The 121,913-nt window shown below is 41.5% G+C and overlaps 8 protein-coding genes and 1 long non-coding RNA gene across 11 annotated transcripts in view; 3 read left to right on the plus strand and 6 right to left on the minus strand.

Annotated features, from left to right (window-relative positions):
* Positions 1–7,897, minus strand: part of pafah1b1b (platelet-activating factor acetylhydrolase 1b, regulatory subunit 1b) — a 14,956-nt gene extending 7,059 nt beyond the window's left edge. Inside the window, exons 1-4 of the mRNA XM_053648201.1 lie at positions 7,748–7,897; positions 2,417–2,635; positions 388–472; positions 173–247 (exon numbers count right to left, since the gene is read on the minus strand). Coding sequence (XP_053504176.1) covers positions 173–247; positions 388–472; positions 2,417–2,448 — 192 coding nt within the window. The 5' untranslated portion in view covers positions 2,449–2,635; positions 7,748–7,897. The remainder of the gene's footprint in view (positions 1–172; positions 248–387; positions 473–2,416; positions 2,636–7,747) is intronic.
* On the plus strand, positions 235–2,170 carry LOC128622028 (uncharacterized). The gene is made up of 2 exons (XR_008388347.1): positions 235–279; positions 1,781–2,170. It is a non-coding gene; the product is annotated as an uncharacterized LOC128622028 (long non-coding RNA).
* A 3,782-nt stretch (positions 7,898–11,679) lies between the features above and the next one.
* LOC128622740 (clustered mitochondria protein homolog) lies at positions 11,680–27,549 on the minus strand. The gene is given in 26 exon segments (XM_053649449.1): positions 11,680–11,777; positions 11,957–12,030; positions 12,118–12,252; positions 13,154–13,247; positions 13,357–13,478; positions 14,234–14,359; positions 15,128–15,208; positions 15,350–15,489; positions 15,656–15,809; positions 15,970–16,054; positions 17,567–17,823; positions 17,987–18,049; positions 18,148–18,300; positions 18,397–18,497; positions 19,657–19,939; positions 19,942–20,290; positions 20,430–20,824; positions 21,012–21,104; positions 21,548–21,695; positions 21,808–21,933; positions 22,025–22,179; positions 22,543–22,670; positions 22,787–22,930; positions 23,224–23,395; positions 25,106–25,275; positions 25,436–27,549. Coding segments are annotated over 26 exon segments (5,175 nt in total). The 5' UTR covers positions 26,811–27,549; the 3' UTR covers positions 11,680–11,725.
* A 4,319-nt stretch (positions 27,550–31,868) lies between these two features.
* On the minus strand, positions 31,869–42,612 carry ccdc92bb (coiled-coil domain containing 92Bb). Its single transcript, XM_053648203.1, has 6 exons — positions 42,471–42,612; positions 35,237–35,683; positions 33,127–33,274; positions 32,932–32,979; positions 32,460–32,794; positions 31,869–32,322 (listed from the first exon to the last, which is right to left on the minus strand). Exons 2-6 carry the CDS (start codon positions 35,333–35,335, stop codon positions 32,005–32,007), a joined length of 948 nt encoding a protein of 315 aa, XP_053504178.1. The 5' UTR covers positions 35,336–35,683; positions 42,471–42,612; the 3' UTR covers positions 31,869–32,004.
* A 15,154-nt stretch (positions 42,613–57,766) lies between these two features.
* Positions 57,767–62,492, plus strand: trarg1b (trafficking regulator of GLUT4 (SLC2A4) 1b). Its single transcript, XM_053649450.1, has 2 exons — positions 57,767–58,168; positions 59,789–62,492. Exons 1-2 carry the CDS (start codon positions 57,767–57,769, stop codon positions 60,020–60,022), a joined length of 636 nt encoding a protein of 211 aa, XP_053505425.1. The 3' UTR covers positions 60,023–62,492.
* Positions 62,493–64,416: 1,924 nt separating this feature from the next.
* Positions 64,417–76,278, minus strand: cpdb (carboxypeptidase D, b). Of its 3 annotated transcripts, XM_053649325.1 has the most exons (21): positions 75,557–76,278; positions 74,815–75,062; positions 74,601–74,743; positions 73,986–74,152; positions 73,537–73,901; positions 72,918–73,097; positions 72,637–72,825; positions 72,480–72,559; positions 71,722–71,806; positions 71,328–71,452; positions 70,250–70,419; positions 69,585–69,860; positions 68,749–68,944; positions 68,046–68,181; positions 67,830–67,961; positions 67,652–67,747; positions 67,027–67,088; positions 65,934–66,065; positions 65,208–65,393; positions 64,909–65,005; positions 64,417–64,762 (listed from the first exon to the last, which is right to left on the minus strand). In XM_053649325.1, exons 1-21 carry the CDS (start codon positions 76,150–76,152, stop codon positions 64,566–64,568), a joined length of 3,858 nt encoding a protein of 1,285 aa, XP_053505300.1. In that variant the 5' UTR covers positions 76,153–76,278; the 3' UTR covers positions 64,417–64,565. The 3 variants fall into 3 exon arrangements, with proteins under 3 accessions (XP_053505300.1, XP_053505301.1, XP_053505302.1); XM_053649326.1 differs by lacking the exon at positions 72,918–73,097; XM_053649327.1 differs by lacking the exons at positions 64,417–64,762; positions 64,909–65,005; positions 65,208–65,393; positions 65,934–66,065 and adding an exon at positions 66,534–66,872.
* Positions 76,279–78,468: 2,190 nt separating this feature from the next.
* cryba1b (crystallin, beta A1b) lies at positions 78,469–81,523 on the minus strand. The gene is made up of 5 exons (XM_053649451.1): positions 81,517–81,523; positions 80,670–80,814; positions 80,325–80,466; positions 79,790–79,932; positions 78,469–78,616 (listed from the first exon to the last, which is right to left on the minus strand). Exons 1-5 carry the CDS (start codon positions 81,521–81,523, stop codon positions 78,469–78,471), a joined length of 585 nt encoding a protein of 194 aa, XP_053505426.1.
* A 3,928-nt stretch (positions 81,524–85,451) lies between these two features.
* On the plus strand, positions 85,452–103,239 carry unc119b (unc-119 homolog b (C. elegans)). The gene is made up of 5 exons (XM_053648862.1): positions 85,452–85,760; positions 99,686–99,799; positions 100,855–100,954; positions 101,252–101,424; positions 102,335–103,239. Exons 1-5 carry the CDS (start codon positions 85,469–85,471, stop codon positions 102,445–102,447), a joined length of 792 nt encoding a protein of 263 aa, XP_053504837.1. The 5' UTR covers positions 85,452–85,468; the 3' UTR covers positions 102,448–103,239.
* Positions 103,240–104,408: 1,169 nt separating this feature from the next.
* slc13a2 (solute carrier family 13 member 2) lies at positions 104,409–120,937 on the minus strand. Its single transcript, XM_053648861.1, has 12 exons — positions 118,226–120,937; positions 117,311–117,439; positions 115,221–115,357; positions 114,449–114,672; positions 112,524–112,710; positions 111,655–111,777; positions 111,326–111,532; positions 110,482–110,600; positions 110,195–110,334; positions 109,219–109,380; positions 108,760–108,897; positions 104,409–107,931 (listed from the first exon to the last, which is right to left on the minus strand). Exons 1-12 carry the CDS (start codon positions 118,367–118,369, stop codon positions 107,800–107,802), a joined length of 1,842 nt encoding a protein of 613 aa, XP_053504836.1. The 5' UTR covers positions 118,370–120,937; the 3' UTR covers positions 104,409–107,799.
* Positions 120,938–121,913: the final 976 nt, after the last annotated feature.

Raw genomic sequence — 121,913 nt, forward strand, 5'->3', positions numbered from 1 at the left:
TATAAGACAGGGAACTACTGATTCAAGGATCATGCAGTATTCTGAGGGTCACACCAGGATAACAATCTACACTTGTCTAATGTGTGTGTGTATATACACATATATATGATACAAGCTCACACCTACAACATATACTGAACAAACCAGACTAACCTGACATAGGTGTACTGACCTTCTTCTGTAATCTGATGACTGAAGTCCATTTCTTTTCCAAAAGGCCTGCATACTTCTTATCTAATTCTTCATTCTGGAGAGCGAATCAGGAAACAAGACCATGTGGTAATTACATTTAGGGATACTAGAAGCATTCGATAAAAAAAAAAAAAAACTCATTCAGAGGATCGAGCTTGATTTGTTTGGGGTTTTTTTCAGGTGAGTTAATCTTACCATATCTAACTCTGCTTCCTTCTTAAAAACAGAATAAGCCTCTTCATAGCCATTTGATCGGAGGTAATCCGCTATCGCTCGATTTCTGAAACGACCAGAGCTTCCGTTCAGCTCACACCAACAGTGATATATATATATAAAAAGATATCATGTAATATTACATTATATGACCATTAAAAATAAAGACATCCTGATTTAGACCAATAAATAAATAAAACTGTCATCTTTGCAAAAAAAAATAATACTTTTTTAAAAATGTCGTCATGGTTACGAGCGCACGCACGGCTGGAGCATGGAAGTGTTCTCAAACGACGCCGCGGGAAGTTGAACCGGACCCGCCGACACAGAGAAGCGAGCAGATGGACATACAGACAATCTCTGTCTTTCCAATGCTTCATTATTATGTAAATGGGCTTCCAACTCCTTGAGATGGTGGTGAATATTTTATAAGCTGCGCATGCGGCTAAATTTAGATGGGGGTGTTAGAACTGCTGCTTAACCCTGCTTAAGTGTGGCTTCGGTGAGAGTAAATATATATAAAGTCACAATTAATTAAAAAAAAATCCAAACAAACAAAACAAACAAACAAAAAAAAACACACGCACACAACACCTAATACTAATGCGCAGTTGAACGCTCGAATCTGATTGGTCAGAAGGCGTGCGTCATTTCCGTATATGCAACGGCACGGCTCGGAAAGCGTTTCGGGCCGTAACGTAAACGTTCTAATATGCTATTGTTTCTATAGTAAGAGCTGATACACTAAGACTAATAATAAACTGATTTTAAAAGACGTGTCGTTTAACAAATTCAATAGTACAATCGTTCATGCGGTGGCGTTTCCTTTTTTTTGGTTAGAAGACTTTTATTTAACATTGATGGGAGGAGTCTAAGCGCTTCGTAACCAGTTGCGGTGCGTTGCGAAGTGATCAGGACAGGAATGTGTACAGGATAGAGAAGTTTACGCTTTCTGGTTTCTCAGTATAATGACTAACTATGTTTTGAGAGAGAGAGAGAGAGAGAGAGAGAGAGAGAGAGAGAGAGAGAGAGGACGTTCTACGGCATTAAATCTAACTCTAAACCGTTATAATATGTGACGATTTGTCCGTTAATAAATGAAACATTGTACTCATTGGCAAATCGCTGTGGTATACACGGAATACACGGACGCACTACGGGCCGTGCCGTTATAGGGAACTAACGCACGACAAACTTACAGCGAAGCATCCGAGATCCTGTCTTGAATATTTAGCGTAACAAGCCTTCGCAACAATTAAAGCGTGGGAAGGGACGATCGGTCTGTACGCTGGTTCTTAATAATACATTCTGGGTTGTTCGGTTTTACGTTTTCACACTTTTTTTTGTGTTTTTTTTTCCTTTTCCCCCACCTCAGACCCAGGAGCGTTTACACCGAGAGTTCGATACGCTTGATGAAGTGTGAAAGCTGTTTTCAATCCCGGGAGCAGTACAGAGAACAGATCTTTGGTCCTCTTGGTCTGGGGCCAAGCAACGTGATCGCTTCAACTTGTCACGTTACTTCCTGTTTCAAGTTGCGTGATGAACGAGACCGACACTGCGTTTGTAGGTCTTCCTGTTACACGAGCACGCCATGTATCCAAACCTGTGATTACGATCCCCACCCCAATAACGAGCCCACGGTCGGTTCCGAGTATGAAAAGTATGATCGTATGAAAACGTCCTCAGGAATTTAGGGTTCGTGTATGTGCTAGGGTTTTGTTTTGCTAGCTCAAGCATGAAGAAAATGAAGTCATGCAACAATCAACCCAAATGGCCTCAGTCATAGAAGTCGTGTATGAAATATTAATGCTAACTAGGTCTCTTATGAAGCTCCTTGAGGTGTAGACTGTGTGATGACACGACGGCTTTGAAGGAGCAGGGGAATCGTATCGGAATCGTATCATATTTGCGGGATTTGTGTGTCTTTGTCGAGATTTATTACTGAGAAGGTCCTAAATCCAAAATATCGCTACGGACACAGGATTATTAGCAACCAGGATTGTGAACTCACAGCTCATCTCGTTGCCTCTGTGACAGCACCATGATGGCAGGTGTACAGGGGCGCTGTCTCTGCCCCGGTCAGGGAGCCTGTAGACGGTCCTCAGTGCGCTCAGCAGCTCCTCGCAAGATGGACGCACGGGAGGAGGGACACTCGCTCCGGGTCCTGGCGTCACTCGATCTCTCAACCGTTCACCTCACAGAAAAATCAACACTGTGTTTTTCCTTTCATCTACAGAGAAAGAGGGGGGGGAGGGGGATAGGAGGTCAGCATGTCATCTCTGAGTCCTAAAATCATACACTAAACATGGATTATAATACCCTATGGACTAGTTTAATTCCGAGATTAAGCCGAACTGATCTGATTACTTCAGTCCATGGACTTTCCACTGCACCGAGAGGCAAAGACCTATGTACTCCTATGCTATTGTAAATGTAGAGGGCAAGGTCCTACAACCACACCACTACCGGTACGGTTCCTTCACAAGCGTCGGAACTAGACGTAGCAGAGGAAACAGATACTTAGGCCCCGTTCTCGCCTGGAATTAACATGACCCGATCGAAGTACGGGTGTCTCGATGCGTCCCGGAGAGCGACGAAGGATTGCGTAATAAATAGGCCGCATCTGTGATTTAGCCTGGAAAATATGCAAACGTCGCGAGAATTTGGACAAAACCAGATGCTTTTCATAGCTTCTTCGATTGAAACGTTTCAAGCAGCCAGTACCGGTACGAGACATGACGTATGGGACATTTCTGCCTGGAAAAAACCCCCACTTAAGACCGATGTAATCGGCGTGCGCGATGCCCGTCCTCCAACCGAAATGACGCGCGAAATCCGACCGCGAGCAATCGGCGAAGAAGCGTTCGTAGCGCTTGGTGAAAACGGCGATGCGTTTCAGCTGTCCGCTCGAGATCGGATCACTCCAGACTCATGTCGATACCAGGTGTGAACAGGGCCTTAAATCTCTACGTCTAATCCAGGCCTCGAGGTGACTGAGACAAGGTGTACGGTGGGATCGAGTGGAGAAGGGTTATGGCTTTGTGATCTCTTCAGCACAAGAACCTGCAGACATCCTCCACTCGAATCTGGAGGATGATGTCTAGAATAGCTGGATGGAGGTGAAATCCACTTCGGGGTCCAAGCCATGTGCGCACACACAAAAATAAAAAAACCCCAAGCGAGTTATTAATAATGAATCGGATCTTTATAGCGTACAACAGTCCGAGTCATAACTCAAAGGTTGGTCATAAGTTTTCGCTGAGCTGCAAAACAGCTCGTGCCAAGTCTGACATCCCGTCCAGATAACAGGTCGTTATGAGTCGGGACAAAACCGAGAGGAAAAAAAAAAAAAGCGTGAAACCAAATTTATTTATTTATTTTTTTAAAAATTCTGCATAAATATATCTGTTAAAGCCTCATGCACTCCAACAGGCGATTCCCAAACCAGTTACGTTTTGATCTCTTTATGAGAATCTTGCTGTGTCTGGACACCAGTAAATGGGCATGAGAAGCTGTAAATCTTTACTGCGGTGAACTTTGCCTGAACGTCGGCAAACATTCGCGTCACCTCTTTATCAAGTATGATATGCGGTATGCAGGCTAGACCTGTGTAGGCACGCCACGCCGACAACTCGAACGTCTCAGAGTCAGTCGAAAAACATCAGCTCGTCTAACGACATCTGAATAAAGGTCGCCAGAGGTGAGCTGCAAACGCCTGTACAGGAAAAGAGCTTTTCGTTATACGGTCCCAGCTTTAAACACGCTTCACGTCGCGTAGATTAGTCTTTAGGTTAATCGGTCAGGTCGGCTCGACGTGCGAAGGATTTTATTTTTAAAACTCTCTTTTTGACCCCACCCCAATTCCTGCCTTTGACTGACAAGAAGCGCGTCCAAACACAAACTAGCATTCCAGATCGGAATCATATATCCATCATATATTCCAAGTCCACCAATATATGAATGCTAGCGAACCATCTGTGTGAATGAACCAAAATATAATCACAAGGGATGGGCGATATGGACTTACAACTAGATCACGATATTTTCAGGTATTTATTGCGATAACGAGATCAGTGACGATATAAGTATAGCACCGTGAACCACTGGTTTTGGTGACAACTCATAGCTGTGTTAATGAGTCTTTATTGATCACATATACATTTCAGCACAGTGAAATTCTTTTCTTCGCATACCCCAGCACGTGAGGAAGTTGGGGTCAGAGCGCAGGGCCAGCTATGATACAGCGCCCCCTGGAGCAGAGAGAATTAAGGGCCTTGCTCGAGGGCCCAACAGTGGCAGCATGGCAGTGCAGGGACTTGAACCCCCGACCTTCTGATCAGTAACCCAGAGCCTTAACCGTCAAGCCACCACCGCCCCATGATCTCGAGAGCCTCAGAAACACAAACGTGATCTAAATTATAAAACCGATTTTCTCTAACCAAACCAGTTCCAGATTGTAGAGTTACAGTAACTCCTCGTTTAGCGATAAACTTCTCCTCGGCTTCGTGTCCGCCTTCCGCCGTACTCGTTTTCGCTCTGCACGTGAGCTGCGAACGGGTGGCAGACCGTCGTGCGCAGAAATACTTCATCAACTAGGCTCTATCGTTATTATCGTGGGGAGACTTTCTACCGGTATATCGCAAACCATAAGATAGATATCGCCCCATCCCTAATAATCACGCAAGCGAAACATAAAAACGTCGTGTTGACAGTCATGGGTACAACTTCCACTGGATTTCATAATCCTAGAGTTCCCACAGAATAATTTACACGTCATGCTAGTTAGAGCGTCGTGTTATTTCTAACCACGAAAAAAAAAAACCCTCAAAAAAAGCGGTTAGCATCAGCTGATACTCATCAGTAGGACATCACTAGACGGCGAGACGAAATCTGACCACGGAGAGCCGTAAAGGTCCGTATGCAAAACGGGATCACGTTAGGCTTGAGTGGTATAACGACATAACGACATTCGGTTTTCTGCCTAAAGAGGAAACAAAGGGTGAAAATGTTGACCATGTGGACATTGGACAACTGATTTGCGAGAGGACTACACAGAAAATGTACTCTTTCCAAAAAAAACAAAAAACTGTCTCCAACATCCAGCTGAGTTTTTTCTCTCTCCTGCCACTGCCAGCAAGCAGTTCCCGACCGCACTGCTGGTAATACTCTCCTTAAACATGAAATGGTGGAAATGCCTGCTTTCCTGTCTTTTTTTTTTTTTTTTAACGCTATCCATTCTGGCATCAACGAAATCTGTTTGGGGGGGGATCAATATCACACAATCCTAGGATCACATTACAGAACAAGATAAGCTCATGGTTATGACAACGGCTTCATTCTGATTCAAAGGAAACTTGTTAAAGCCTAAATATTTGGTGGTACAGCTGTAGACAGGTGAGTAAAGAGATCTTAAAAACACCATTGAAGGCATTTCTTCGATCCAACCGTGCACTACTATGCTGTATGCCCTTGAAAATATGATTACACCGGTACAGTAAATGATGTGTGTGTGTGTGTGCGCAGAGGCAGGCTTATCTATCCAATTTAGACACGGTCATAGGAAACGGCTTCAAAAACGGGCGACGCCGTGGATGAAGATTAAAGCCCTCAAGAGGCTCAGGATGCTGACTGCACCTCACCGTCTCCTCTCCACGACTTTTCAAAAGCCAGAAATGCCCGACACGTGCGATTTCCCGAGAGCTAGACTTTCATTCCGACAGACACGCCGTAGTCCAAAGACACCCGGGATGCTGGTGCGAAGAGATTAGAAGCGGCGTCATCGAACGAGACTGTCTAAGCTCATCATGAAAAGGTTTGTGGGGGTTGTTTTTTTTTAAAAAAAAAAAAAAACACAACAAAAAAAAACAGACCACGTATTCCTGCAAGGGCAACCTGACGAGGAGGACATTTTGAAATAAAATGGGCGAGAGGATAAAAGAGGCAATCAGTAGTGCGACAAAAACAGACCTCAATATATTCCATCCAACACATGTTGAACGAACGTCCATGTCCAGCTTGGAAGACACACACACACACACACACACACACACACATATATATATATTCTTTCGAACGTCCTCTGTGTCAGACACCAGACAAAATCAGATTCTTCTAAATCACCAGATGTTTACTTGTGACTTTATAAGAAGATCTGCATGCGGCCTGGTCAAAGCCAAAGTCCTCTGGTGAAGATGGGGCTTGGGAGGAACATATACACATATAAACATAGCAGTGAAAGTGAAAACGTAAAGCTGGTAACACTCAAGACATTTTCCCCCGTCACATTTAGTCCATTTGACTAATATGAGAAAAAGACTTGGAGATCTCGGAACTTACTATAAACACAGGAGCTGACACATTTATCTAAAGCAGTACTAAAACGTACATTTAAATCAATCATTCTCCCAAAGCATGTTTTTAAACCTGTATCTCATTAATAAAAGCACAAATTAAAAGATATGAACTAGCAGGCTCGCTTGCTTGTTTGCTTGCTTAGACACAGACATAGATAGAAAGATAGATAAACAGACAGCTAAAATGAAGCACCTTTGACGTAATTACTACCGACTGCAAATATTTTATGCGCTTGTACAGATTCATAATGATCCCTGGAGCTCTACAGAGAGTTTTCAGACAGTCTGGACATGTGTATGAACGATATTATAAACAAATATCCATATTAACCGTTACGTTTACGCTAACGTTACACGCCCTTGCTGGGTGAACTTCACAGCTTAGCATGCTAGCACCGGGTACCAAATATAGACCCACCTCAAAAACATCATCATCATCATCATCACAGGCAACACCCAAGCTAATGCTAAACATACGAGGTCGTTAGAAACGTACAAGAAATGTCAGATGGCAACTGCAACTAAAGATAGATAAACATCTCGGAGCGCACGTCATCTAACCAGAACGATGATAATAATGATAATCATAACCGTTTGATAGCTAGCAAGCTAGCCGAGTTAGCCAATTAGCGATTACACGATTAACTAACATCGCCGGGTGGCCTTCACTTGGTTAAGTATAAATATATATGATCTGGATAAGCATTAATCTCCATCGGAGCAGACAGATTATAAACGCAAGAGATACACGAGTGGTTTTGTGTGTTGTTTTGTAACACTGACGCCCTGTTATTATTATTATTTTATTTTTGCACTCGCTGCCCGTCCGCCATTTTGAGATACACACCACACGGAGACGGCACATTTCTGAAGCCACATAGGCGATTTTTTTTTTTTTTTTTTTGAAAAAGCAAAAAAAAAAAAAAAAGAAAACGGACTCCTTTCCCAAGCAGAATCCAGTCAGATATCCAAACCCGAACGTTTCTTACCTTGCTGTGTAAAGCGTCTCTTGTTGACAATGCAGCACGAACATTAACTGATTAAGACTAAGCTCCACAACAAAGTCACTTCCGACTCCCCGGTTCTCACTCAGCCCTGTTTCTCCTCCTCGAGCTCTGCGCCGCAGTCGCCTACGGACGCCGTGAACGCGCACGCACACACGCACGCACGCACGCGCGCGCGCACACAAGCACATAGCGTTATCGGGGGCGCGCTCAACGGTTCATTCTCAGATCAAAACTAGCTTGATGTACTAATCCATAACAATAGCCCTACTATTAACTCTAACTACTGCTAATTTTGACTTTTTTTTTTTTTTTTTAAATATATTTTAATGCCAAATTAAGGAAGTTCACATTTAAACATACACCCAGTGTTCGGTTTATGAGGTCTACTGAGTATGTAGCTAGCTACACGTATTTAATTTTTTTTAATGACCCTATGCTATAGATCACTTCGTAGGTATAAAGTTAATGACTTATAGGCCATCTGTTGATATGTGCAATTTGTCAGCCTTCACTATCCTAAGGGTGTGAACCTCAGGCTTCGATAAGATTTGGATTCTTAAGGCAACAATTCGATATTTTACGATATAAGGGAATCTGCTACGATACGATACAATTTTGGTTCATAAGTTAATGATGTGATATTTGTCGATACCACTGAATCTGCAACAATACGATACGATTTTGATTCTTAAGGCAACAATTCGATATTTGACGATACCACTGAATCTGCAACAATACGATACGATTTTGATTCATAAGTCATCGATTCGATATTTGACGATACCTCGGAATCTGTTACAATACGATATGACTGATTCTTAAGGCAACAGTTTGATATTTGACGATATAAGGGAATCTGCTACGATATAATATGATTTTGGTTCATAAGTCAATGATCTGATATTTGACAATACCACGGAATCTGCTACAATATGACAGAGTTATGAGCAAATTGCCTTGATAACCTATGCTTTTAAAACTTATTATTTTTTGACACACCAGTTCATTTCAGATCAACTTTATTATCATCGTACATAAGATTTGGATTCTTAAGGCAACAATTCGATACTTGACGATACCATGGAATCTGCTACAATACGATACAATTTTTCATTCTTAATGCAACAATTCGATATTTGACCATATAAGGGAATCTGCTACGATACGATTTTGATTCATAAGTCAACAATGTGATATTTAACGATAGCCCTGAATCTGCTATAATACGATACAACGTGTTTTTTAATTCATCAGTAAGCGATTCAATATTTGACGATACCACTGAATCTGCTACAGCAGTGGTTTTCAAAGTGAGGGCCGCCAGGGGGCGCCCGGGGGGCCTCAACAATTTGGTGTGCCCATCCCTCCCACTAGTATGTTTTCTCTTTCTCACTCTCAACCACACACACACAATCAATTCCTAATGTAATGTAATGTAAAGATGTCATATGTAATTATTAAAGATGTAATATGTAATTATTAATAAAAAAGGGGGATGTATTCAGAAGTCTGAATTTTTAATGTGTTTTAAAGACATCTTGCAAAAGGGGGGCCTCGGTGAAATGTTAATGCCATTTGTGGGGCCTTGCCCTGGAAAAGTTTGGGAACCCCTGTGCTACAATACGATAGACTTATGAGCAAATTGTCTTGATAACCTATGCTTTTAAAAACGTATTATTTTTTGACACACCAGTTCAGATCATTTCGGTTCAACTTTATTGTCACCGTACATATACAGGGGTGTGCAGTATAACGAAATGTAGTTAGCCTCAGGTGTAAACATATAACACGTGCTAGTGAAAATAACACAAGACAGAGCACATTAGGTACATTACACACAGTAACACAGTACACAGAAAGTTTTGTCGTTTTTTGATAATAATTTTGATATTTGTAATTTATTGATATTTGTCATAATTTATAATCAATTCTAATCAGTAATAATCAGTTTATGATTGTACCACCACTGGACCACTTCTGCCCACATTGAGTATTGGACCATTCCTGGCACAACACTGAAATGGCAGTGACTGGTATGAATGTAGTCATGAATCAGGTGGTCACTTTACAGACCTATCTACCTTGTTGGTGCACCTTGTAGGAGTACAGTGAGAAAATATAGCTCATTTTCACATGCACAATTTGGGGTAATTGTCCTCTAGTTCAGTTTCTGACCATAGGTCTTCTGTGTATGCATCATGATTCTCAAAATGGGGACCTCTACACACAGCTTAACATTCCACACCCCTACAAATGCACATTTCACATCTGCATAACCCACAGCATACTTTATTTACTCGCCTTGACTCACCTTCGTAACTGTAGGCCCTATGCACGCTGATTCTTCGATATCATCATGGTAAGTTCAAATGGTAAGCTCAGCCCTTGTGTTGTTTAGCTAAATGTATTGGATCCTAATTCCTTTTTAATATACACTCACTGGCCAATTTAATAGGAACACCTGTAGACCTGCTCATTCATGCAGTCACCCAAACTGGTCTTTTTCCAATCTTCAGCTGCCCAGTTTCAGTAGATTCCTCAGATTCCTGTCCTTGGCACCTGATGTGGTCTTTGAAGCCAGTCCACCTCAGGGTTCCACATGTTGTGGGTTCTGAAATGCTTTTCTGCTCACCACGGTTGTATAGAGCGTTTATTTGAGTTATTATAGAGATCCTGTCAGCTCGAACAAGTCTGGCTGTTCGCCTCTGGCCTTTCTCATCGATGAGGCATTTCCGCCCATGGAGCTGCTGCTCATTGGATGTTTTTTGCTTTTCGCACCATTTTGTGTAAACTCTAGAGACTGTTGTGGATGAAAATCCCAGGAGAGCAGCAATTTCAGGGACCTTCCGGCACAACAACCATGCCATGGCCAAAGTCACCGAGATCTTGATTTTGATGTCTGATGTGAACATTAACCGAAGCTCTTGAACTGGGGAGAACATACAAAACAAGGCACCAAAACTACCTGCTGTGCCACTGTGCCACCTTACCTGTTCATCAGTGTGTAAATATGTTATGTGATGATGTCTGTTACATGTCTGAAACTTACCAGAGAAATGAAACATATTTTAATTGGAACATCATACTCAAGTATGTGCTAAGCATGGCATGTTGCCATTGGCCATCAAGGGGATTCTTACCAGCAAAAGCATGCAGATAAAAGCACAGATATAGCTTCCTGACAACTCAGCTGACTTTTTTCTTTTTCTGTGTTTGTGTTGTGACACTGGCTGTGAAAATGCTACTACTACTAATCATCATCATCATCATCGTTATATACAAACAACAATACAACAGTACATTCGAAAAACAGCATACACAAACACTTTGTTAACTAAACTCCAATCACGGTGTACTCACACTCAGCATGGTATTACTGTCAATATCACATTTAACATGGCCGAGTGACTGGTTCAAATACATCCAACTTTATTTATATTAGCACTTGGCATGTGGCACAATGCAGGAAGTAGCATCTTCATTTCCGTTCCCCGTAAACAAACAGCTACATGCAACAGCATCACACTGAGTAGCCTTATTCCAATTACAAAGCTCATTCTTATGACTGAAGATACAAAATAATGCATATATCATCGTAAGCAGTTATATCACTGAGAAGACATTACAGTCGACATTCATTATTAATTATATTAGAATACAAAATAATAATAATAATAATAATCCAGATTTATTTTGCAGGCACCTTTTGCTGAGTCAAGAACCAGGATCTCAAGACATCACATGTTGGTGTGTCAGAGGATTATGATTCTCCTCTCCTATCATGTTTTTTTTTTTTTCTTTCATTGATTAAAAAAATGCCCAATTTTCTTATTGACATCATGCTCATATATATTAATGTGTATACTGTAGCATGTGTAAAATTGGTCCTCCGGGACAGTAGGTGGAGCTGATAATCATGCTACTGCGATTCCTGACCAATATAAAGTGGCCTGTTTGCATTTAAGCAGATGTTTTTTGGGTGTTATCCCTAAGAGTTTCAAGATCCTTGTTGCTTAGAAGAAAATCAGTGTCGAGTACCCAGAAGGTTGCGTGGTGGGGAACAGAAAAAGAGGGGGAAAAGAAGAACAATTTGATTTTAAAAAGCCAGAAGTCAGAGTTTAATTTAAAGGTTGATTGTTTAAGAATGACATACAACATTGACGTCTGTGTTTCACTATCTGCAGAGCTTACCTGAGTGGGATAAGGACAATGCCAGTAACCAGATTTAGCTGCTCCACAATCCAGAGCCGACTTGGCGTGGCGAGCTACGGTTAAGAGAATGTTAAAACAGGTTCAGGTTCATTCATGACCGGTGTGGCTTTTTCTCTCACACACTACACTTTGGTACTCACAGTGAGAGGAGTAATACTGGACGCAGAACGGTTTTTGTATATCATGTTCATAGTCTTCTGCAGAATTACAGCCTGATTCGTGAGGTGCTTCAGGTACTCGGAGCTCTCTTGTGTCTTTTCATGTGCTTCTCCAACCTGTGGAAAGCAACAGTCGATACTCTGACTTTGCCGTACGGTAAAGATGATCAACCCTCACGCAACTCTCAATAGGTCCAGCTTTATTTTTAACTCGTTCTATGCATTACGTGACTCGGATTAGACAAAATATGGCCGGACCTCAAATGCGCAGGTTCAGTGGCAGAGATTGAGCATCTTACCATGCTCTTATTCAAACCTCAAGAAGAATTCACTGTGTTTTATAGTTCTAAGTCTTATATCCACAAATTAGATTGTTTGTGATACACAACATTTGACCTTTGACCTAGGAAAAATGTCATTTATACAAGACAATGGATCATAATGGGTAATATCCCTGCTGGGAAAAAAAAAAACCCAATAGAAACCATCACAGAAATTCTAATGGTTTCCACTAAAAATACCATTACAAACCATCAGCTAATCATTACAATCATTACCATTAATGGTCCTTATTGGTATCCATGAGACATAACATGCCACCAATATAAGGCAAGAAATTACCAGTAAAGAACCACGCAGACCAGTACAGTTCCATTAAAACCAATACACTTCCCATTATAACCATTAGAACTATTACAAATTCTATGTAGATTTCTGTTGTTGTTTTTTTTCAGCAGGGATATTTCAGCAAACTTACTAGGTACTTACGACTCAGATTTACTTGATAGGAAGGAAAATGGTTTCGCTTGGATAAAAGAGGGTCCATGTGACTTTATGAAAGTGAGACTGGTGAGATTTGGAGACTGGAGAGTTTTTAAATTATGAAACGTCCTGATTTTCTTTGTGTCATTTATAAACGCCATGGGTCCACAGACGGCTAATATTCCAATGATCAGAACCGTATTGGTCTTTTATTAACAAACATTCGAGGCTTTGTGTCTTGTGGTTAAGAATTCACCTGGTTCCGGTAAATCATGTAGCGCTCCTTCTCGTGTCTCAGCGCCGAGCGGAACTCCCCTTTGCTCTCGTACACCTTTGCCAACAAGTGATGTCTACAATGTAGGATGGTAGAAAAGTATTCATCAGACGTCAACAATGCATACTTTCTTCTGGAAGATTGGGCTATTTGTTCAGCTTTATTTGCAGTGGTTTATTTCTCACCCTTGTGCCACTTTAAGCGAGGTAGGCCCCTGATATTTGGAGGTCAAGGCCAGGGCGTTCTCCAGAAACTTAAGTGCGAGATCACACTGCATCACACCATGTAACATGAGACCAATCTTACTCTGAACAGACAAAAAAAAAAAACAAAAATAAAACCATGGTAAATGAAAAACAAAGGTAAGTTAACAGTGAGAAGTAGCTAAATCTGGATCCCACATTTATACTCCAACAATGAATAGCCAGATTTAGAGAAAAGCTTTGTGTATAATGGTAATAGCCTTAAATCATTTGTGTATAGAGAAAAGAGGAGAAGGAGTGTTACTGGATGTTAGTATATTATAGTTAGTAAATAACTTTAACATCTAATCCACTAGGTTGGCAATTAGAAAGAAAATATTAGCTTTCATTTGTTATAGTAAAACTACTCTACTACTATACTATGCTACTACTTGGTTGTTTTTTGAACCCCCCGTGGTCAGTTCTTCACAAAAATATCATGAAACCATTCATTCATTCATTCATTTATCTTCAATCCACTTCCACTTCATCCTGGTCAGGGTCACAGTGGATCCAGAGCCTGCCCTAGGAATACTGGGAATGACATGGAAATACACCAATGGTTCCCAAACATTAAAAAAAAATAAAAAATTGGGGGGAAAATTGGGAAATGACCCCAAAGGGATGTGGTGAATTTTTTTGTGACCCCAAACCCTGATCCCTTCCGGAGTTATAATTAACATAAAAGGGAATCCGAAGGCTCGATGTTTATCAAAAAAATATGACACACGATTAATCTGAGACTATAGTGTCTGGAATTTTCTGCCCTTTTTTTGTATGGATAGAGAATAACACCCGCTTCCAGGTTGGTTTTACTCACGTCCAGTAGAGCCATTTCTGGGTGATCTTCTCCACACACCAGCAGCATGAGGTAGCGGGCACGGTAGAGCAGTCGCAGTGCTGTGGATGTCTGCCCACCAGCAAAGCAATAAAGACCAAGGTGTTTCTAAAAATGGAGGGAAAAACAGAGTTAGTGTTACCCCTGCACTGCCTGCAAACTGTATAGCCAAAAGTATGTGGACACCTGACCATCACACCTATATGTGGGCCTTTCATTTACATTTACGGCATTTGGCAGACACCCTCATCCAGAGCGACTTACATTTTATCACATTTATACAACTGAGCAATTGATGGTTAAGGGCCTTGCCCAAGGGCCCAACAGTGGTAGCTTGGCAGTGCTGGGGCTTGAACTCCTGATCAGTAACCCAGAGCCTTTAAACCACTGAGCCACCACTGCCTTTCCCAAACGGTTTCCACAAAGTTGGAAGCACAGAATGTATAGGGAATATCTTTGCTTGCTGTAGCATTACAACTTCCCTTCACTGGAACTAAAAGGCCCAATCCTGTTCCAGCATGACAATGACACTGTGCACAAATTGGAGTCGAAGAACTCGAGTGGCCTGCTTGAGAGCCCTAAACTCAGGGGGTGAACTGGAATGCCGACTGCGCCCCAGGCCTCCTCACTCAACATCAGTGCCTGACCTCACTAATGCCCTTGTGGCTGAATGGAGAAATCCCCACAGCCACACTAAAAAATCTAGTAGAAAGCTTTCCCAGAACAGATTGGAGGTTATTATAACAGCAAAGGGGGACTAAATCTGAAATGCTGTGTTCAAGCTCATATATCCACATACGTTCGGCCATATAGTGTAACCACTATGACTGCAAAGTCATTCACTAAAGTAAGTAAGTGTCTTGAATTCCAACTCACATATTCCAGTATAGTATTCGGATGGTCTATTCCCAGAACTCTCTCACTGATCAGTACAGCTTTCTGCTGGTGACTCAGTGCCTAACATAAAACACATACACAACTGGAATGGGTTAATGCATCTATGGTGCATGCTGGGATTTTAAAATAGGTAAGTAAGTCAGGCATGCACACCTAAGCCTAAAGCTCTGACTGGAATGGTAAAGAGCACAAAATCCGCACCTCAGCATAGTCTCCGAGTATGTAGTAAATGCGTCCCAGAAGGCGCAGACAGACGCAGACATCCTGGTGCAGAGCCCCATAAACATTAGTGAACAGGCCCAAGGCCTGGCTGATTAGCTCACAGCCTTCTTTCAGGCTTCCTGATACAGTAATTATGAAAAAATGAAGGCATCATTGTTGCGTGTCCATTCATTCAGCCATGGAGCAAACGTAGACGTGATGCAAGTTTAATCAACATTACAGATTTTGTGTTTTGTTAGCTGTAAGATTCTATTTAGTGGCTAGTAAATGTACTCCTGGGCTCACCTTGCTGGATGCTGGCCTGGCCACAGTGCAGAAGATAAATCCCATCGTTAGCCTTTGGGATGACGTGCTTTATTATGGGGAAGATGTTCAGGATGTCCTCTTCGGTGAACACCGGTCTGTGCTTGACATCAAACTGATACTCTCTGATAAGAAGCTAAACAGTGGGTATGTGCGAGTGTTGGTGTTTGGGGTGGTGGCGGAGTTCCGAGAGCGTTGGGAAGCGGATGGGGTGGAGTTATAGAGGAAAGAGAATATTCACTATCAGAATGCGTTGTTGGTACGTTGGATGGCAGACCTACTGGATGTTATATTACCTGGATGCCAGTTTTGATGGAGATCTCTCTGAGCAAGGTGATTCTTTGTAAGCCACACTTGTCCACCGCCTGCTCTATACTGTCACTGCCAGACACAGATGAGACATCAGGTTTAGATTAACCACATGTGAATTTTAAATTGCAGGAAACAGTAATATGTTCAGACATGGGGTGGAAAGGTGAGGGATAAGATTACATTCACAGAATATCTGATTTGTTCCTTGGTGCAATGCGAGTGAGCTCAAACCTTAAAGCATTGCATTCGTAGTTGCTTCGTTACACTCAGGAAATTTGTTCAAAATGCCTACAATGCTACAATTATACTGTATCGCTCCGTTAAATCTGCACTGCTAATTCTGATGGTATTAATATCAATCACTACTGCTGCTACAGGTTTCAGTCCATCTGTACAACTGCAACATCGCACTCTCCTTATTTTTTTTAAACAACAAAGAGATTTGTATATATATATATATATATATATATATATATATATATATATATATATATATATATCCCCATATTTTTCTCTCTAATTTGGCCACCTGGCAAATTTCTCACCCTCTAGTAACCAACCAGAGATGGTAAAGGCTAACACGTTTCAATTGAGACACTTGAAGTCAGCCAACCACATCTTATCGAACTGCTGCTCATGCTGCATCAAAGAGCAGAGTAACATACTCGGAGGGAAAATGCTATCTGCCTTCTTCCACATACACACCTGGGCAAAAAAATGGGCCAAGCCCAAAATGGCAAAATATTAAGCTTTTAATTGTCTTAACAACAAATCATTGGTCAGGAAATTAGATATGAGATAGCTTTTCCCTCTGATTTCTTTACATGCTTAAGCCATGTGGGTAAACTCACAAACAGCTTTTTTATTTTATTTTATTTTATTTTTTACTTTATTTTAGTTTTGTACACCCAGACACGTGTTAGTTTGAATTTTACAGCAAACATTTTAACCGTTATCATGATTTTACCTTTGCGTACAAGAAGATTATAAGTGAATTTCCCTGTTTCTAGCTTTTCCCCCAAACGGTCCACAGCAGTAAAAGTCAACGAGCAAATGGTGGCATAGGAGTGCAATTTTTTATTTGCTAATTTTCTGACCAATGATTTGTTGTTACAACCATGAAAAGCTTAATGTATTGCCATTTTGGGCTTGGCCCATTTTTGTTTTTGCCCAGGAATATAAATGAGCCCATCACAGAAGCCCACGATTGGTTAGTGTCACTGTGATTGACAGGAGAAAGAAAGTATGCTATCCATCACACCCAGAGCACATGGCCAATAATGTTCCTTTGACTCTTCTGATACTCTTCTGCTAAAATTTACTCACTGACTCAGTATTAATGGACATTTCTTGCATGTGTTGTCTTTCCTTTTTGTCTTTCCCTGCACTTTATTTTGTATTGTTTATTATTGATTTTCAGCTATGTAGCAATAAGAGAATCTTTAGAGAGATAAGAGAATAAGAGAATGATTAGTTAAGTCTGGAACGTGCACCAAGTACCCGATAGACTTGAAGATTTTGTTCGATCTACTGCATGTTAGACTTACATTATTACATGCCCTGCATATTGTTTGCTCTCACCACGGCAGGCGGTAGTGATAATACTCCCGAGCCTCAGCCTGGATAGTTCTCCAGAGTTCACTGGAGGTCAGGCTGGCCCATGACGCTCCCACAGATGTGATTTCGCCGCTCACAGAGCCCCGGCTCCGCCTTCGCCGACTCCTGCGCTTGGATGACAGTCTGTCCATCTGCTGGGTCCCCAGAATATCAGGTGGGGAGCTGAGGAAGCAGTTGAGGAAATGGCTGACTGAGACAGAGAGGGAAGATGACTCCACAGCCTGGTAGCGAAATATGCAAAAACAATAAGGTCATGGTCTACAAGGTGTGGCAGATATAACAATGAATTGTGGCAAAACAAATATATATATAAAAAAAAACCCAAAACAATTTGGGATATCAGGAATGAAACTGTGAGCCCCCTCCCCCAACTCAAATACTTACTACTAAATATGTCCTGAACATATGTTTTGTACATCTAGTGATCAGCTCACATAGTGCAATTCTCTACAAGAAAATCAAGACACAGATGACTGTCAGTTTGTACGTATTAAAGAGTGAAAATGCTCCATCAAAAGCTGTGGCATTAAATGGCGAACACTCACATAAACATGGTCCAGTTTAGTCTTCTGAGGACTCTTCTCAATAAACTCCAGTACTGTGCCCAGGTACCGGACATTGATGCCATGTTGATGGAGGGCCTCAGTTAAGGTAAAACCATCCATTGGCATTGTGGTATGATCGACACAGCTCTTAATCTACATGCTCACAAAAAACGGTCGTTATTAGTTTCAGGAAATAGTTATGAAAGCAAGAAAGATGCATGGAGCATTGAGCAAAGAAGGCATACTCACTAAGTCAGGAATTTGGTTGGAGACGAGGAAGGCTGCAGCATCCTTTAAAAGTTGTTTTTGTTCCTGGATATCCTGCATACATTCCTTCGGAAAACGTACACCTAGAATATGAATACGTTATGCATTAACTATAAATCGGGTAAACTGAGATGTACTTGCACTTCATATCATTTCCAATACTTTTCAATAACTCATATGTAGGGACGAAGCGGAGATAATGATTGACGTGTTGCTCTTTCTCTAGGAGTTCAAAATGATTCGGAACAGGATTGTAAAGTGAAACACATGACATCTCACTACGAATAATCCAGGGATGGAAAAAGCACTGAGAAATAATTATACTTCAGCGAGTATATAAGTTTATATCTTACTCACTGAAAGTGGAAATTTCCAACCAGAAATGTATGCAAAGCAAGGCAGCTACTACTTTTATATATCTGTACAATCTCTATAAGTTTGCCGGTCATATACATGACTAAAGCTGTGTAGTTCCCTAATGAATTAATCAGAAATAAAATATCATGTAAATCGCCAATATTTACCGATAGCTAGAATTTGACTTGCCTAGCCAGTTGATGCTAGCTACTGGAATCAATGCTAGTCTAGCCTGTCATTAGCAAAGAACAACTTTAAAAAAAAAAAAAAAAAAAAAACCCAGCCAGTTAAAGCTGGCAAATTAGCAAAACTTACTTCACATTGTATTTTAAAATTAGATGGAGTTCATGCCTTCTAGGGAGGCTAATGAGACATCACATTTTATACGAGTCTTTAATTACTCCAGCATATTTTTAAAAACGTTTTACTGAGGTAGGACCAGGGTGCTCATCCTCAATTTCCAAACTGCAGGCTGTTGGCCTATCTATATTCAAACAGGCATGGATGGTTATAATGCTAACTACCTTGTGTAGCATGTAAATTTAGCCACAAGCTAACATATTATGTTTGCTAGCAGTTCTCCAGGAGACATGATGTAATTAAGTAATTATTGCTTAGCTCTTACCAAACCATCACTTTATTATGAATTACTGTACAGTTGCTTAGCATTCATTAGTAAATAATATTAGTGACTTAGGTGTTAACATAGAACTACTCATTCATTCTTGTTTAGTCTTTGCAGAGTTACCTATGAGTTATGGAACAGTATTGTACAGTAAGTGTTACCACCATATGGTATAACATTTTCATAGTTGCTTGTAGTTTTAGTCGTCCTTGAACTGGCAAATTACCGAAAAATCAGAATGGTACTCATTACCCACGCACCTGGTGAGAAAATGTCAGGGTTGAAACGAATATCAAAAGAGGACGCATGAATAGTCTGAGAGGGAGAATTGTTCTTGTCAGGGGTGGGAATATCTACACCCTTGTTGGAAATATCCGCCGTTGGTCGCAAAGCAGCTGCCTCTGGGCTGTGAGGAGATCCAACTTCTCTGATGCTGTTGCTTTCTTGATCCAAGCCTTGAGATGCCGTGCTCTTATATGAGTGATATCTAAAGGAATAAAAGTTCACGTATGTACTAATTAAAATTCCTAAACTGCCAGAACACACAGAATACTTTTTTTTTTTACTAGAAATATACGTGACAAATCTATTGACCTATACTTCACAAATGCCTCGATTAGCTCTTGTCTCAGACAGACCAGGCGATGAGGGTGTTGAAGTGGGAACCCGAGCTGCTGACACTCGGTGTGGAGCTCCTCGCCTTCCACAGGCAGGAAGTTGAGGTCAGGTGGAAATGTGAACAGCAGGTCCAGAATGTAGTGACGGCCATCGTTACCCATGATGCCCTTGCATTCCACAGAGGAACACAACTCTACAGCGGAGTCGTCTTTATTAAGCACAAGGTGCCGCTGCACTCTCAGATGCTTGCTGGGTTTGTCCAGGAGCATCAGGAACCTTGAGACGTTTAGAGATTTTGCATGTAGCCAACAATCAAATATTCCGAACCAACGTAAGATAATTACGCAGAACTGTTGACTTTTCTGGAAATAATATTTTATAATGCTAAGGACAAATTATTCCAGAACCAACCTACCGTTCATTAGAGACAACAGTCTTTCCAAAGTCAATGGAGCCATAGATCACACTCTGCTCCTGGCCACGCTCGAGAATTCCCGGGATAATCGACTGGGCAGTGATGCGGTAACCTCGATAATCCACCAGTACGGTACCGAGCACATACAGGCCGTCTGCATCCACCGCACTGTATGCTCTCACACCATTCAGGTCAATGGCTGAGGCGGCATAGGCCGCAGCCTCACCACCCAGCTCCTCATAGTGTTCATGTCCATCTAAGCCCAAGCTGAAGAAGATATTGTTCCAGACGTACATGTGATTGCGTGGTTCTTCACTAGGGTTGATGGGCATCACATTGCCATCGACCACGGCCATCGCACCACGTGTAGCAGTGCTCACAAAGTCACTGTTAGCCTGAGGAGGGTCAGGAATACAATTATCATAATAAAGCTTTCAAAAGACCGCATTGTGCACCTCATTTTTCAGCCAACGTTTAATTATCATAGTAACATCTTTCCCTTTCCTTGTTAATAGCTTTTCAGTGCTCCTCTTTGATGTCACATGAGAATGAGAAGGGACACCTGACAAATGGCTGCCTCACCTTAAAGATTGCTCTGTCTCTCAGCAGACGATCTTTGAGGCTCTGACGTGGTAGCTCTCTGGTGCTCTGAAGCTCCTCATTCCAGTCACAAACCTAGGTTTAATATAGTATATTTTACACATTAATTGCAGACTATGAAATTTAGGAATTAGTTTTTCCATCATATTTTGAAACATAATGGTAAACATTTCTGAAACAGTGCTGGTTTTGAAGGTACACCAAGGAAATGTTGTTTTCCAATTTGAATAAGTTGCCAAATTAACACCCTCTATCTCTAACAGCACCAGAATTACCTCTGAAATTACATTTGTTTTCCATAAAATTCATAAAAGGTTTTCATTAACCAATTATCCAAATACATGTATGGAGTATGAGGGACTATTTATCAAATTTTTTTGGAAGAAAGTTGTACATAAGATCTTTTAAATCTTTGACTGGTCTCATTGAAAAATGACTAAACATACTAGGACCTTCTGGCTTTGGATTAAAGCTGAAAGGATAGACCTAAAAAAAGTCAGAACTGTTACAGAACGTACCTGTCCAGGCACGTGTCCTTCATAGCCCAGTTGGGAAGAGCTGGCATCTTCAGCTCGAACACAGTCCATGGCATGGTTGAGAGCTGGAGCAGTCCAGCTAAACACCTGCAACGGAGTACCTATCCTCTCAAAGGGATGCGTTGATGTTCTGGGAAGCAAAGTACCATACACAAGACAATAGCAAATATTACAGGGAACTGCTGACAAAACAGACGGATTTTTCACGTGAATCTACACTAATATCTATGTACCTCATTTACCTTCTCTTGAGTAAAAGACTGAAGTTCTTTTTAAAAACGGGACTGATCTGACCCAGGAGCTCCACTAAAGAATGACTAAGCATACTGGGATTTTCTGGCTTTGGGTTAAAGCTGTAAGTCGTAGACCTAGAAAAGACAGAAAAGCAACATGACACGATATTAATTGTTTTCCAAAATGAGCGTCTGAAGAGCATATTCATGATATTTATTTACTCACTGATTCAGGTAAAAGCCTCGCGTTGATGCTGTAATGCTGAACTGTCTGTCCTCCATGGTAAGTACATTCAGGTACATGAGATCACCATGTATTTTTCTGCTTCCTGGAGGAGGGTTCCAGTTACTGGTCATCAGCACCTTCAGGCATTCGATGGGCTATTAACAAAAGTACACAGAGCACATGTGAGGCTGAATCTCTTCACAACTTCACTGAGGTTTTTCATCAGTTGCAGATTACACTAAGGATTGCATCAGGTGTTTTACTGCAGTTTCTGCGAGGCTACTTCCAGCTAACCCTAGGAGAAATAAATACTCTATGTGAAGTTCATAATTATCATTTTAAGTAACCGCTTTATCCCAGCCAGCACTGCAGTGGTTCTGGAGCCAGTAATACACCCTGAGGGGGATGCCAGTCAACTGCAGGGAACCACGCATACATTTGCACCTAGCAGAAACCTACTGGAGGACTACTCCTGGGTCTTTGCTATCATCCTTAGAGAGTGGTTTCCTCTATCGTACCTTCAAATTCTCACTTTGAGGCTGCAGGGGTCCCATTAAACATTCTTTCGTCCCTGGAAGAATGTACTCAGGAGGGCTACAGTTGAATTGCTTCAATTCTTCACCTCTTTTCTTGAATTTGCTGTTCTCTGAAGAATGAAGGCATACATTTTACCGAGAACAGCGACTGTATCTTTCACCAGGAATGATTAAAGTACATAAGAATCTCAATTATTGTTAATAATGATTAAATATTGCATCTCACCTTCAACACGTTCTTCAGTGAAGAACCTAAGGAAGGACAGAGAGCTTCCCTCTATGCCGTTGTAGGCATCTGTGGGGTCCAAGCTCTTTAGCAGGTCTCTGATGTGGCGAAGGTGTAAACGAACTTCTCGAACCGTGTATGGCTCTGAAAGTTTCGCAGAAGTCATGTATAGCATGCCAGTAAGTTATTTCACTTAGTTTTACTGGACCTTAGTGGATTGATAATTTCTCAGAAAGGGACAGTCGGCATTATTAAATTTTTGCAACGTTACACATAGGTGAATTGTGCATACAAGTTAAATATATTCTCCGAAATTTATAATGTTTTCTACACTACAAATGTAACACAGTTTGAAACCATTGAAAGTGAGAAACTATTGTCTTGATTGAAATTGAAGCTTATTTATGAATTTTTCACTGTTTCAGTTAGAGTCTTACCTTCCACTATCTTCAAAAGTGAGCCCTCTTGTAGACCAGTGATGGATTTCAGATCAGTGAAGTTATCCAGTGTATGTCCATCTAACTGCAGGGAGAAACAGGTACGATGACAGGTCTCCTCACGGTCCATTAACACTTGCTTGATTTCCTGCACCATTGCTAATGGTGATGCCTAAAAGTCATGGCACATATAAGAATAAATCAAAAGGTCAACAGGAAGTGCCTACTTCAAATGACTGCTAATGTGAAAGTAACCAGTGATGTGTCAGCAAACACAAAGGATCCGATTACACTGGAGTCATACTTCCTTTCATTCCAGACCACCAGGGTACTTTCCTTCGGAGCAGTCAGAAGATGGGGTGTACTCAGGAGCACAGCACAGATGCAGCACTGAATACATTGCAGACTGGTGTTAATGGTGCATTAGCAAAATTAAAGCTAGATCGTCCACCAAATACAGGGGGTGGAGAGGTTCTACCCATTGCAACTGAAGCATTGGAGCATGAAGCAACAGACCAATGGCTATTAATTATACTACCCACAGAATAATGTTAACAGTTTCATCATCAGCCACTGCCAAACACGTGAGTCCACTGCACAGGAAGTGAAGAACCTACTACAAAACCAGGCCATAAAAATACTACAAAAGACCAAAGAGCCTGACTATTTTTTCCAAGGACTATGAGTGTGCACCACTTTTACATCAACCAACAGGGAAGCACAAAACACAAAGAACTTCTGAGGTAGGCAAACAAGGTTTGGAAGTGAGCAGATGTACACCTCCTGTCATTGAGAGCTGCATACCTACAATCAGACAACATCAGGATGCACTGTCTCACAGCAAGCCTATACCCATGGATTGGCAAATCCACAAGAAGGTGATTCAATTCATTTGGAGCACCTACAGCAACGTGGAAGTCAATCTGTTTGCAATCAGACAGACAACTCACTTTCCGATGTGGTTCACAGAAAGCAACTTTGAACCCAGGATGCCAGGATCCTGTCTGTTTTTGAGGTTACTACCCACCAGACCTGACCTACTGTTCCAGAACAGTTCATACCTTGCAATTATGCCTATGGCCCCTGGGAGCAACCCCAGAATACAAACATGTTCATATAAACTCTTGTAAGTGTGCATGCTCTGGTTGTATGGAAGCAAGTGGACACTGTTTCACTATGGTGTGAAATGCTAGGCATAAACCCCTTATCTTGGACTCTAAATAATGCTTTGAAGAGTCTTTTCTGGGTCTCTCCTAAATGTCTGCATTGCATTATTGTGATCACACCAGGAGAGTTTGCTGACAGGAGAGCATAAACTAGTCGAAAGGACCAGGAACCTTCACGTAAAACAGTTGATTCTATAGTGGGATCTATATTTGGCGCTACTGAGTTTGGATGATGCAGTATACAGGATAATATGGACAACTACAGCCAGGTGAGTAGGCGGACGGCATGCCCTGATGACCATAGATACAGATGCCATGAAGACGTGTTATGCGAAGTGGTAGCTCAGTTGCACTACTGATCAGAAGGTTTTGAGTTCACATCCCACCACTGCCACTGTTGGAACCTTGAGCAAGACCCTTAACCATCAACTACTCAGTTATAGAAATGACATAAATGTAAGTCATTCTGGATAAGAGTGTCTGCCAAATGCCATAAATATAATATAATATTATGATGATTTCTCACAACTCCACTAATTCCAAAATAAACTGCTCTGGCAGTCCGGAATGAAAGAAAGTAGAATGGAAGTTTAGATATGTACCTGTGGTTCTGCAACTGAGTGGAGGACCACCAGCCCATCTTTTATAGGTCACCGTTATAGAACTACAGGTACACGTGTAACCTTCCAACTTTCTATCCAGGAAAAGCAATTTACCTGGAAGTCAGTGGGTTCAGTACCAGGGGCCTGGATCCTGATTGTCAACCCGATGTCCTCAGAGGGGTCTGCATCTACAGAATCAGGATCTTCTTGGAGTTCTTTGTCACTATACCTGTTTAGCTCTGAAACCTCTGTTTGGTCACTGAGGATATTATTTGGACGTGGTCCTTATATAAACAAGAGAAATGGCATACAGCCAATAGTTGGTCATCTAACTATATTATATAAACTTAATATTGTACAATATGATGCAAGTGTTTGATTCTAAGACACAATAGTCTATTTGTTCTCTGTACTGTGTTGGAAGCTATACTATTGTTTACTAATGAATGACCACTGAACACATACCTGCGATATTTGGTGTGGCCAGGAACAGTTTATCAACTACGAACAGCGTAAACCTTTCGTTCTGCTCTGGTCCTTGGTCCAGATTTGGATGTGTTTTGTCCTGCTCCAGCTCTTCGGACTTCTCCCTTTCTTGTCCTTCATTAAGAGATCTTAACTCTACTGCACCTTGCTTGTTTGGTGCAAACTCAGGTTCATTCCCAGATATGTGCTGTTCGTTATGTCCTGAAGTCTTAGCTTCTGTCTGAATGGAGTCCAGTTCCAGCACAAGTTGTTGGGTCTGTGTGATCTCATCTTGGTTTCTTTCGATATCTGGGCTCGTCTTTAGTCTAACCTGTAAGCCTGGTTCTTTGTGTTCTCCATTTTGACTAATTAGAACATCAGTTTCATGCCTTATTTCATCCGTCTTCGCTATGCTCGGTCTGTATTGTGCTTCAATTTGTCCGGACTGAACTGGATACTCTTCCATTTGGTTGCTTACGTCAAGGTTAATTTTGACTCCGACTTCATCTAGCTGTGCTGCACTTTCATCTGAACATACAGCACTTTGCTCATGTTTTGGTCTCTGTGTAACTTCCTGTCCTAGTCGTGCTACATTCTGGTCTCGGCGTACCACGTTTAGCTCCATTTGTTCTGTTCCTTCTCCTAGTTGAGTTTCTTCTTTGTACTCATCTTGAATCCCAACTTCATCTACTTGAATGATAGTCTCAGTCTGTGTTGCTATTTTTCCAAGGCTGTCAGATGAAGGTGTGCTGAAGGTACCAGCAGATTTGGGCTCTGAGAAAATGAGTCTTTGGCTTCCATTTCCCTGTGCTAATAACTGCACTCCTTGACACGGGGATGCCTGCCAGTACCTGCTTCCTTGTCCATGTGTGTAGATCATGGTCTGAGAAGCAAAATTTCCGGCATTTGACTGTTCCGATGGCCATGAGTGTAAGGAAGACAGTAACGGCCATTCTTTCTCAGTGGTGCATAGCTGATTTCTGTCCAAATAGTAGAATTCCTGTTGACTGATTCTTGTACTTGGCATTCCCTCTTCTTCGAAACCTTCCTGACATTCCTCCTTGACACTACTTTGTTTTTTGTTTTGTCCACTCTCTGGTAAAACAAGCTCTAACTGCTGTGATAAGTCAGCTCTGTCCAGGTTAGCTCGATGACTACTGCTAAGGACTATGTCAGGGTAAATGAGGTGGTCCTGATCCAAAACAGGAGATGCCAGCATGTCAGACCTTGATGGAGAGAGACTTTCAACATCACTGTTCTCTCTCGACAAGAGCGGAGATTGCTCTTCGATTTGGTCAGGAATGTCCTTACACCGGAACAAACGTCTGAGACAGCATTGAAGCAGGTTTCCCATGCTGGTAGAGAAGTGTTCAACAAGCTGTCATATTCCAGCGAGACCTTCATGCATGAAAACAGATTTCTGTACACGATTTCACGAAAGCAAACACTTTGGAAGTTTTTAAACACCTGCAAGTACGGTCACTGCAGACTTGACAGTCGTGTGCTCCAAGATTTGTATGTCGGAGGTGCAGAGATATCCAGGCTGAGAGCTGATTCAGAAGTTTGGTACCACGATATATGAACAGACATAATATAAACGCGACCTAAATATTATTAAAGAGGATTTCTATGCAAAGGATGTTATTTAGAAAGGTTTTAGGGTTTTTTTTAATTATTTCCTTCTAAAAATAGAGAAAACATTTGTAGTAGGCTGACAGCATCACAGGTTTTTAAAGTTCATCATAGATCATATTTCAGTCCAGTGACCTGCAGAAGAACCACACGTCCCTGTGAACAGCGCTATGAGAAAATGCACCACTTCTTACCTTTGTATTTTCTCCTCTCTTAACTCTCCACAAATTTCCATAAATGCATGAGAAAGCAAAACATCATCCATTTCTCTATTTTCCCAGAGCAGGTTACACAACCTCTTATTGTATCCTCTTCTGCCCTTCATTGTGTGTGTGTGTGTGTGTGTGTCCCTCTCTTTTGCAGCGCCCCTCCTTCACACACACATTTTCCCAGCGAGGAGGAGTCTGACTGGAGCCCCACTGCTGTAGCCCGCTTCTCTTCCTGAGAAGCAGAACTCATCATTTCAGCTCCTCACATAAACAGCAGCCATCCAATAAAGGAACCGACCACATGACAGCTTCCTGGATCCGGTTCAGTGTATGCATCACGTGTACAGTAGCTGCTTGTTCGCTTGGGTCATCCATATAAATAGCTTGAATAAGTGTTCTGCTTGTACATCATGCTTATCAGGCAGAAGGACCGTGTAGGTCTGTGTAAGACACACCTCCTTTCTGTCCCTAATGAATTGGCTGCTGCTCCAGATCAGTTGCTATGGCAGGGTGCTGCAGCACAAGCAGAATGCTGTGGTAGACCTCGGCAAGGTTAAAAAAAATTATAAAAGAGCTTTGTGTGTCTGTAAATTTCAAGAACCAACTAAGTCTCTCTCTCTCTCTCTCTCTCTCTCTCTCTCTCTCTCTGTCTCTCTGCATGCACATGTACACCCTGCTCTTTCACAACCTATATTTAATGAAGCATGTATGACTAATGATTAACTGAGAAAGATGTCATTTGCTTAAGCTAAATTTAGCTCAATCCACTGATACTGGGTCCACTGCTCTTTTCTATCTACACTACATTTCTAGGGCAGGTGATTGAGTCTCATGGCTTCTCATACCATTGCTATGCTGATGACACCCAGCTCTATTTGTCCTTCCAGCCTGACGATCCATCCGTCCTGTCGGACATCTCGGTCTGGATGAGGGAACACCACCTTAAGCTCAACCTGGCAAAATCTGAGCTTCTCATCATCCCAGCCTGTCCCTCAATCAACCACAACCTCACTGTACAGCTCGGCTCAACCACACACAGGCCAACCAGGAGAGCCAGGAACCTTGGGGTGATTCTTGATGACAGCTTGACCTTTACAGACCACATCTCAACAACTGCACAGTCCTGTAGGTTCATCCTGTATAACATCAAGAAAATCTGACCCTACCTCACCGAACAGGCTACAAAACTACTAGTTCAGGCTCTTGTTATCTCAAAACTGGACTACTGCAGGGCACTACTCTCGGGCCTCCAAGCCAGCTCCATCAAACCCCTTCAGATGATTCAGAATGCAGCAGCACGCCTCGTCTTCAACCAGCCCAAGAGAACCCATGTCACACCCCTCTTCATCTCCTCCACTGACTTCCTGTAGCTGCCCGCATCAAATTCAAGGCCTTGATGCTCACCTACAAGACCTTGTCTGGAACAGCGCCTCCTACCTCAACTCTCTCCTGAAGGCTTACGTTCCCTCACGCAATCTGCAATCAATCAACAACGGACGCTTAGTAGTACCTACTCAGCGTGGCTCAAGGTCCCTTTCCAGAACCTTCACACTAACTGTTCCTCAGTGGTGTAATGAACTTCCAACCTCAATCCGGACCGCAGAATCTCTCACCATCTTCAAGAAAAAGCTAAAGACCCACCTCTTCCGTGAACATGTAACCAACCCATAAAAAAAATGTAATAAAAAAAACCTTACTCTGGCACTTACACCTTGACTCTGCGCACTTTGCTTCTTCTGGAACTCAATTAACAGATCTTGTATGGCAGCACTACTTGTATTGTTCTCTGCTTGATATATCGTTTTGCTTGTATTTTCTCATTTGTAAGTCGCTTTGGATAAAAGCGTCTGCTAAATGAATAAATGTAAATGTAAATGTAGTAGGTTTTGTGGAACAAGTGGTATCGTGCCATCTTTAATAAAAATACAAAACAAAAAACTAATCAGTGAATAATAATGCCAGAGCCGTATCACCCTGCAGTTCCCGCCTGGTGTGCTGCTGAAGGACCAGGGTTGAGCCTGGCCAGGACCTGGATGGGAGACCTCCTGGGGAAAACTAAGGTTGCAGCTGGAAGTGGTATTAGTGAGGCCAGCAGGGGGCGCTCACCTGTGTGGAGGTCTGTGTGGAGCCTAATGGCCCAGTTTAGTGATGGGGACACTATACTGTAAAAACAGCACCGTCTTTCAGATGAGACGTTAAACCGAGGTCCTGACTCTCGGTGGTCATTAAAAATCCCAGGGCACTTCTTGTAAAGAGTAGGGGTATAACCCCGGTGTCCTGGGGAAATTCCCCCATTGGACCTTCTCTTTCATGGCCCCCCTAATTATACCCATCTCTGAAGTGGCTACATCACTCTCCTCTCCTCTCCACTAATAGCTGGTGTGTGGTGGGCGTTCTGGAGCACTATAGCTGCCGTTGCATTATCCAGGTGGATGCTACACACTACTGGTGGTTGAGGAGACCCCCCCCCCATACAATGTAAAGTGCTTTGAGTGTCTAGACAAGCGCTATATAAATGTAACTGTCAAACTAACTAACTAATAAAAGAAAATTAAACTATAAACTTCTACTAAATAGTCTTGTACTTTTAATTTTATACTAATTTACCTATTCGTTGCAATGTTTTATTTACAACCAAACTAATACAACTATTCATTTATTTATTTAAACCACAGCATGCATACAGAAATACAGATATATATACAGTATATGTACATTCATATATAATATATTTCTGTTTTTTTTTTTAAATAATAGATTATTTATGTAATAAATTTACTGTTTGCATTTGAAAAAAAAAAACAATAAAAACCCTCCAGCTTACCTAAGGAGCTTGCAATACATTGCTGAAACAAATACATTTTTTATTATAGGCAACAAACTCATAAAAATACACACAATAATAATAATAATAATAATAATAATAATAATAATAATAATAATAATAATGCAAACCTGGCAACGCTGTCTCCGTTACTGAAGAGGCCACTGCTCTCTGCACACCTCAAGGCGGTTCCAGGATGATGTCATCCACATTTGCTAAAGTATTTACTATAAGTGTTTATTTAATTACATTTTTTTTTGGTCAAAATGAGATAATGTGAATAAAAATAAGAGCCAAGTAAACATAAATATGAATCTTTTTATTCATATGTCTTATACATCACTCCTGTTTGTTCGGTATCCAAACTCTAACTGTTCTAAAAAAAACGAACAAAAGCTGTTAACATTTGGTGATTTGTAGTGTCTGTGTCATCTGTGGACAAATACGTTTGTCATGATCAACAGTTGTACAGATCTACAGAGTCGGCTCAGTTTTCTTCTGGTGTTAACTGCATACAATTTGTACTCACAATACAATAGATACCAGCCTGAGAGAGAGTGAAACCTTCTACTTCATTAACACGTCTAACTAGCTAACTGCAGGTCAACGACATGGAACAGCTGAACACCTGTATGAGAGTACTGACTACTTCATTCTTTACTGTATGTATGTTTTGTATTGGTTAAACATCACTGTACTAGAGAAAGGACAAGTGGGCCACCCTGATCACCCCAATACAGCAGCGGCGGCTTGTGATCATAGGTTTTGGTGTTGCAGGACTATGTTAATAACGACATAACGTCAGGCACAATTATGTCAAGAGGCTATCACAATTGACTCATGCTACTACTGTATCTAGTGACTTTTTAAAGAAACCCTACACCCTGTAATGTCCGGTAAGAGGCAGGTAAGAGACGAGAACATCCAGCATATACATACATCTATACATACGTCAGTTCAACTGTGATCCACACAGCATGTGAGGTTCCCAAAGAGCTAATATCATTAATCATTAAGGGTTGCCAGGTTTCGGGGGAAAATCCCAGTCCAGATACATCTCAAAACACACACACAAAAGTCCTGAAACTAGTCCAAAGAAATTTGAACATTATTAAAAGGAGGCATGTTTTTCTTCTTTCTTTTTTTTCAGCCTTTCAGTGGAAAACAAGGTCACTGCGGTACTGTACACACGCATTTCTGATGTACAGACATTATCCACTCTATAATCCGTCTTTCCCTCTTCCAATCCTTGCAACATATCTTACAGTCATACAGTAGACACACTGTCTGCGCTTACACCTTGCCTTTGTTTTGAGACGTTTATTAGATTTCATTTGGATTATTGGCTTTGAAACGAGATCCCGGTGGACGCACAGTATATTTAACTGCTGCGATTCGGCATAAAAACCATGACCCTGGCAACCCTGTCATTAACTGTCCTGTCTGCTGCTCCTCCTCCACTGAAAATGTTCACAGCGTGAGCATGGGGCAGTGTGATTCACACTCCAATGGGCTTTTATTAGTGCTTGACGCAGTTCCCATTTTGACCACTAGGTCAAATTTTAATAACTCTTATAGAGCTAAATGGGGCAAAATACCTGTAAATAGCTACGTTTTTTTTTTTTTTTAAATCATTGGGCACTCAAAAACGGTGATTGGTATTTCAACTGAATTCAAAATGTATGGAGTTGTGAATGAGGACTTTACATAGATTAACATTTGTTGAACGGCTGATATACTGTAAATGGTGAAGCTCAGCCATACCTGCCCAAACCTGGACGAGCCGTCACTGCTCAGATGAGTAGTAAAGATGCAGTAAGAAATGCTATAGACTATACAAGTGAACTAAAGTGCAACTAATCAGTCTCTATCCCACTGTCGCACTATAAATCTGTAGTCTCTGGTCCGGTGTCCTCTCTCATTGCTCGGGTCCGTAATCTACCCATCCGCCTTTGTGAATCCCCCTCTCCACAGTGCCCTCCCAGTGATATGTGCAGAGGGAGAAGCCTTTGTGTGAAGGGATACAGGAAGAGGGTGGGGTCAGGCATTGGGCGGGGCTTCTCCGGCCCCAGTATGCGTTCCTGTGGCACACATTCCCTCACTCGTTCTGACCTTCGCAATCGTGCTGAACAGTGGCTACGATGTCTGGCTTCAGCTCTGGATGTTGAGACCTGTGGAGAGCTTGACAAACAGCCTGGACCCTGTGAAATACATAGAATGTCTAATATGTAGGTTGCACTACATACCAACCTAGCTAGGTTTCCGTGCGTACAATTAGCACTGGTATACGTCAACTCAACCGACAGTTTTTGTTTGCACAGTTTTTCCTGTTGCTTACCTTCTTGTCTCTTTCACCTTCCTCCTCGTCATCTTCTTCCTCTGCCTGATGGTAAAGGCGGAAGCGTGCCGAGTGTAGTTGGAAAGTGAGCTGGGCAGCGATGTCGGTCTGCTTGTGGAGATCGCGGCTAAGCGCCGTGATCTTATGACTGCGCCGCTTCAGCTCCTCCAAAAAGCGTCGCTCCTCATCGCGCAGCCGCACCTGCAGAGCGCTCGCTTGCGCCCCCTTGTGCCGGAGCTTGGCTTTTAGCTCCCGCTGCGAGCACTCCTGTTCAGCCAGGTTATGTTCCGTCTGCAATAAGCGAGCCTGCAGAAACTCCTCCTCAGCTGCTATATCTGATTAACACATGGAGGTTTGTATAACTAGGAGGACACACACAAGACTACCGAACTAATAAGAAAAATATTGTTATTAAAATATTAAACATTTCTGTTTTTTGGGGGTTTTTTTACAAATTCATGCAGAGCATTACCTTCTCTGCTTCTCTCGGGAGAGCTTTTGCTCAGTTCACAGCTCAGATCTATGAAGAGAAATGAGAGAATTTGATCGTTTGACACTGAAAAACAGCTCTACACGGTACACACGTGTTCGTGCAGCATTTCTGTTTTAGTTAAAGCTGTCCCAGACAGCCTAGTGACAGTGCGTGATGTTACAGAACGTGACGGACCATTACATCTCTTCTTCAGGTGACGGATCTCCAGGCGCAGGCCGGTCAGCAGGACCTGATGCTCTTTTTGCAAGAATGCGATGTTCCGCTCGACGCTCTCTACCTGTTGGGCGACGGTGCAGGTATCCATGGACGCACAACATGTGTCCTAAATTGAGTAAAAACAGAGCTCGATGTACAAAATACAGAAGTCTACGTATCTGCTATTTGACAACACGGACCTTTCATCGAGCAAACCCTAATCAGTCCCAAATGTTATGTGAAAGTCTATGCCGACTTTATGAGCATGTGTGCCTTCTGTATGACGCAGGAATTTCACGCCTGCTGGGGTGAGGTGACGAGAAACTGCACCAAGTATTCTGTGATGTTTATGTAAGACAATTTAACGGCTGTGGATCAGGTGGTAGAGCGGGTTGTCCACTAATCGTAGGGTCGGCGGTTCGGTTCCCGGCCCACGTGACTCCACATACCGAAGTGTCCTTGGGCAAGGCATTGAACCCCAAGTTGCTCCCGATGGCAAGTTAGCGCCTTGCATGGCAGCTCTGCTACCGTTGGTGTGTGTGAAATGGGTGAATGAGAACCAATGTAAAGCGCGTTGGAACCGCTAAAACGCGGTTGTACTAAAAATAGTGAAAAAATAACTGGATCCTGCCTCGTTGAAAAATCGAGCAATTCTGACCAGCTACTAAAACGCAAGCTGAGCTGGACAAACTGGTAGACTCAATTGGATTTTATTTGTGTAGCGCTTTTAACAATGGGTATTGTCGCAAAGCAGCTTTACATAATATATCAATTCAGGATATACATTTTTAAATGTATAAATTTGTGCCTAATGAGTGAGACAGAGGCGTCGGTGGCGAAGAAAAACTCCCCGAGACGACACGAGGAAGAAAGCTTGAGAGAAACCCGAGTCAAAAGGGAACCCGTCATCGTCTGGGTGATATTTCGATTATCAATAACTCCCTTCTATAACTGTGTGCTACAGTACATAGTCAAAAAGTACAACTGTGTAACCAGGAAATTCATTCCAGTTTTCACATGAGGTCTATTTTGTTGACGTTATCAACTGTTCGCTGTAGACCATCTTTGCCAGCTGGTAACCTCTACCAAATGTTACATAATAGGGGCGGTGGTGGCTTAGCAGTTAAGGTGCCGGGTTCCTGATCAGAAGGTCGGGCGTTCAAGCCCCAGTATTGCCAAGCTGCCACTGTCGGGCCCTTGAGCAAGTCCCTTAACCCTCTCTGCTCCAGGGTGCGCTGTATCACGGCTGACCCTGCACTCTGACGCCAACTTCCTGACATGCTGGGGTATGTGAAGAAAAGCAAATCACTGTATATGTGACAAATAAAGACTCATTATAATAGACAAGTTATTTATGAGAAAATAAATAACACAAAAGTCTGTCAAAGCAGGAAATATCTTGCCAGCTAGCCTAGATAGGCTTCCAGTTTGAGCAGTTTGGGCTGTGTTTTGGCAGCTGGTCAGACCAAGCTGGGTCATCAGGGTGGTCCTTATTTATTTATTTATTTATTTTTAACACCACATAAGGTATCATGGTGCAATGCATCATTATTATTACTCTAAGGGAATTTCATAGAATAGCATAAATGACAGGTTCCGGTTGGTTACACAACTAGTAACTGGTGATGATCTATTTACAACTTTTTTTTTCTCTCCCTAACCTTGTGGTTTCAGGTTGTTTGAACTCTACTCATACCATGTGAAAATTCTGCGTAAACGTGCACATCCGGGACCAGCTGAAAGAAGAAGATGAACTGCGCAAGCACCTCGGTCATTCGTGATTTGACCTTTTTTTTTTTGTCCTCAGACCATTTCTAGTAATCAGACATGTGAAAGTAAATGTCTGCCAGAAGTCAGACTCGTCTCTCATCAGGTCAGGATCGTCTCTGCTGCAGGATGTAGCGAGTGCGTAACTGAGGTGGATGATGATGATGATGATGATGTAATCTCAAACACGACACTGCTTTGCAGCTAGGCGAGTTGATCCAAAAGTTTGCACTACAAGCAGAACTAATGCATTTATCTATCGACCAGAACATCTGTCCAACAGCTGTATGATATAGGCTAGCGCGTAACCGATGTTACTCACGATCAGGCGGATGAAAGGCGCAGGACGGCTCCCTCCTCCATCACCTCCTGGGCATGGAAGATCACTTTGCTCTCTGCCATGCTGTCCAACATCCGACATTCATTTAACAAATGAGCTGGAGTCACAAACCAGGGCGATCTGATCTGACCTGATCTGATCTCACCGTGTACAAGAAGCTGCTGAGCTGGGTCGCGTTGGTTTTCACTTTCCAAGCCGAACAGCTGTTGATCTGCGCAAGGATGAAGGATTAGGACTAGAGAGTAGATCCTATGCTGAAATACAGACCCAGATTGTTATTAGGTTACTTAAAATGTATGTCTGTATGTATTTATTTATTTATTTTTTAGAAACGATGTCCCTGTCCTTTTCAGCACCATGGATAGGGACAGACTGCTCCCTAGTGGTCATTACGGTGACTGAAAATCTTCCTCAATGACATCACGGTATCTAAAACAAAATGATACTGATTAAACACACGCACAATGCTTTGCTCACTACTACACAGTAGCCAGATTTTGATTCATCATGCTACACTACAGTATATGGCCAAAAGTTTCTGCACCCCATGTCCCATACCATATATAATATGTATTTATTTGTTTATTGCTGTTATAAGAACCTCCACACTTCTGGGAAGGCTTTCCAATCTTTGCCTTTTGTTACGAGATCCGACATCCGATATGCTTTCTCCAATATCCGAGCCACCATTATTATTTTTTTTTTTTGCAGGTAATATTAATAAACTGCTATTTTAATGCGAGCGACTTGACCCCTGGTTTATTTTTACGCTGTACACTGCAGACTCATTATAGACGTAAGTCAAGTAGGACAATTATTACCGTATTTAATTAACCACTTCTAACATAAAAATGATTGAAGTCCCCGGACAGGCAAGAAAAGTCAAAAGACTACAGAACTATAGCAAATCTTTTATAAAGCTTGGAAATATTTACCGCAAAACGACTCGAATTGCCATTTCTATAGGAGGTTAAACAAATAATTAAAACAGCCACACACAAAAATTCTAGCCTTTTTAATTCTATGCATTGTCAAGCCTGGTATTTGTATGTTTTTTTTTTTTTTTTAGATAGACATGTACACTAGCTTTCCTAAAACAAGTTTAAAAACTGCTGCGCGCCGAATGTTTTTTGTTTTTCGCACCATTCTGTGTAAGCTCTAGAGCTTGCTGTGCGTGAAGATCCACACTTTCTGAAATACCAAGACACTGAAATATTTGGCAGCAATGAGTCACTGAGATCTCATTTTCCCCCAGTTTGACGTTAACATTAACTGAACATTATCGTAACTAGTATCTGCATGATTTCATACATTGTCCTGCTGTCACACGATTGGCTGATTGCATGAATGTGGATAGTGAGTGTACAGCACTATACATACAGAGAAATGCTTAGAAGGTTTGCATATCTTGAATATGAATTTATTTGAATATGTCTTTCCTTGAATATTCCAGATGCACTTCTTTACCTGGACTGCTTTGTCACTGTATCAAATCCTTCTGCTTTTCCACAAACGTGAAGCTGGGATTTTAGATGTAAAGCGCCCTCTAGTGTCAAGTAGACACATTACACGTACACATTATTACTATCTGTATCATACATTAATGCAGAGTAATGACAACGTCAAGATTTGTAACCAATTTTCTGTTATTTTCTTCTGTTAAAAGCTGAAAGTTGAGGACAGAAAGAGTTTGTGTGAGTATAAACAAAAGCGTGAGCACTCCTGAACTTCAATCTGAGAATCCAGTAGATAATATAACCTTTATTACATGCCTGTTTACAATTTGGCCAATAGGGACGGTTTAGGCAGGGTTTATCCGGTTACTGTGGGTGACGGCATGTTTAATGAATATAAGTAAGGAATAAAACATGATGGGGCGTGCTGATCTAGGAAAATAATCCACAACATGGGGGAGTAGTGTGAAGCGGAGGGTCATGAGACTGGACTGAGCTGACAGGAAGGCTACGGTAGCTCAAATAGCAACTCTTTACAACCATGATGAGCAGAAATGTGCAACACATTGAAGCAGATGGGCTACAACAGCAGAATATAACGTCGGGTTCCTCTCCTGTTAGCCAAGAACAGGAATCTGAGACTACAATTTGCACAGGTTCACCAAAATTGGACCGCAGAAGATTGGAGAAAGACCAGGCAATGTCGATGCGCTCCTGGCTGAGTTGATGCGGCCCTTCTGGAGTCACTGTGGAATCGGTTGAGGTTCAGGTTATTACATCTTCACACTCTATTGCAGGTTGTCATGAATATTAAAATCTCACCTCTGAGGTCAGCAGCGCTTATTTGAATTTGAGTTTGAATTGACGGAGACACAGAGATGTTTGTGAAAGTAGTCAAATACATAGTTTTACATCAGGAGCAGTTCGTTAGAGTAACAACCAGAGAGCAAGCAGCAAAATGGTTGTCATTTTGCAACCAAAGCCGCCGCCCCAAAGTTTTGTAGCATATCACACCAAATCTGGAGAATATACTTTATAATGGTGCAAGTGAAGGCTCTCGAACCACTAATAATGTTTGAGCAAATATTAAGGATACTCTCAGTATGGTAATTTGTACACTATGGTTATGGCTTAACCAGATATCTGGCTAGAATGGCCAGAGATTAAGGAAAAAAGGAAAGAGATTAAGGCGAATTAAAGAAAATGTCTAGACGTCTAACTGTCTCAAGATGTCGGCTGAAAAGGCTGATTATGAAATATCTTTTGCCCGGTATCCCAGTGGTACAGGACACACAGGTGGATTTTCAATATAAGAATCTTAAATTGCATAGCCGTTCTCACTGATTTGTTTAACAGAATTCAAAATACACCAGAAAGATCCTGATCTTGTTTTGTTTTTCTTCTAATATTTGCTAGTGCTAGCTAGTGTAGCACGCGCAGGTTCTGAGGATAAACGCATCATCACTAATACCTAGAAATGAAGGATAGCATGTGGTCTGAGAGACGAGAGGACACCGGAGAACCTGAAGGAAACCCAGACAGACACGAGGAGAAGACGTGGCGTTCTACACAGAGAGTAACCCAAATTCAGGATTGAGACACTGTGTTGTTCTAACCCGAATACCTTTGTGTTAGAAACGTTGCAATGAGCAGTTTTAATTCTGAGAGAAAGTAAGCATTTAAAAAACGTATTTATGAGTGCGGCAGTGCTTTACGATATAACGAGAAAATCTGACCGGAAATATGTTTAAAAAAAAAAAAAAAGATTCCCGATGCTTTCTATAATGTAGTACTAGGTTTATTTGAGGTACATTTTCAACAATGTGTATAAAACCGTACTGCATTTCTCATTGGGAAAAGAACTCTTGGGTGGATCTTCCAGGTGTTTATCCAAGCATGTAAATGTGGTGCTTTCCCAAATTTTTTTTCTCCCCAATTTGGCAAATTCCAACCAGCACCCAGCTCTATCAAACAGCAACTACCAACCAGTAGAAGTGGGTGAAGGATTTCTCAGCGGTATGTGAAGCCAGCAAGTTCATGTTGTGTCCCAGACTAGCGTAACACACCTAGAGTAAAGCACGCTCGGCGTCTTCCACAGATATTCAATTCCATTCAATTCAATTTTATTTGTATAGTGTTTTTTTTACAATAGACGTTGTCTCAAAGCAGCTTTACAGAAACATATAAACACAGGATAGAGATTTTAAGTGTGTGAATTTATCCCTATTGAGCGAGCCGGTGGTGACGGTGGTGAGGAAAAACTCCCTGAGATGATATGAGGAAGAAACCTTGAGAGGAACCAGACTCAGAAGGGAACCCGTCCTCATCTGGGGAACGACGGATAGCGTGAAAATATTTGAGTTCACAGACACCCACGAATGGCTAGCGTCACTGTGATTGACAGGAGAGAGAGAGAATATGTCGTCCCTCCCACCCAATTTTGCTCCCTTGGCACCTGGTAACTGGATATAATTGTGTTTATTGTCCACACTGTGTCATGTGATTGCTGTGGCCACGGGTCCCTGAGAATGTTGCGGTCTGGTTTTTGGTATCTTGCTGAGTTTCTCATCTCTCTAGCTCTTATGTTTAGCTTACATGTTTTTCTTCTTTTCTCTGGGAGCTTGGCAAAGCTAAATGGTAGGCAGTTTGAAGCAATGAATACAGTACAGTCGTAGTACACCGAAAAGAAAGAGTATATACTATATTTATGCTGCCAAATTGGAAAAACTAAATTAAGAACACATAAGAAACAACTCAGAATTCTACATAACGGTTGCTGAACCAGCTTTGCATGTTCTAGCCAGTTTCTTCACATTGGACTCAGAACCTAGCGCCACCTTGGCATGTTCTAATAGTGTCTGTTTGAATGCCATGTAGCGTATGCGCCGGTTAGCTTTGTAGACCTCCAGCCGCTTTGCTTCAGCAATCGGATCATCCAGAACTCCTTCCCACCTCAGGCTTTCCTGTGCTTGGCTGCTTGCTTCCATTTCATCCTCCTTATCTGCGGCTGGGGTTTCCTCCACTGCAGCCTGTGCGGTTTTGCCTTTACGGCATTTCCTTGCACTCCTCTCTTTGGCATGGCCTTTGGCATGGTTCGGGTCACTGCTCTTCTCCGTGTTGGTTGACTGTTGCGTCTGGGGTTTCTCTACAGCACACCAAAACAATAAACCAAGGCAGATGGATTTCAACTTAATCCCCTTTCCACAAAAGAGCTAACCTATACGCTGTATGGCTAAACATGATGGGATTCAACGTAATTGATCTTTCCCTTTCAGCCAAATTGGTTCTCGGGAATACACCCATGCATGGGTGAGGTTTCCCAAGGCCTTGAGGTGTAAAATGTGGCACTGATCTGCTGAGCATTCAGTCTTTCCTCCTAAAATGGTGGTGCTAGCTTGTAAACCTTACTTTCATACAGGTGTGAATACTGCCAGAAGAATAAATAAATAAATATCTAATGGCACATTGGAGGTCAACAGGGAAAGTTACTGGCTCAAGTAAGTGAAAAGTTAAATTTGTGTGTGTTTGCACACACACACACACACACACACACACACACACACATCTACACTGTAGCTACACTTCACCTACCATCTTGCTCGCTTGGTTTGTATACACTTACCAACTTTAATATGTTGCTATGCCTAATAATCAGCACCCCTCTGCCCATAACAGTCAATGGTTACTGTTGTTATTGTTGTTGATATTATTATTGCTGTTGTTGTTATTGCTGTTGTTATTACTGTTGTTATTGTTGTTGTTGTTACTGTTGTTATTGTTGTTGTTGTTGTGGTGGTGGTCATCAGTGTGGTTACAGCATCATGTGATGGCAAAACTAAACTTGGTCAATGTCACTGTGATAAACTAGTTTGAATAATAAAGAAAAACCCCACACAACATCTCTGGGAAATTTCGTCAATTTTCCAATGGCAAGGACTGAAAACGAGTGAAATGTAGTGTAAGAACAAGTATGTGTAGCCAGCTAACACAGAAGAGAATTGACCTCACTGATCACAGCGAACAAACATTTTTACGTTAGCAATATTCATGATTTGGTTGAAGGCACTGGATTTCTTCAGTTCATTACTAGCTACAATTAGCTAAAGATTTAGAATTTCTTAAAAATAAATAAATAAATAAATAAATAAATAAATAAAATGTTTTCAGGACTTTTGTAGCTTGATAGACAACAAAGAAATGTTGCCAGGGTGTATGCCATTTATTTCCGAGGTGGGTCCTACTCAGGCCAGTCAAAGATAGGGGGCGCCAAATGATGTCCTTTTCTATGGTGGATTGTATCAAAGCAACGAGAACTGACCACCACCCAAATAATACCGGATCAGCATGGACCACTGTCGGTCCCTTTCCACTGATGGATGGAGTAGAGAGAGGCTGACAAATTGTGTAAAGCAACAGTCAGGCTTCAGTCACTGAATGGCGATAGGAGGTGTGCCTAATAAACTATGGAGCTTTAGCGCCGACAAAATATATTATATATATAAATATACTGAATATGCATTTCGTATAATTAAATTCTTTCCTTGTTTTGAACTTGCTAGGGGTTACATTTGCCTTTAAAACATATCATTTGAAATATAAATATAGAAATACAGATTATATGTAAATTAGGTAAATAAGTCATTCTTGGGGGATTCCCAGGGAAAAATTCTCAGTTAAAAAAAAAAGTTCTACTCAAGTTTTGCATAGCGATGTTAAACTCTCGATACCTAGCATAACTATTTCGATAACATTATAGCTAGACAGGCGATGCTAAAGTTAGCTTGCTGACAAATGTTAGCTGCTTAACAGGAATTAAGCTGTATTAGTACAACAAACATTTTTTTATAAGTTTTTCCTCATCAGGGTTTATATATCTCCCATTTTGACTCCACTTAACTCCACGACTCTTTACTTCACTTCATGGACGTGAGCGTGACAGACGGCCGATCGGCAAAATGCTGGAGAATCGAACCACTTCTGCAAGCGTCTACCTTTCCCTGGGAATCCGAGACGCTTCAGCTTTGCCCTAATTTCACACAAGATCTCTATTTTTGAGATTTGATCTTTTTTTTTTCAACCTCAAACCTCAAACCCATAATCCTTCATTTTTTATTTTTTTTTTAAAACAAAACAAAAACAAATCTTACCCCTAGCAAAAAAAAAGGCAATTTGTGAAACAATGTAAATGTATTAAACGCACCACATAATGTGACGTGTATCTACTTTAACCCTACGCATAAATGATTGAAACACAAAATCAGATCCCATTGATGTTTTTTTTTTTTCATTAAAATTTCACGTCATATAAATTTTCCTAAATATCACTTAAAAAAAAGGAAAAAAAGAAGTAAATAGACTGTCCATGTGTAGGAACACTAAACGATGTATTAATATGCACTGAATATATTAGTAAAAAAAAAAAAAATTGTAAAAGAGCAATTAAAAATGTTTCATTTTGATGAACAAAATGTTAACAAAATATAATAGTATTCCTGACATATTTGTGCATATTTATTAGGACTGCTGCATGATGCAGATGATTTTGGAGGTAAAAAAAAATAAATAATTAAATAATTAAATTAAATAGTTTATCTGCCATAAACATAGGCTAGTTTTAATTGAATTTGGGATTTGGTGTAGAAAGTTTGAACAGGTAGACTAAACAAAATACATGCTGCAATGATAATAAACTGAGTGTACTGTGTGTGTGTGTGTGTGTGTGTGTGTGTGTGTGTGTGTGTAAATAAAAGGAATAAAAGTACCCGAGTCATCAGAATGGGAAGGTGTGCTTGGATGTCCTCTTTTCTTTTGCTCACAGGTGGGTTTATTTTTCTCTTTAATCGTCTTTCTTTTCTTTTTCTTCTTCCCTTCTCTCCCTGCAGAGCCAGAGGCAGGTGTAGTGTGAGGATCTCCTCTCCTGGAGCATTGAATCACATCCCGAGGATCACGCAGTTTCCCCGTCAAAGTTGCCATGGTCCTCCCAGTCCTTATAGATTCAGGTTCAGAACGTCAACTCATTGTTTGTGTTTTAACCCAAGAAACGAAACACACTCAAACTAAACTTTTTTTTTGTGCACAATCAAGATGCTACTCTGTCCTTAAAACGTTCTGTCTTTGTGTAAACAAAGTGCTCTGTCCATGAGCCAAAGTTATTAAAAAAAAAAAAAAAGTAAATCTGAAATGTTCAGATTTAAAGCAGGGAAAAAAAACTGAAGGTGAACTGATAGGTCAAAGGAGTGTTTAGACGTAGGGGCGCGTCACTATGGAAACCTAGCCCCGCCCACATTGTTGTTCTGCGGAACGGAAATACACTGGGTGGTGTGCGCATGCGCACGCGCCGACTCCTTCTTCATTCAAGGGGGAAACAACAGCACGTAGCGTGCAGATACATGATCCATGATCCATGATAAAGTAACCTAGAAGAAGAGGTAAACCCTTTTATAACCCTCTGTACCTGTAACTGCAACTCAGGTGTTCATTAATGATTTGCTTTGAAGTTTTACTTCCTGTAAAGTTGGGCAAAACCTTTTGTTTTCCCCTTTTATATACTGAATATTCAAATCCTGAGACAGAGAGAGCCTGGCAACACAGTCATTTTGTCATAAACACTGGCATGATAATTAGCACACTGCTCAAATGACTATGAAACATATGAAAAGTGAAATATCTATGATGTACACAGTGTTTGCACATGCTCTACCCTTTTCGTGGACACGTGGAACAACTGTACAGTCACATGCAGCAGCACAGCCAGACAAAATGAATGATTAATGATTGACAGGATGTCAAATAGAGTCAGAGTATTATATGGTATAAAATAAACGGATTGCATCACAACGCTGCGTGCGTCTACAGTGTGCCTTAAGGTGTTTAGTCCGACCGAAGACTTAACTTTATGGCACATAGCAACATATTTTTCATATATGAATGTGCTTATGTAAAACAATTTGGGTAATAAGTAGACCCAAATCTAATACATATTCTGTCAGGTAAGTGACATTTCTCTTTGTGAAGAATGCTGATTTGATGTAACACCTGATTATGGGTCGGAAACTGAGCCTGTACTTAGAATAGAGACATCAGTTCAAGCACCTCGCTGGAACGTAACTTGTGCCAGGGAGACAAATTTAGCAACAGTTATAAAGGTTAGGCACACGGACAACATAACCCATAAACTAAGCAGGAAAATATCGACGATAAAAACCAGAAGACGTATCGTGGACATGAGGGGGAGGGGCATCTGACATAATCAGTTTATTTTGTGTTTTTTGAAGCGGTATGTTAAAAGATCATATGAGTGTTACACGGTTTTTGGTAATGAAAGTTTCATTAAGGAATCTTCTTCCACGTTTTTAATCGAACGAGTTGTATATTTGTGTTTCCACTTTGTGTGCAATATATTAGTTTCTACTGGCCAGTGATGTGATTATGTCTAAGCTCAGCCCCTATACGAAGTGTTCGTTGCTGGCACATGATCGAGAACCAGAGAGGGGGAAGACATAGACGCAAGGGAAGGGATCCAAGGCAAAGGGACAGGCTAAATTTATCCGGACAGCTCAGGATTGGGATGTCCCCAACCCGGCCGTCTTCATTACATGGGCAAAGTTCAGACACCTGAAGCAGAGAACGAGAAGGAGATACAGAGTGACGTGAGTTTGAAACACTGTCACTGTCATTACTTCATTCTTAAGAAGAAATTGTGGGAATTCAAAATATTCTTAATTTTTTTCTTAAGTTAGGAAATAAGAAGGAAATGGCAGTTAAGAAGAATTTTTATTCTTAATGTTTCCTGAATCCGGCCCCAGATTTTACTATTGATCTAATCTGATCTTAAACCATGTAAGCAATCTACGCTGGGACGTAGAGCTGTGTCTACGTGTGAGAGTGTCTACAGACCTACAAATAAAATTAGTTTCTTTACAATCACTTTAAAGGTGCATTAAGGAAGATGTGTAACAGAAAAAGGCCTCTAACTGTTAAATGGGTGGGGTTGAATAAGATTTGAATGATATTTTTTTTACGTCCAGTTTCTACCCATGTATGTACACCAAAACGTATAGGGTGCGTACGAAATGTACTGCATTGCCGTTGAAACAGTACGTACTAATCAGTATGTATGCGAATTATGACTACAATCCCGGGCATAGTACATCCACCGTGTTAGCATTGTCATGTGACCTTCGATGTCATCATAAAGACAAATCTTAAACGAGTTAACGATTTATTCGGGTATTGTTAAACAAGTCCGGTTTAACCAAGATTTAACACATAAGAGCCGATGCTATCTTCCACGTTTTTTTCCTTCTTCTTTTTCTGAGCTTGTCCGCGCCAGTCCCGTTGCATTGTGGGATTGTTTGACTCGCATAGTGTCCATCGGTTGCATACCGCAAAATCTCGCCGGAAGCGATACGCCATCCGGGGATTTCTCACCTACTGTTTCTCGCATACTTAGAATTCGGACATACTACCCCTCTGGCGTAGCGCTTTTTGCCTACTATATAGTACATAAGTATATGCAGCCATAGTGGTTCAACTAGAGTTAGCATTAGCAAGAAATGTCATGAAATTCTAACCTCGAAAACTATTTAGGACGGATAGTAGGCGAATTGTGACGCAGAAGTTGTGAAGGGGTTTTGGGGGCGTGTCTATAAAAATGACTGACAAGAGGCTAATCTAAATATAAACAAATATTCCGGACCGGAAGCCATGTTCCCCCCCCCCCCCCCCCAGCTACGTAAATGTCGTAAACTATTTTTAAAAAATCATTTTTTTTAACATAATGTAAATATTATTTGTATTAATAAGAAACGAAAACGATTGACGATTGCACCTTTAATTATTACACGGTTTCTCGAGGCCTTGAAGCCTCACCCTAAAGAACTTTCGCGTTCGGAAACTTTCACACGCGTCCCATTGGGCAGAACATGAACCGTCGTTGGAAAAACGACGATTCCAATTGGTTAGCAGAGATTGAGCCCGCCCCTTCACTTGCGCGCTATTGGCTGGAGTCGAATCTACGGAAGTCGCTCGTCATCCGTAACCTTTGACGTTGAGGCAGCAGAAGCCAGCTGTTACAAATCGCGTCACTTCTCGCCAGCTGATCGGAGACGCCGGCGGAGTGAGACACGCCGAGAAAAGGTGAGCTATTAGTAGGAAATAAATAAATAAATAAATAATAACATATAAACTTTTATATTCTTCCATAAGCTCATCTCATCCTGCGCGGTGTGTTCAGTTTGCGAAATGAATCTTGCTTGGTGCGTGTAGGAAAGGCGATAGGAAATGAATCGACTCGGAATCGAGTCACTCGAGGTGGGGCGTTGGTTAAGATTAAAAAGAAAAATCAACGCGTCAGGATTAGTTTTGATCATCATCATAAAGCCTTGATTCGTTGTAGCTCGGGTGATTAATCGGGTAAACGTTATATAATGCAGGTTCTGGCACAGTGTCCAAACTTAGAAAAGAAGAAGAAGAAAAAAAGGCTGATCAGTAGACTAGGCGGTGCAAAAAAAAAAAAAAAAAACCGTCCTAACTCTGTTCACCCTTCCTAAATCAGTCTAGGTAATACAACACGGAGGTCAAACTACATATTGAGCAACTGGTAACCATGTGTAAATGTGGCACAAATGGAGTCATGACCTAGCAGAACCTAGATGATGATGATGATGATGATGAAACTTCGACTTAGTTGGCATGAATAGCCCTGACAGTATTTGTGTAACATTATTGCTGCTCGGTTGCCAGCGTGTCTGTGTGCTTAGCAGTATTTTCCTGATTTGGATTAGAGGCATGGACAGAGTGTGTGTCCTTATGTAATTCTCTCCATCTAGCAGTTAGCTAAGAGGAGGAGGAGGAGGAGGAGGAATGCCATTTTGTCAGTGGCTCGCTTTCAGTTCTGTGCTAAAGCTGCAGCACACGCTGTGGAAAATGTCGTCTACTGTCGAGCAGGTCGAGTAAACTCAATCCTCGCAAGGCGTGTTAAACTTACACCACCTTCTATGAAGCCTGACAGATGTAGGAAACACCTGGGTTAATTAATTAATTATTTTTTAAACGAGTGGGTATTCACTTCTGAAACTTCATTTCAGAACCCCATCGGCTGTCCTTAAACAACTCGTCGTTCTCATCGTCGCTCCGAGAATACGTCCAAAATGTGTCGTGTTTCGAGGCGTGATCGCTTGGCCTGCTCCTCAAATTTGAAACCAAGTACACACCCAGATTTTGTGGCGTAAATGAAGAGGAGAACGAACTTACTTTCTGTCTTTCTTTTTTTTTTTTTTGTTCGAGACCACGCCCTGCTCCGTTGTTCTTTCAGCGGCATCTCCGTTGCAAAATAGTTCTGTATAAGTCACGCTCGCACGTTCATGAGGGCTTTTCATGTTGGACAGAATATTATAGAGAAACCCTAAGCGCACGTGGGTAGGCCGAGGGTCTCGGGTGTGAAATCGGTTGGAAAACGGGCGAGGCGATAAACGTTACCCGATCGTGCACGTAGAGAGATCGGTGGTAATACGTTGACGGTTCTTCATCCTACTTTACCAGTAGCTCTACTGATTCTGGTCACCAGACACAGCAGTCAGGTATTAGTCAGTCGCCCCACCCTGGAAAGTATGTTAAGAAGACGTGGCGCAGGGTTTAATAACCCGAGGGCTTGGGAGAGGAGGTTGTAATTGAAAAACCGGTCCGGAATTGAACGTACTCGTTAAATTTTAATCAGGTGAACGCTCAGATTAAAGGCGAATCTTCTGAGCGCTCGGTTCGTGATGTCGTCGTTTTGTGTACGTATTTAACCCCCCCCCCCCCCCACTGATTATCGTTTAACAGCACGAGGAAGCGTACAGACGTTACACGTCACCTTTCTTGACGCAACAGGATGTTGTCTTTACAGCTAAACGACTCGACTGCAATCCTGCCTGGATGTTTTGCAAATCCTTCCTCGAAGAGTCCGTGGCAGGTCAGAGCTCTGTCGTGTTGTCGTTCGGAATCAGCCCCTGACACGCCGGTACCGTGTCCTTCCTCGAACTGCAGAGCTCGATCGGTCGAGACGTCTCGGCCGACCTCGATTTCTGCTCCCTTGCGCCGCGTTTCACTTCGGCAAAAGCGCCACGAGGCCACAGTTCAGGGTGTGGCCGGTCGACGACTCGCCTTCTAATGAGATACTGCGCCGTATCTGTACTTTTTTTTTTTTTTTTTTAATGTCTTTATACGTGCTCAGGATATGAGATCGGATTCCAGCTAAAAGAAGAGCGGTTTAGGGTTTAGCTGGGTGACCTAAAAGTTTCCTATTTTTCAGTCCACGCATTGCAGGGTTGCAGCCACGACCGTTATGTCAATCGATCGACCGATGACCGGAGCAGCGCGGACGGAATTAATGCAGACGCTCTCGATTTATCGATCTCTTATTACCGCCGTCCAGCTGATGCATCACAGTTGTTCATGATTAAGATTTCACCGTGTTTACTATAGTTACAGATGAATAATGCAGAGAGTGGATTTGATTTATTTGTTGTTCGTCCGCCTGGAACATTTTATGACTCAAAGCCAGATCAGGACGCAGCTGGTCTGTTAGGGGGTCATGCGTCGTTCTTTATAACGCTGCGTGGTGGTTTTTTTTTTTTTGTAAAAGCACAAAGGCACGGTGGCGTGTATGGCTGGCGTGCTGACGCAGAGAGCTTTATCTCGTCCTGTGCCGTTCCTGTGTCTGCTTGCTTATTGATGTCTGTGCTTGAGCAGGGGGAGGGGTGAGGACACGCACAAAAAAAAAAAAAAAAAGTGAAGCAAAATAACCGCAGGTTACTACCAAAGGGAAGAAATAAGGTTGGGAAGGGGAACGAGAATGATCCAGCACCGGTTGTGGAAGTGCTATGATTCAGCAGATCTGATTCGTCTTCAGCGACGGACTGATTTAGTGTGCTTTCGCAAGCATGACGCATCATAACCTCGATACAGTCTCGTTGTTGTATGGTTAAGATCTGCTGCTTCTTGTAGTCATTTGTGGACCTGATCAGTGATGATGTCGGAACGAGGAAGAAGGCCCACGAGGATTTGAGTAAGATATCTACGATTTAAATGCGATATACACAATATACAAGCAGTGCCGTCTGGGCCCTGGAATTCCTTCTTGGACGAGAATTAACTCGAAGAAACATTTTTCCTCTTAACTCTCTGTAGAGTTTTGGAGAAAATAAGTGGAAACCCGTCCCCGGACGGAGCGCGTGAGCCGAACAGGCAGAGGAGCGCGTGAGGAATTTCTAACATGTGCAGGAGGAATCTCAAGAATTCCTGGCATTCTCGACGCTCTGTTCGCGGAAGGAAAGGGGAGACTCTTTACGGGACATCGAGAGCGCTGTTTGCCTTTAGTTGGATTTTTTTTTACATTTCTTTTTTCTCAGCGTATTAAATCCAGCTGTTCGGTGCTTTGAAACCATCTTGGATGCCTGTACGCCGATGAGCGCAGTTAGAATGAAAGTGCTTAATGGGAGCGAGAAGCCATATCGAGTGTCTGGAAACAGCGGTCAGCTTTCTCCTTCAGTGGTGTTTACGAACACGTTTTCCCACACTGGTTATACTTCAGGTTATACGTAAATGGTGTATTAGGGCTCTACAGGAAATCGCATTCTTAAAGCGATCTCGAGTCGTCGAATGCAAGTCGATTCAAGGGCGGAGTCCATTCTGGAGCATTTGCCTTCAGGTAAACATCAAAACCATAGTGATACCGTTCACTTCATTTGCTCTCAGCAAGGACCGTACGTGTGGAGAGTCTACAGGGGGGGAAAAAATGAGGGTCAAGACAACGTTTAAAATCGGTGTATGAAGTTTAAAAATGACCAAAATGCCCGCCTGTGGTGATCTGTAAAATGTTTAATGTCATGTACTGAATATTAAATTCCCAATTGCTGGAGGAATTAGCAAACGGGGCACTTGAGTCATGGCCGCCAGCGCCGTCTCGCTCGAAACTTGCCAGTGACTGATTACTCATAGAGCTTGTTCATCAAGTCCAAGTTTCACCCACAAGTGGCCTACGAGTTGCTATCAGGAGGAGAAACGGAAACGACTGGTTATTCGAGCAGCCGTCAATATTACCGGTTTGCGTTCAACTTTTACGAGGACGCTACCATACCTTACCATACCATACATTTAAAATCGTGGTTATTAGCGCTCAGGATTCCGTCCGTCGCGGTGCCGATAAATCAGCGATTCAAAATGCAGATGGGCCGACGTTCAAAAACATCTGCTAGGAAAATGTAGCTAGTTTTTATTCCTCCTTGTTCCTCCTTCGGCTGCTCACGTTCGGGGTCACGACAGCGGATCGCCCGTCCGCATATTTTGATTCTGGAACACGTTTTACGCCGGATGCCCTTCCTGACGCAAACGTCCCCATTTTCTGGGCTTGGGACCAGCACCGAGAGTGCGCTGGCTTATGAAACCCTCCAGTGTTTGTGGTTGGTTCGAACCTGGGTCTCGGCATTTTTCTCCAATTCAGCCACCTCTGGGTGTGGAGGGTGAAGGCAAACACGTGCTTCCTCCGAGACACGTGAAGCCAGCCGACCACATGGTATGTCACAGTGCCACACAACACACCGAGACGGAAGCTCTGTCTGCCCTTTACTGTATACACAAGCTCACAGACACCCGTGATTGGCTGGCGTCACTGTGATTGACAGGGAAGAGAGTTTGCTCCTCCCAGCCTGAGAGCACAGCCAATATTGCTCTATCGGATGGCTGTGGCATCGCCAGGATCCGCCGATCGGGGTTTCGTGTCTCGATATACCTGCCCTGTCCAGACAAAACGGCAGCGTGTAGCCGTCTCCGATCACTCCGTCCGTCCACACTAATCCAGTTCTCCGGTTCATTTAGCGAGCCAGATTGGCCCGTTTGGAGTCATCTTGATTGAAGCTGGTATGCGTCGTCTTATTTTGGCTTTCCCGACAGACGCTTTGAATACTGTGCACAATGTTGACACAACTTGCGTTCTACAGAAGCTTTGGATTCGTGTCGGACATCAAAGCATCGCGCGAATCGAACAATAGCGGGCACGCCTTTCCCGCACTCGGGTGTTGGAATGTGAAGAGAAAACACTCGACAACAGATTCTCTCGGGAAAATGTCACTAAGTCACAAACGATACGTGGTGATGTCATTGGAGTCGGTGTATGAATCATGATATGTACGTATGCTAGAAAGTGGACTATCCATCATGTATACGTGTGTGTGTGTGTGTGTGTGTGTGTGTGTGTGTGTGTATATTTTTTATGTGTATAAATAAATCCATAGATCTAGATGCTGTAATACTTTCCTAATCTTAATAGTATATAAAAAATTAATGTAATCCGTAGTATCGTAACTGGAACCCGGGGTTCCTTGTTAGACATTGGCATTCAAGTCCTCGCTACTATACCAGTAAGACTACTCTCAGCAAGCGCAGGCAATTCCAAAGATGGTCATGTTGGTCATGAATCTCTGAGTCACGTTAACAGGCATTCGTATTGTGCGTGGAATGCCCCGTGCCCATATGTGGATGATTATAGGCATAGACGTTCCTTGGACAATAGCTGGCTTGTTTAACTTTATGCTCGAGCAGCTGTATGGCGCTGATAAGAAAGTGGTAGATTCCATACGTTGATCCATAGCCTTTTGTAAGCGCCAAAGTATCGTTGCTTATATTTAATCCAGGACTTTCTTTTCTCTCTCTCTCTCGTCTCGCAGGGAGGCGAGTATTCGGGACCGGAGAAGATGGATCGGGTCATCAAGTAACTCTTGGCTAACCTACATCAGTTCTTCTCTGGCAAACTTTATGTTCCTATTCACATGCTAAAGCTGCCAGCTGAAGAGCTGTTGTGGTCAGCTTTGTCCTGCTGCTGCCTTCCAGACTTTTCAAACATGTCAGGCTGGGGAGGCTGGATTCATCTTTCTAAAGTGGATGTGTAAAAAAATTAGTAATGAGTAATACATACCAGCAGAGGCTATTATTAAATTAAACACTCTGTAGGAAAACATCAGTTTAAAAAACACTGTACACGCGAGATCTTCTCCTGATTTTCATCAGCTGTAGCACTCATTTAAATACAGTGCCTTGTGTAATCATTCAACCCCCATCCCCCACCCCCGAAATGTTACTTCACACGAAAGGTTTAACATTCGAAGGTAAATAATTTTTCATTTTGACACAAAGGTTAATAAACAAACAAGTAAACAAACAAACAGAAAACCCAGCACCCCGTGTCAATACCTCTCTGCCTCAGATCTTTTGGGATATGTTTCTGGATCCTGATATTTTTCTCCATTCTTCATTTCAAAAAGCTCTGCCATGTTGGATAGAGACCATTTTCCAAGTCTTGCCAGGTATTCTGAATCAGACTGCAGTCTCCGCTTCGACTGGGCCATTCAATCGTATTGTAAGTATGTTGATCGTTTTAAACCGTTCTACGGCGTGACTCTACCGCCACCGTGCTTCACTGTAGGGACGGTGTTCTTGCCGAGTTTCCACCAACTGTAGCGCTTTTGTGCGGCGACTCAGACTAGAGAAGCATTTTACACAGGTTTGCTGAGTCTTTGGCTCTCTAAAAGGGATCCCATATGACTCGCTCACTCTTCCGTAGCCCGGCTGTGTGGCGTGTCCGGGGTGTGGTAGGTCCTGTGAAAACTTTCTCCCATCTGAGAGGTGGATCTCTTGACCCTTGGCCTTTTGCTTGCTTCTCTGACGAACGCTCTCCTTATCCGATCACTGATTTTGGATGGACTGCAGCCTGTGGTTGAGTCATGGTCTCTAACAAGCGTAAGCTAACGTTGTTATTGCTAAGCCTTAACGGTGACACCATGTGATCAAATCACATGACGCGGATGCAGTTTTACAGAGGCCGTGCGGGCAAGATACAAAGAGCAAAGCAAGTTCGATTACGTAAGGTTTTGCTAACTTAATCAGGGCTGTAAGATTTGTAAACTAAAATATTCTTGTTCATATGTATATTATGAAATTGTATATACGGTGTACTCATAAAATAAGTTGTGTTGGTAAATGATAGTTTTATATTTGAAAAAAAAAAGAAGGTAGTTCTGAAAAGTTTGTAGAAATACGAGACAGTATCTTCCAGGTCTTCTGGGATAGTTCTGGATGCTGTTTATATGGAGAAAACGTGCGTTTTAATACGCTTGTGTAATGATGGAAGCGAAGAAATTACAAAGTGTTCTTTTACATCATTAATTTGACCTTATTGAGTCCTGTAAACTTTTTTTTTTGAATGTAAATAAATACCATTTACCACAGCAACAATGACTTCATGATTCTGATTGGTTAGAAAATGTTGATTTTTTTTTTTTATCATAGAATTTTTATTGAAAATATACATTTTACATAACCCCCCACCCAACAACCCCAACAACCAACCACAGCCAAAACCAAAAAGGGGGGGGGACAACCAAAGAAAGAAAAAAAAACACACAAAAAAGAAAACAAACAAACAAACAAACAAAAAAAACAACAACAACAAAAAAAAAGGGGTAAGATGATCAGGAATTACAGTCCACCTCTCCTCAATCCACCACCAGGGTGCGTACATCATTGAAGTAGGTAATAAATTGTGCCCATTTTCCCAAAAATGAGTCAAGAAAATGTTGATTTTAAAGAGTGTGTCCGCCCCTACTCCTGCTAATTCACCGAGTCACAGAGTGGTGCTCAAGAGAGGACGGATTGTTGGTAACATCGAGGTTTTCAATGAAGTGGATCCGGACGGTGAAAAGGGATTTGTTGTCTGTACAAACCGTACCAACAGCTTCACTCAAAAATGGTTTATGACGTCAAAACGTGACCGGTATGCAAATTAAATGCTAGTGCGAGTCCTCTTGAGATGGCTGGAGACGCAGACTACAGCTAAAACCAAACGCTGAATCTCAAATCCGGTATTGTTTTTGGTGTTGGTGTTTATCAATGCTATCTTCCTAATCAGTAGGATAAACGTGCTCGGCACAAAACATCGAACAATTTGGCTGTCAGTGGTGGTGTTTTTTAACAGATAAATAACGTAGCTGTCGTTATAACAGTCATTTTCATAATTTAACCAGCCCGCAGGTTCTAAGGCATCCATGATGCTGTGATTGTGTGAATGGGAACACCGGTGCTTCGATGCATGAGACACTTAGCGCTAATACAGATGAGTGAAAGCACTTCAGAAACGCTCCACACAACGTGATCATTCCCGTCCATAAACAAAGTTCATCTTCATTATTTCTAATCAACCCTCCTTTGTTTTTGGCTCTTCCCCTTTTTCACTCCATTTCCTGTAAGTTCCGGTTTTAAATATGCCACACTGCCACCTAGTGTACATACACATACAAGTATTGCCCCTTCACAAACCCTGCAGTCTTGTAGCGTTCCTCTGTACATGCCCGCGAGGTCTGCCAGGTCCCCAAGGCCGTAAGGTGTCCCGTTTCTCATTTAGGGCTTCTAAAGGATGCTCACAAGTGCTCTCGAAGTGCCCTTACCACACCATTTTGAGAAACCCACACTGAAACGGACTCTTTAATGCTTCTTGATCAAACCAACTCAGTTACTCAATTTACTGTATGCTCATTGTCCTACATGTCTGATTTCGCAACGGTACATCGTTTACGTGTTATGCAGTTGATTATGAACTCCATCGGTCTCTGACTGGAAAACGGAGCTTAATATGTTATTGGTTATCACGCCGCAACTATTATCTCTATTTCTCATATAATCAGCACGAGGATCCGAGTGAGGAATGATTGCAATTACTGGACTCTCTGTCATTATCAGCGAAGGGCGAGCACTACACTGAAACCCAGCCAGAATATAATCGAGTCTTGAGGACCGTCCGAAATGCTCGCTTTTACGTTCTCAAGCGCACGATCGCTCGCACATCGTGGATGCATGGACTTGGATGGCTTAGGGTACCGTTTGGGACGATGAATTTGGGTCAGAACCGAGCCTTGCAACTTTATATTTACGTTATCCAAGTGCGACAACCCAACAGTCCCAACAAGACCCAACAGCGGCGGATTTGTCCGATCATCAGCCCGATGCCGGAGCCATTGAGGTACACCTGCCCCAGCTTCATCCGCATTTGTGGGCGTCAACAGGAAATTGCAACCAACACTGATTTTTTTTCTACATCTATTTATGGTTGTTTATTGGTTGTCCTATAGAGGGAGAGAGGGAGGGAGGGAGGGACTATGCATACACCAAATGTGTGCTCAAAATACACCTATGCTTGTATTCCATCGCTAACAATAAAGCAAGAGGTGTTTGTTAGCTTCTCGCTCTGTTCAACGAATGAGATATTTCCCAACCCTGGTCCTGGAGTAATGTAGGACCTCCTGAGAAAAACTTACATCAGTCCTCCATCTGACTTCACTCCAACTCTCCTGAGCCCATGTGATCCAGAGCCTACATGTAACTCTACCGTCTGCCAAATCTCAGATTTCCACCCCTGGTCCTGGAGAACCCTTTGTCCTGCACGTGTAAGTGTTTTCCCTGCTCTAACACGCTCACTTTAAGTCAGAGAGCGATGTTAATTCGCTGATTCATCACAAACACACGGGAATTCCAGGACCAGGGTTGGGAACCTGTTCCCGAAATAGTTCACACCCTGATCCTTAGAGCACCCCTGGGAGTGTCGCTGCTCTCACACGCCTGATTCAACTAATCGTTTAATTAAGACACTATTTCAGAGTTGTGGGTGTGTGAGAGCAGGAAAAGGTACAGGGCAAAGGGGTATTCCGGGACCAGCTGTATGTTCAGAGCCACACCTTGTTCACCAGAGCACTGTTTCACCATTTTGTTGTCTGGTATGAAACTGTAATAGGTTAATAACCTGATGATGTATTCAGATATATTGATATATATTTTTTGTCTAAGCTTTCTTGCCATTAATAAAAGAAAATCCCCACGGAAAGGAAGAAAGAAAAAAGTGTTTATTATATTATAAAGAAGCGTTGCTTGCCCTTTTGTCAAGGCTGAATGAAAAGCGTTTTTGGGATAATTTGGGATAAACACTAGGTATTAGAAAGGTTATATTTTTTAAAAAAAAATTCAATTGTTTCACATTGAGCATGTTGCATTTTTTTTTTTTTAAACAAAATGAGCTTATAGCCTAAACCAGTGGTTTTCAAAGTGTGGGCCGCCAGGGGGCGCCCGAGGGGCCTCAACAATTTGGTGTGAAAAATAAATTCTCACTCTCAGACAACCACACACACACACACACACACAATCAATTCCTAATGTAATGTAATGTAAAGATGTAAGATGTAATTATTAATATATATATATAAAAATGGGGATATATTCAGAAGTCTGTATTTTTAATGTGTTTTAAAGACATCTTGCAAAAGTGGGGCCTCGGGCAAATGTTAATGCCATTTGGTGGACCTTGCCCTGGAAAAGTTTGGAACCCCTGGCCTAAACCTCATTTAATTTTTCCCCAATAGGCCTAAATTTCTGTCCAGAATTTGTCACGTCCTGCCTGGCTACAGAAAGATCTGACATTAGATAGGATTGGACATATAGCTGGGTTTTCAAAGGTGGCAGGAAAATCTGTATAGAAAGTATTTTTCTTACAATTCTGTAGGCAAACAATCACACCGCAAAGACGAAGGGAAGCTCTGAAAATGACCCTGGCACCAGCTGAGCGTCTGTGTGGAGTTTCTCAGCATGTTCTCCCCGTGTCCTCCTGGTGCTCCGGTTTCCTCCCACCTAACCAAAGCCTGCCAGTAGGTGGACGAGATAAGATAAATTGCCCCTAGGTGCTAATGGTGAATGTGTGTGCGCATATGGTGCCCTGTGATGGACTGGCATCCCGTTTAGAGTGTTTTCCCACCTCACACCCGTGGTGTTCCTGGGATAGGCTCCAAATCGACAGCGAAGCCGATCAGGATGAAGCGTTTTCTGAAAACGAAGGAGTTTGTAGTTAAACGCAGTGCTTGGTTTTATTTATACCCTTTGGCATCCTATATTCAGAGTAGGCTATCATACGTAAGGAACGTTATTATCCATTCTTTCATTTTGTTCCAACTAAGGAATGAGTGTGGAACGCTGAAAATATATATCATAATACAAAAACACCTGAAACATTCACTATAGTCACTATGTCCTAACGTAGTGATGATGAATTCAGAGAATCTTTCATCATTACTTTATTCTAATATTGTATGAACAAAGAAAACTGGGTATCATTGACTACATGATAAGATGTCGACCTGAGTAACATTGTAGAATTCGTTTCAGTTTCCCAACCCTGGGCCTGGAGTAACCCCTGTCCTGTATATTCGAGTGTTTTCCCTGCTCCAACACACTCATGTCCAGTCAGGAAGGGCTGTTAATGAGCTGATTAGGTGAATTAATTAGGTGTGCTGGGAGCAGAGAAAACACTCAAATATGCAGGATAAGAGATTTTCGTTCGCCTCACGCCTCCAGGGTCGGGGGTTCGATTCCCACCGTGGCCCTGTGTGTGCGGAGTTTGCACGTTCTCCCCGTGCTGCGGGGGTTTCCTCCGGGTACTCCGGTTTCCTTCCCCAGTCCAAAGACATGCATGGTAGGCTGATTGGCGTGTCCAAAGTGTCCGTAGTGTATGAATGGGTGTGTGAGTGTGTATGTGATTGTGCCCTGCGATGGATTGGCACCCTGTCCAGGGTGTACCCCGCCTTGTGCCCGATGCTCCCTGGGATAGGCTCCAGGTTCCCCCGTGACCCTGAAAAGGATAAAGCGGTATAGAAGATGGATGGATGGATGGATGGATGGATGGATATCACTAACTGCACTGGAGAGGGAGTGAAGCCATCATGCACATTCCACCAATCAGAACGCGAGCTCTGCATCCAGACCTTTACCGTGGAGTTGTCTTGGTCTTAAAGCATCAGTCTTAATGCAGGACGGTCGACTTTTCTGTGCTTCTCTGAATACAAACTGAGCTTTGTTGAAAGTTTAATGAGGGACTCGGATGTGCAAGGAAAGGGTTGCGCTTCAGGGGATTCATTAAACCCACGCATCATATGTTTCATTTAGAGGAGTTGCGTGTTTTTCTGGGTCCGAGCTCTGCATTTTTACAGTAATGGCCATCAATACAGACGCCGAGTTTGAGAGGAGTGCGATGGGCGAGAGCGGCGGCGGCAGCGGAGGAGGAGGAGGAGGAGAAGGAGGCGGCGGCGGCGCGGCGGAATTCGGAGACACGCAGAAACTTCTCGGCGTCGTCGTGGGCGACGGTAAAGACGGACTCGGGAGCTGTTCCGACTCACGCCGGCCGAGCGTCAAGTCTCTGAAGTCTCTGAGATCCCTGAACGTAGAGCAGAACAGCTACAAGTCCACAGGGACCGGAAGTGTGCAGTCCCTGCCGCGCTCTCCCGCACCGGAGCGCACCGAGCCCGAGCCACGCAGCTACATGTGGCTCGCGCTCTTCTCCTGCTTCTGTCCCGCACTGCCGCTCAACGCCATCGCGCTGTACTTCTCCCACGCGGTGAGTCTCCCATCACCCTAATGACCCTCACAGCCAGGTACCACACCCTAGGTGTGCTTCCTTTACTCGAACCAAACAAACAAACAAACAAACAAACAAATATATAAAACCTGTTGAACGTATATACGAGATGCTATATTTTAGTATTAGTCCAGAAACGTGAATTTTTTTTCCAAATGAGTGTCAATATTTCAATATTTTAAATACAAAATAATTTGCATATCATGTATTGATTTATTTTCATAATATTATTTTTTTTCGTGGTCAATTAGGCTATTTATTGAGTTATTTTAAGCATAAAAACACAGTTCAACAAATTCTATACATATAAACACACACACACACACACACACACACACACACACACACACAAGCACAGACCTGTAAACTCATACAGGATGCCGGTCAAGTCTAGTAGGACAGGAGAAAAGTAAACACAAACAAACAAACAAACAAACAAACCAAAGCTTTTATGTACAGAACTGTCTCAATAGGCCTATAGTCCACCATTTTCGTCTGTACCCAGATTTAGTAACCTAAACGTCAATAAACGCACAGTTAATGATGTCAGATGTAATGGTGTTACATGCGTCCGTAATGTGCTGATGCAAATGTTCAACATTCTTACTTTTACCTGCGCTTTCAAATGGACTTCGATTTCCTGTGAGGAAGTATTGTTGTTGTTGTTGTTGTTGTTAGTAGTAGTAGCAGTAGTAGTAGTTCTTGCTTGCTCAGATTCATCGTAGTCTGTAAAAATATCAAAAAAAAAAATCATCCATCCTACGATTCTGGACCCAGCTACGCATACACACAAACATAGTCTGTATACACAAACGTATACACACACTTGGGCCATCTACGTATCCAAATGCATAGCCTACATGCATGTCCATGTGTAGATGGACTCTTATAAAGACAACAGTGATAATAATATTGTACAAACCCGTGCGTTGAAACTGTATGGATCATGGATATATTTTGGATGAGCGTCTATCTACAGTACGCCAGGCTTTCATTTCAGATCTACAGTGCATGAACGTAGCAAGGAATTGTAACTTGGAACTTTTGAGAAGGCAGGGCGATGAAGCAAATTCCAGAAAACGCTGGATCGTTCCGGATCGACCCTTACGTTTCAAGAAATAAGGTTTACCATTATTCAGCATGGTTTAAAAAAACGTCGAGCTGAATTTTTTCATTTTGAGCAATCTAGTGAAGTGTATGCTGTGTAGTTGATGGAGTTGGGATAAAATTGTAAATGATTAAAAACTAGACGTGTTTTTACGTCACAAGCTGTCGATTTGTTATTACGTATTATGAGTGGGTTTTTTTTTTTTTTGTATGTAGACGGGCTAAATGAAAAGCATGAGTAAAGATTGCTTTTGGTTTCTCTTAGAAAAATAAATAAATAAAGTTTGTCCCTGTCGGGATGTCGAAACCCAAGTAGACGCTGGCTAGGACGTCAAGAACCCTTATATCATGCTAGAGGAACTAAAGGGTTTATTTCATGTTTATTTTTTTAAATGCAATACTTTTTACATGCTGTCCAATCTTCTGGAGAATCTGAACATCTCACTCTTATCTACACGCTTATGAGGTTGTGTCTGTGTGTTTGTGGGACAGTCCCACTCCATGACCCAGGCTAATGATTATGATGGCGCTAGAAGACTGGGCCGGCGTTCGCTGCTCTTCAGTGTCCTGGCCATTGCTGTGGGTCTGAGTATAATCCTTTATCTAGCGATCACAGGTAAATACACAAACGCACGATCATGCAAATCCACACCAATAACGCATACCACCTCCATCTACCACATATCTCTATTGCCCTTTCTCTTTCTGTGTTCCCTAGAGAGCTGATGTGGTGGACTCTAGAACACCTTTATGTCACGGACGATCGGCCGGGTGTGGTGGCACGTCCTTCTGAGGGCGTGAACAGCGTCCTTGAGATCTGAAAGGTCTACAATATCTTGCACTACAATTACAAAATACATGTTATGCCTTATCGTATCTCGGGCAAGTATGGATTTCTCGTGCATGCTTCGTCTCCGTCCTCCGAGATAGCAGACAACGTCTGCGTGGGGCGTGTCTTATTTGACGGGCGCGGCCAAATAAACTGTCATGAGCTGAAATCTGCCAATAAAGCTTGAAAAGCAGAGCAAAAAAACATATATATATATAATATGCACAGTAATTCTATGGACTAGAAGCATTTCTATGAATTCTATAGATTTTCGTAACTGTTTAAATTCAAATTTAGGCGTGTTATTTGTTTTTTAATCCTCATAAAAGTTACATTTGGAAAAGGAAAAAAAAACAGTCTATGCTCTGTGTGGTTAAAGTATGCATAATTACAATAATTTATTTAATAATCTATAACCATATATAATCATCACAGTCTGCTGCTATGGATTTCATTGGTATTTGCTTCTTTTGTTCAACACACCTGCTGGATTAAGAGATCATTTCTTCTTCTTCTTCTTCTTCTTCTTTTAAACTCTGACAAGCACAGTGTTTATGACAAATCACCAACTGAGCCACGGGTGAGGCTTATTTTTTAAATGTGTTTAATATGGTTTTATGGGGAAAATAAGCGATAGGAAGGTGGCTGGTCCGCATCCTGTGCCATTTACGCGATGCTTCTATGTTTAAAAAAAAACAAATAAAAATCTCGAGTCCTTTGTAGATTTTTTTCATCGTAATACATGCAAATGAGGTGTCAACATTGTACGAAGCATCAGATCGATTGAGACATGTTTGATTTCCATGCATTTCCAAGCACATTTCTTGCACGTCTTCAAAATAAACATGCCTGGTTAATCGACGTGTGTTTATTTGAATTGTGCTTCATGAATCTAGATCGCAATCCCATAACCCCAAGTGCTACTCTAAAATAAGATCCTACTGACATACGTATCCATTAAAATGATGGGGAAAAATGTCGAAACGTTCCTAAAATCGACACCGTTGTATTCTCAGCTCGTACGATTTTACCTTAAAAAAAGAAAACCTGCGCAGAATCCTGTCGGATGTGTTCCGCGTGTGAGCTTGGGTGAGGGAAAATCAGGTGAAAAGTCATCCAGGACTGAGAAACCCAGAGATCAGAGGAGACAGAGACAGAGGCGAGTCCGGTAATCGATACGCTCTCTCTGTAAGTGCACTACTTTCATATGTCTGTGCATTTAGTCATTACCAGCTTCCATGTGCATTTAGTCATTACCAGCTACAAAGCCAGCAAGGCATGGATGGCTAAGGCAGGCTTTCCCATCAGAAACTAGAGCTGTCTTGTTCTCGTGCCGCACGATTATCACATAAAATATCTTTCGACTGAGTGGTTAAACCAATGAAAGAGCATGCAGAGGAAACGCAAGCTCGTAATACAACCAGTAAAGAATATATTATTAATTATTACACACAGTATATTGTTAGAATGCTATTATCATCGTGGAAGGCTTGCTGGTAGGTTTTCAGGTATCAGTATCAATCACCGATCATCATCAAGAAAGGGTTTTTGGATTATACAAGGTCTGCGTGTATGCACTTAGAAATGATCTCCTGAACTTTTATCTTGTTGCCCTGTGAACATTTCTCATGATGGAGCGAAGGTCATGTAGCAGGTTCCTGTAGGCCCTAAAACCACAGAACCGCCCGCTGAAGGTTTTAGAGCTACTAAAATCCATAAAGAATCTTGATTTTCTTTAATGCGTATGTGGGTGTTCGTAAGCGGAGATAACGATAAAAGCACACACCTTGGTATAAAAGGCTTTGCTGATGGAGGACCATAGACTGGTATTAATAGCTGGATGTACAGTACGTTTCTAATCCAGTGTCAGATCTTTGTACATCAGTTATTTATTTTAAAAAATAATAATAATAATAATTACATACTAGTAATGTTTATGTGGAGACCCTTTATGGTCTTTAACACATTCTCGGGAGCGGTGTTAAATCTGCTACTGATGACTACAAGGATTTTACATTTCTCGAGTGCTGTGGTCTGACATGGTGTTCCCCAGCTATTCTCTTCCATGCGCCTCTCAACCATCTACCAAACGTATTCTGATACAACTAATATATGATCTTTTAAAGAGCGCAGAGACTCTGTAGAGAGAAACTGTACACAGTTATGGACGTTATACGGACTGTTATATCTATTATAATGATTGCGCCTATTGTATGAAGCGTTTACGCAACAGCGGTGTGCGATTGTCGGTTTTGTCGTGGCAGGACGACATTAATAACAACGTAACTTCAAACAAAATTAAGCTGAGAGGCTATCACGCTTGACTTCGCTATCATGTAATGAAGTTTTAGAGAAACCCATAATCATCCAGCGTACAATCTAGCAGCTTGCTGTGAGTGGTTTTAGCTGTACCTGTGTTCAGGCCTGAAAATAGCCCAAAATCATGCACTGGGAAAGAGAGATACGTTTTTCTTCTTTTACTCAGCCTTTGAGTGGGAAACAAGGTCACTGTAGTGCACATGCATTTTTGATATACAGCCATTAACCACTCTGAAATCCCTCTTTTCCTCTCATAACATTTGTAATATATCTTAAAATAGAAATACTTCTATTCAGAGGCGAGTACAATCCATCACCCTGGCAACCCTGCCATTAACTGTTCTGTCTTTTTCTCCTCCTCCAGGGAAAATGTTCATAAAGTGAGCATGGGGCAGCGTGAGTCCTGGCTCAGTGGGCCTTTATTAGTGCTTGTTAGTTCCCATTTTGACCACTAGGTGCAATAATAACTCTATGGGATTGAAGGGGTTAGTGAGCATATTTTATTTAAAAAAACAAACAAGACTACGCAAGTAAAAGTATTATGATTTAATTATACTCAAAAAAAAGTACCATTACCATGAACCATGTAGTCTAGTACTGTAAGGAGAGTACATGTAGTTTGTTACTTCCCTCCCTGCCTATTAGTACGAGGAGTTAAGTGTTGTATATCTTCGCCACGTTTAACGTCACGATATATTATTATAATGAAACAGCAGGTTCCCAACAGCAGTGTGTGTGGCGGATCTCTGCTGGGAACGATGAAGTAGCACACCGTTTAAAAGCAGGAGAGATCCTGCTCTGCTTAAATGATGTTTTGGAAATCGATAGTACTCTTCTCGTCTGCCTCATCCAGACTCTAACCTAGAACGAAGCCTCGTCTCGTCTGGTCCACGGGAGGCGAAGCGTGTGCCTGAAACGCACTTCAGCGACAATTCGAAAGCGTCGGCTATTTAATTACAGCATGCTCCGTTTCATGATTTTATAACAGAACCGTCACGTTCTTAATCAGAGCGAACGCAAGGAAATACGAGTGTGAGCGAGTGTGAGATCATTGCAATGTGATCTCGGTGTTGTTTAAGCAAGCGCATTGATGCCATTCTGGTAATAAGAGGAAGCTGTTAGCTTATACACACACACACACACACACACACACACACACTGATTTCTGCAACGCTGTTGTAAATGTAATGCAAGAGCAGCATAAACTGCATAAAGAATCAGATAAGTGGTGTTATTGGGGTGTAGCGAATGGTATTGAGATTCCAGTAAACTTCTAATGCACTCGCTCACTCATTTTCACCCACAATCTCTCTCTCTCTCTCTCCGTCTCTGGCTGGCAGCATGGCTAAAAGCCAACATGGACAAGACATGGTCGTTAGAAGCTTTAGGATTGTGTGGTTGATTTTGAATCATTACAGCGTATGTACACATTACAAAATCCTGGAAGCAAATGACTGAAAAAGCAATACTAATTAACCCTGTGCATGCTCACTCGTAACACACGCACACACACACACACACGCACACACACACACGCACACACACAGGTCTGCACCCTCCCAACTCTTTCCTCCTCCTTCACACTTACTGGAAGTGAGCACTGCTGGGACTTCCTGCACTGCTGATCTCTCTCTCTCTCTCTCTCTCTCTCTCTCTCCCCCCCTCTCTCTAGCCCAGCCCCACGTTCTCTTGCACATCCACAAGAACACAACAATGCTTCGCTCTACATTCAAAAGAAAGTTTTCTCTTCCCCTCCCCCCAAACATGATGAGTTTTATGGTTTCATTTCAAACGGAAGTGTATAAATCTCACAATACATACTAACGGTACAAATCCACGGTTCTCAAGGGACCGTGAAGTATATCCACGCGTTCCCTATTGCTCTTATTAAAGCATATGATGGTGGTGGAGTTTACAATCAACTCGTATCAAGACTGTTATGTTTATTATGTAGTTACTATTGTTGAAATTAATTTTTTCCACACACACACACACACACACACACACACACACACACACACACACATTTATATTCATGTGTATTACATTAAAGATAAAGCTAGCAACATCAAAATGGAGAACTGAAACTTGACATAAATTCAAGGGTGCTAAGATTTTTAATCAGTGCTGGTCGAGGTAAAAAGCATCATCCTCGCTTTCACTGTCCTCTAAAAAGATGCCCTGTAGAGGCAACTTCTCAGACGCTACGGCCTCCGTTTGAAGATCTCCTCGCAGACGACGGAACCGTCTAACCGATTCTCTGATCCGGCTGAACTGCCACAGCAGGAGCAAGCAGAGCAGGATAACGGCTGTGGAGACTGCCAAAATTAGAAAAAGATACGTTAATAATGAATACAAAATAAGAGTTCAAGACAGTTAAATAAATAAATAAATAAATAAATAAACAAACAAGTCCCAAAAGTTCTGCATTTGTGGTATGTAAATATACTCCAAGTTTGCTTACTTGCAGCAGCCAGCACTAATCCCTGGCCTCTGTATTTCCTGCCGTCAGTGAACTGGATCATAATAGGCACTGCCTTTTGACGTGATGACACGTTTACCTGACAAGCACAGGGAAGAAGGGAAAAAAAAAAGAAAAATAAATAAATAAACAAACAAACGCATCAGAACGGTACAATACGAGTAAAACCAGAGCACTAAGCTTACACTACCATCTACTGGACACTAGAGATGGTTCTCCTGGAGCCTTTGTACCAACTGGAATCCATTCCAGATTCCCCCACCCACTCTCTTTTGACCAACCTGCATGAGATGCTCCTGAAAACCTGACGCTTGAACCTGCAGTTGCTGAGTTCCTGGAGCCAGCAGAGTGTGGAAGAAGCCTCGCGCATCCGTACGTACGAACGCCGAACCGTTCACTTTGATCACCGCGTCGGGCACCGGCCGGCCGTCCTGGTCCTTCACCAGGCCACTCAGCCCCTTATGAACCTGGGACGAAAAAAACCAGACGCAGCATTCCTGTATTTTGTGCACTACAGAGCTTATCTAATAACTAAACTAACGAACTAAATAAATAAACAAAACATCCAGTAGAACAGCTAGATTTAATATTAAAATAAAACAATAAGCTTCTATCCATTCAGTTCATTGTTGTATTATATTCCACACTGGATGACGTTCTATTAATCTTATTTAAATGGATAGTGTATAGGAAACACCAACGTGCCTATGAAATGAATTCATATTCGTTTATATATTCGCATTTCTGTGGCTTCTTTCTGGCATTCGTTTCTAATTTAATAGAAAATCTTTCCTTACAAAATCATAGCACAGGTGTACGTCGTGTATAATCTGTATATGTACTGTCTGCGTTTCTGCTTCATGAAGGTTTTAGCATTAATCGCTACGCCATGTAAATATGAACGGGATACACACTGTAGTAACGATAGTGGCAGTGTGATTTTTGACGTGTACAGTGTGGAACGTTATCTCGGACGGTTCTCCACGTGCGGTGAAAGCAGCGCTGACCTCCAGCAGCATGGCGAACAGAGCCGTCCTGTGCTCTGCCCAGAGCGGAAGCAGCTGCTGAGCAGGCGGGAACAGACAGCAACCGGTGTATACCGTGATCTCAGGACACAAACCCACATCCACACTGAAATCCTGCAACACACAGAGACTTCATAAGAACTTTACAAACTGCTTCAGATTTCTAACAACCGTCTTCAATCACGCATACGTTTTTTTTCTCCTTCTACACGCAAGGCTCAGAATAACCTTTAAGACTTTAATCCTGAGAACACTGGGTGCGAGGTGGGAATACACCCCGGATGGGACGCCAGCCTGTCGCAGGATACCATGCGTACACATTCACACCTCGGGGCGATTTATCTTGGGATAGTTTTCACATCTCAACACTCGATTACATACTCGGGGGGCCGATTCTGGGCTGGTTTGGTGGTGGGCGGGGCTTATAATCACAGGTTTGCATTCACATTGAAATGTTTTTCCTCGATTGTGGTTTGTATGTGCAATTCCACGCGTCGCTCTTTTTTTTGCATGCGGATTTACAAAATGCTTGACACTAGGTGGAGGCTTCATGTATTTAAAAATTTTTATTTTAGTGCGACACTAACACGCAAGCGGCAAAGGAAAATGCTTTTCGGACGCACAGCCGATCTCGTATGAGAAGATTTTTATCCATGCAGGTCGGCACGAGACGTGCATTTGAATTTTTTTTCCCCCTCTGAGGGAACAGGAAGTAAGGAAGCGATCTTAACCAATCAACTTACTGGGATGTTTTTTTTTTTTTTTTTGGAGGTTGGATGAAACCATAGAAACCTGAGGAAACCCATACAGACATGTGGAAAGCGTGCGAAACTCAACAAAGACAGTAACCCAAGCTCAGAATCAAACCAGTCACCCTGGAGCTGTGACGTGACGACAGTACCCACTGACCCTAAACACTACCTGTGTAAAAAAGAAGAAAATGTGTTTGTTAAACTTGAAGCAAGCTAATAAGCATTTAACATTTAAAACGATGTAAAATGGTGGTGTTTATTTATACTATTTATATTATTTATTTTTATACATAGAACCACGAAGCATAAGATGTTGACTCAACCTTCATACTGCCCATGTGACTTCTGAACTCTGCACCCCTCAGAATTCCTCCTTGGACTGACTCTGTGGGATAACAGCATTTACATCAACACACACACACACACACACTTAAGAGACTGCCATATATAAATAAAATACCTCACACAAGTATTCACCCCCTACCCCCCCCCCTTTAGATTTTTCCACATTTTGTACTGTTTCAACCTGGAACTGAAATGGATTTAACTGGGATTATATCTCATGAATCTATACAAATCCTGGTATTTTGCTAAATTACTTACAAATTAAAAACCTTAAGTTGTGCTTACATAAGTATTCACCCCTGTTGCTTTAAAACTCCTGAAGACCAAGGAGCTATCAAAACAAGCGACCATTCAAAAACATCCCGTGGAACACCATTAAACCTTTAAATTATTTAAAAATAATATTCTTTGCATATTTTGCAAACTAGAAAAATCAGTTCAATATTATGGGTGAGTTGTGTGTTGATTTATCACATAGAATCCCAATTAAGCGATTCAAGTTCCAGGCTGTAACACTAACAAGGGGGTGAATATTTATGCAAGGCAAATATAGGTGGTGGTTGTTCTTTTCCATCCAGGAAACGATCTGCCTTTCGTCCCTACCCAGTCCATTTACGCATCCAGGGTAACCCGAGTGCATGACAGGATGACTGCTTGCGTAGATCGAGGCCAAATATCTCAGCGTTTCTTCATTGTGTGCTAGAAAGATGCAAGCATGTCCATCAAAGGTCCATCCGTGTTGAACAAACATCAATTCAGAGCCAGATAACAAATAAATTACCTGGTTCAGTGGGTCTGTCGTAGGGGTACGTCGTCAGCAGAGAGCCTCCGTCGAGCGCAACAGACAGAGAGAAGCCTCCTCCGTCGATCAGATTCATCATCGCGCGCGTTTCCGGCTGCGCGGACATGTTGCCTGAACACGTTTACAGGTTTCAGGGACTGAAATCGTTCAACAACTGAACGAACAGCAAGAACCGAGTGCAGTGTACTAACTGACCAGAGAAGTCTGTGTCGAGGTCTACACCGTGAGCATTGTGGAGTCCTGCTGTGGAGAAACACGAGCCCTCCTGAGCCAGTTCTCGACCATCCGGATTCACACGGGGCACGATTACAATCCTGCTCCTGTCAATCAGCTTAAAGAGCAGAGGCACTTGTATGAATCTGTTTCTATTCAGCCAGTGTGTGTGTGTGAGCTAAAGCACAGTGTTCTGGTTATAGTGGACAAATAGGATTCAAAACAGCACGCAAAATGAAAATAATAAGGAGCACAGCTGATAGTAATATTATTATTATTATTATTATTATTAAGTGGCTACATTAATACTATTTTTTCTCTTCCTAATTTGGTCTTGGCCAAGTCCCGCCCACCAGGCAGCTCTGCCCCATCATATTACAGCTACCGATCAGGAAGCGTGAAGTCTAACACGTGCTTCCTCAGAAACACGTCAAAGCCAGCCGCCACATCTTTTATGTTGCTTCACAGGGCAGCCAAACACACTTGGAGGATAATGTTATCCACCTTCTTCCAAACACATGACCTCAGAGATGCCTGCAATTGGCTAGCGTCTGCATTTAGAGAGAGGGTATGCTAAGCCTCAGACCTCAGATTCGAATTTGCGAGCTCCGATAGACGATAAAGCGGACGCTTTTCTGATGCGCCGCAAAAAGGTGAAATAAAGCTGCTGACTAGTGACACCCACCTTTGTGATGGTAGGGTTCCCACCGTAGTTTCTACACAGAACAGATGCAAACTCGAGCAGAAGCTCTGGTCCTACTGCAGCGTTTCCGTGGACACCTGCGACGTACCGGATTTTTGGCACCGTGGGCTGTGTCGACTCGGGACCCGCAGAGATCTCCAGAACCCAGATAGGCCGGAACTCCCAGCTGTTACCCAGACTGACCCCCCCCAAACAAAACACAGTTTGTTCACACAAATTTTTCATATTAATCCAGCTATTTCTGCTAAATAGTAGACAACAGATATGTCTGTTAATTATTCTTATTGATGTTTATTTTTAAAAACGGCAATTTAAAAAAATAAAATAAAATAAAAAAGTGCATATTTACTTTCATTTTGAAATAGATCAACAGTTCAGATGAAGCCTTTTGGTTAAAAGAGCTCTCGAACACAAGAATAATTCATAATTTTTAACATTTTTTAGTTGTAGTCGTTTGCCATTAAATACCTTCATTGAACCAATAGGGGCGGAGTCAAGTTTAAATAGCTGTTTCTCTGGAACCGCAAGTCCGATCAAGTTGAAGTTTGGTACACCGCAACCTTTGTGCTAATCCGTAAATGGATTTTGTTTTTGAAGAATTAATTCAAAAGCATGGCCACTGACAGCCAATCAGCTTTCAGCAGACACTTTATACATTGAGCAATGAGCTACCGTCACATAAATACGCTAAATATGTTCATCTAAGATCTCTTTATTGCTCTTGGTAACTTTACAAGAACTGGACACTGGTGTGATATTTGTGAAGGCTGCCTGGACCCCACAGATGATGATAATAATAATAATGAACAACAGGTTACCTGTACAGACGAGTGATACGAGGAAAGCTGAGGTGAAGTCCATGCAGGAATTCTGAGCTCTCCTTGTGCTTCCTGTAGTGCAGAGTTCTGGCTGGAAGATAGTTCTGGACAAGCTGTTCAAGGCCACGAGCAGAGGACAGGTTCTCCACCAAGCTCCGAAACTCTTCTTCCTCCATCTGAGTTTCAGATGGCGACCGCTGATCTCGAGTCAGCACAAAATCCACCTGCTCCACCCAAGTTTCAGTCACCGTGACTGGCGCGGAGAGTGTTAAATACCTGAAGAGACAGCAGCATTAAATAACAAACTAGAGCTGCTTGGATTATGGTTGCTTAATTATTCCAGTAAGCACTATAATGATGAGAATTTGTTTTAGATTACAATTAGCGTCACCTGAACAAAACCTGGGAAAGCTACAACTCCTATTGGTTAATAGGCTATAAATAAATAAATAAATAAATAAATAAATAAATAAATAAATAAGTGATAAAAAGCTTGCACTACTAGATCTACATTATAATTACTGATTCTAAATCTTCAAAATAGATTTGTATTAATGCTTCAGTAGTCAAGAAATGTTGTTTTGCTGTATTTTTGGACGTCAAATTTTATAGTATATACACAGTATATACAGTAAGGTGTAATCGCGTCGCCTTTTATTTCTCACCCTGGTGCGAAGGCATGGAGCTGGTACATCCCAGGAGCCAGAGGTCTCCAGTACCCTCCTGTGCTGCTGGTGTGGACCCGATGCCTGGAGCCGTCCACCTCTACGGTAGCATTAGCAATAGCCTGACCGGACTGGCTATCAGTCACTCTACCCCTGACTGAAAAATGAACCTGACAAAAAAAACAAAAAAAAACCAAACTCGTACTCGTACTCACACAGACACGGGGAGAACACGGAGAGAAACTTCACAGATACGGCCGCTTGGAGCTCAGGAACGAACCCGGGACCCTGGAGCTGTGAGGCGGCAAAGCTAACTGTTGCATCCATTTAATTTATACATCACTTTTCGCAATAGACATCGTCACAAAGCAGCTTTCCAGCAATTCTAATAATAGATTAAAATCCCTAATAAGCAAGCTAGAGGCAACAGTGGTCAGGAGGAACTTCTTGAGACAACATGAAGAGCATTAAGCGACATCTTTTTTTTTTTTTTTTCCCCTTGCATTTTTCTCCCCAATTTGGTCGTCTGCCAATTTTCCAGCTCTCCCCATCACATGACAACTAAAACCTGGGGTTAGTGAAGGCGAACGCGCGTTTCCTCTGAGCCACGTGAAGCCAGCCACTCGCATCTTTTCAAACTGCACCACAGAGCAGTGTAACACTTTTGGAGGAACGCGCCATCAGCCCTCATCCGCATGCATGAGCTCACAGACAGTCACGATTGGCTAGTGTCACTCTGATTGACAGGGGATAGCTACAAAAAGGGACCATATTACCATCACAGATATACATATTGAAAATGTCTAACATATCCGAGGCTACCATGAAAGGTGTGCTACTGGACACGCAATATTTAATATGACAGTAGGAGGTTTGTACGTAACCATAGAGAGACAGAATGACATAATGGTTAATAATAATAATACAAATAAAAACGCTTCTCAATCAATACTTCTATTTTGCAGTATTATTTAGTTTTTTTTCCTCCGTTGCTTCCTTCTAGGCAAATTCTACACAGAAAATACATGAGTGAAAAGAAGCAAAGAAAGGATGAAGGCAGGTCAATAAAGGAGAGCACCTGTTGGATTAAGTGTAGCAGAGACACTGTAATGTTTTCAACTGGTGGATGCAGATCACAGCTTACTCCAACACGGACTCCCAGAGTGTCTGTGTTACGGTACGTCCAGTCCTCCAGATCAATCCCTGCGTTCAGAAAGATCATTAACATACCAGCTTTCACATAGTTCTATGGGAAAGATAAAATAATAATAATAATAATAATAATAATAATAATAATAATAAACCACTGTAATTTACAAGCAAATAGAGGCAGGGTCATTAATACATCGATGCCGTCATTGTTTAGTTTCAATTTCATTCCGAACTCGAGCAGACAACTGTATACATGTTTATGTTTCAAGAAATATATTCTAGTCTCCAGATGACGGCTAAAAATCAAAGCTAGGCCTCACCTGGAGGGGCTCCAGGATTCAATTTATTTCGATCCAGTTGCTTCGAGTCCTCACAGGTCTGTGGCATCGGGGGAGAAGAATATTTCTGAACCAAAAATAAATATATAAAAGTAATTTAAAAAAAAAAAGAAGGAATAAATACATTAGAAGTAGGTTTGGGTGAATACTAGATTTCCATTTTGTTCTATTGTCTGTGAAACATACCCTCCACCCAAATAGTAATACAATAATATCATAAAGAATACCACAAAAATAGTTTCAGGTATAATTCTGCCATTCTTTGAATAAAACGGAGGTTTTCCCCACCAGAGAGTTTCTAGAAGCATTTCTAGATTTTTAGTCGCACAAGAAATGTTTCCTCACCACACGTTGAGTAACGTGCATGTTCTCCGTCTCTCACCGTTCCTCTTCCTCAAATTATCGTTAACTGTTTCTAGACGGACATGGACGGTTGCTACTGTGAGCCTGCCACTCATGAAACTCAATATGGGCCTAGTCAAGCATTTTTGGGGGGTGGTGTGGAGTCAAATATTTGCCCTCACTGCACTCAATTTAGAGTAAATATCCGATATATTATTATATTTTAGAACCTTTCCACCTCGTATCTACACTATGAAGATGACGTTACCGTCCTTGCACTTTACTTGGGCATGTTCTAGGAGATGACGATGTTCCAGTTATCATATGCACGAGTATTTTCAGTACAGGTCATTTCATTCAAGCTAGACATCGACAATACGAAATACTTCCGTACTTACCAAATAGGCTTGCGTGATTGATTTAAATACAGCCTCATCAACGGAATCGACCGAATCCGGATACGTTACTCCGATCACTCCTAAAACACACAAAAGGTTTAACACGGCGATTCTCGACGTCGTGCTAAAGTTTAGAAACACAAAATCTAGAACGTACCACCAAGAATATTAGCGGACAAAACAAACGAGTGAGCCTTAATCCAGTTCATCACTGCCTTGGTTTCTGGTCGGACAAAATCGGTCGCGTGGAACCGGTCAGGAAAGTTCCTACTCAAGTCAGAGTTTTGATCGTCGCTGTCTTTCACACCACCAGTGAATTCTCCGTTTGCGTTGAAATATTCTTGAGCTACAACAGAGATAAACAAACAATGTGTGCGTTTGACGTCGTTTTCCAGAACAGAACAATATCGTGTCCTTTTACCGTTCCCAGACTCGTACCTTCATTACCATCTGGGTTCATGGAAGGCAGAATGTGCACTCTTGTACGGTTCACCAGTTGTGTGATTAAAGGTTCGTTGCCATAATTACTGCACAGGTACTCGACCAAATTCAAGAGAATCTCTTGACTTACAGCATCACTGCCACGCGTGTTGCCAACATACATGATTTCTGGTTTACCTGCTCAACAGAGGCCAGAAAATGGGGAAAAATAGTTCAAATGTTGAGAAGTAAATGAGCAGCTCAGATAGGGGTGGGCAATATGGATGGCCTTCGAATAACATTACAATATTTTGGATATTTTTGCAATGACTATATCCTATACTATAGAATATATTTATATACCAACATTATATACCAAAAAACTGACCTTGTACAGCTGAACCACTTCCATACTGCTGATATAGCTCATATTTTAGGAGATAGTTTGGCCTCAGTGTTAATGACGAGCCGATTCACGTTATAAGCAAGTAACTCATGCTTACGTCAAAATAATATATTTTTTAAATTATCATAAATGATATTGCCCAACCCTAATCTCAGCCATTAAAAACTGATTTGGCATGCCAATCATTCTAAACGGAATATACACATAAACAGATTTCTTCTAAGGGACTACCTGGTTCATCAGTGCCAAGGTTAGAAGATATCTCCATGACATAGAGCTTCCTGCCCCGCACCGATTGGCCAATAGAGTACAGTTGGGCATGAGACGAATAAAAAGAGCTAATTCGCTGCAAGAACAATTCCACGTCTGAGTAACTGCGATGACTAAAAGCCTGTCTCTGGACTGAGGGCTCAGGTGTGGAAGCTTTGTGGTCGTCAAGAACCTGTTCAGTCGACCGGTATCCCACTACTGTCGGTACAGGAGTGGTGGGAAGCCCGGGTATTAGCACCTCTTCACTCAAATCCTTCAGGGTGAAGTTTAGTAGAGTAGCTTTGCCTTCGATCACTTTCACGTTGTTTACAGTGCTTGGAAGGTACCTGAGACGCATAAAAGATAAGATAAAGGTAACAGCTCAACCAACACCAGCTGAGATCAAGACAATCCTGATTATTGGTAATCACCCAAGAGAGCTGGCAGTGATGTTATACGTTCCAGGAAGCAGCAAGCGGTAATAATCACCAAATATCCACGTTGTGATGATGTGACCTGTCCCGGAAACGGAGATGTTTGAGTCCGGGATACCCATTCCTGAGGTGGTCATGACGTAACCTCTGACTCCAATATGAACCTTGAAAATAAAAATAATAATAATAATAATAATAATAATAATAATACGTATGCAGCTTATTTACTGAGGTGACCAAAAGCAAATCAGTAATGTTTAATTTATAATAATAAAAAAACATTGCACATTAATGAGACCCAGTAGATCCATGTCCGTCCCCCCCATTATATCCCAAATTTCCCTCCCTCCAGCCAACTCTGCCCCATCATACAACAGGTACCATCGAGAGAGGTTGAAAGCCATCATGTGCTTCCACCAAGAAACTCTCAAGAGGCCCTAATAGAGCTAATTAATTGAGCCAACTAATTTAAAATCATGGAGCTAGATAAACATCATTTATTATCTTTTGAAAGACATTTTTATGATTATAAAAAATTTATTTTATTTTTTTTAAAAACTGAACAAAAAGTCCCAGAACAGTTGGAACACTGCTATGTCCAAATGTTCTTACCTTTTCCATGTATGCTAGCAGAGCTTCCCTGTTGTTGCTCCATTCAGTATAGAGATCTGCAGCCAATGGGTATTTGCAGCAGCTCAGCTGAAAGGTGACTTCAAAGCAGTTTCCTCTGAAGTAACTGAAGTCTTGCATGCTTCCTGCAGTTTACAAGCACATCAAGATGCAATTTGACATCAGGAATAAAGTAACACCATGCACACATTTTCACCTTGCACGCCGCTCCACGGTGCAGTTGGCCCATTTCCCAATTCCTCGTTCATCTCGTCAGGACACTGCGACTCGCCCTCTCTCGTGTTCGAGTGGTTTTCAGTAAAAGTCTGTACCAAATAGTGGAAGAGGGCATCATCGTCATCATCCGTATGTCTGTATGCACCTGGCGTAACGTGGGAACTGGAGTAATCGAAGTGGTTGCTGGACTCTACTGAACCTCCTTGCAAGTTTCCAGCAAGAACAAACCTTGGGGGCAAAAACAGATTGCATCTGATTTCAAATTACAAGCAAAAAAAAAAATCATCACGAATCTACAGAACGCTATATACGATATCGCCAAAAGTACGTAGACACCCGACCATCACACCCATACGTGGTTCTTCTCCAAACTGTCGCCACAAAGATTGGAAGCACACGATTGTCTTTGTATGCTGTTGCATTATAATTTCCCTTGACTTGAAACCTGTTTCAGCATGACGGTGCACGTGTGCACAAAGCAAAGCCCATGAAGACATGGTTCGCCAAGGTTGGATTGGAAGAACTCGAGTGGCCTGCACAGAACCCTCAACACTTTTGAACCGGAATGCAGACTGTTCATCAGACCTTCTGACTTGTTATCAGCCTGACCTGACTAAAATCCCCACAGCCATGCTCCAAAATTAAGCAGAAAGCCGAATTCTCATAGGGGGCACGCAAACAGGAAATAGGAAAATAAATGCATTTTCAAAGTAAAGACCTACTTTTTCTCTAAAAACCATTTAAACGCCTCAGGTGCACTTTCCAAGGGATCAAACTGGTCAGGGAAACTAGGGGTTATGTCATGTTGTTTGTGGTTTTCTCTGCCCTCTTTGCTGCCAGAACAATCCCCTTCTACAGCCTTCTCAAAGCCATCAGGGTTCACACTGGGTAAGATATAAATATCCGTGCTGTCTACGAGTTCAGTCACTCTGGGATCAGTTCCGTACTGACTCAGGAGATAATCAGTGAGGTAGATCAAGACTTGTCTGGACAGCACCTCGTCCCCGTGGTTGTTCCCCACGTATCTGAATCTCGGTTTCCCAGGAACATTTGTGCGAGCTGTGATCCTCATCACCCAAACTTCTCTGCCTTCAGCCGACCTGCCGACGCTCGTGCGGCTGCAAATGTGCGGGTATTTCTCAGCGAAATGCTGAAGACGACGACTAATCTCCACAGAATTGTAGTAATGCCTGTATGTTTCCTCATGATATGCCTGGAATTCGACATCGGCACAATAAACAACGTGTGAAATCGCTAAAAGATGTGTTAAAATGGACCAGATAGACGCCATGTTGCTAAGTGACCTTGACCTAGTCATGATGGCGCGCGCTGCGTTTTATGCGCTACCGGAAATGTGTATAAACACGAAAAGACAGCGGGTTTTCTTTTTCTTTTTCTTTTTTTTTTTTTTTTTGAAAAAACCTAAACTGATAATACTGTTTGTTTTTTTATACAACTAAATATTACATTTGATCAGTTAATTACTCTCACACGATAGTCCGCTGGCGAAAAGATAAAAAATATAAACCCGAAGAGAAGTAAAACATGTAGTTACCTGCAGTAGCATTAGCATTAGCATCGTTACTAAATATAAAGAAGTAAATATTACGAAGTAATACTTAATAAATATTATTTTTGGCGAATTAATACACTAACTGAGTTTTAAACAAATTGAATACCCAAACTAAATTTCATTTCCGGGAAGTGGATTAATTAATTATAATTACATTATAATTTAAACCTTAAGAGTAAACTACAAATTTCAAAACCCTCATATAATTTGTAAAGGTTTTAATGGTTATAATGGGGATTGTATTGGTTTTAATGGAAATTGTAATAGTCTGTGGGTCTCTACTGGTAATTTGTTGCCTTCTATTGGTGGCATGTTATGTCTAGTGGATACCATTAAGGACCAATAATGGTAATGGTTTTAATGGTTTGTAACGGTATTTGAAGTGGAAACCATTAGATTTTCTGTGACGGTTTCTATTGTCTGGTTTTTGTTTTGTTTTGTTTTTTAGCAGGGAAGTCTGTTCTCTCATCTGACTGTATGCTGTATGTAAATCTAATGGGCTCAGTTTAACATGCAATCAAGGTGATTAATGTAGAAAATAAACTATCAAGAATGTAACTTATAGCTATAGCTATCTGAATATGGATAACCCACCAGACTGCAGTGTTGAATTTGAGGATGAGTGCCCCTGGCCCTACCTCGGTAAAATATATTCCATATGCTGGAGTAAGCAAAGACTCGTATCCACTTTATTATCAGCGTTCTGATGGACTCGGTCTGTTTGAAGGTTATTTTTGTGTAAGACTTCCGGTTAGCCATTTCCATTTCTTTCAGCTTACTAGTTTGTATTCATCAGAGCATCCATTGACACTACTGTTGAACGTCTAATAGTTAACGTTAATAGTTATGGATTCACAGAGAACTGGTATTGTGTGTGTGTGTGTGTGTGTGTGTGTGTGTGTGTGTGTGTAGAATAACTGGCACAAAGGCAAAGTCTTTGTAGATCAGGTATGTTTTGACCATAAACTGCACACCAGAGATGAATGTCTATGTAAGTTAAACTGCATGTGAATGAAGTTAATGTTACTGAGATTAGCTCGTTGTATGATAGCCCAGCGGTGTCCAGTGTCCCTAAACAGCAGCTGATGCAGGCAAGGACTACGTTATTTCAGGAGTTGTTTGTTCTATGATATAACCAGAAGACTGGCTAGCTAGCAAGTTAACATTCGCGACACCTGTTCATGAAATGAGGTGGCTTGTTCGCCTCCTTAGAACGCATGAACTCCATCTAATTTGAAAAAGCGTCTTGAGGTAAGCTTTGCTAATCAGCTAACAGTGACCGGCTATATTGAACTAAGTTCACCTGTTTTCTTTGCTAGTTAGACTTCCATCGATTCCATTAGCTAGCATAAATTAGCTAGGCGGCAAGTCAAATTCTAGCTAACGGTAAATATTGGTTATTTGCTTGATATTTTACTTCTGATTAATTCATTAGCAAACTAGGTAGTGTTTGTCACGCATATTTCCAACTGACAGAGATTGAATGATGTTTTCATGCTAATGGCGTAGTTGCTTTAAAAACGTAAATAATCTCTTAACTGTTTTATATGTCATAAGTCGTTATTATTTTTTCAGTTAAAAAAACATTTACAATTTAGTTTTTAAGACTTGAGTACGTTTAAACGGAACAACTTTTTTACTTTCACTTGAGTACACTTGTTTAAGTTAGGCTAATACACCACCCCCACTTCACTATGATGCCGAAAAGAGCCACACATTCCTTTTCTTCAGTTTTTTCCCTTGTTGTCTTTATTCACCAAGTCTCACAGAAGTTGACAGGCGTTGCAAGTTATTAATGATAAAATAAAGCAATGTCCCCGGTGTCTCACCATGCTACAGTCTGACTGCAGCTTCAAGAAGTTTATTTCTTAAGTTTTCACTCTGTGTCTTTCGTTCCTTAAGCGATAGTTCTGAAAAATTACTGGACAGGATACATGAATGTAGCACCAGTTATTCGGCTGGCAATCCCTGCAGTGAGGTTTGTACTGTGGAGCTGAGTATGGAGGAGTGGAAAGATTGGAGAGGGAGGAGAAAAACGGAAGGAGGAAGGACATGTTATTTTTAGTGCTGGATTCTACGGATGGACTGGATCTGGGGAGTGTGGGCGTGGGTGCCGAACTCCCTGTAGCATCTGTACTCGCCTCCGTGGCAGTCACACTCCATGATGTACTGATAACCACGATAACCAGGGTACTGGTAGCACACCCAGCTGGAAGAATGAAATAAAATGAGCCAGTCAGCCAAAAGATATTACAAGACAGATCACATACCACCTTACAACATTCTAATGAGCAATGTTGGTATACACTATACGGCCAAGAGTATGTGGACGCTTGGCCATCATGCCCATATGTGGTTCTTCCCCAAACTGTTGCCACAAAGTTGGAAACACACAATTATTATTATTATTATTATTTTTACATGTATGGCATTTGGCAGATGCCTTTATCCAGAGCAACTTACATTTATCTCATTTATACAGTTGAGCAATTGAGGCTTAAGGGTCTTGCCCAAGGGCCCAACAATGGTAGCCTGGCAGTGCTGGGGCTTGAACTCCTGACTTTCTGATCAGACTGTATAGAATGTCTTTGTATGCTGTAATGTTACAATTTCCCTTCACTGGAACTAAGAGGCCCAAACCTGTTACAGCATGACGATGCACCTGTGCACAAAAAACGAGATCCATGGAGACATGGTGTGTTAAGGTTGGCGTGGAAGAACTCGAGTGTCCTGCACAGAGCCCTGATCTCAACCCCACTGAACACCTTTGGGATGAACTAGGACACCTACTGCACTCCAGACCTCCAAAATCTAGTGGAAAACCTTCTCAGAATAGTGGAGGATATTATAAGAGCAAAGGAGTATGAAATCTATAATGGAGCCCTGACCCAACCCCAACTCCCTGATTCAACCCCACTGAACACCTTTGGGATGAACTGGAATGCTGACTGTACCCCAGACCTCCTCATCCAACATCAGTACCTGACCTCACTAATGCTCTTGTGACTGAATGAACACAAATCCCCACAACCATGCTCCAAAATCTAGTGGAAAGCCTTCCCAGAAGAGTGGAGCTTATTATAACGGCAAGGGGTGGGTATGAGTATTATGGTCAAGTGTCCACAAACTTTTGGTCATATAGTGTGAATACATTTTATATAAATGAAGTTGTCTAATAAAAACCAACTCCATTTGCAGTCATGAAATCATGCTGATATTGTCCAGTACCCTATCATCAAAAACGTCCATTCTTAATAATCCTATAATTCTTTCCATTATATATCATAGATACTGTTTTCACTAGAAGAGAGATGAGGTTGCATCTGTCATGACTATGACTGTGTTATGTGTTTATAGTAGAGGTTCTGGCAGAGGTACTCACGCGCCACTTTGAACCTTCATGGAGCCGATCTCATTGTTGTGCCAGCCCATAGCCTGCAGGGAAGGGTAGTCATCACACAGCTCCCACTGTCTGCCCATCATGTTCTCGCACTCCCACACACACATGCGGGACTCCTTGTGGCACTGTTTCAACATGAAGAAGACTAAGACTGGAAGCATTTGCTCAGAATGGTCTACCTGCCTAATCGACAACCCCAGAGGAATTTTTTTTCCCCCCTTCTCTTTGATATCTCACAACATTTCATGGGGATTCTCACTCGTGGTTCATTTAGGTATCGACTTGGCTACTTATATTTCTCGTAAAATTCCTTAGGAGAAATAGAATTGGACAAAGAGGAGACATAAGATTTTTAGGACGTTCAAGGAGTCCAAACAGAGAAAAAGGCTACAGTTGTCACTTTTGGTCACAGCTGCTGTTTTAGAATATTAGCCATCCAATCAGATTTGAGAATTCAACCGCGCTGTGGTATAACAGTATATACTGAATTTTCTAAAAGTATGTTGGATGAACTCACAGCCGAATAGATTGGGCGGAAAGACATCATCCTCTCAACACGGTAGCCATGGCTTCCCATGTAGGCCTCGAAGCAAGGGTAGTCTCCCTTCTCCAGGACAAACTGCTGGCCGTTGTAGCTGCTGTGCTCAAACCCCACCCAGCTGGGTACCAAAGAAAAGGGCAAACACGGACAATGCGATGAAGCAGGGTACGAATGTGAAAGAGAGGCTGATTATAATTACACAGCTAAGGTGATCATTGACGTTGTAAAGGAGCTATGGATGAATTTTGAAGCGTTCAGTTGAATCAGTATGTGCTTTTTATTATTGAATCAAGCGTTTATGCCTGATAAAAAAATACTCACGCGCCACATTCCACCTTCATGGAGCGGATATTCTCCATGCCATACTCCATAATGTTCTTGCAGCAGGAAGTGAACTCCCACCATCTTCCCTGGTAGTACTCCTGGTCATAAACAGTGATCTGGTGGAAAACACAGATACGTTTAACTACACGTGTGAGCCGTGAAAAATTGTCTCTCCCAAGCGTCTATTTTGTACGGAATAAAACGTGACAAGATTATAGCAGTTATAGGAAAAAGAATCAACAAAAAGGTGGAGCGTTGATAACAGGTAATATAAAGTTGATTATTTTCCCATAACGGCACAACCTGATGTGTTTTAGTCTTATAGGCTACCGCAAGTTACGGTTTTTATTTATTAATGAGCCACACAACATGCTTTTTGTCCATTTACAGTATACTTACATCTGATATTGTGGAACGTCTGTGAAATAAGCCAGCTCCTGTCACCGCTTATGTTCTAACAGTATATTTTTCGGTGTTTAATAATGTTATAAAGCACTGACACTGGAGACTCCTTCCATAAATGTGAAATAGTCTCCTTACAATAGCTCCACCATATCAATATTGATATTTATTTCTTTGTTAAATAACAACACGGTTTCTTTAAATCTGCTCATTATTAGGTAAATGAGCTGCTACTATAGTAATGCTAAGGTGTCAGAGCGATATTTAAGATGAACCTGTGCCTTGCAGAGTCGTGCTGTTGTAGAAAATGAATCAAAACCTTCTGACCAATCACAATCAAGAACTCAATAGTGCTGTGGTCTTATGCTATTAGTGGTCTGGTGGAAAATTTGTATTTGATGTAATGGTTAGGAAATCCCAGAGCCCAAAGAGCAGACTTTACCTTCCATGGTCCCATGGGCATGTTCATCTGATTGGTCTGAGCCATTATCTAATATCTTAGTACTGCTTGACCTGTGGGGAAGAATGAGAACCATTTCAGGACAAACATTACACCCATGCACAACTTTTCACACAGGTACATAGTAGTTATGTTTCTTCAGTTTTTGATAAACTCCTTACTTAGATATATTTCCATTATTACACGCTAAAACATGCTGGGTTATTTCTTCTACCCCTAACACTGGGTTGAGCCTTTCGGGTCATTTAATTGGGTTTTTGGGTAGTTTTGTGTAACCCAACTGCTGGGCTAGCGGCTGGGTCATTTTCACTCACAGTTGAATCAATGCACCCCCTCCCCCACCCCAACACATCAGCCCAGCTCCTTGGGTCAAATCAACTCAGCGGTTTTCACACAGACATGCTGTTAGATTTATTTGGAGAAACAAGGTTCGTATGAATATATTTATCCATAAAAGCATCACTGTACTCTAGAAAAAGCAAAACGTGCGTAACAGTCCAGTTTATATGACATTAAACGCACCACTATCTTTGTTAGCTTTGGCGTACTTGTTTGTAATGCCCACCGGATCGTTAGTTGTTTTTTTTTTTTAAAAGATGTTTTAAACGTCTCCTTTGGTCCAAGTCTGACGTTTTCGGCTTAAATATACGACTTATTTGAGTCATTTACTTCAAAGTCTATACATAAACACCACTTTATCAGCTCTAGCAATACATTTCTGAACACCGTCTTGTGTATAAATAAAGGAGATACCGTGTTGAGATGTTTGTTTATAATGTGTCAGAGTTGACGTTTTCAAAGGGTAAAAATAGCCCTGAAAATATTAACCCATTTATGAAATGTAATTAACCCAGCGGTTTTTTGTAAAAATTAAACCATCCTTTGGGTTGAAAAACAACCCGTATGCCGGGTCAAAATGAACAACACAACTTGTCGGGTTAGTTTAGCCCAAATTGTGTTCCGTCTAATATTTACCCAGGCGTTGGGCTGAAAATTCCCCAATTTGGGTTGTATTTAACCCAGTGGGTTTCCTTTTAGAGTGTACTCTTTTAGATTAATCATTTGTAACATAAGTTGTCTGTGGTGGTTTTTTTAGTCTTTACTATGATTTGGAACGATTATCATACCCCGGATGAACCACAATTAAAATTTCTTTCATGAATGAAGACTGTCATCAATGGTGTTAATCAGTGTTTGATAGACTTACCCCGAGGTATGAGCCGTGTGCGCTGGGGGGTTTCCAAAAAGTGGTCTCTCGGTCAAGCACGTGTAGGGGTATTTATACAGGCATGAAGTGAATGGTCTTTCTGTCTCACAGACCCCGGCTGCTGTCAGCACTTTGCTTTGGGGGTCTTTTTGTCTCTAAACTGAGCTTTGGGCCTTTCATTCTCCCACCTCACGCCTCACAAAGAAGCTAGCTCGGCGAGTTAAAAACAGAGCACGTAGCCACAGTACGTTTAAGTGAACATCTGTGTTGGTCTATTTTTACTTTTTATTTATTTATTTTTACATCCAGTAATGTGTCGGATGTTGTCTATGTTTATTCTTATTACACGTTTATCTGTTAGAGCAATGTTGAAATAGTAGGCCTAGATATTTTGGCCTGTGATGAAAACACAAGTACCTGCGGTTAAGATCAAATACGTAAAAACGACAAGAGTGAAATCTTTGGCATTTCAATTGTAACTGGAGACGAAAAAACGTATTGCGTTTCAGAGATTTTACTCTACACAACAATATATATTTTAAAATGTCTGGGATCAAACATTGACATTTGGCTTGTACGTGTGTTTTTTTTCTAGACTATTTAAAATTGGACAATTTTTTAAGCTTTAAAATGTAACCTTCCTTTAGGTCCTATTAAGCTTTATTTTGGGAATCTACAGTCCACACGCTCTGAGAATCAGAACAACAACAACCTAGGACCTAGAAACCAATACGGACTAATTATGTGCAATAATGTCGATGATGTTATTTGTTTATAATGATTTAATGAAACCAACAAGCTGTTAGTCTGACGTTCATGGAGGGTAAATTGATAAAACACGTCAGTCTTTATCAAGTCAATAAGCTGTACATTCACAGTCCACCGCTGTCAGCACGTTGTTTAGCCGACAGAATGCCCAGAGAGAAAGTTATACGTGTGTGTCTATGTGTGAAGTTAGAGCGTCTCTGTATGTGTTGTCAAACGTAGTTCTGAGTGTGTGTACAAACGTCTGCGCTTGCGGGTGTGTTCATTTCTGCTGATGAGAGCAACCACACTGATAACAAAGAAGGTAGCCATGTCAGCAAGCTCGTTAGATGAAATGACTGTGTGATTACGTGTGTGTGTGCGTGCGTGTGTGTGTGTGTGTGTGTGTGAGTCCCTCTTTTCATTCTGGCTCACTTCATACCCATCTTAACAAAACTCACTTATCGTACCAACACCCTGATAAAGCTACACATGGGTGTAATGAAGGCTGTTGAGCTTCTCCATGTGATTATGTAGATCACAGTCACACGCTGCGCTGTATATCTACCATGTTGACATTTATTACCAGTGTTAGAGTTTTTAAACTGATTTTATTTATTTATTTTATTTTTTGTCAGTGGCCGCTTTATCCTGGCCTGCGGGGTCGCTGTGGATCCAGAGCCAATCCTGTAAACACCGGATGCGAGGTGGTTATTCACACACGGAATAGGAAACCAATTCATCACAAGGCACCACAACACACACATTGATAAACCTAATGGGTAATTTAGCATCGACAGTTCACCTAGATGCATGTTTCATGAAAGTGGGAGGAAACCGGAGAACCCAGAGGAGCTAACAGAGGACCCTTGAGCTGTGAGGCAACGCAATGCTACCACAACCACATCCAACAACGACAATGACAACACAAGGGTTTATATTGTTTAAATTGTTTACATTTAGGATTGACATTGTTTCCATTTAGGGTTTACATTGTTTGCGATGTTGTTGATGCAAGCAGTTAGGTTTAATTGTGCTGATGTAAATACTTAAACGCAGTACCATAATGGAATAAGTCTAGAAAATGATTATGGATAATTGTCAGGGAAGAGGTGGGGGGAAACAGTGGCTTAGTGGTTTGTACGTTTGCCTCACAACTCTGGGGTTGGGGGTTCAAATCCTGTCTCCGCCCTGTGTGGAGGCGGAGCTTGCACGTTCTCCCCGGGTTTCCTCCGGGTACTCCGGTTTCCTCCCAAGTCCAAAGACATGCGCTGTAGGCTGACTGGCACTGATGGATTATCTGTTGTGTGTGAATGTGTGTGCGATTGTCCCCTGCAGTGGGTTGGCACCCTGCCCAGGGTGACCCGAGTTCCGTGGGTAAATGACAGGAAATGGATTGATGGATAAAAATCATTTTATTTCCTTTCATATTTTTTGATAGTTAACAGAAGGCGTAGCTTTTAGAAATTCGACTTGAATTTAAAATTTTTGTTTTTGGGTCTTCCAAGTTAAATTGTATTGATTTATACAAAGAAAAGGGAAAAACTGAGGGAAAAAAAACAACTACAACAACAACAACAACAACAACAACCCACTGTGTTGTTGACAAGACCACAGTTTAGTCCCGTGTTATGTTCCTTGTGAGGAAGTTTTTATCAAGTGTATGTGTTGTAGATTACAGATTACAGATTACACACAAGATGTAAATCTCAGATGGTGGTGGTTGCCTGGAGACCACACCCCTCACCACCCGGTTCACGCGCGCTTTGCCAGGCGAATGCGCCGTAAAGCGAGAGCGACTGCCGGACAAAACGGCGGATTTCAATAAGCGCGTTTGGGTTGAATAAACAAACAAACAAACAAACAAACAAACAAACAAACCCCTTCGGTTTAGAGACGGTGACCGCCTGCCTGTTCCGCTTGGACCGAGGGGCTAGAGGAGGAGACGGGGGGGATCAGGGGAGGAGGAGGAGGGACAGGATAATGAGCTATTCTTGTACCAGCGCAGGCACCAGCCAGGACGCATCGAGCTGTAATAAGAAGTGCGGCGGCGGCGTTAATCCCGCCAGTCGCAGCGGCACCGGACACGTCGAGCTCAGTCCCAGTCCCAGCGACGGCGAGTCGAGCTCGAACCCTGAACCCGAGGAGGCCATGAAAGTCAAGAAGGGCTGCAACACCACGGACGTGGGAGTCCCCGTCACCACCGAGGAGGACCTGCTGGCCAACACCATCATCACCCCGGAGGACGTGCTGGGATTGCAGAAGATCACGGAAAGTAAGTGACGCTCGCTAATCTGCGTGTTTACCGGAGACCGCGACCGTCTGGAAGATTTATTATTATTATTATTATTATTAATTTATTCTGTTCAGGCATCATAATGCTGACATGATCAAAACAACAAGCATGGCTGTTTACATGCGTCATAAAGGCTACAAGATACATTAAATCCTTAAATCCCACTGACCATTACACTATGTGTGTGTGTGTGTGTGTGTGTTTGCGCGCGCGCGCGCGTGTGTGTGTGGACACTTGAAAGCGACATTAAGAATGATTTACCTGTGCCATCATTTCATTTCAGTGGAGTGTGTTTTTCTACTCCTTGTCCCAAAGACAGATCGCTTGTTAAAACATCTCATTATTATACTGATCTTTTCCCATTTAAACCATTAGATTGGGCACAGACCACGTGTTGCAGGTGAGAGGAGAAGTGATAAGAAGTGCAGTCCCTGATCATCAATGGAAAGTGTACTAATAATAACTTATAAATGAGCACTGAACATGCTGTTTTTCCTATAATAATAATAATAATAATAGTAATAATAATAATAGTAGTAGTAATTTCCCATTAAAAGATTACAATCAACTAAATATAAGAGTATTTCTAGACATTTTCCAGCTTGAAATAGTCTTCTATTGGCAGAAAGCTTTGCTAATTGTAGGCATTTATTTCTCAAAGGAGGAAAATCCACCAACAGAATAAAGAAATGTAATGCTCGAAAGCTTGAGTGTCTAGAAATAGGTTTAATAATCCCATATCTTTGTTCTGGGTTATTGTAATCACATAATAGGAAGTACTAGATTAATTCGAGTATCTACAAGATGTTTTCACGTGCTGACATCTTTTTTATTTAAAAAAAAAAATTATAATTTTACATTCGAAACTATCCGATACCACGTTCAAGATCCGTTTACCGCGGATCAGTTTGTGGTTATATCTTAGTCATGTGTTTAATCGTGTGTATTTATAGTCCCGATGACACGCAGAAGGATGAGCTATGTTTAATCTTCAGATTGTTGAACCGTGCCTTCCTATGTATTAGATAACAGGCAGTAAGTATGTGTTCCATCATCATCATCATCATCATCATCATAAATCCGTGTATAAACATCTGTACACAACACGCCTCTTAAGCGTTTATTACTGTGACGGAGGTTTTCAGATCAGTACGGAAGGCTTGTAAGAAGATAATGTCTGATATTCTTAGTTATTTCCGTTCGTATTACTCCTAAAACCATCCACGTAGTTTTCCATATCATTTGTGGGACAATTAGCAATGATATAGGGTCCAAAGTAGGGTCTGAGACCACAGACTTGAATTAAACGCATTTAAAAACAAAGAAAGGAAATCTCTTTAATGTTGAACGATCCAGACTCTGCTCTGTTTCGTTCTGTTGCATTTAAGTCGCTGTTTAGATTGGAGCGAATTTGTCCGATTGACCGTGTTAACGCCTTTGTACAGAAGGTCAGATTTCCTCCGAGTCTTATCCCTTCCTTTAAAGCAGGTGCTCAGACGACACGGCGATGGATTCGGCCTAACACGGATCATCAGCTTTCACGCAAACTTCTGATTCTACTTTTCGCTCAAGTTATTGCTCGTGATATAATTCTCATGATTGAAGTCTGATCGTTTCACGTCTCTGGTCCCAGTCTTCTGGACCCTGTTGAATATTACATCGCAACTTGTTGCAACAAGTTATATGATTAATTCATTAAAAATGAACGCAAAACAGACGCATCTTTAAACTGTTTCGAGAGTAGCGTTTAGTTTAAAACCGCATTAGGATTCACTCAACAAACTACTTCACATATCTGGCCCGTTTGCCTCGGTGTTAGTCAGGTATGATCTTCTGAATCAATGGTAATTTAAACTTATTAATAAAAATCACCTTGCTAGACTCAAAAAGATTCGTTTTCGAAGCTGTAATTGTTTTTCTGAATTTTACTGGCTCATACAAGGTCATTTAAAACACTTTTAGAAATCACAGGCTAGTGTTATTTTATTTATTTTTTGATGTGTGGTGACATCTGGTCATTTTGTACATGACTGAAAGAAAATATTTTAGAGGAAAGCACAGGTTGTCAGACGTTATGACGTGGACGCTAATGGCCGTTGCTCACCGGTTTGACGTGACAGGGCTCAACCGAAAGTCTCCGAAATGCACTCGTCAACGTCTCTAGTCTTTAGAGACTTTGTTTGCTTGGTCTCCGTTGCTTTTTATTTATTTATTTATTTATTTTTTTAAAAAGGAAAAACTCCATGAGGTATTGCACTTTCCTCTTGCAATCTATGCCTTTAACCTGTGGATTTAAGCTGTACTTGGTTTCTACTCTCACGTGCCCTCTGTAGATGCTGCTCCAGAGGATTTCTCTGGAAAAAGCCGTTGTAAATTTAAATATAACTTTACACGCTGATTGTTCGAGCAAAATGCTAAGGCGGTCGACATGTTGAAAGACTAGCATGCCGTGGAGACGCTTCAGTCTGTAGCCACCGAGCAGGAACGCGTCACTTTGCTTCCTAATTTTTGTAATTTATTTTCAGATTCACGTTAAGTGTGTTCAGACACCACGTCGGTGAAAAATAATGAGCTGATTTCACATATTGTTGCCTTCAGTCACACCTCATTACCGGTTATTTAAATTAAAATGGACAATTTATTAAAGATTGAGGGTTGTTTTTAGTTTATACCGTGTATTACAGTTTACTGGGATACATAAGATAAAAAAAAAAGCTGATGTCATATGATGTCACTTTGACTGTCTGCATGTTTTACAGTAGGATTATACTGATCCCACTTTTTCCATTTTTGATGCAATATCGTGTGTGTTTTCGGCATAAATTACATGTAACGATTGTGCCGATGCGAGCGTCCTTCGCCAGTTAATGCCACCGCGTTGCTGTTTTGGTTGGGAATGCGTGAAATTTGCAGATGCGGTGGGATTTTCACACCTGTTTTGGGCTAAAAAAAAAAAAAAATAGTACGTTTACATATATAAAGCTGTAAGAGAAATCGTTTTTAGATGTTAACGATGATGTTAATTAGATAAAGCTCTTGGGCGCAGGCAATTTGTTCAAAACAGAAATTGCGCTTTGCAAAGAAACCCCTTTTCGATCCATTAAACGAGATGTATCGCTTGTAATGTGATCCCATCGCGTAATGCGTAGCCCATGAAGTGACGCGTGCGTTTCAGTTCCATTGATATAAACGGTCTGAATTTGGCATTTATCGTGTTTTAGAATCAGAGTTCATGTACTGTTTTCTTCGTTCATGTACTTGCTTCCTCCGTGGGATGTGAAGCGAGCCAACTGCATCTTATCCAACTGCTGACGATGCTGCACACTCGGAAGAAAGCGCTATCGGCCCTCTTCGGCATACATGCCCACGATTGGCTAGTATCGCCGTGATTGACAGGGGAAAGAGAGTACGCTCCTCCTATCCAGAGAGTACAGCCAGGTTTGCTTTCTAGAGTCCTGGCTACGAACGTCTGTAGCGTTATCGGGATTTGAACGTGTGATCCCTCACCGCGTACTCTAATAACCTGTTGTAGGCTGTTGCGTAACCTCTTGTTCAGTGAGTATGGCCTACGTTGAGAAACCAGGCGCATGTGAAATCAATCGTCCCTATACATACTGGCTGACACGTTCAGTTTTTAAAGGTCGGATCGATCACTTAAAATGAATTCTGCCATTACCTCGATACTTACTGCCCATCACTGAGAGACAAAATATTGTTTGTCTGTAAGGTGAAGTAATATTTTGCCTATCCTTGAAATAAACTCATTACTTCTTCTTCCGTCTGTACAGGATAACAATCAAGTTGAATGAATTTCCTGAACAAGATTTTAAATATTCTAAATCCATGTACGTAAACAAGATGTTTTTAGTAACAGTTAACCGAGGATGAAGGTGTACAACCTGCACCTTGATATATTTTTAGACGGACTGGTTTATAAGCCCCTTAGCGACACATGTTTAAATCCCTGAGGCATCGTTCCGGAGTTTACTATGGTAACAGCGTGTGCTGATTGAAGCGAGGCGAGTCCCGCTCTCTCTCACACACACTTTAATGAGCTTCTCTGGGTGACCTGGGGCCCTGGACAGGCATCGTTTCCTCTATGAGTTATAAAGCAGCACAAACGCATTTAAACGCTAACAAAGCAGCAATTAGGATCGGCTGAAGTTCGTTTAACCTTTATTATCGGTGTTGTCGGATTTTAAAAAGTCTACATGGAGTCTGTTCTCATCTTTAAAAGGATACACTGCTGGAAAGCTGATAGTGATTTGTTAGAGTTTCTACAATACTTGTTCAATCTTCTAAGGGATAATAAATAAATGGCACACTTATATAGCGCTTTTATCCAAAGCGCTTTACAATGGTTCTCATTCACCCATTCACACACACACACACTCACACACCAATGGTAGCAGAGCTGCCATGCAAGGCGCTAGCTTGCCATCGGGAGCAATTTGGGGTTCAGTGTCTTACCCAAGGACACTTCGGTATGTGGAGTCACGCGGGCCGGGAATCGAACCGCCGACCCTACGATTAGTGGACGACCCGCTCTACCACCTGATCCACAACCACTAAACACACTCGGATAAATCATATTTAATCGTGATGTCCTCGATGAAAATAAGCGGAGACGTGCGCGCGAGAAGATGGCTGAATCGATTACACTCATATTTGCAATTTTGTGTCGGATTTGATTTATTTCCGTGTTAGGACGTTCATCAACTTCAGTGCATCGTTTATTATTTTCCGCTACCAGCGCATCCGGTCATGTTTTATTCCAGTTTCTGTATAGGAGAGCAATTTGCCAACAATAAAGTTTGTTTGTTTACTAAAGAATGACACGTAATACTTTTTGAACTGTTTATCGGAGGGGCTCAGATTCCTGTTTTTGGCTGGCAGGAGAAGAACCCGATGTGGTCTTCTACTGTTGTAGCGCGTCCACCTCACGGGTTTGATGTGTTGTGCATTCGGAGCTACGTTTCTGCTCACCACGTTTGTAAAGAGTGGTTATTTGAGTTACTTTAGCCTTCCTGTCAGCTCAAACCAGTCTGGCCGTTCTCCTCGGACCTCACTCGTTAGGACTCCGCCTGCAGAACTTGATGTTTTTCTTCCGTTCTGTGTATAATCCCTGGAGATGTTGTGTGTGAAAATCCCAGGAGATCCACGGCTTCTGAACTACTTAAACCAACCCGTCTGGCACCAACGGCATGGAAAAGTCACTGAGATCATACCCCCCCCCCCCCATTCTGGTGCATAACGATATGTAAGTCTAAAGGTAGTGCATGCTTGACATCAGGACGTCACGGCGGTAATTGAATATTTTCAGAGTCTGTAGTCAATATTGAGCCTGATGATCTGGTTGTATCAGCAGTAATTTGATATTTAAAATGCATTTTAAGTTCATATTGAGAATTATATGTGACTTTTGCACACTAACAGATTTTTATCGAATCATATCATCATTGCAGATGCCAGTTCAGAGCCGATGTTCAGTTCTGAGCTTCGCTCCTCCGTTAACACAAAAAAACTCCAAGACACATCAGAAACCATCAGAAACCATCAGAAATGCCACTGCTGCATTATTAGTAAACCGGCTTAATGCGTCAGAGCTTCAGATTCAACCAACTGCTGTTCCACAGTTTCCACATGTGTCTCGTGTTTGTTTGTAAGACGTGATCAGGAATAATTGGTTTCTTTCCCAACGTACAGTGTCTAAATGTAGGGGACAGGATTGATGTCTCGTGTCCCTTTTCCTCTGTAAAGCTGAGCGACCATGAACGTGGTGTACTGAGTGACATTTCCCGTCTCTGAGCTATTAATTCACGCAGTCAGCATTAGAGAGGATGCACAAGAAGAGGATAGGTCAGAGGATATTCAATGACATCATCACGTTTTTAACGCTGCAGTTGTTGTTTCTGGGAATTACATCATCCAGAAGGATCTGAAGGCTACAGTAGCTCTCTTAAACATATATATATATATATATATATATATCTTAATGGTCACAAATAATGTAAATAATTATGCTTTGTTTTTATTAATGATTATGATTTAGTCAGAAGTATTGTGGTAAATGTAGTAAAGCTGGATTTTACTATATATATATATATATATATATATATATATATATATATATATATATATATATATATATATATATACCATCTCAGATGAGACCGAGCCCAGAGAAGTGGGCGGAGCTTCTGGACAGTGTTGATGTATGGCTTCTGTTTTGCATAGTAAAGCCTTAACGCATCTGTGGATGCAGCGGCGAATGGTGTCGACTGTCAAAGGTTTACCAAAGCATTCCCGAGCCCACGTCAGGATCTCCATTATAGACTCCTGACGGTTTTTAAGACGGTGACGTCTGAGGGATCGGAGATCACGCCCGTTCAGAAGTGGTTTTCGGCCTCGCCCTTTACGCACCGAGATTTGACCGGATTCCTTGAACATTTTAACTATATTGTGCGCTGTAGAAGGTGAAACGCCCAAAATCCTCCCGATTTGTCTTTGGGGAACGTTCTTCTCAAAGTGTTGGATTATTCGCTGACGCATCTGTTGGCAGATCGCCGATCCTCGACCCGTCCTCGCTCTTGACTATGACTCAGCGTTTTTTGGCGGCTCCTCATATACTATGATTAGACGTTTGCCTCACCTGTTTCACATCACCTTCTTATTTCAACTTCTCACATCGCTATTAGTCCTAAACCGCCCCTGTCCCAACTTTTTTGGAACGTGTTGCATGCATCCATAAACCTTTATCTTCAAAAAAAAACCTATGCAGTTGATTATGTAAAACATCAAATACCTCGTCTTTATATGGTTTCTGTTTAAATACAGGTTAAATACCTGTTTAGAATAAGGCTGGCTGTAATAAAAAAAAGTCTCCTATTGTACTAAAACTCAGGCAGTGGGATGATTACTAATTAACAAACTTTAAAAAAAAAAATAATAATACCCCACTTCTTCATGTTTGCTACACACAGTGCAATGTACTACATTAAACTCCAATCATGATCTCGTTGCGTATGCGATTACACAAAGTGCGAGGCATTATACCGGCTGTAGCAGTCAATAATGTGGCTGATTAAACCATGCGTCTTTTTGGTTTCTTTTAGCAACCTCCCAGAGGTGATGTGAACCATTTTAAAAGACTTCCAACACATCCATCATTACGCTGTTACTAATTTATAAAGCTGCCGGTTAAAATAGATGCATTATGGGATGCTTCCGAAACGGTTTCAGTGAATAGATCGTGCAGTTTTGTTTTTTTTGACTCGCGTCCTCAGTTACGCCGTATGACAGCAGCAGCGATATTACCAGCTGATTAATGTGGCAATGGTTCTGTTTTACTGCCATAGCAACTCACGAGCCACTTCAGTTGAATTCAGTTCACTTGGCGCGTTTAACAACAGGCATTGGCGAAAGCAGCTTCAAAGAAATCCAGCTGTAGATTTGGATCCCTAATGAACAAGCAAGAGGTGATGGTCTGAAGGAAAATCTCCCCCAAGATGGCACGAGGAAGGAACCGTGAGAGGAACCAGACGAACAGAGGTGAAACCGTGAGAGGACGCGCGCAACCGTGACTCACTTCCTGATCGTTCCTCTCAAACCTTTAGTCGTCGGTTGTTTAAGAAATTGGGAATTTAATATTCTGTACATCATATTTAACATCTCTACAAGTTTGTTCCTTCTCACTACGAGTCTTTTTGACGTTGTTTCGCCCCTTTTTCTTCTGTAGACTTGCTACGCTCCAGGTGTTCACTGTTCTGTTACTGCTGTCCATGTAAACGTAGTCACTGAGGTATTTCCCCACTGCTGTTGGTCAAATATCAGTACTGAAGACCATTTTCTCCTAGCATTGTATCTTTTGAACTCACAAAGCCGGATATTATGGACCCTGGCCCGAATTTCCCAGCCTTACCTTGCCTTGCCTGGCCTGGCCTGGCCTGGCCTTCGTGGTTGTATTTATTACTCTTGTTTATTTCTGTCTGGAAGCTCACCGCATGGATCCTCCATCTCTGTCCCTGTCGTTTACGCCCCGGCTGTATCGTCTGATTAGATGGATTTGCTCCCGTCACTAAACCAGATTAGAGCTGTTGAGCTCCACAGGACTGGAATCGGTTCACATTCCTGGTGTCGCTTCATTTTCTAAAGACCGAAAAATGGCTGACACAGCTGTCTCCGTCCTGTATTAGTTTTATTGTCCACCATTCCTCTATGAGGTCTTCATGACACAACAGTTCTGAAAGCATTTTAGGCCGAACATTTACTTTGGTTATTTTTGTTAAAAGTAGTGTTAATTACGTCCATTCGTTTTGTCAGGTCATTTCTTCCTATTCGTAAACACCATTCTGAAGTGTCTCAATGTTTAATCTGATTTTTATGTATCATGGATTTCCTTTTAACCGGTGTAGTTTAGTTATAAAGGATGAAACTGTATGCTTCTTCTGAGGCGAGCGATATGACGAGTTAAATACAAACCACTTTTTCTTGACTCCGTGGTCACCTTTTCTAATCAATACGACAAAAGAAGCAGGAGTCTCTACTTCTATTGAAACCATTTCTGCTGCCAGTTGCATTTCTTTTGGACTTACCATATGGCACTCCTGCTTACATCCGGTGTTTTTCACTAGGACAATGCTAACGAGCCCAGCCCATTGTATAGCAGTACAGAACTTCACTTGCGCATTTTCTCCAAAATTGGGAGACAATATAGGTTATAGAAGTAATTTGACGATGGGTGTATGTTCAGACTTCTTCAGTTTGGTGTGATATGTCAATTCTGGTAGGTACAAGAGGAAACAAGGATCTTGTTGATGATAGAGGTCAGAGGAGAACGGCCAGACTGGTTCACACTGACAGGAAGGTTACGGTGATGCAAATGAACACTCTTTGCAACCGTGGTGAGCAGAAAAGCGTTGCAGAATACTTTGAAACAGATGGGCTACAGCAGCAGAAGACTATATCGGGTTCCACACCTGTCAGCCAAGAACAGGTATCTGACGCTACAGTCAGTACAGACTCACTGAAACTCGACATTTCAAGCCCATTGTGTTGAAGTAATTGAGTTGGAGTTCATACAGAAATGGTAAGAAAGCCTACAAGCATTTCCTGTGATGCTTGGCATTATTGTAACCATAATCTGTCTCTCTATTTACTTGTATTTATCTGTTTATCTTGGACGGATGGATGGATAGCTCGGTAGATGGGTCGTTAGCTTGGTTTACATTGCAAAACGTTACATTTGCAGTCATCTTCAAGGCGTAATCTGGCTATTCTCCCATGGTTTGCTTTACAAGTGTCTGACTTTCACCGGAGAAGTGTTCTGTTCGATCTGAGCGATGGGAGAATGACGAGCACATTCAGGCGTAGGAGTGCAGACGAGAGAGCCGAGTGGAGGCGAGTCGGTGTCAGGAGAGAAAGCAGGGTGAGATGGAATAGATGAGAAAGAAGAGGAAGGAAGCACGATGGCGGAGTCTGAAGGGCGGTGATGAAGAGAGGATGAGAGGGAACGAGGGTGGAGAAAGAACGAGAAAGCAGAAGAAACAGCTTACAAGTGGAGCACCTTGTAGCTTCTGTGTTTGTCTGTCAGTCAGAGTTCTAAGTGAATAGTCCAACAGGAGAACCCTTGAGAATGTCTTTCAGGAAGTAGGAAAGGCTGAAAGGAAAATATACCGACACTGTGGCTTCTGCTGCGTACAGAATGGGATTATTTTCTATTTTTGTTCTCCAACGACGTAGCGATTTTGATTCAGTAGCCCTGTTTCACAAAGCATGTGTCTGATGCCGATACATCTGTTAGGTTTGCTCATTTTTTCCTCCCATATGGTGTTGATTTTCTGCCTTTCATTAAAAGGACGGTATACGGTCAAATAAGCACGCTTTACAACCGTGGTGAGCAGAAAAGCATCACAGCAAACCTTGAGGCTAGAACAGAAGAACAGGACTCTGAGGCGACAGGCTTATCCAAGTCCATGACGCCCGTGCTACGTCCAGTCAAAGTCACTGAAGTCATTTTTTTCTGCTTCTACACGATGGACTGTTTGGATAATCGCATGAATGAGCAGCTGTTCCGTCGATGTGTATGAACGTGTGTAGAATGCAAGTGCGTGTTGTTTTATTCGCACCGAGTAAGGCTGGATCTGATACAGTGACAATATTTCTTCCTAACAAGTAGTCGTTTTAAAGGAACTTTCTTTGAGTGTTGAAGTAAAATCGGTCTATTTTTTTCTTTTTTTCTTTTTTTTTCTTCCCAGGACCAAGCGGTTCCGAGATACGCTATAAAGAGAATAAAATATAGGTTAGGCACCAAAGCTGCATCACACCATGAATCACTGCTTCATACAAAGCGAATGAGTCATAAACAACTGTGAGTCCACATACCGCTGCAGTCCATAATGACAATATTTTTGTCCGTCTCGGTGCTGTTAAAAATGAGCAGGAAAGGGGAAATTGCTCGTATGTGAATAATCGCATGCTGTTACCGAGTCCACAGGCTGACAGATTTAATGCTCGACACCCTTTAACAAATGTAGACGTGCTAAACACTTGTTCCTGCTGACTGATTGTGGGGTTTCGTGCTGTCCACGTCTTTTTAAATCAGCGAGTCGATTTCTGCTTTAGTGCTCACTCTGTTCCGCAGGCCGGTCGTTGTTTGTGGCATTATGTTGTCTGAAAACGTGCTGCAAAAAACCTAAGAGCTTTGTCATTTCTACTGCAGTCGCAGTGTGTGTGTGTGTGTGTGTGTGTGTGTGTGTGTGTGTGTGTGTGTCTGAGAGAGAGGGAGGCAATTGAAAATCTTTTATATAGCTTTTCATTTTCATTTCCTTTTGCAATCCATGTTAGCACTGTTGTCGCTAGTCATTTCTATTTGAGGTCCCTTCCTGTGACGGCGTTGTTGGTTTGAGTGTTTCGGAAACTGCTGAGCTCCTGGGATTTTCACACACCAAGAGTTTACACAGCGTGGAGTAAAAAAAAAAATAATAATAAAAATTCAGTGAGTGGCAGAGAATTCAGTGAGTGGAGAATGGCCAGATTGGTTTATGGTAGTCTACAGTAGCTCAGATAAGGACTCTTTACAACCGTGGTGAGCAGAAAAGCATCCCAGAACATGCAACATGTCAAACCTTGCTGCGAATGGGCTCGAACAGCAGAAGACCACATCAGGGTCAACTCCTGTCAGCGAAGAACAGGAATCTGAGGGCAAAATGGTATTAGTATTAGGTGTTCCTAATAATGTGACCAGCAGGTGTATCATTTATTCCACAGTTTGTGCATGTCTTTGTGCAGAGCGTCATTTTTTCCCGTTGCTCTGAGCGTGACCTCACTGCACTGAGAAGATTACTCACTGCCTCTTATCTAATACGCTTCTCCATTCACTCGCTCGTCCGCCCTTTCACTCTCTCCATCGCCATTAGGTTTTATAGAGCGCGCTAGACTGTCTGTTACAGATATGAAATTTCTAATCTTCTGTTTCCACAATGTTGCATTTCGTTGCTAATAAAACAGTGTGACGCATAAACTCGACATGATAATAGAGGGTTTGTGATAAGACGGTGAGTCAGTTTCACAAGAGGCCCAAAAAGTACTCGGGGATGAATATGGATGTGGATTCATGGTTATTTCAGAGAGGTTTTGAGTCGTCATTGCACCCGTTCGTGCAGAGAGTTCATTCACACCTTGGGGAGATTTAAAGTAGGCAATCCAAGCATTTTGAGATGCTTTTCAGCTCGCCACGGTTGTAAAGACTGATTGTACGAGCTGATGCCCTTAACAAGGCGTTTGCACTTCTTTTCTTTCTCGCACCATGCTGTGAAAAGTGCGTTCTGAGATGCTTTTCTGCTCATCACGGTCGTAAAGACGGGTTCGCTGAGTTACCGTAGGAGAGCTAGCAGGTGTTTTTGAAATACTCAAGCCAGCCCTTCTGGTACTCACAAACACGCCAAGTCACCGAGATCACATTTTTCCCCATTCTGATGTTTGACGTGATCATGAATTGAAGCATTTGATCTGAATATGCATGATTTTATGCATTGCACTGCTGCCACATGGTATATGTACCGTACACTGGCAGCACTTCGAGAGGTAAATGGAACTAAATCCACTCCATCCCGGTGTGACCCTCGGTGCTCAGATGTTATAAGCAGCTTAAACCTTAATCTGGGCCTGGTGCATTCACCGACACGGCTTATGTGACGATGGGAAATGCATCCACGGGAACGTATACGTGGCCTTGTCCTAGAACCGTACTACGCCAACGGCCGATTGTTGTTTGTAAAAAATGCTTTTTTGCGTGCACGGCCAACAAAGATGACCTGTTTATTAGAGGGCTTTGTGATCTATTCCTGTTCCAGTCACACTCATTACACTGGTAGAGGTACACTCTGTGTTGTGTAGATAATAGGAATGATTAAGTATATGAAGTGTGAGTATATTAGAGTGAATACAGGGAAAGATCCCGGCTCAGGAATCCCTCGGTGGTCCGTCTGGCAGTCCAATCTCTGGGATACAGGTTGTGTTCATTTGTGCCGTAGAATACAAACAAGGATTTGTAATCCATCAGAGGGAGGGAAACTGGGATGTGTGTGTGTGTGTGTGTGAGGGGTGAAAAGAATAGCAGACGAAGCAGATTTTATTACGGCGGTGAAAGATTTGACGCGACTATTATTTGAGAGCTGTTCTACATTTTGTCTTCTAACTTCATGACACTTGGTCGAATTCGCTTTGTAACGATTTGACGTTGCATTCCTCACACATTTTTCGTGTGGAATCGGATTATCTTATTGAAGGCCAGTTTGTGCTGTATTGTAGTATATCTGCAAAAAGTAGAATGACGAGGCAAATCATGTAACAAGACAACGACCCGAACCATGAGGCAAAATGAACAGATTTTTAAGTATTTCACGATGATGAGTCTTTATTGATCACGTATACATTACAGCAGAGTGAAATTGTTTTCTTCGCATACCCCAGCATGTGAGGAAGTTGGGGTCAGAGCGCGGGGTCGGCCATGATACAGCGCCCCCTGGAGCAGAGACGGTTAAGGGTCTTGCTCGTGGGCCCGACAGTGGCAGGTCGGCAGTGCTGGGGCTCGAACTCCCGACCTTCCGATCAGTCCCCCAGCCGACATTACATTACCATTTATTACAAATAGTTTACCATGACTCGATCACTCTCCAGACATAATCCGAAGAAGACAGATTATGACATCTCACAGTTACAAGAGATCTGTCGAGAAGAGCGGGGTCAAATTTTCCGACGTTATCTAGCAGCCGTCGTGTCACGGCAAACTAGCGACTCCATTTCCCAGAATGCACCGCGAACTACAAACGACACACAGACACGTTCAACTTCCCCAGAAGACTAATCACACACCCTGTTCCCAATCACACCACACTATAAAAGAGACTGTTCATTCACTAGACCTTTGTGAAGTGAACGCTCAGTTGCTGTAGTCTCCGCCGATTACCGAGCCGTTGTTGATGCCGGGTTTGATTTCTGCCTTACCTGCTCTAGTCCGTTTGCCTGATCACCTGACCTCTTCCTGTCTTTTTATTGTTTTTGCCTTGCCCTTTGGATTATGTGATATATGATATCTAGATCAGATGATAAGTATTTTAATGGAGTACACTTTGGAAAAAGAGAAAGTGGTCGGGACAAAGACGGGCATGGCGGGGACATGTCCCAAACGTCCCCAGAGCACAGCTACACTTTTGCTGGTTTCCTTTGAACTTTGCGAGGACACACAACGCTAGATCTTGTCTGTTGCAGTGTAAAGGGTATAAACAGTAATGTAAGAATTCGTACTGCGATCTTGTATCACACGAGTTGTATTAATACTGCTGTATTCATGATCAGTTCAGATAAATGGCAGACATGTTGGTAATAAATGACTCCTTTTCCAGACTACTTGTGCAGTCCAGAGGACAACGTATACAACATTGACTTCACGCGCTTTAAGATAAGGGACATGGAGACAGGGACAGTGCTGTTTGAGATTACAAAGCCTCCAGTAACAGGTGAGTCTGAGTGAGTCTGAGTGATCCGATTACGTAACTGTTCTCCTTCGGTGCGGATTTATTCTCGTAGCAGCAGACTGACAACAAGTGCTTCCCTAACCCTGTGATTTACCCTGAAATGTGATTACATTTACAGAGGAATTTTTTTTTTTTTATTCTTTTATATAGTATGTTTTAGAGATGGCACTGATCCGATTTCAGGCCAATAGTAGATCTGGATCGGATATCTGAGAAAAAAATGTATGAATTTGATCTGGATCTGAACAAACAAAAAAGATTGGAATGGGATATGGGATCTTTTTTTTTTTTTTTTAAATAGATGTTTACAGTATATATAAAGAGACTTGGTCATATTTCTGTTAGGACGGATAGATAGATAGGTAGATAGATAATAATTTATGATGTAAGAGATCTTTGTGCGAAAGCTATGTCTTTTGATTGTGGTTTAGCTATGTTTTTTTTCTGTTTTTAACGGCTCCAGATAAAATTTCTATAAATAAATAAATAAATAAATAACATTTTAAAGCTTAGTAGTGTTTTTTAATTTATTTTATTTTATTTTTTATTTTTTAAAAAGCTGATACTGAAGCGGTATCGTGCCATCTCTAGCATGTTTTAGGTCTCGGCAGTATGATGATATAATATCAATATATCATGATAAATTATTCCACGGTATGCTTTTTAAAACTATTGTAATAAACAAAATTTTTTAATGTTTAAAAAAAAAATTACTAACTGATTAGAAGCCACTGATGTTAAAATGTTTGTATTTAATCTTTAAAATTGTAAAATGTTAACATTGTTACAGATTTAGTTCTTTATATTTCAAAATATAACACTGCTGTCAGATTGTTAACAAACATATATATATATATTTATATATATATACACACACATATCGTGTATTGTGTAAATATTTTTGAGAATCGTGATATGATATTTTTGCCAAATCGTCCACCGCTAGCTTCCCCTGTTTTGCTATTGGTACGTGAAATAATAATCCCTTTAAATCATGTAAATCCATGCTCGTGTGATCTTTATGTCTGTCGCATTAGACAAAAGTGGAGAGAAACGAGACATCGACCCCAGTGCTGGACGATTCGTGCGATACCAGTTCACTCCAGCATTTCTACGCCTACGTCAGGTTGGAGCCACGTAAGTAAGATGCTGTTTTATTATCGAGAAGACCTCTAAATTTGTAACGCGACACATTTTGACGATGAAATATGACTCCCAGAAACGAGATGTTTTAAATGGTCCGTAAACGTGACGCCGTCAGCTAGACGAAGCTCTTGCTATAGATAATGAGTGAATTTCCTATATGCTGCGCTTGGAGAGGTTGAATGTCGGGCACACGGAGGAAATAAACCTGTCCGGATACTGACGTTCGAATTAAACGTAGTGTTTCCGAATGTTCATTCTTTCCCTTGTCCCTCTCTGTTGTTATTTAAGTGTCGAGTTCACAGTGGGCGACATTCCCATCAATAACTTCCGCATGATCGAGAGGCATTACTTCCGCGATCAGCTGCTGAAGAGCTTTGACTTCGAGTTCGGCTTCTGCATCCCTAGCAGCAAGAACACCTGCGAGCACATCTACGAGTTCCCGCCACTCTCGGAGGAGATCAGTGAGTACAGAAAGCGATGTGCGCTCTCAAATGATCCACACTGCTCGCTTCTGCTCATGCACAGGCTCGGGGATAAGCGGTTTAAATCCGAGCAGCTCAAGCGTTTATGGATAATGGCTTTTCTTAAAACGGTGTCGAACAGGAAAGCTCTGTGGCGTCTAACACACACTCGCGGGCCACTTTAGCACGCTCACTCGTGCAATTATCCAGTCAGTCAATCATGTGGCAACAGCGTAATGCGTAAAGTCATGCCCATAAAGGTCAAGCGCTTCATACGAAACATCAGAATAGGGCGGGAATGTGATATCAGTGACGTGCTAGCGTGTTTGTTGGCAGAATGGCCGGTTTGAGTATGTTAGGGTTTACACAGAGGGGCGCGGAAAACAAAAAACGTCCAGTTATATCCGATGAGAACCAGGTGGATCCCGACATGGTCTTCTGCTGATGAAGGTCGTCCGCCTCGAGGCTCGATGTTCCGTACGATATTTGAGCTGCTTTTCTGCTCACGGTTGCAAAGAGCGCTTATTTGAGTTAACCAATCAGATCTGCAGCTTCTCAAATACTCAACCAGGAAAGATCGTATTCATACTGATGTTGGATCGAACCGTTAACCCGAACCTGTACCGGCGTGATTTTATGCACGGCTCCGCTGCCAAATGATTACCTGATTAAAGTGGCCGGTGAACGTAGCCATACAGCGTATCCACGCTCACGATAGATAAACAGGATAACCGGATCAAATTTGCACGAGAGTTCGATAAGCAGTCTCCTTTTAAAATGCCGTAGGTTCTGTTTTTGACAACAACGCGCAGCAGTGTGTGGATGAAGTTGTGTCGCGGGATGAGTTCTAATTTGAATCCATCCCGATAGAGCAGATGCCCGATTCTGACCTCTCTCCTCTGTGTGTCAGTGCGCGAGATGATCCTGCACCCCTACGAGACGCAGTCTGACAGCTTCTACTTTGTGGACAACAAGTTAGTCATGCATAACAAAGCAGACTACTCTTACAGCGGCGGTCCTTAAGACGGAGCTGACCTGGATGGTTTGACGGGTTCGGCTGAACGGACGAATGCCCAGCCCACGTGCGTCTGTGTGCACCAATCACGCTGTCCCTGAATTTGTGTCATTGACATGTGGTGATGCCTGTCTGTGTGAGACCAATGATTAGATGACCATGACATTTCACACGTATATACATATCAAAAATGTGTTTAAGATTATTTTTTTTCACAACACACCAGCAAAACTACTGTTTATTTGGTAAATTAATCCTAATATTAGTGAGTATTCTTTTTTTGGGACAGGTGGATTTAAATTCTACAGATATTTACTGTATATGGCCAAATATGGCAATGGTGCTGGGTGGTAAAGGTTATGATTAGGGCTATATGCTTGACTGGTCCACTGTGTGTGTGAGTGTGTGTGTGAGTGTGTGTGTGAGTGAGAGAGTGTGTGTGAGTGAGTGAGTGAGAGAGAGAGAGAGAGAGCGAGATTGGGTAATGTTTTATGCTGTGAGACTGACTACTGATTGTTTAAGGGAGTGTGCATTTGAGCGTGCGTGGCACTCTTACATATCGATTCACAAACACAGATTCACAGATTCGCTTCGATCATCATTTTCTCAGAGTGAGATTTAATATTTGAAACTTAAAGAATACAATAGGAGAGCATTGCTTCTTCTTCTTCTTGTTCTTCTTCTTCTTCTTGTTCTTCTTCTCCTTCTTCTTCTTGTTCTTCTTCTTCTTCTTCTCCTTCTTCTTCTTGTTCTTCTTCTCCTTCTTCTTCTTGTTCTTCTTCTCCTTCTTCTTCTTGTTCTTCTTCTCCTTCTTCTTGTTCTTCTTCTTGTTCTTCTTCTCCTTCTTCTTCTTCTTGTTCTTCTTCTCCTTCTTCTTCTCCTCCTTCTCCTTCTTCTCCTTCTTCTCTCGTTTCTTCTTCTCCTTCTCCTCCTTCTCCTTCTTCTCCTTCTTCTCTCGTTTCTTCTTCTCCTTCTCCTCCTTCTCCTTCTTCTCCTTCTTCTTCTTGTTCTTGTTCTTCTTCTCCTTCTTCTTCTCCTTCTCCTTCTTCTCCTTCTTCTCTCTTTTCTTCTTCTCCTCCTTCTCCTTCTTCTCCTTCTTCTCTCTTTTCTTCTTCTCCTCCTCCTCCTCCTTCTTCTCCTTCTTCTCCTTCTCCTTCTTCTCCTTCTTCTCTCTTTTCTTCTTCTCCTCCTTCTCCTTCTTCTCCTTCTTCTCTCTTTTCTTCTTCTCCTCCTCCTCCTCCTTCTTCTCCTTCTTCTCCTTCTCCTTCTTCTCCTTCTTCTCTCTTTTCTTCTTCTCCTCCTTCTCCTTCTTCTCCTTCTTCTCTCTTTTCTTCTTCTCCTCCTCCTTCTTCTTCTTCTCCTTCTTCTCTCTTTTCTTCTTCTTCTCCTTCTCCGTCTTCTCCTTCTTCTTCTTCTTCTTCTCCTTCTTCTTCTCCTTCTCCGTCTTCTCCTTCTCCTTCTTCTTCTTCTCCTTCTTCTTCTCCTTCTCCATCTTCTCCTTCTCCCTTTTCTTCTTCTTCTTCTCCTTCTTCTCCTTCTTCTTCACATGTTGTCATTTATATGGCGAGATAATATTGTCACTGCACATCTTTTCCTATACAGTATGATCACATTTTATGAACGCACATGTTCCCCCGAGACAACGATACATTATTGCGTTATTGCAGTCAACCAACTTCATCAGCACAATGGAAACCTCTTATCATTTGATCTCATAAAATGTTTGTGCAATGTTCTTGCTCATGTCTGCTTTGTATCAAGATTTTTCAACAAGGAAATAGTTCATAAAGATAAAATAGTCGTGTATATATATATATATATTATATATATTTAAAAAAAAATCTCACAGGACAGAACAGGAGGCATGATGTGTGTTACAGGCACCGACGTCATTTCTGGTCTGGTTTGTGTGATCTTTTTTTGTATTCTTGAAAACTTTCTCTCTACTAGGTCTACTGTCATAGATATGAGAGAGAGAGAGAGAGAGCGAGAGAGAGAGAGAGAGAGAGAGAGAGAGTTACTTACTTCAAATCTCTTTCTCCATCAAGCATTCCTTCGGTCACACATTCCAGTGAGTTCTGTTCCTTTTGGATATTCACGTAGAGAGGAGAAAGTAGAATTAGCGTTTTATCCGAGGACGTGTTGTATCTCTTCTATGATTCATTTATTTCAAGTGTAAAAAAAAAAAAAGAAGCAGAAAATAAAAGAAAAGTGAATTTAGGATTATTTAAGGAATTGTGTCTGGTTTTTATTTGATGTCCTCAAGGGCACAAAACGAGTTCTTCAATAATGTTTCTAGTTCAAACTTGTAACAGTTTTATTTATGATTGTGAATTACTGTACATTTTGAGAGAAAAAAACAAACAAAAACAAAACAAAAAAGTGTAAAGTTTTGGACAGCTCAGATGCAAGTCTGGAATAAAAGAAATAAATGTATGTTTGATTTTTTGACATGTTTGTAGGTGTTTTTTTCCCCATTTTGTTTCATTTACACGTTGCAATTGTCCAAATTGTCAAAATATCTTGAATACGGGCAAATTCAACAAATATTTCTCTTTGTTAGATTGTTTAAACCAAATATACGATTATTAAGCTCATTTCTAGATATCTTTTACTCATTTCAAGTTTTAAATGGTCTTAAAATGGTCTTATTTCAAGTGTTTATTTCTAGAAAGAAGCAAAGATCTTTCGATTCTGCCGCACATTCACAGATGCGTCGTTGGCACGTTACGGGCGGACCGTTTGGAATATCGACACTCTTTCGAAACCTGTGATCAGAAGATGATGTATGCCAAATTTGGTGTTGATTGGAAATTATTTGGAGGAGGAGTAGCGAAAAAACATTTTTGGACCAAATCCAAGATGGTCGACAGGAAGTGCACATGAATTTCACATGGGAGTTGAGCGCAAAGGATTCAAATTATATAAGGAAAAAAATGAACGTTGTTACAGTTCTTCACCACAAGGTGGCACAGTCACGAAATTTCTTGGGTACAATTAGGATGTGGTCATGAAGATACTCGTCAAGTTTTCAGATGCATTTGCCAGCACGTTACAGGAGAACGGCTTTGAATATCAAAATTCCTTTGATATCTTTTTGTTCAGACAGGTCTCAAGATGATGTGAGCTGTATTTGCAGAAGATTAGACAAAATTTGGAGGTGGAGAAGCAAAAATGGCAGTTATATATATGGAAGCATTTTAGGAATGTTATTGTGTCTTTTGACCAGTAGGTGGTGCTGACAAGAAATTTGTTGCATAGCCAGAGGTCATGGTCTTGAATGCCTACCAAATTTTGTGTCAGTACTGCAAAGTCATGGCTAAGATACAGTACAGCTTCACTTCCTGTTTGGCAACTTTGCTGTCAAATTCGTTGGCCCATTACGGACCATCCGTTTGGAGTATTCAAAATTATTTTGATAACTTTTGTGAGGCTTACTCTGAAGATGGTGTGTGCCAAATTTGGTGATGATTGGACAATATTTGCTGTATTTTTGCTGCTTGTCCACCAAAAAAATCTACATCGTTTTAATGTAAATAAGAGTAGAACTTTATTTTACAGTTTTTTATTGTTTCACATTTTTTTTTGTGCTACTTCCCACTACATTTCCCCTCTGTCTCACACTGCAGTATTATTAATTTGGCGAAAGACATCCCATGCCTCCCTTGATAGTTGCGAAGCTTTCCATTGCACCCTTTGAGCTAGGAGCTTTCTGCCTTACAGCACTGTGAAGTATCACAGCTAATACCCTTCTCTCCAGTTTGATCCACATAGACATAGACACGCAGTTTTGTTCACACATTTCTTGGTTAGACATGAATTTACAGGTGCTGAACCATCCATGAAAAATTTCCAAAAGTTTAAAAAAAAAAAAAAAAAAAAAAAAAACACATACAAAAATTCAATTGTACACACAGGTGCATCTCAAAAAAAAAAAAATGTAATATCGTTTAAAAGTTCTTTTTTTCCGTAATTAAATTCAAAAAGTGGAACGTTCATATATTCTAGAATCGTTACACATAAAGAGAAATATTTCGAGCCTTTTTTTTGTTTTAATCTCGATGATTACGGCTCATGGAGATTAAAAATCCGGTATCTCAACATATTCGAATAAAGAATTTATAATGCAGAAATGTCGACCTGAGAAGACTCTAATCAGATAATTAACTCAAAACACCTGCAAAGGTTTCCTGAGGCTCTAATCTCTGTCTCGTTCAGTACACAAGCACAATCACGTGGAAGATGAAAGTAAAATGTTGCGTTTCATTTGGAAATCAAGGTTCCAGAGTCTGGAGGAAGAGTGGACAGGAACAGAATCCAAGCTGCTTGACGTCCAGTGTGAAGTTTCCACAGTCAGTGATGATCTGGGGTTTCATGTCATCTGCTGGTGTTGGTCCAGTGTGTTTTCTCAAGTCGAGAGTCGATGCAGCGTCTACCAGGAGATTTTAGATCACTTTTCCAGCAGGACTCGGCACCTGCCCACAGTGCCAAAACTACTAGTAACTGGTTTGTGATCGTGGTATTACTGTGCTCGATCGTCCAGCCGACTCGCCTGACCCGAACCCCATAGAGAATCTACGAGAGACACCAGATCCGACAACACAGACGAGCTGAAGGGCGCTATCAAAGCAACCTGGACTTCCAGAACTCCTCAGCAGTGCCACAGGCTGATCGCCTCCATGCCTCGCCGCACTGATGCAGTAATTCATACAAAAGGATTAAATCCCCGACGAGTATCGAGTGCATAAATTAACATCCTGTTCACAAGGTCGACATTTCTGCATTATAAATTCTTTATTCGAATATTTTGAGATGCTGGATTTTTTATTTCCATGAGCCGTAAGCCGTCATCATCGCGATTAAGACAAACAAACAAAAAAAAGTCTTGAAATATTTCACTTTATGTGTAATGAATCTAGAATATATGAAAGTTCCACTTTTTGAATCGGGTTACGGAAACAAATGAACTTTTCCACGATATTCTAATTTTTTGAGATGCGCCTGTATACAGTAGCAGATGTCATATTCACTGTGGAAAATGGCCCTAAATAAAAGCCTTAAATACAGCACGTTATACTGAAATACTGAACGCAAACTTCTTTCTCATCACTTCATAGAGTCAATTCATCTATGGTGTGTAAAAAAAAAAAGAATGAATAAATACAAATATAGATAGAAGGTTATGCTTGTGAATATTTGTTCAGTATTGCTCAGGCCAGTTGAACAGCTGCTGAGAGTTCTGCTACATAATGCATTTACCCTCTTTTTTGGGGGTGGGGGGGGGGGGCATGCATTTTCCTCCCTTTTTGCTCTCCTCCAACTGCCTTCTCATCATTCTTTTGCTCTTCTGCAAAGTTCTTTTATGGTGCTCCATTTGTCGTGTTGGCCCATAGGGGGAAGGTGTCGAGCTTGAACATGAGTGTTCCCCATGTGTTAATTGCCAAGTTGATGCACAGGATGCCAATTAAATTTAGCACGAAGCCAGCCTTTGCCTTTGGAAAGAGCAAAAACACAATTAGAGGTAGAATTCACACCATGCTGACATTTATACCTTTGTTTGTTTGTTTTTTAACAAGTATTTTCAAGTATTTCTAGGGGCAGAGTGGCAGGGTGCATAATTAATAATAATAATAATAATAATAATAATAATAATAATAATAAAACTTCCAGTATAGGCCAGTATTCTGGTATTGAGTTTAATAAGGCTGTAGTCAATAGTGGCACTGTTAAGTCCAAAACCAGGACTAGCCAAGGTCAAGTCAAGACCGAGGCTCTGAATAACACTGAATCCTTTTTGAAGCCAAGACTTTATTTCAACTTGTTGGCCTCATTCATGCATTGCACCTAGAGGACGGAATTACTTCTCGTCAAACTTTATCCGTGCGAAAACATTATCATTATCTAAACTCTTGGTCAAAATCACGACCGTATTTAGCGAGCCCAATTCCCAAGATTGAAACCAGTCCAATTACAAAATGAATGTCAGTAATCCAGGACAAGTCCAAGTCAATAAAGAAAATGTCTTGAGACTGGACTCAAGTCTTACAGCGCTAGAGTTTGAAACCCAGGACTGCCATAAAGACAGTGCTGTATGATTAAGAAAAACCGCTCACCTTTTAACTATACAGCTCTATGCTTAGATTGTATTCTACCTCACTTATATCTTTTTAAAAACGTTTTATATATATATATATATATATATATATATATATATATATATATATATATATATATATATAATATTATGGGTAATTGGTAATAATATGGTTGAAAAACCATCAGTCTAAAGGAATAGAGGAGTGATGTAAATGTGCCTTTACCATGTCGAGGACTTTGAGGGTGCCATATGAGAACGCAATGGCGTTGGGTGGAGTGGCCACTGGGAGCATGAAGGCCATGGAGGCACTGATGGTGCAGGGCAGCATGACATACAGGGGATGGAGCTTTATAGTTGAGGCCTGGGGAACACAAACATTGTCAGTTTTGTACATTTGGAGATCTGGAATATATCTTTGATGATGTATAGCAGGGGTTCTCAATTGGGTTGTTCTTTTTTTTCTTTTGGATTAAACCCAGTCAATTCCAGTCAAACAGGCTAATAACTAGAAGAACCCCAAAACAAATATAATCACTTTGATAATAATGGGTTGTGATTTTCACCACCTGGAAGCAGGTGAACCACTTTAGAACCACTACTTTAGAGCTTTCTCTTTTTCATATCTTGTTTGTACATCGGATTGAATGTTTCGTACTGTAGTGCCACTGGATTACGGTCTTACCATAGAAGCAAGAATGGGGAGGAAGAGTGTTGTTGTGGCCGTGTTGCTGGAGCACTCTGTGAACGTTCCCACCAGCAGACACAGCAATATTGAGATGGCAAATGGCGGGATGCTCTGAAGCGGGGCAAGATTTTTTCCCAGCCAATCTGACAGCCCAGACACCTTTAGAACAACAAGTACAGCAAAACTATTTTTGCACCATCTGCCAATGTCGAGTAATTGGAAGTAACAACAACTGATGAAGAACTTCAGAGAAGAGGTGAAATGTCATCCGATGTCTATAGTCACCTTGACTTAGCAGTACTAGATCATGCAGGACAACCTTTTGCAAATGTTAAGGTTAATAATGTAAATAAATAAAAAAAAAACGTTCACAAGTTTGTATGCTAACGATGCTACATCCATTCATGGCTTGGAGCCAAGGGAGCAAAACGGGCCACGGGAGGGAAGAGCATATTCTCTCTCCTCTGACAATCACAGCTACAGTACACTAGCCAATCACGAGAGCAGCAAGATGTGATTGGCTGGCTTCACGTGATGCAAAGAAAACCCATGTCAGCCTTCATCCTCCCCGGTTGGTAGCTGTCGTAACGCTAAGGGGAGAGCTGGATGGTGGGTGGGAATTGATAGGTGAACAGATTGGGGAGAAATTGAAGGAAAACATGAATCTGAAGTTGGATAATGGTTTGTAGGCAAAAATAAATAAAATAGTATGGTAAAAGGCGTACATGAACAGTATGTAAAATGCATGGTTATGGCAACCCAGCCCAATATCATCATTTAATCAATATATCACAACTTACATACTGATAAGTTTCATATATCCACTGTTGTAATGTGAACATTAAAGGGAATACTTGTTTAGGGAGGGAATATTTGTTGCATGATCATTTCAGCCTTCAGTATATCATCAAAATGAATAATGGTCCCCCCCGATTTCTGTAGTTTTCACGTTTCCATTTTTTTTCTTTTTTACCTCACTGCCACTAGCCAAGGCATATCCACCTCCCAGGAGCAGGACAATGTTCCAGGGCATCCGCTCGTGCACCGCCGCCCAGTTGAGCAGAGTCGAGGGAGCCTTGGACTTCTTCTGTCTCAGCTGCGCTGTGTTATCTCCTGACAAAAAAAAAAAAAAATACAAACAAAAATGAAACACCCTCAGCTTCAAATCACTTCTTTCAGGAGTTGACCTGAGCACACCTTTAAATATGATCGATGATGAAACTACAAACAAACAAAAAACCTGCAAAAGGATCTTCCTACCTTCTCCTGTTCCTACATGCTCATCTTGCTTACTCCCACAGAATCTCAGTGGTATTTGAGATGGGATGAGGAAAAACAGAGTGGATATAAGAATGGCTACCGTGCCGTCAGTAACATACCTGTGAGAAAGAGATGTATGTAAAAGCATTTTAAGGACGATGGACTTTAGATTCGATTTTCGTTCCCTATAGTACTTAAAATATTTAAAGGTGCAATAGGCGATTCAAGTATTAAATTATTTTTTTATTTCTTAGTAGTACAAATAACCTGGAAAATGCTGTATGTAGAACGTGATAAATAAAAAAAAAATTCTTTAAGCCATGGCATCATTTTGTGGCTGAAAAAAACTTGTTTGTGTTGGGATGGGAATCATTTCAGTCATTTTATAGACAGTCAACATGACGGGCCACTGTACATCCTGGGAGCGGAGCTTCGTGAACAGTGTCAGGAATCCGGGGCGGATTCAAGGGAGAAAAAAACAACATTTTATATATCAAACCCACCTACTTAACCATTAGAGTCCTGAACAGGAATATTCTTACCTAATGCACCTTTAATCACTAGAGCTCAAATCTTGCCTAATCGTGACTTATGCCCCTTTAAAAACACCGACCTTGATTTTAGAGTGTGTAATGACACATCTTTACCACTTGGAAGAGTGCTCTATCATTTGGTGTAGGTTTTATTTTAAACCACAGACAAGAGGAGTATTTTGATGTTTGGGATGTTTATGGATGAGATCCAGTGCTTTTAATGACAAAGAATGATTAGCTGAAGGAACGTCTTCACTATATTTCTTTAAAAAAAAATAATGAATCATTAAATGAGACCATTTTGCACTTACTCTTCACTTTGGTTAAAGGAAGAAGCCCAGCCTGGCATGAATCCTGGTTCTCTGCTGAACCACATCACCACCAACACCACAAAAATTGCAAGCACAGCACCTTCACCGAATTTCATTCTGCCCAGTTTCTTATATTCCTGCTTCATCACATTGTTGGCCTCCTTGTCATCAGCGTTGTTCAACCCACAGCCAAATGTCCTCTTAAAACTGAAAAGAAAAGAAAAGTTCAGTACTTGGGATTCTCAGATGATCTCTAAGGCATACCTACCACATTGCAGGTTTTATTTATTTATTTATTTATTTATTTATTTAGACAATTTATGACTTACTTCAGACCCAAATACATACACTGCAGCCACAGCCAGGCCAAAAGCAACATCAACACCATGTTGGGAAACGCAAAGCCAAACCAACTGGCGAAGTTGATCACATTTGGGTTATCTGGGTAGAGGCTAAGAAAATGCAAACAGGGTTAGAAGGAAACCAACATTATGCTGACATGACTATATGGCTATATCCAAAAACAATGAGGAATGTATTGTTATCATTTCTGACCTATTTAGCAAATTCTGTGTCCTGGTTTTTAACAGGAAACCCTCAGTAAGACATGTGACCGGTGACAACGCGTAATCTTTCAGTTTAGATTTTAAGATTTGGGGAATTTTTTTTTCTCTTACCCTTTTATGCATAAATTCTTCTTCTTATTATTTTTAAAAAGTTGAGATTCTTCAGATTTTTTTTATTGCTTATATATAACATATTAAGAGGAAAATTGATTGTAATTTCAATGAGTGAAAAAGGATTAAACATCATGGCTGAAATTTTAATAATAATAATAATAATAATAATAAAAGACTTTCAGTGTGTTTATAGAAATAACATCATTTAACAATATTCTTGACAAAATGTACATAATTCCATGAGGCATGATAAGCGATTTTTTATACTGATGTACTTGTATGTTCAATTACAGTAACAGTCTCAAGTGAATTGGAATCTATTTACATGTTAATTCCCTAAAAACAGCCTCAAAATGAAGTCTCCATAAGTGCAGGCAAAGGGTTGAACCTCAGTGATACATATCCTTATAGAAATTCTCCAAATATACCGTACGTTAGCTGCCTGTCTGACGCTGAGATGATCAAAACCGTACGAGTGAGTGAAGTGCACTGAGACATAATTAGATAAAGAGCCTTACCCATCCATCTGGCCTTTGAGGATAAGGTTTGGCGTGGTGCCTGTAAGGGTGGCTGTTCCCCCGATGCTGGCGGAGTAGCACACGCTCAAGCTCATCCCTTTATTCAGCCAGAGATACTTCTGTTCCCGAGCCTTCCTTTTCTGCTCTGCTACCGGGTCCATGGTGTGCTCTGGAACTGAGATCTCGTCTAGTAGGATACAAGACAGTAACCGTGTAAATGATAACATCGTTTGCATTTCTCTTATTTAGTATTGGCATATTCTGGTCCTATGGCCTTGTGAAATGAAGGGCTCTTTCACTGGTCATGCAGCTAATATAAAAGCTAATATTATAGAGAAGATAAAATAATTAGTTAAATTCTCACAAATATACTCAGCGTCCTCTCACATTCAACTGCTTTTATTTGCAGTAAATGTCTTAACCTGTGTAAATATTCTTCTTATTATAAAAAGATTCCACAACTGAGACATTAACTGAAGTTTCACAGACGTTTGAGGAACAGAAATGGAATCATGAGTCCCTGAACAAAGTGGAGGTCGATGTCAGAAGTAGAAGTCAGTATGTGGTGGCCTCCAGCTGGTTTAATACTACAGTGCATCTCATCCTCATGGACTGCAGCAGATTGGCCAGTTCTTGCTGTGAGATGTTCCTCCACTCTTCCACCAGGGCATTTGAAAGTTCTCCATCACGTCTGGAGGACTCACGGTTACATGTAAATTTTCCACTGCGAGGACGATCGGCTGTCCTTCCTGTCTCCCTGTAGCACCGTCTTAGACGTCTTACATTACAGACATTGCAGTTTATTGCTCTGAACACATCTGCAGTCCTCATGCCTCCCTACAGCAGGTCTACGGCATGTTCACGCAGGAGAGCAGGAACCCTAGACATCTCTCTTCTGGTGTTTTTCAGAGTCAGTAGAAAGGTCTCTTTAGTGTCCTAACTTATTGTAACTGTGACCGTAATCACCTTCCGCCTGTAAACTGTTCGTGTCTTAAGGACTGTTCCACAGCTGCATGTGCAATAATCGTTTATGGTTTATCGAACAAGCGTGAAAACACATCATTTAAACCCTTTCCAATAAACATCTGTAACGCTTATTCGGATTTTACTAAATGTATTTTATTTGCTGAGTGTACATATAACCTACCTACAAAATATGTAGAGCATGAATTGTTTAAGCCATCACCTAAGTGTAATAAGTGTCTGGTAGTGTTTGTTTGTGTTTACATAGGTCTCCTTTTATAGACACTCCTCAACGTCCCTTCACTCTGCCCCCAGTGTTCAGAAGGGAAAAACATGGCTGAAGTTGGTAACTGCCCAGTGCTGCCAGATAGTTCTCAATAAAAACCCCTCAATAAAACTAGAATAAACACTGGCAGTGATTTTGCAAGATGGAGTATTTTATTACGGCCGAATGGGATGAACCTGGATATAGAATTAGCGATGTTGCTCCTGGACATGTATGTAAACGCAATCTATATACAGCTTTGAATTGCATGAATGGTCAGCTTTACATAATAAATCCTATAGATAGGTTTTGTTTTTGTTTATTTTAAACTTAGAGCCAGGTGAGGCAAGGCTTTGGAGGAACCACCTTCAGAGAAATGTATGTAATGCTAGCTAACTCCCATGAGGCTAACAATGCTAATCATGCTAACAAAAAGCACCGGTGCTTAAAAGCTCACGAGAGCTCAGCGAAGACACTCTTGGTCATCCTCATACACGAGTATGAGCCAGATTTCCACGTGTTTATAGCGTTGAAATATAGTGCTTTCGTGCAGACGAATGGCCGAGCGCGCTTGAACGTGATGTCTTGACAGTCCTTGCTAATGCTAACTCTAGTTGAACTCTAACTCTAATGCTAATGCTAACTCTAGTTGAACACTAAGTCTTATCGAGGACAGACATCATGCTGATTGATTTACATTGGTTTTCGGTCTCATAGGGAATTTTGGAGGTGGTGACTTCAGCCATCTCGAAAGCCTGGTTGTCTCTGCCTTCTTTCAGCTCTCTGTCGTCTCTCTCAGCCTCTGTTTTACTGAGCTGCTCCAGCACGGCCTGGGCGATGGGCAGCATCATGGCGGTAGTAGCAGTGTTACTGATCCACATTGAGAGGAAAGCTGTTACAGTCATGAATCCTAACATCAACCTAGAGGAACACAAAAGGAAGGAAAGGAAAATGCGTGAACATACACAGAAATACAGTCATGGGGAAAAGAAAGTACACCCTCTTTCATAAATTCTAGGTTTTTATTTATCAGGGGGAAAAAAAAAAAAATCAAGGTGTTGGAATGGCCAAGTCAAAGTCAGGCCTCATCACCGTTGAGATGCTGTGGCAGGATCTTAAGAGAGCTGTGCATAAACGAATGCCCTCAAACATCACTGAACGGAAGCAATGTTGTAAAGAAGAGCGGGCCAAAATTCATCTGTAAGGATGATAAACTCCTACAGAAAACATCTGGTTTCTGAAAGTTGGTTTACTTTTTTTTTTTTGTCTTCTTGGATGACTACATATTGAAATCTATTGTGGGTTTTGTTGTTGTTGTTGTTATTTGTTTTCTTGTAGAACTTGAAGACCACACGATTGTTTCTCAGGCCGTGATAACTAAAAACATAGAATTGCAGGAGGGTGTACTTTCCCCATGAACGCAGAAATTCTGCTGTGTGTATTGTATAGGATGCTTAATGTAGTCTTACAGAGCAGGTCGAACACCAACTATCAGCAGGACGCTCAGGGCGATACGCTTGTGTAAGTTCCATTGTTCTACCGCTATGGCCACCACCAAACCACCAACGAACAGCATGTTTGAGTCTTTCAGGTACAACACGCACACCTGTAAGAAGCAAATATTAACTGAGGGTCACGGCACCTTTTGTTATGTCTAGCTTAAACCTCCATCTAAACTTTCAGATAGGTTTCATGAACATGAAAGAGATTTTATGTTGATCTCTACATCAACGTTTTCTTCTTTTTTTTCTGCTTTCTTTAATTTGGCAAGTGTTAAACGAAACCACCCTGAAACACATTAAACATGTTTATATTGAAATATTTGAGATGGGCTCGTTGTTTGTGGTGCGAATTTCTTCGTTGTCGCTGTATTTTCTTGTGCTGATCCTGTGAGAAATTAGCGGTCATGTGCTGCTCCGAAGTTACAGGTGGACGTCGACGTTGCCAGCACAGTTAAAATGGCCTTTAATAGGAGAAGAAATGGCAACGATGTCCTAAAAAGGACCGAGCAAGAGCTTCTTTTCTCAGGCACTATTTTCAAGCGACGGTCACTGTCATATTCATGAGAAATCTAACATAGAAGTAGTGGAGACGTCTGAGCAAACATCGGATTCAAAGTCCCAGAATGCAGTGCAGGCTATATAACACAGAGATTCAGCAGAGCTAGGTAGCCAGCTATGCGTTGATGAGTGTCACGGGGTTGACGGTGGGATTAGCATAAAATTTGACGCTTTAGAAGCTAATTTGTTTGACCAGAGTGTAAAGGTAAGGAAGTGAGAGAGCAGGACAGACTAAAGAATTAAAGTGCTGCTGCACCATTCAGTTTAGGTAGAGATGGATAAAGCGATAAATCCCACTAAACCACTATCAGCACGTAGACAAACAGCATTCTGGGTAACGTACAAAACTGTTAACCAAAGTGAAAATAGACCAACGTGTCAAAGTCGAAGAAGTTCTGGAAGAAGTTCACTTTAAAAAGTCCAACTCAAAATTTCATTAGAAAATACATTTTGAATGCCACTGAGTATCATGTGGTAATTTTTACTTTGACTAGCTAGTGAGTATGAGCCCCAGGAACTGTAAACTTAGATTTATATGCTAGCATTCCTGGATCTCATGCTAGTCAATATAGTCAAAGCCGTAATATGTATATGCTAATCTATAGAAAATCATTCTATAATAATTGGTTGTACATTATTTTCAATACATTTGCATCTGGTGAGTCAGTGAATATATATATATGTATAAAAAAAAATATATGCAGGTTTATTTTCTCTAAAAACATAACAGAACCAAAGCAGAACCAGGTAAACCCCCACTTTGCTTGCTAGCTAGGATTAGGCTAACAGTGAACTAGCGTAAGCGGGAGTAAACTGAAAACACACCTAGCGTAAATCAGTTTAAATGAGCAATAAAATGAGGTTAAATAGAAAAATAGTAAAACTGATTTCACATCTTGTTGGCTTCAATCACTTCAGCTTGGCTATTTAACTATATTCTATTGCTTATTTGAATTTATTTAAGGTAGGCGTGTTTTCAGTTTATTGTGTTTTCTAGTTCACTCACACTTTGACGCATTTAATTAAGAAAAAAAAAAAACTGTTCCGGAAAAGCCAAAAAATCAGAAATGACGAGCGAGGTAAACACTCGACCTGTTCCGTTTTGCTTTTAAAGTTTTATTACACGATTTATGGACTTTTTGAGGCTCACAGAATGAAAAGTGTTGAGCTAGCAGGACTGAATTTTATGTCTGAGCTCCATGTAATCATCTCGACTAATTCTATCAACGTTAGGTTATTTAACCTTTGAACCTGATAAAAGCTTTACAGTACAGTAACACTGTCTGAGGCTTCAATTGCCTGTGTGGACAATTATTAACTAATTATTCTAAACATAAACGGTTTGTGAGCTATAAAGTATAATCTTTTATTACATCGGATGGGATTATGGGAACGTTCTGAATGACTTTATGGTTATCTATGTAATTAGCCATTTTTGTTTTGCTGCCACTAGGAGTCTGCTGCTATGAAGTATAAGATCAAACGTTATCACTAGTTACCTTTTCGGATCTCATGATGCCCAGAAATGGGAAAAGTATGACTGGCAACAATGCAGTGACTGCCAGCGGTATACACTCTGTACACCAGTACAGTGCCATCAGGATGATAACATAGCCACAATTAGCTTCCTGCAGCAAAAGACAAAAAAAACAAAAAAACAAAAAAAAACAACAACATTGTCATCTTTAAAATCCTGCTAAAAATACAAACAGGTTTTTAAAATAAATAAATAAATAAATAAATGGAACACACAAAAGGCCATGTTTCTGGTTTCTGCATCTGCTTAAAGATATAAACAGCTGGGGGGGGGGGATTTGCTAACATGCTGACTAGCCCTTAAAACAGCTGTAAATCATTTTGATCATGCATTTGGTATTTATCTTGGGATAAATGAGCTTTATGTTTTAAGAAATGTTTGACCCCACGAGGTCAAAAATGTCAGATATTCCTTGTGTCCTTACCAAGTTATAAAAACATGCCCCCTTACACAAACCAAAAAAAAAATAATTAAAAAACCTAAACACCTGACATAAATAATATCACAACATTCTTATATCTTGCATATCTAATCTTATGTAAATTCATTTTATTATTATTCATTATTTATACCTAGTCTTCTTCGGATATGACATAATCTCCTTGTAAACCCTCTGTAGAGCATTACATATGGTGCACACCATTTGATATTCAGCCATAAAAAAAGTAACTCAGCAAAAGTACAGCTCGGTTTTTAGAGTAAGAGTGAGATTAAGAAGTCATTTCCATCAATTTCCAAAACTTATTCAGCCTACAATTTTAAGTCCTTAAAACACACACACACATGATACGCTGCACGTGAACACGTGTTTACACCAAATCACAATTCCATACACTACAAACTACGTATCAGAGATTTTCCACGTGCATCTTCTTACCGATGAAGGATACATCAGTGGCAGTGGAAGGATCAGGAAAGGAGTGATGTAGATGATCAAGTAGTTACGGTATCTCCATAGCCATGAACCGATTCCTTTCAGCCATCTCTTAAATGGTGCGCAGTTTAGCTTGAAAAAATCCATTTTTGTAGTTATAGATGGAAGACACACCGTGTGTGTGATCAGAGAGGAATGAGAGACTCGACAAGTTAAGCGTATATAAACCTTATCAGACAGTTTTAAAAAAAATTAAACATTAACTTAAAAAAAAAAAGAAAGAAAGGGGCTGGTATGAACTCTGAGAGATGGGTGGATAAGAGGATGGAGTGAAAGACGTACAGGAAATAAAAAAAAGTTTTCGTTGCCAGTTTAACCTTTTGTTATCTTCGATTTCTTCTAGTTTTATACAGCAATATGCGATATGATTTCCTTTTACTTTTTTTTTTTTTTTATAACCACAGCCTAACTGATTTCCCAGAACTTTGTCGCAGATTTCTTCTGATAGGTCCTTTGTCTTCATGACGATGTTTGTTTAGGTGCATTCACTTTGTGATCTTGTGACACTTTCAATGCGAACATGTGGACGCCATTAGACTAATTATGCGACTTACTGGTGGATTGAACCAGAATTAATTCACAGGTTTATCATGATTTGTTCATTCATTTTTCCTTCTGCTTTTCCCAGTGGTGGTCACAGAGGCTGGTCACTATCCCTCTATCCCTGGCCACAGATTTCAGCTCCTCTTGATGGATCCCCAGATGTTCCCAGGTGAACTGTGAGATGAATTATCTCCAGGGGGTCCAGGGCCTCCCAACGGGCTCTCCTGTTACCAGTGCCTGATACTAGCAGGAGCTGACCGGGGAGCATCCTTGCAAGATGCCCGAACCACCTCAACTGTCTCCTCTCTATTTAGAGATAGCAGTGGCTATAGTCCAATTTCTTTCCCAGATTACCAAACTACTCAACCTACTGTATCACAGACAGAGTAAACCCAGCAACCCTGTGATCATTACCCACAGCTCATAACAATAGTTGTAGATAGGGGCATAAACTGAGAGCTTTGTTTACAAACTGAGCTCTTGTTTCACCACCACGGACCAGTACAGCAGCTTCAACACCGAGCTATCTATCAATCTAACTCTATTTTTTCATCACTCACGAATAAGATCCCAAAATACCTAAACTCCTCCACCAGAGATAGGGACTCTCACCTCCGCTGAAGGGAGCATGGCCTCGGACTTGTTCTCTAAAGTTTTCCCGCCACACTCCATTATTATAGCCTATTCTGTGTAAATTCATGACTTACAGTATAACCCAAACTAAGTCCATTTCAGTTTCTGGATTTAACAATATAAAATCGAGTTGGGGGGCGTGAATACTTATGCAAAGTACTGCATAGAAAAGATCTAAACGAACTGCACATGAGGTTAAAATATTCGCCTTGAAAGATAAGCTATCTTGACATCACGAAATAATTATTATTATTAATCAGTGAGGAATTGTACGAGCTCGCACTTTCTGGGATCTGGACTCGGTCGGGACATCTTTCGGCAGGACGAGTTCCAGTTCTCACAAGCGTTTCTGTTGAATTAAAACCGCGCTAGATTTCCGTGTCTGCTTCAACAGGGCACTGTATGCTCGTCTTTCTACCTCGTCTTGAACCTGTTTTGCTACATACAGTGCTACAAATAACTCTGCCCACACTATTTTTATATATCAGCCAGGATCCGATCACAATAATCTGCGTTCTTTGATCAAACCGGGAACTTGGAGGTGAAGGTCGCTGTCCTTGTGTCATGGCGCATGCTCGTGATTATAAACTTTAGCTCATTATCCTTTAAAGGTCAACAGTTGCTCAAAGGTTTATCTGTGCTGTGAAGGGGGAAGAAATACAGTAGGACGATATGTCTACTTCAATTCACAGCAGGCTTTTTGGAGATTTATATTTTAAATGATTCATTCAGATATCAATTTGACCAGATGTTGTTGTGGCAAATCCTAGGGACTATAAGCAGTGTTAATGTATCCCTTAACAGGATCTGCAGGCCAACAGTATAGACTGGGTTAGCAGGCTTATGTGATAATACTGTACGTGATGTATTATGTAGAAATGGATGACGTTGTGGATGTTGGATTGGAGTGTAAAGGTGATCTATCAACTCCTTCAACTGGGTTAGAAGCAGTAAAATACTGCAGATAGTTAACAATATGCCGTTCTCAGCTCATGTAGTGGAATGGTTTTAGCAGACTGCACAGACTTAGTAATCTCTTCTTATCTCTTCTTTGCAGCATCGCTTATCACGATAAGTCTTCTTTGCAGTGTGCTGTTCTACTGCTGTAGTGTCTCCCAGTCTCGGATGTTTAGAAGTACCCGGGCTTTCAGGGTGGACATATTCTGTCTCCTCTGTCAATCACAGCGACTCGAGCCAATCGTAGGTGTTTGAGAGTTCATGTATGCGTAAGATGGTCGATAGCGCTTTCTAGCCCGCGACACAACATGAGCAGCAGTTCAAAATAGATGCAATTGGCTGATTGGCTGTCTTTATGTGTCTACATGTTAATATCTGATTGTGCCTTTCGAAGGAGTGGGAGAGTAACCTTGATGCCACCGATGGTCCATCAGATTTGTTCCATCCAGGTTGGTCCGTCAGATTTTGGTCTCTCTGGACCAAAGCTCTCTCAATCCACCAGACACATCCTGAAATCCACCATCCTGCAACCAGATAGCCATGTAGATTGGGTCACTTGAAACAACAAAAATACACAGACAGATCACTTTTTCCTAAGCCAGGAGCGAAGGAGTGACAGAAGAGATTCGGTAACTGACCTAAGTTTCCTGGGAGTAGAATGGCAATGGAGAAGGTTAGAGATATAACAAGGCGAGACTTTAAAGACGAAAAGCAGTGTTTTAAATTTATTCCTCTATATTCCAGGCAGCCAGTGAAGTGATGCCAGAATAGGAAAGATACGATTTCTCGTCCTGGTTTCAGTCAGGAGCCTACAGCAGATTGCAGCTAGAGGGAGTTACAATTCTCCAAATAGGATGTAATGAAAGTGTGTATAATCGTTCCCATGTCTCTAGCAACGAGAAGAGTTTTACATTTGGAAATGGATTTGAGATGGAAGAAACCAGCTTTCACCACAGAGGTAATTTGCTTGCTAAAACTTACCATCTAGCATTTCATGTCCAGGTAACCTAACTCCCGGTAGACCTGCCAGCATTTCATGTCCAGGTAACCTAACTCCCGGTAGACCTGCCAGCATTTCATGTCCAGGTAACCTAACTCCCGGTAGACCTGCCAGCATTTCATGTCCAGGTAACCTAACTCCCGGTAGACCTGCCAGCATTTAATGTCCAGGTAACCTAACTCCAGGTTGACCTGCCAGCATTTCATGTCCAGGTAACCTAAATCCAGGTAGACCTGTTTCACGATACACAATGGAGCTATTATACTGTATTTAGGTATCCTGACTAGCCATGGAGAATTTATCCTGGTAAGAGGGAGTGTTTTATTACCTCCAAGGAACTGACTCTCTGCACCAATGTCCTCTAGTTTACCAACTACCAAAAAGCTCCAAACCTTCATCAACACCTTGTCTAAGGAGAATCCTACCAATCCAATGGCCCAACACCTTCAGGGTAGAAAAACTGTTGTTGCGGACAGAACAGCAGCTGACAGAGTAAGA

This window comes from Ictalurus furcatus, chromosome 18, assembly GCF_023375685.1.
Source record: "Ictalurus furcatus strain D&B chromosome 18, Billie_1.0, whole genome shotgun sequence".
NCBI lineage: Eukaryota > Metazoa > Chordata > Actinopteri > Siluriformes > Ictaluridae > Ictalurus > Ictalurus furcatus.

Excerpts from the sequence above, each read along its gene's own strand:
- ccdc92bb (XM_053648203.1), bottom strand. The coding sequence starts at position 35,335 with ATGTCGGATGTTGGACAGCATGGCAGAGAGCAAAGTGATCTTCCATGC. Across the intron at positions 32,980-33,126 it reads CCTGAAGAAGAGATGTAATG|ATCTGAGCTGTGAACTGAGC; the intron begins GTCCGTCACGTT and ends TTCTCTTCATAG. Across the intron at positions 32,795-32,931 it reads TCCCGAGAGAAGCAGAGAAG|ATATAGCAGCTGAGGAGGAG; the intron begins GTAATGCTCTGC and ends TGTGTTAATCAG.
- trarg1b (XM_053649450.1), top strand. The coding sequence starts at position 57,767 with ATGGCCATCAATACAGACGCCGAGTTTGAGAGGAGTGCGATGGGCGAG. Across the intron at positions 58,169-59,788 it reads CGCTGTACTTCTCCCACGCG|TCCCACTCCATGACCCAGGC; the intron begins GTGAGTCTCCCA and ends TTTGTGGGACAG.
- cpdb (XM_053649325.1), bottom strand. The coding sequence starts at position 76,152 with ATGACTAGGTCAAGGTCACTTAGCAACATGGCGTCTATCTGGTCCATT. Across the intron at positions 75,063-75,556 it reads AAATGGTTTTTAGAGAAAAA|GTTTGTTCTTGCTGGAAACT; the intron begins GTAGGTCTTTAC and ends TTTGCCCCCAAG. Across the intron at positions 68,945-69,584 it reads CGTATCACTCGTCTGTACAG|TCTGGGTAACAGCTGGGAGT; the intron begins GTAACCTGTTGT and ends GGGGGGGGTCAG.
- cryba1b (XM_053649451.1), bottom strand. Across the intron at positions 79,933-80,324 it reads TCCGCCCAATCTATTCGGCT|TGCCACAAGGAGTCCCGCAT; the intron begins GTGAGTTCATCC and ends ATGTTGAAACAG. Across the intron at positions 78,617-79,789 it reads ATGAAGGTTCAAAGTGGCGC|CTGGGTGTGCTACCAGTACC; the intron begins GTGAGTACCTCT and ends TCATTCTTCCAG.
- unc119b (XM_053648862.1), top strand. The coding sequence starts at position 85,469 with ATGAGCTATTCTTGTACCAGCGCAGGCACCAGCCAGGACGCATCGAGC. Across the intron at positions 99,800-100,854 it reads TACAAAGCCTCCAGTAACAG|ACAAAAGTGGAGAGAAACGA; the intron begins GTGAGTCTGAGT and ends CTGTCGCATTAG. Across the intron at positions 100,955-101,251 it reads CTACGTCAGGTTGGAGCCAC|TGTCGAGTTCACAGTGGGCG; the intron begins GTAAGTAAGATG and ends TTGTTATTTAAG.
- slc13a2 (XM_053648861.1), bottom strand. The coding sequence starts at position 118,369 with ATGGATTTTTTCAAGCTAAACTGCGCACCATTTAAGAGATGGCTGAAA. Across the intron at positions 110,601-111,325 it reads TCCTTTAACCAAAGTGAAGA|GTATGTTACTGACGGCACGG; the intron begins GTAAGTGCAAAA and ends TCTTTCTCACAG. Across the intron at positions 107,932-108,759 it reads CCCTCAAAGTCCTCGACATG|GCAAAGGCTGGCTTCGTGCT; the intron begins GTAAAGGCACAT and ends CTCTTTCCAAAG.